At 51.0% G+C, this 141,457-nt stretch overlaps 3 protein-coding genes, 2 non-coding genes and 1 pseudogene across 7 annotated transcripts; 2 read left to right on the top strand and 4 right to left on the bottom strand.

Moving 5' to 3' along the window:
- Positions 1–15,370: 15,370 nt before the first annotated feature.
- LOC133763190 (vacuolar protein sorting-associated protein 29-like) lies at positions 15,371–17,585 on the bottom strand (annotated as a pseudogene).
- A 13-nt stretch (positions 17,586–17,598) lies between these two features.
- On the bottom strand, positions 17,599–24,586 carry LOC133762924 (phospholipase A and acyltransferase 2-like). Its single transcript, XM_062195956.1, has 5 exons — positions 24,522–24,586; positions 23,734–23,823; positions 22,109–22,217; positions 19,209–19,477; positions 17,599–17,899 (listed from the first exon to the last, which is right to left on the bottom strand). Exons 2-5 carry the CDS (start codon positions 23,740–23,742, stop codon positions 17,798–17,800), a joined length of 489 nt encoding a protein of 162 aa, XP_062051940.1. The 5' UTR covers positions 23,743–23,823; positions 24,522–24,586; the 3' UTR covers positions 17,599–17,797.
- A 14,697-nt stretch (positions 24,587–39,283) lies between these two features.
- Positions 39,284–72,493, bottom strand: LOC133762923 (phospholipase A and acyltransferase 3). 2 transcript variants are annotated; one of them, XM_062195954.1, is made up of 6 exons: positions 72,389–72,493; positions 71,925–72,001; positions 58,075–58,177; positions 54,422–54,690; positions 48,498–48,588; positions 39,284–39,537 (listed from the first exon to the last, which is right to left on the bottom strand). In XM_062195954.1, the coding sequence occupies exons 2-6, from the start codon at positions 71,937–71,939 to the stop codon at positions 39,431–39,433; spliced, it is 585 nt and encodes a 194-aa protein (XP_062051938.1). In that variant the 5' UTR covers positions 71,940–72,001; positions 72,389–72,493; the 3' UTR covers positions 39,284–39,430. The 2 variants fall into 2 exon arrangements, with proteins under 2 accessions (XP_062051938.1, XP_062051939.1); XM_062195955.1 differs by lacking the exon at positions 48,498–48,588.
- A 5,184-nt stretch (positions 72,494–77,677) lies between these two features.
- Positions 77,678–136,247, bottom strand: ATL3 (atlastin GTPase 3). Of its 2 annotated transcripts, none has more exons than XM_062195952.1 (13): positions 136,163–136,247; positions 118,592–118,806; positions 118,300–118,443; positions 110,920–111,024; positions 110,004–110,054; positions 98,572–98,628; positions 96,139–96,231; positions 95,328–95,466; positions 86,670–86,797; positions 86,037–86,093; positions 85,248–85,319; positions 82,753–83,184; positions 77,678–81,739 (listed from the first exon to the last, which is right to left on the bottom strand). In XM_062195952.1, exons 2-13 carry the CDS (start codon positions 118,796–118,798, stop codon positions 81,653–81,655), a joined length of 1,572 nt encoding a protein of 523 aa, XP_062051936.1. In that variant the 5' UTR covers positions 118,799–118,806; positions 136,163–136,247; the 3' UTR covers positions 77,678–81,652. The 2 variants fall into 2 exon arrangements, with proteins under 2 accessions (XP_062051936.1, XP_062051937.1); XM_062195953.1 differs by lacking the exon at positions 136,163–136,247 and adding an exon at positions 135,833–135,938.
- On the top strand, positions 104,593–104,665 carry TRNAK-CUU (transfer RNA lysine (anticodon CUU)). The gene has a single exon. It is a non-coding gene; the product is annotated as a tRNA-Lys (tRNA).
- Positions 125,226–125,333, top strand: LOC133764909 (U6 spliceosomal RNA). The gene has a single exon (XR_009866478.1). It is a non-coding gene; the product is annotated as a U6 spliceosomal RNA (small nuclear RNA).
- Positions 136,248–141,457: the final 5,210 nt, after the last annotated feature.

Below are 141,457 nucleotides of genomic sequence, written 5' to 3'. Positions count from 1 at the left end.
ACTCTGCTCTCCACCCTGTCACTGCCCCAACTCCTGCTCTGGTCGCTTCTGGTGGCAGTGTGGCTGCTTGTTGTCTGCTGAATCAGAACAGTGTTCAGCAGCAACTCTACCACCCTAGAGCATCGGGAGCTTTGGGAACGTGGGCGAGGGGAGGGAGGCAATGTGGCTCTCCTGTTCAGAACAAAGTAGTCGCTCAGACCCCAGGCAGCTCCCCAGGCTGGAGTCGAAGTCACTGGGGGACTGTAGAATTCTCCTTCAGTTAAAGCTGCTGCTAGGGGCCGGTGCTGCGGCACAGTGGGTTGCTTAATCCTCCAACGGTGGTGCCAGTATCCCATGTGGGTGCCGGTTCTAGTCCTGGCGGATCCTCTTCCCATCCGGCTCTCTGCTATGTCCTGGGAAAGCAGTAGAAGATGGCCCAAGTCCTTGGACCCCTGTACCTGCATGGGAGACCCAGAAGAAACTCCTGGCTCCTGGCTTTGGCTCGGCCCAGCTCGGGCTGTTGTGTCCATTTGGGGAGTGAACCAGCAGATGGAAGACCTTTCTCTCTGTCTCTCCCTCTCACTGTCTGTAACTCTACCTCTCAAATAAATAAGCAAAGCTGTTGGTGGGGAGTCAGCTCTGTGGTGTAGAGGGTAATCAGTAGACCACAGCGACTTCTTCCTACCTGGGAGGTGCAAGGCTGCTGGCAGCCACCAGTGGCAGCAGTGTGCCTGTCCTCTTTCCTCTCGGTTCCATGGGTCACTTTTTTTTTTTCTTTTTTTTTTTTTTTTTTTTTTGACAGGCAGAGTGGACAGTGAGAGAGAGACAGAGAGAAAGGTCTTCCTTTTGCCATTGGTTCACCCTCCAATGGCTGCCGCGGTAGGCGCGCTGCGGCCGGCGCACTGCGCCGATCCGAAGCCAGGAGCCAGGTGCTTCTCCTGGTCTCCCATGCAGGTGCAGGGCCCAAGGACTTGGGCCATCCTCCACTGCACTCCCTGGCCACAGCAGAGAGCTGGCCTGGAAGAGGAGCAACCGGGACAGAATCGGTGCCCCGACTGGGACTAGAACCCGGTGTGCCGGCGCCACAAGGCGGAGGATTAACCTAGTGAGCCGCGGCACCGGCCTCCATGGGTCACTTTCTAGCCTGTCATTCGTCCACTGGGGTTTCCTCTCAGTCCCCTGGGGATGTGGTCCTTCCTTTGTTCCTCTGGTATCTTCCGGCAGCTGAGGTCAGTGTGGCTTCTTGCTATTCAGCCATCTTGGATCTCTCCTGCCACATTGAAATGATTTAAGGACAGAATTTATAATCAAAAGGGAAGCAAGAAAAAGATTTGGAAAATTCTCAGCCTGCCCTTATTTCTTTTTTTTTAAAGATTTATTTATTTGTTTGAAAGAGTTACACAGAGAGAGAAGGAGGGGGGAGGGGGCGGACCTTCCATCCGCTGGTTCACTCCTCAGATGCCAGCAATGGTCAGAGCTGCATCAATCCAAAGCCAGGAGCCAGGAGTTTCTTCTAGGTCTTCCAACGTGGGTGCAGGGGCCCGAGGACTTGGGCCATCTTCTACTGCATTCCCAGGCCACAGCAGAGAGCTGCATCAGAAGCAGAGTAGCCAGGACTCAAACCGGCGCCCATATGCAATGCCGGCACTGCAGGTGGCGGCTTTACCCGCTACGCCACAGCACTGGCACCTAGCCTGCCCATATTTCAAATAACGAAAAAGAATTTTGGAAGAGAAAACACCAACAGTGTGGCCAAGTGACTGTTTGATGAGGAAGTTCGTATGAATTGGAAAAAGCCAAGGACTATTCACCAAAACAATGGAAGAATGACCCTGAAGGCAGAGACCACTGGTGCTGCCACTCCCACTGCAGGCCCAGAGTGCCCAGTCCCAGGAGACAAAATTGTCCAAAATGAGGACCTTGGTATCCACTGCTGGTGCTCCCTACATTCGCAACAGCACTCTGCAGCCTAGGAGCGGCTCCAGTGGGCCCAGGTGCGGTATGAGCCACAGCAGCCAGCCATCTGGAGGGCACCAGCAGTAAACCCAGATTGTGTCCTCCCACTGCCATCTCCCCCCGGACACGGTGGGCTCCAGGGACACAGCTACCTCTGCCTAGATTGCCAAGGTGCTCAAATCTCAAAGAAGCCTGGCAGGGCTGCAGCGAGGCTGGGACCCCTGCAGAGAGTCCCCATTCACGCCTCCTGAGTCACGGGTATAAGGGCTGCCTCCTTGAAGGGCCACCAGGAGGCAGCTAGAACCATAGTTAACATTAATAATGTTGACTTGGGGGTTAGCATCAACCTAGTGGTTCTCAGTCAAGACGCCCATGTCCCACATCACAGTGCCTGGTTTGATTCTCGGCTCTGGCTCCAGAGTCCAATTCCTGACAATGCAGGCCTTTGGAGGTAGCAATGATGGCTCAGTTAATCAGATTCCTGACACCCACACAGGAGATCTGGACTGTGTCCCTGGCTCCCAGCGTTGGCACCGGCCCAGCCCTGGCCATTGTAGGCATTTGGGAAGTAAGCCAGTGAATGGAAGCATTCTCTCTTTCTCCCTCTCCCTCTCCCCTAAAATAAATAAATAAAAATTTGAATGTTTCTTTAAAATTAATAACATTAACTTAAGTCTTGAGAATAATCTTTTCAGACTCCTTGTCCTGCTATTCCCAACCAAGAGATATCCCAGCCCTTGCATCTTGGCTGACCTAAGATGCTTTAACCAGTGGAATGTGGTGGACAATATCTTATACAAATATTTAACTAAATAACAACGGGGAAAGCTTACTGTGGCGTCGCATTGCATTGGGAACACGTGTGACACGGTAAATACACACATATCAAAGGAGAAAGAACCAAAGGGAAGTTTTTAAAGGCAAAAAGCAGGAGGTCACATAAACTTTTTTTTATTTTTTTAAGATATATTTATTTCAAAGGCAAAATTACAGAGAGGAAAAGGCAGAGAGAGAGAGAGAGAGAGAGATCTTCCATCCAATGGTTCACTCCCCAAGTGGCCACAAAGCCCAGAGCTGGGATAATCTGAAGCCAGGAGCCAGGAGCTTCCTCCAGGTCTCCCATACCAGTGCAGGGCCCAAGCACTTGGGCTGTCTTCCACTACCTCCCAGGCCACCGCAGAAAGCTGGATGGGAAGTGGAGCAGCTGAGAATCGAACCAGCGCTCATATAGGATGCTGGCACTGCAGGTGGCAGCTTTACCGGCTACACCATAGTGTCAGTCCCTACATAAATTGTTTTCAAACAACAGTCTTTGGCTGCAAGGACGGTCAGTCCAAGGTTAAATAGCTGGTGTTGGGCAGACCTCGTCACAGAAGTATCTTTGTGAAAGGCTGTGGTGGCCTTTGAGTAAAGCCATTGCTCTAGCAGAGGCTTTTTTTTTTTTAGGTTTTTTTTTTTTTAAAGGGTGTGCTTGTCAAAGAGAGTTAGACAGTGAGAGAGAGAGACAGGGAGAAAGGTCTTCCTTCTGTTGGTTCACTCCCCAAATGGCCGCAACGACCCGTGCGTTGTGGCTGAAGCGCTGCACCGATCTGAAGCCATGAGCCAGGTGCTTCCTCCTGGTCTCCCATGGGGTGCAGGGCCCAAGCACCTGGGCCATCCTCCACTGCCTTCCTGGGCCACAGCAGAGAGCTGGACTGGAAGAGGAGCAACCGGGACTAGAACCGGCATCCATACGGGATGCCGGCGCCACAGGCAGAGGATTAACCTAGTGCACCACGGCACCAGCCCGAGTCTTTTTTTTTTTTTTTAGATTTATTTATTTATTTGAAAGTCAGAGTTACACAGAGAGAGAAGGAGAAGGAGAGAGAATTAGCGAGGTCTTCCATCCACTGGTTCCCTTCCCAGAAGGCCGCAAAAGCTGGAGCTGCGCTGATCAGAAGCCAGGAGCCAGGAGCGTCCTCCAGGTCTCCCACATGGGTGCAGGGGCCCAAGGACTTGGGCCATCTTCCACTGCTTCCCCAGTCCATAGCAGAGAGCTGGATCAGAAGTGGAGCAGCCAGGACTTGAACCGGTGCCCATATGGGATGCGGGCACTGCAGCCACTATAGCTTTACCCACTAAGCCACAGCACTGGCTTGTTACCAAGCCAGTTACCAAGCACATCTGCATAAGATCCTCTCCATCCTAATCTCCCAGGTTTTTTTGTTTTTGTTTTTGTTTTTGTTTTTGTTTTTCATATTTTGTTAGAGTTTGATACAAGCAACTCAGTTTGATTCTGGTATCTTCCATAAAACACTGAACCTACACTTGAAAATGCCTTACAACTTCCACGCTCACACTTTAGCTACATTTTGAACCCCTAAACTTCCGTGTGGGAGAAGTCCAGACTTCTGAGTGATGAGCGACCATGAGCAGAGGAGCTGCACCCCTCCAGCTGTGCCCCACATCCAGCTGGGTCACCAGACATTTGAGGGAGACCACCTCAGACCTTCAGCTTAGCCATGCCACCAGCTGATGGCAGGCTCATGAGTGACCTCAAGCAAGACAAGTGAAAGAATTGTCCAACTGAGCCAAAACCAAAGTGCTCATCTACAGAATCCTGAGCAGATAAAATGGTCTTTCTAATAAATAATAAAATATTTTTTTTAAAAAAAGCAGTGTTAAGAAGAAAGTTTATTACAATTACTGCCTACATCAAGAAATTGAAAGGCACTAAATAAACGAGCTATCAATGCATCTCAAGAATCTAGAAAAACAACAGCAAACCAAACCCAAAACTAGTAGGAGAAAAGAAATAATCAAAATTAGAGAAGAAATCAGCAAATTTGAAACAAACAAAAAAAAAAACACAAGAAATCAACAAAACAAAGAGCTGGTTTTTTGAAAAAATTAACAAAATTGACAAACCAGCGGCCAACTAACTAAAAAAGGAAGAGAGAAGCCCCAAAACAATAAAATTAGAGATGAAAAAGGAAATGTAACAACAGTTACCACATAAATAAAAAGAATCATCAGAAATTACCACAAAAAGCTGTATGCCAACAAACTGGGAAACCTAGAAGAAATGGATAGATTCCTGGACACACATCAACCCACCTAAATTGAGCCATGAAGACATGGAAAACCTAAATAGACCCATTACAAAGACAGAAATTGAATCAGTAATAAAGACCTTCCCAACAAAGAAAAGCCCAGGACTGGATGGCTTCACTGCTGAATTCTACCAGACATTTAAAGAGGAACTAACTCCACTTCTTCTCAAACTATTCAGAACAATCGAAAAAGATGGAATCCACCCAAATTCCTTCTATGAAGCCAGCATCACCTTAATTCCTAAACCCAGAAAAGATGCAACAGAAAAGAGAACTACAGACCAATTTCCCTGATGAACATCGATGAAAAAATCCTCAACAAAATTCTGGCCAATCGAATGCAACAGCACTTCAGAAAGATCTTTCACCCAGACCAAGTGGGATTTATCCCTGATATGCAAGCATGGTTCAACATTCACAAATCCATCAACGTAATACATCACATTAACAAACTGAAGAACAAAAACCATACAATCATCTCAATAGATGCGGAGAAGGAATTTGATAAAATATAATACCCTTTCATGGTGAAAACTCGAAGCAAATTGGGTACAGAAAGAACATTCCTCAGGGCCGATGTTGTGGCACAGCAGGTTAATGTCCTAGCCTGAAGTGCCAGCATCCCATATGGGTGCCAGTTCAAAACCCAGCTGTTGCACTTCCTATCCAGCTCTCTGCTATGGCCTGAGAAAGCAGTAGAAGATGGCCCAAGTCCTTGGGCCCCTGCACCCTTGTGGGAGACTGGAAGAAGTTCCTGGCTCCTGGCTTTGGATCAGCGCAGCTCTGGCTATTGAGACCATTTAAGGAGTGAAACAGCAGATGGAAGACCTTTCTCTCTGTCTCTCCCTCTCACTGTCTGCAACTCTACCTCTCAAATAAATAAAATCTTTAAAAAAATAAAATCAGTTGTTTTGAAAATTGACAGAGGTAGTGGCTACTCAACATAATGAATATATTAAATGCCACTGAATTGTATGCTTTAAAGTGTTTAATTGTATGTTATGTGAATTCTATCACTATAAAATATTTTTTCAAATAAGGAAAAATGGAATACCTTGGATTCAAAGTTTCTACATCTATTCTCTGGTTTCTCTTCCAATTGTATAAATCTTTTGATTTACAAAGTTTCTAAATCTGCCAAGAAGGAGCAACAAGGAAACATCCAGATTTGGTTGCATGCTTGTGAGATGTGAAGATTTCAAAGGCAAAGAATACATCAGCTTTCTTAGGAGCAAAATATATCAAGGACCAGAAGTCGCAGGTATATCCCTACTGCCTAAAATGGAGCGCAGAGTGCCATAGGTTCTCAATAAATACGGGTTTAATGAATGAATGATGATATAGGAAATAGAAATAGCCATGTATTAGATATCTATGGAAATCTCAGTAGTGCCACAAGCTTATTCTCTGTCCAGATACAACTATAGTAGAAACAAAGACTAGAAATATTTTTCCCCAAAGCCAGATCTGTGAAAAGTTTCCTTTAGGGTCAATAACAACACGGGAGCATCCGGGGACAGGAATTCTGAGACACATCCTTCCAGCTTCCGTAAGCTATCACAACAAAAACCATCCAGGCCCACTCCCTGTCAACTGGGCATCCACGCTCTCTCCCTTACCCAGAGTTAAGTTCCAGTTAAACTCAATGGTGGAATTAGGCTTGGACCAATCATGATGTACAACCGCCCCTCGTATGGCTGAAGCACACAAGCTTCACCCTGAAAACAAAAGCCAGCTTCTTTACCAACCTGTGGGTGACACTCATTGCTCATCTTGCCAAAACACACTCCCCCGTTCACATCCTATGAATTAGGCAGAGAAATAAAGGTGACTACTATTCACACAGCTTATGTTACCTGGCAAGAGAGTGGGAGAGGGAAGAAAATCAATGGCCAATACACAACAAATATATTCAAATCATAATTAGGAAGAAAAATCTGCAGTGCCCTCATCCATGTAGCTTATATACGTCAAGAACTCAAGCCAACCATCTTAACCACCAGGACAAATGTCCGCCCCACGTACATTTTTTAAATTGGTACACAGAAGCATCTGAAAGAGCAAATGAATCAAAAACGCCCTCCCTTCTTAAAAGCTCCCTTACAGAAGCCAAATGAAAAGCTTACGCAACAAACTGAGGACGTAAAGAAGTGTCCTTGGCTGAATGAACTAGCCTGCTGCTCCTTCTCGCTACCCAGCTCTACCTAAATGCTCACTACCCACGGACATTTCTGCTCAATTACCTCTTCACCCTGAAGATAATGAAATAGAAGTTAGACAAAGGCCTTACAAAGTGAGACCTGATCAGCCAGCCTGGCCATAACCACTTTTCCCTCATGGTCCAAGGCTGAGCTTAGAGTAAGAGACTTTCACGATCCCAGAGAAAAATTTTCAAAAATTTGCTAAGGAACATAGAATCCTCAGAGGAGGGTGTGATCCAGGGCTCCCTGACCTTTACTGATTTATTCACATGACATTGGAACCAGCAAAGCTGGAAACTGGTGGCAGCCACAGAGGGGAGAGAACTGAGCAGGACAATCAGACCCCTCCAAACCCCCCTCACAAGTAGAGCCAAGAGGAGCTAGAAGAATTATGACTTTTAAATTCAATCACTAAGATCTTTCCACAAAAACGTTGGCTGGACTGGAGTTCAGCCTAGCAGCTGACGCCAGTTAAAATGACTGCAGCCCATATCCGAGTGCTTGAGTTTAGTGCCTGACTCTGGCTCCTAACTCCGGCTTCCTGCTAACGCAGATCCTGGATGGCAGAGTGATGGCTGAAGTCGAGGGTCCCTGCCACCCAGGTGGGGTGCTTGGCTCAAGTTCCTGGCCCTTGGCTTCAGCCTGCCCATTCCTGGCCATTCGGGAAATGACCCAACAGATGGGAAGAAAGGAGTGCGCTGAATCATGCTGAATAGTCAAGGACTCAATTTAAGGTGATTTAATTAATTGATCAATAATAATTGGTAACCAATTAATAATTAACAGTCATTCTCTGTACCAGTCCTTGAAACACTACAACCTGAGCAGTTGAAAAGTCAGGTGGATGGGATTAAAGATTTGTTCAAGACTCACAAGCAATTAGTAAAAATTGTGATCCCAAGGTTTCCTATAGCCTCAAATCTTAATCCTTGCCTGTCTAATGTGCCTACCCACCAATTCAGAGTGGTTCAGCCTTCCTGGGATTTCAGCCCAGAAACAGAGTCAGTACTTGGTCTCTTTCCCTGGGAACCATCAACAATACACTAGGAGTGCGGTGCCACAAGGACTTACTGAAGTCCCTCCTTATCTTTCCCAGGTATTACAGCCTGTCCCATCCTCAAGATTCTACGCTCACTCCATCTGTAGATGACCTGTCCTGTGTTGTCCTGCTAGAAAGTCCTCAGAAACCGACTCAATGTGCCTCCTCCAACAACTCCCACCTAAATGTCAAAGCCTTTTACAGACGGATTTCAGTTATCAGGATACGAACTGATTGCTGAAAGGATTGCTCCCCCGCCTTAGAGATAAGAACTTAGAGATAAGAAGGATTCCGTTTTTATGGCCTGCAATCAAGAGACAATTAAAAGGTTTTCTTGGCTGGGCAGGATATTGCAGATCCGAAGTCCCAGGTTTCTCGCTAATGGCCTCAGCGCTGTGTGAACTCGCTGTGAATACAGCTCGGGTGCCTTTACCTTGGAAAGACAGTCACAAGCCTATAAACCAGTTGAAACTGGCCTTGCAACAACCCCCCACCTTCGGACTTGGAAATTATACTAAACCACTGAACTTGTGCACTCGTAAACATGGCAATGAAGCATAAGTGTCTCTACGCAAGAACATGGGGGGAAACAGGCCACCCACGTGAAGGTGCTTCAGAAAGCGCTTGATTACATGAAATATGTAGAACTTAAATAAATTAAAATTTATTTAATTCAATGTATTTAACTAAATACATTAAAAGTTGATGGGAAATATGTAATAGAGAACACCCATGCAAGACTGCCAAAATGTTTGGCATCAGAATAAACTCTAATCTTAATTCTATTTTCCACAAACTTTTTGAAGTGCCCTCTGTTATGCAGCCAACCATTAGACTGAAAACTAGTACGCGTCTTCCAGCAGGCTATCAAGGGACCACAGGAAGGTAAGTTCCAGACTAGACTTTGTTCAGAAGCTACACAGTCGTAGGCGGTGGTCCCCACTCCCAGCCCCCGGGGGCCTATGTTGGGTCTGCAGAGGATTTGCACCCTCTGTCCGGTCTCCACTGCTTTCGACGCTGTGAGCTGGCCGGGCTTAGTCCTGCCTTCTGAACAGTTGTCCCGACATTCTCCATGACATCTCCTACAACCAGAGGAGGCAGCGATCAGAGCTCTCGGCGTTGGTTTGCCGGCATCCTGGCCAGCACGCTTAGCTCTTCCAGGGCTTCCTTATCTTTGTGTCTTTGCATGGTCTCCAGATTATGGTGACTTGTGGTACCAGGGCCAACCACAGAGTGGATCCTCCTGAAATCAGGGCATTTCATACAAACTACGGTCCTTGATTTCCCTCAGGCCCTGAATAAAAACCGTGACTCATTGGACGATTGTTATTGCCTGAACTTTGGAGTTGTTTGATGTTAGTTCAGATTGTGGAGAACCCTGTTAGAGAGTACACCTCCATTTCCTGGTGTTGTTCTCCTGATAACCATTGTGAGGGCTCCAAAATCGAACCCTCAAAGCATGGCACTCCTGCATGCTAGTCTTTCTGACAAAAGGAGTTTGGGGGGCTGGCACTGTGGGATAGCAGGTAAAGCCACCTCCTGCAGTGTCGGCATCCCATATGGGCATTGGTTGAGTCTTGGCTGCTCCACTTCTGATCCAGCTCTCTGCTATGGCCTGGGAAAGCAGTAGAAGATGGCCCAAGTCCTTGGGACCCCGCACTCACGTGGGAGACCCGGAAGAAGCTCCTGGCTCCTGGTTTTGGATCTGCATAGCTCCAGCCAGTGCAGCCAGTTGGGGAGTGAACCAGCGGATGGAAGACGTCTCTCACTCTCTCTTTCTCTCTCTCTCTCTCTGCCTCTCCTTGCTCTGTGTAACTCTGACTTTCAAATGAATAAATAAATAAATTTCAAAAAAAAAATGAAGCCCACCAGGGGCCAGTGCTGTGGCGTAGTAAGCTAAGCTTTCACCTGTGGTGCCAGCATCCCATATGGGCGCCAGTTCAAGTCCCCGCTGCTCCTGTTCTGACCCAGCTCCCAGCTAATGGCCTAGGAAAGCAGTAGAAGACGGGCTAGATGCTTGGGCTCCTGCACCCACGTGGGAGACCCGGAAGAAGCTACTGGCTCCTGGCTTTGGATCAGCCCAGCTCTGACCATTGTGGCCATTTGGGGAGTGAACCAGTGGAGGGAAGACCTTTCTCTCTGTCTCTCCCTCTCTCTGTAACTCTACCTCTCAAATAAATAAATAAAATCTTTAAAAATACTAAATAAATAGGGCCCACCTGGAAACAGAATGGGCTGGGCAAGGCCTGAGGATTAAGGGGCTTTGGACCTGTGTGTCTGGGCCAGGGCTTGTTGAGGGGACCTGGGGCCCAGGGGGACTGTTAGGAGGGGCGATGCCTTTCCAGGGCCCACAGGCAGAAATTGTCTCTGATGGGGGCCGTGGCCACCTAGGCAGGCCCGAGGTTTTCTCTTCTAGTGAGTCCATTGGCCCCGTTTTTCCTGCCAAATCCTACAGGAAGCAGTCTGATTGTGTGAGAACTGGACTCATTCCCTTGTAGCCCTAGCAAGAACCTGTCTGTGTGGTGAATGAGACTTGTGTGGGGTGGGGCCGCAGCTCCATAGGCTAATCCTCCACCTGCGGCGCCAGTACACCGGGTTCTATTCTCGATCGGGTCGCCGGTTTCTGTCCCAGTTGCTCCTCTTCCTGTCCAGCTCTCTGATGTGGCCCAGGGGTGCAGTGGAGGATGGCCCGAGTTTTTGGGCCCTGCACCTGCAGGGGAGACCAGGAGAAGCACCTGGCTCCTGGCTTCAGATCGGCACAGCGTGCTGGCCGCAGCGGCCACTAGGGGATGTACCAACGGAAAAAGGAAGACCTTTCTCTCTGTCTCTCTCTCTCTCACTGTCCACTCTGCCTGTCAAAAAAAAAAAAGAAGTGTGTGTGTCTTATGTGTAGGTCGTCCTGCTAATGGCCCTCTCCACACACTCACAAGTACATACATGCATGAACACACATGTGCACACACACACACCCACACACACACCCCACCGTCACCTCCTCCCAGTGTTACAGAGCCCTAGGGTCCATGAACAGCAGAAGCCCCTCCCACAGATGCCCTGGGGGAGGTCCCAGCCTCTCAAGGTAGCCCTTTCATCTTTCCCATGATTGGCTTGGGGTAGAAATGTCACTGATTCTGGCCAATGAAGGGTGGGAGTCCACCAGCCAGGGGATTATGGGAAAAATTCTACTCCCTGAAAAAAGCAACGATCACCGGCCTTTGGTCGGTGAAATGAGCCACTTGAGGCTGATGTGGCCACAGTGGGTGGTGCGGGGCCACGCTGTTCACAGGAGCCACATGACACAAGGAGCCTGGGTCCTTGGTGGCCTTGGCAAGCTGCTGAACCAAACTCCTCCTTGTCTTCCAACACCTCAGACTGCTAAAGCCCCTTCGGTTTAGTACAGCTTCTTACAGCCAAATGCACCCTGATGGGGCCACGAGCCCTGCGCCCCAGGTGGTCTAAGGAACCCTTCATCTCCAGGGCGTGTCCATGGCTGAAGCAGCCCCTAGCCTTGTCCCTGGCTTCTTGTCATTGCTTGCTGAGGATGGTTACAGGGGAACGTCCTGGGGGCACTGGCCTCTCCCCACTCTGAGTCCTGCCCTTCCCAGGGTGGGAACAGCTGCCCAGGGGGCCGGTTAGGAGAGACATTCAGCTTCGCAAGCAGGGACGAGAAGGCAGGGCTCCTCCGGCTGCTCCTCCGGTGGCTTCAACCACCAGTGAGTGCAGTGGTGCAGGTAGGCGGCCATCTTCCCATTTCCAGGAAACACCCAGATGATAAGGGCTGGCTTCCCTTTAAAATGATTCCCATTTAAGGTTCTATAAATAGGATTGAAAGGAAACCGAAAGTGAAATTCCTGACCCTGAAATAGAAGCTGCCCTGGAAGCCACAGGGCCCCAGCCGCCGCCTTGGCCCGGGAGGTGCCCGGGAGTCTCCCACTGCTGCTATGGCCAACGGTGCCATTTAAAAGCCTGGTTGGTTTTTTATCTTGTTGGACTCTGAGGTCTGCAGGGCAGCACGGGCCTCCTCCCTGAGGGTGGCACAGCGGGGATCCACAGCCCTGCATGTGGGAGAGGTTTGGGGAGGGGTCTCCAGGAGCTGCACCTGCTCTTCAGGCACAGCTGGGGAAGCAGCCCTGGGTCTCTGGAAACTGAGGGGTCCCCCGCATTGTCTGTATCTGCTGCTGACTGGGGTTCCATCCCTTCTCAACCCCAAAGAGGCCATACTCTCTCCTCCCTCCCCCATGACATTCGTCCTAACTTAAGAAATGCCATGGGGGCCAGGGTCAGGGCATGGAGGGTGGGGCTGCCGCCTGGGAGGCCAGCATCCCATATGGGTGCTGGTTCAGGTCCCTCCCGGCTGCTCCACTTCCCATCCAGCTCCTTGATAACGACCTGGGAACGGCAGTGAATTTGGCCCAAGTGCTTAGGCCCCTGCACCCACGTGGGAGACAAGGACGAAACTCCTGGCTCCATCTTAGTTCAGCCCTGGCGGTCATCTGGGGAATGAACCAAGAGACAGAAGATCTCTCTCTCTCTCTCTCTCTCTCTCTCTCTCTCTGCCTTACAAGTAAAATCTTTAGAAAAATGGCGTGTCATCTCAGCGTTTAGAAGCTCCGGGCAGTGCAGCAGCTGAGAGGGAACAGCTGGGCCCAGGCGTGGCCTGGGAAAGAGCTGATCCTGGCAGGGCAGCCGCAGGTTCCTGGGGAGCGGCCCCGTGGGCGTCCGTCACCTGGCGCTGGGAGGAGATGTATTGCTGCCCAAGCAAACCAGGGCTCTGCTAACCAGAGCCGTTCCTTCCCCAGGTGGGCACTGGCTGCGGTGACAGTGTCCTGACCCTGCTTCAGAATTCCCTCCTGGTCCCCTAATAAAGCCCGATGGGTGCAGGCACGGCAGGTGGCCGCTTTCCTGCTACACCACAGCGCTGGCCCCCTGGAGCCGCTTCTGACCCACAGGGACTGGGTTTTGTGCTGGATATTGGCACGAGGGAGAGGCCCATTGCACGGAGCTTGTCTCTGGCTGGACAGGCCGGGATGAGGGCCGGAGGAGGGTGCTGTCCACGGAGCACAGGCACAAAGACGGAGAACGCCAGAAAAACTCTCAAAGCAGAAGCTGCAGAGCCCTGGGAGGGACAGAGGCAGAAGAGGAAGGAGGAGTGAGGGGGGCCTGGGCGGGGGCAGGCAGAGCCCCGCTGCGTCTTCCCAGCTGAGTGATGCTGGGCCGGTCCCTCTGCCTCTCGGATCCTCCATTTCCCCACCTGTGCAATGGGACCATAGCACCTTCTCTGGGCTTTTGGGAGGGTTGTGGTTATCCTGGGACAAGTGCCCAGCAGAGCCTTGCTCTGTGATGGAGCAGCCCCGCTCCGTGCTGGGGGCCAGCTGGCCCCTCAAGATCCACTGCAAGGTCGGGTCCCAGCAGGATGCTGCCAGCTCCTGTCTCCCAGCCCGTCCTCTCCGAGGGATGGCTGTCCAGAGACCGGGTGGACACAGGGTCGAGGAGGAGGTGCCCGGTGAGGCCATGGACAGGCACGGGGCAGGAGGGCGATGAGGAGCTGAGGGGTTTGGGAAGGGCAGAGGGGTCAAGACTCCCCCTCCCCCATCTGGTGTAGCTCCCAACTGAACCAAGCTGCTTATGCACACAGCCTTGGTGTCCCCGCCCTCAGGAACACGTGTACACCTGCATCCTCCACGTGTGCACACAACACTCACGCTCTCCCAGACCAGCCTCCTCCTGTCCACCCACAAGGAGTGCACATTAGCTGGGAGCTGAAATTGGGAGCAGAGCTCGGACTTGACCCAGGCACTCTGATATGGGACGTGGGCATCTCAACTGCTGGGCCCAATGCCCACCCCAGGACCCACCTCTGACCCACCCTGAAAAACAGCTCCTGAAGCCCTGTGGGTCAGGGGCACAGTCTGGGGGTGGAGCAAGGACCTGGACAGTTCTCTGAAGGCCCCATGTGGGTACAAGGACCCAAGCACTTGGACCATCTTCCACTGCTTTTCCCAGGCCGTTAACAGGGAGCTGGATTGGCCGTGGAGCAGCCGGGACATATACCGGCCTCTATGTGGGATGGCAGCAGCACAGGTAGCAGTTTACCTGTTACTGCAATGCCAGTCCCCCGACCCCCAACCAAAACACAGCTTCCAAGAAGCAGAAGCAAGGTTCAAAGCTCAGGTGTCCCTTTCTGTAGTCTAACTAGTACTGCCACGTGACAGAGCCTCGGGGCTCCTGGGCTCAGTGATTGGACGGATGAAGACCCCTCGGGATGATGGGGGAGGAGCCGGTTTGGAATGGGAAAACCGAGAAGTCGGCACGGCAATGTGATGCTTGCGGTGTCCCCGAGGACAGCCAGGGGGAGACTGGGGAAGGCGAGGCGCCCAGGACCAGGGCGGGGCTTGAGCATGTCCTCAAGGGGACTAGGGTCTGGGACAGCCAGGGCACAGGAGGAGCAGGGCAGCTCTCAAGCCTGCCAGCTGTATGTTTGTTTCATTTTAATTGCTTTTCAATTTGTTTGAAAGACTAAAGAAAACAGAGACACAGACCAAAAAAGAGCTCTGATCCACTGGTTCACTCCTCAAATGGCTGCAATGGCCAAGACTTGGCTAGGCCACAGCCAGGAGCCCAGAACTCTACCAAGGTCCCCTGTGTGGATGTCAGGGACCCACGTACTTGAGCCGTCACCTGCTGCCTCCCAGGGAGCACCGTAGCAGGATACAAAGCTGGGATTCAAACCCAGGCCCCTTCATATGGGATGTGGGCGTCCCGAATGACTTCTCCACCACTCTGCTAAACACCCACCCGTCACACTGGGTTTGCTTTTTCATGAAAGGCGAACATTATTACTGGAGAAGAGAAACATCTAGATTCTTTCTCTTCAAGCACTACTTTTGTAATAATGTCGCAGAATCAACTTTAACGATTTTACGAGGGAAAACTCGTCCTAACATGGGCTCATTCATTGTGTGGTGGACCTTGTATTCAAAGAAACCATTTTCTGTAAATTTGTTCTCATAATTTGCAAGAAAATGAAAGTAACTACATATTAACAAAGATGACAACGTTATATTTGACTACAAAATATTATAAAATGACACAATTGTGTGGCTTTTGAGTATTTAATTTGATTTGAGCAGGACAACGGGAAAAAAAAAAAAAACACACACAGAAAAGTCGTCCAGACAGGCCTGGATTTTTGTGTTCTATCATCATCTCCAGTTAGCTGAGACTCATTCAGTGACCACTGCGTAAGCCTGGCTACCCATCAACACGAATGACAGAACAATGTTTCTTCCCAAGATGCTACACGCCCCGGTGGCAGAGCCCGGGCTAATCTAGAATTTGTTTTCATGCTCAAATGCTTCAAATTTGTGTGCACGTTGAATGATAAGAATGTCCACATCAAACAGGCTCTGCAGCTGGGCGAAGCTGGCAGGACCACCCCACGGAACGACTCCAAGTCCACAGATCAAGCCGATTTCGCACCGTCGAACAGACACATCTTCCGGTTCCGTATCATTCAGATTCTCATCGACGTCTCCTCTCGCGATGTGAACAGCACCAGCCAGAGTCTGCAGAGGCAGCACTTTCTTTGGTGCAAAAATGTGCAGTCCAGAGAATACGGTGACTCTTTTCCTGGTACCCAGAGTTTATTGCTTTGTTTTTTAATTTAGCTGGCAAACTGTCTCCCGGGCGTGGGATGTGCGGATCTCCTAATACCAACCTCAGCATCCTGTAACCCGGCTTCCCCCAGCCCTCCACATGATTTCTTCATTCCATGATTCCATGAACTTCCTGAAACCTCTCCTATGTACACAAGGGAATACTAGTCAGCCATAAGAAAGAGTAAAATCTTGGCATTTGTGACCACATAGATGCAACGGCAGTTGATTAGGTTACGTGAAATGAGCCAGGCATAAAGACAAAAGCTGCGAGATCTCCCTTCTCTGTGCAGTCTTTTTTTTTTGGACAGGCAGAGTGGACAGTGAGAGAGAGAGACAGAGAGAAAGGTCTTCCTTTTGCCGTTGGTTCACCCTCCAATGGCCGCCGCAGTAGGCGCGCTGCGGCCGGCGCACCGCGCTGATCCGATGGCAGGAGCCAGGTGCTTATCCTGGTCTCCCATGGGGTGCAGGGCCCAAGGACTTGGGCCATCCTCCACTGCACTCCCGGGCCATAGCAGAAAGCTGGCCTGGAAGAGGAGCAACCGGGACAGAATCTGGCACCCTGACCGGGACTAGAACCCGGTGTGCCGGCGCCGCAAGGTGGAGGATTAGTCTAGTGAGCTGCGGCACCGGCTGTGCAGTCTTTAGAAGTGGATCTCGTAGAAGCTGAGGGTAGAATGGGGGTTGCCAAGGCTGGGAGGAGTAGGGGATGGAAGGTGTGGAAAAGCTGATCAACAGGTCTAAGTAGAAGTGAGTCCTGGCGTCCCATGGCCGGTGGGATGGGTGTGGATGACAGGTGTGTGCCGTATATGTCACCAGAAAGAAAGGACAGATGTTTGAGGAGGCAGACATGCATACCCTGATTGGAACATTACATAAATAGACACATAGCAAAACATCACAGGGTGTGCCATAAATATGTATAATTTTTAACAGGAATTTAAAAGATTTATCTAAAAAAAAGAAAGAAATAGGAGCTTGGGACTTCTTGGGGTAGAAGAGGTGGTGGCAGAGCGTGGGATGTGAGAAGGAGTTACGTGCAGATAAAACAAGAGCAGGTGCCTGGACACACCAAAGTCTCCCTGGATGAGCTGTTGCGCTTCTGTCTCTTTCCAGTCCTCCGAGCCAATTCCCCGTGGTTGACGAAGGGAGGAACCAGTCTCTAGGCAGACAAGGAAGTTCCCAGATGCCTTTGGTTTGAAGTAATCAGCACAGCAACGTTCCATTCTTGAGGATTTCCTTTTCTGAGCGCCAGCAAGGTGGTCTTAGTTCCTGCCAAGATCTAAACGAAGCATTGATTGGGCCTGGCCCTTGAGCCCAAGGACATGGAAGAAGCAGGAGGCAGTCAAGACCGGGCAACGTAGCGGGACAAGCCCCAGGACTGGGGCCTGGGCTCTGGGCCCGGCTTATCAAAAGCTCCCTGCACACAGCTTCTCCTGCTGCCTCTGTTCAGGCCAAGACCACCCCACCTGAGGGGAACGACCGCTCGGTTCCGGCGCTCGGAGGACACAGGACCGCCAGCCACATCCTCAGGGTGCACGGTCGTCACAGCTCCAGGCCGGGAAAGTCAGTCACACAGCTCCAACCAGAGGAGCTGGTTTCCCTCCAGATCTGGTTGATCCAAAAGTCACTCCTTCAGTGGACCATGCAGGAGGCAGGGCTTCAAAATATAAGGGGGGGGGGGGGGGGGGCTAGGAACAAGCGATGGAGTCCATGACGTGGTGCAACGGTGTCTAGCAGAATCCGCGTGGAGCTGCATTCCTCCTCAATAAGCAGTCAGGATCACAAAACGGAGAGAAATCAAAGCAAGCCCCACTCCCGTCGGCTAATCGCGATCCCCTCCCAGGGGACGCATCTCAGGGCAATGCCTCGGAGTCACTGCCTTTCCCGCCTGCTTCTGGCAAGTGCTAGCCCGAGGGCGCCCAGAGCTGCCAAGACACTCGATGCCACAGTCACTGCTGTGACCGTGTCCCTGACCTGTTGTGGAAGAGAGAGGGGTTCACGCTCAGTGCCAGGGTGTTGACCAGGAACACTCACACCCACAGCCTGCAGCTCAGCAAAGACCTGCCTGGCCCTGGCCCTGGCCCTGGCCCTGTAAGAACACGTGGGTCACACTATGGACAGGAGGACAAAGGGCTGAGCTGCGCTCTGACAGGGGCAGAAGCGGAAGAAGGGGAGGAGCCTGGGTTCAGCAGAAGCAGGGATGCGAGAAAACTCAACGCCGTGGTCTGAGCCAGCACAGCCACGCCAGCGGCAGCCTTGTGAGGATGACCCTGCACAGGTCCTGGGAAAGACACTTGCACTGTGGGAGACAGTGGTTGGGGCTGGGGTCGGCTGAAGGACACAGCCTCAGCCGCTGGAAGCAATAAATAGACAGGTGACACCTGCTCCCCGGGGTGCCATACCCACTTGAGCTCCAACCCTTGGAAGGACAGTGGAGGGTCAACCATCCCCAAAAACCAGGGGCTCCCAGGCCAGTCCTCGGGGAAAGGCACAACCTCAGGAGTTGGCTTTAACACAAGCCCACCACAGCCCCTGCCCCACCCCCCACCAAGCGCACCACCCCTCGGTCCAGAAACAGGTCCAGCCTGCTCAGCTCCCAGGGGGAGAGGCCCCATCAGCAGGGCCACCGCCAGGCACCGGAGTAGTTCCCGCTCCAGGGCCCAGAACAGCCTGGCAGCCTCTCGGTAGCTCCATCCTGCTCCATCCTGGGGCTCTCCTTTCCACCACCTCTCCTGCTCCTTAATAACTAGGAGACGAGTCCTATGTAAAACAGGCAGGAGCCATTTTTCACTGGTTGAGCGAGCTGAATGGGCAACCCCAGGTGTAAAGAGAGCTCGTTCATGAAGTGTGCATGCCGGGTGTAATCTGCCAAAAATCCCATCTTTTGCAAATTTCTCAGATTTTTTTTAAGCAGCTGATGCCAACTAAAAACAGATGAGGAGTCTAAAGTCAAGTGACTTTAGAGCAGGAGTTGGTAAACTTTGGCCCGGGGGGTGGGATCCAGCCTGCGCCCATCTGTGAAATAAATACCTAGAAACAGACCACTACTGGGACACGGCCTTGCTACGTCTGCCAACCCCTTCCTTGGCCATCGCCTCCAGCTGCACCTGTCTGTGTCATCCTCCCCACCCGAATGTGACATTCCCAAGAGCGAGAATTCCATCCCAGCTATTTCCTCCACATGCCCTATTGTCATCCCAGACCAGCCACAGCAGGTGGCCAGCCGCTGTCACTAAGGGAGCCCTCTGGCTCCTGGGGAAGGGGACCCCGGATGAGGACCCACCTGGTCACTGCGGGAGACCCCGTAGCGCAGCTGGTTCACAAAGTGCTCACAGTTGCTGCTGGTCAGTGAGTACTGCACCTTGCGCCCCACCCACTCCTCTGCCTGCTTCACGATCTTGTTGGCAGGCAGCGGCGGGTACTTGTCATCATGTTTGTTATTGACCCGGTACCTGTCTCCCCCGGCCACCTTGGACAGCAGTTCCTTCTTCACTATGGCTCTGTTAGCCACAGCAGACAGGACACTGGATGCCCCGGCTCCCGCGATTTCACCTGCGGAAAACAGCAGTTCTATCAGAGCAGGGTCACCAGGACCCACCGCGGCTTCCAGCAGGCAGCCTCACTGCCCTCGGCCCCACCCACAGGACCTGTCCGTCCTGCCTGGCCTCAAACTCAAGAACAGGTCACACCCAAGCCTTCTGGGAAGTCACCAGGGGTCCCCGATCTCTGGTTTCTTCACATCCAAGGCCAAGGTCTTGGGTTTTAAAGGACCAGGTGAGTCCACATTGTCCCTGTAGGAGGCAGACATAGAGACAGACGACAACCAGGCCCCCCATCACTGGCCTAGAAAAAGGCACTTGGCACCCGAGCCAGCACCGTGGGAGCACCTGCAGGGCAGGGGGCGTTTGGAAATAGTACAGGCAAGTACTGAGCCAGACAGAGGTGTGACCTGGGAATCCCGGCTCAGTCACTCGGTATCTGCGAGCAAGCCTCTTCTCCCATGGGGCCCCGCTGGCTCTATCACTAACAGATCAAAGGAACCGAGCCAGGTGAGGGCCATGACCCCCAGCTCTAAGCTCTCTGGTTTGTCTTTCCTGGGGATGCCTGCCTCCTCAGCCTCACCCAGACTACCTGGGAAGCAGAACCAAGATCCCAATGAAGACCCTGGGCCACAGATCGAGTGGGCCTCCTGAGAGCTGTGTCCCTCATACATGCTGGGTCCATCTGCCCTCCCAGATGATTGATGGCTTCATCGTTGTTGTGGGTATCTGGGGAGTGAACTGGTAGCCGAGATGGTGTGTGTGTGTGTGTGTGTGTCTGCTCCTAAATGAATGACTTCTACTGAATTCCGTAATCTAACCCCTGGTTACAGACATCCTGAGTAGAATATCTTCTCTCTTGTAGTCCAGCCCAGGATGCTCCAGCTCCCCCCACACCTGGATAAGTTTCCCTAATAAATGTTTTAAATTCATCAGCCCCTGTTTATGGATCGCATCGATTTGGAACCCAGCTGACCCCATCTGGCGAGGATCTGGGGCAGTCCCACGCAGCAACGCGCCACCACTTGTCTTGTGGTGATGGGTATGTGGTTATACGCATTTGTCAAAACTCAGAGACCTGGGGCCGGTGCTGTGGCAAAGCGGGTAAAGCCATTGCCTGTTGTCCGGCACCCAACATGGGCATCATCGGTTCGAGACCCAGCTGCTCTACTTCCAATCCAGCTCTCTGCTATGGCCTGGGAAAGCAGTAGAAGATGGCCCAAGTCCTTGGACCACTGCACTCCTGTGGGAGACCCGGAAGAAGCTCCTGACTCCTGGCTTCACATAGGCCCAGCTCCGGGCATTTGAGGAGTGAACCAGTGGATGGACAATCTCTCTCTCTCTACTTATGCCTCTCTGTAACTCTGCCTTTCAAATAAACAAATAAATCTTTTTTTAAAAAAAAATTTAAAGAATTGTGCACTAAAAAAGTTGACTTACTATTGGTAAATTATCCCTCAATAGGTTTAACTTGAAGAAAAATAAATTTGAGTATCTGTATTTCAGTCAACCAAAACGGAGGCTACAGTGTGGCTATAAACCAAACATCCACAGCCACATAACCTAACTCTTTAGCCTGATTTCTCCCAAAACGCTGGCTCTGTCCATACACAAAACCGAAGCTCCCCTCACGTGACTGTGAACTTCCGCAGCTTGCAGCCAATCAGCTGCAAGCAAGCTCCGGGCGGCGGGCACTTCCTTAGGGGAGTGTAAGTCTCCAGTACCCAAACAAACCAGGCAACAATGGACGGGGAGTCCTCAACAGGTTCGTGCAAAGCACAAATTATGAACAAACTACGCAAGGATTCAAATCTGTTTCATCCTATTTGCCCTTAACCTTTTGAAGACCCCTTATACTTTCTCCTTCGTGCTTTATCAGCTGAGCCACGCCTGCTCCAAAGCCAGGCTTCTCACCATTTTCAGTTTGCAGTCCCCTCGTTCCTGAACCGTTCTTTCCCATGTGCAGTAAACCTCTTAAACTTCTCTACTGTGAAATGACTTCATCTCTTTCACACCTGTATGTGTGTGTCTACACTGGCCGTGCAGCAGTCCACGGTAGCAGGTGTATCTGGTTCATCACCGATGCTCCTCAAAGCCATGATGCTTCAACAAGAGAGGCCAGCCCTGACCTGTGCCTGGGAGGAAGGGATTCGCACCCCTGCCCTGCAGAGAGTGCAGCTGACCGCAGCGAGGTGAAGCCGCACGCTCGGGTCACACAGTGCGCACAGGAGCCAGGATGCCCAAGTGTTCTGGGGAGCTGGGAGTCCCACACTCCTCCCATCACACTCCATAGCCAGCCAGGAGTAAACTATTTGGAGGGAAGGACTGTTACTGGCTCTGGCTTGCACCTCCAGAGGAACCAGTTTATGGGATATGGGCACACAGCGGGATGCTCACTAGGGAGAGAGGGATGCTTGGGGCTGATCCCCTCCCCCCAACAATGGAATAAAGGTCAACAGCCATCTCTCCACCCACTTTCTGATAAGAACGGCGGCCGTTGAATCACCTCGCAGGGAAGAGTATGATTCATTCAGCAAATTATCGAGTGCCTGCTCTGCCAGGCAAAGAGGACAAGCACACAGCCGGGCCTCTGTTCAGACTCGTGGTCTCCACCCGTGTGCTTAGAAACGGAACCCCTCCTTACTTGGGGGAGCCAAATGGACCACATAGCCATTTCCCACGTAGATGGCCCAATGCGAGTAGCCGAAGCGAAAAATCTCAATCAGATCTCCAATCTTTGGTCTCGGTGAGGCCTACAATAGAAAAAGCAGAGATGGGTAAGGGTGAACTTTTGAAGAGAACATTCTAGAATCTGACCTGCAAGGAATCCTGGCCCGGATTGCAGCCTCCGTGTGTTCATTGCCTGCAGGAAACTAGGGAGACCCCAGCACTCGCCAGGGCTGCTGGGCTAGCAAGGCGCGCTCCAGGGACGAGGAGATGAAAAGGATGGTGTGTGTGAGCGATCACATTAGCAGGTGCACGTACGAACTGGGTGTGAAGGCACCTGAGGTACCCAACATGTTTGTATCAGCCCGCGACGCCCGAAATGCCTCAGTAACGACCGCTTGTCACATGCGTCGGCCTGCGTAAGCCCTGTGAGTTAGAGTCCCAGTTTGCAAAGTCCACTGCACCAAACATGGAGTGGAACGCTGGATCCACACAGCCGTCATTCTCCTGGGCAAGGATATCCTTACCCACTTACCCGACGAGAAGACCGAGTCTCAGGAGGGTACAAGCACCGTTAAAACTTAAGTCTAAATGATTGTTGACGGGGTGAGCATGGTGGTGCAGCGGCTTAAGCCATCTCTTAGGATGCCCACATCCCATATCAGAGTGTCCGGTTCAAGTCCCAGCTCCCTGCTTCCAATTCAGCTTCCTCCTACTGTGCTTGGGAAGGCAGCGGTTGATGGCCCAAGTGCTTGGGTTCCCACCACCCATGCGGGAGACCTGGATGGAGTTCCTGACTCCTGGCTTCAGCCTGACCCAGCCCTGGCTGTTAGCATCTAGAAAATAAACCAACAGATAAAAGAGCTCTCGTTCTCTCTCTCTCTCTCTCTCTCTCTCTCTCTCTCTCTCCCTGCCTTCCAAGTAAAAATAAGTAAAGCTTTAAAAACAAAGAAGAGGTACTTTCTATGTTTGTGCCCTCAGCGATTTCACACCATCCCAGGCAAGTCTGGTGCTGCTGAAGTCTGGGCTCCAGGCCAGAATCAGGCCGAGGGATGGCAGGTGCATCTGCAGTTGCTGGTGGGGCAGTGTCCTTCTGGAGTTTGCTTAAGCAGGAGGCACGCTGCGCTTTCCACATGGGGTTCTATTTCTGGACCACCCTGAGGCCAACAAAAACCATTCCTCCCTCTGACCTGGCTGAGCCAGGCCACCAGCTCATGCCAGCCCGGAGCTCAGAGCACAGTGGGGCCGCTGAGCCCACCCTACTCGGCCCTCCACCCTCACCCCCACCCCCACCCCGACCCCCACCCCACAGGAGGCCCTGGGAGCCACAGGGAGTGTGGCCAGAGGAGCACTTGTACAAGTACAAACCCAGACCCAGGCAGGTAGTTCCTTGGCCTTCGGGGACCCAAAGCCCACACAGCAGCTGCGACAGAGACGCCTCAGGACTCACGTCCCAGGGCCGGGGTTCCATGCCCGCTGGTCTGAGGCTGCCGGACCCAGAGGCCTCAGCTGTCTCCTTGCCACCTCTGTGCCAGAGCTGTCAACCGACCAGAAAACACACAGAGTGGCCCCTACCAGGGCTGGGGCTGTCTGGGGACTTACCGAAGCCATCCTTCCTCAAGGTGCTCTGTGTGTGGCCGCCCGGAGTCCCAGCCTTTTATTGGCGGTAAAGTTTCACTTTCCCCTCTCAACCTGCCAAGATGTAAATGCTTCAAAACCAAGGTCAAGGTTCACATAAAAATCATTTGATCATCAAACAACGCAAGGCGTGGGCATGGAAACAAGCGGGAAAGAGAGAAACTGGAATTCAAGAGGGCGATTCGGAGGAATCGGTGCCAACATGATCGGGCGCACGGTCAAAAATCACCAAGTTGGGGCTGGCAAAAGGGCGTAGCGGGTTAAGCTGACACCAGCCGGTCTCTGTCTCCTGTCCCAAGGCAGAGGAGGGTGAGAGAGGCAGAGATGGAGAAACAAGGAACAGAGACAGCTGGAACTTGCTTTCCCCACCTGCCCCGGTTAACCCTTTGCCACCTCCTGCCTCCTCGCTTCCGTCAACTCCACAGCTGATGGGGAAAGAGGAGACATTCCACCCAGGCACAATCCCAGCCCCATGACAAACAGAGCCAGCCTGGCCCCCGCCTCCCCCACCCTGGGGCCCAGAAGCACTCGTTCTAGGCCCATCAGAGCCCAAAGCTACGAGTGCCTAGCTGTGCCGAGGCTGCCTTTGGACCAGCCACCGAAACACGGCTCCCCGGCCAAACCCCCAAAAAGCTCCCTCTCCTGATGGCCACTCACAGCTAACACTCCCAGGGCAAACTGGACAGGACAGGGTGGTGGGTGAGCCCGGAGATGAGGTGCATGGGTGGGGAAGCCAGGACCCCGCAACCTACCTTCTTCAGGCTCTTGGGAAAAAACAGAGCTTTCATGTGAGGGGCAGACCGGCTGGAACTGAAACTGAAACCACCCAGGACCTACAGCATCCCTGCTGGCCAGCTGCCCTCACAACCACACTGCTCCCCCTCCTCCACTCCATCCTCCTGGGGGCCCCAGAGGGACACACCCAAACGCAGTGCTCGCCTTCTTTCTGGAGGCAGGGAGTGGGCTTGGCCCACCTGCCTCCCTCTGTCCCCAGGGGCCACAGCCCCCTGCCACTTGGTGATGGCCACCTCCAGCCAGGCGATCTCAGTTTGTCCATGTCATCCCCTCGCCACGGCGTCACAGCCCTATCTCCCTGAGCAGGGGGACTCAGCCGGGCGCTGTCCCCTGCAGGGATGTCAGGTGGGACCGGTGCAGGGACTAACCCAATTGTGCAAGGCAGAAACAGGAAGAAGCGTGGTGGTCCTGGTGCTGGGACCCCACCCACCCAATCCAGTGTATTCAGAGTGGCAGGAAACGAAGCCCAGGAGCCTTGCAGAGAGGGGTCTGCAGGTCAAGGGCAGGGACTCCTGCTTGTCCCCCTCCTGTCCATGCAGCCCGCCTGGGTGGAGAATGCGCCCAGGGCAGCCACACACCCAGACTGGAGGTGAACCCTAGGACCATAGTCTGGAATGCATGTATTTTGGTCATGTATTTGTTTTGGTTTTGTTTGTTTGTTTGTTTTGACAGGCAGAGTGGACAGTGAGAGAGAGAGATAGGGAGAAAGGTCTTCCTTTGCCATTGGTTCACCCTCCAATGGCTGCCGCGGCCGGCGCACTGCACTGATCCAAAGCCAGGAGCCAGGTGCTTCTCCTGGTCTCCCATGTGGGTGCAGGGCCCAAGCACTTGGGCCATCCTCCACTGCACTCCCGGGCCACAGCAGAGAGCTGGCCTGGAAGAGGGGCAACCGGGACAGAATCCGGCGCCCCGACCGGGACTAGAACCCGGTGTGCCGGCGCTGCAGGTGGAGGATTAGCCTAGTGAGCCGCGGCACCAGCTCATGTATTGTTTTTAATTGAAGACAAGACTATAAAAGGAAGACGGGGATTCCATGTTCCCCTCCGCTGGCCCCAAGCATCCAATCCCTTCCCTAAAGGCAATGTAGTCAGTGCCTTGGTATCCCAAGGAACTCCTCGGACCACACACAAGGAGTCTTCCCGGTATTCATGGAAAATGCCCGCTCTCTTTTAGTGCAATTGTTCCAAGAACTTTTTAGAGTACCTTCATATCCTCTTTAATGAGTTTTATTAAACCTTCAGTGGAAGAATATTTGTAACATACGTATAATAGAACATGTATGTACAAACCACCTGGCTGATGAAATAGAAGGGACTCTTGGCCGGCGCCGCGGCTCAATAGGCTAATCCTCTGCCTGCGGCGCCGGCACCCCGGGTTCTAGTCCCGGTCGGGGCGCTGGATTCTGTCCTGGTTGCTCCTCTTCCAGTCCGGGAAGGCAGTGGAGGATGGCCCAAGTGCTTGGGCCCTGCACCTGCATGGGAGACCAGGAGAAGCACCTGGCTCCTGGCTTCGGATCAGAGCGGTGCGCCAGCCGCAGCGGCCATTGGAGGGTGAACCTACGGAAAAAGGAAGACCTTTCTCTCTGTCTCTCTCTCTCACTGTCCACTCTGCCTGTCAAAAAAAAAAAAAGAGAGAGAGACTCTTATCTTCTTTAAAATTTATTTATATATTTACTTGAAAAGTCGAACAGAGACAGAAAAATCTTCCATCTACTGGTTTACTACCCAAATGATCCCACAGCCAGGGCTGAACCAGGGTGAAGCCAAGGGCCAGAAACTCCATCCCAGTTTCCCACATGGCTAGTAGTGACCCAAGTACTTGGGCCATCCTCTGCTGCCTTCCCAGGCACACCAGCGGAAGCTGGATGGCACGTGGAGCAGCTGGGACTTGAACTGGCCCTCTGATACGGGATGCTGGCATCACAAGCAGCGGCTTGATCTGCTGTACCAGGCTCCAGACCTGAAAAAGATCAACATCTCACCAAAGCCCTGTGTCCCACAAAAGCCTGCACGCAGATGTTCACAGCAGCTGTGGTGACTTCATGTGTCAGTTTCACTGGGCTATGTAATCCCAGAGTAAACACTTCTGGGTGTGCCCGAAAGAAGGAAAGGAGGTTTCTCCAGAGCTCTGCACTTGACTCAGTGGATTGACATTAACACAAGCGGCCCTCCCCAGGGCAGGTGGGCACCTCCCAACGCGCTGAGGACCCGATTGGAGCAGAAGCCGAGGAGGGAGGAACTGGCCCTTGTGTTTTCACCGTGCTGCTTGAGCTGGAACTCTCACCTCGTCTCTTTCTCTGGGTCTCAGGTGGAAGACTCAGACCTGCTGGGTCTCTGGCTTGCAGTGGGTAGATGGGGGACTTCGAGGAATAGAGATAAAGATAGAGACGATAGAGATAGTTAAGTACATATATCCTAGATGACAAGACAGATACATAAATCAGATGATTAGACAAAGACATACATACCTAGGTAAGATAGATACATAGATCAGATGATTAGACAGATAGAATAGATGATCAATACATAGATGATTGATAGATATCTGTCTTCAGAATATTTATGGAAAGTGTGTATTATGATAAACCCATACATGGATTTCAAGAATTTTGCACCAAAATGATTCATCTCTTTTTTATTTGAAAGGCAGAGAGACAGAGACAAAGAAATGGAGATCTCCCATCAGCTGGTTCACCCCCAAAGTGCCCTCAACAGCCAGGGCTGCGCCAGGCCAAATCCAGGAGCCTGGAATTCAATCAGGTTTTCCCATGTGGGTGGCAAGGACCAAAGTATCTGGGTCATCACCCACTGCCTCTCAGGCTGCAAATTATCAGGATGACGTCTCTGTGTGTGGGACCCTCAGCTGTCGGGCTGGAAGAGCGATGACATCTCTCGACCAGAAACACCAGAGACAGGCCTGATGCGCGTGTCCGTTTATGAGCAATCAGGGACAGAGATTTATAGGGTAAGGGGGGAGGGAAAACCTGGGGTAGTAACAGCAATTCTATAGGGCAGAAGGGGCAGCGTGCCAAAAGACCCCTGACCAATCGACTTATAGGTCACGTAGGCCACGTAGGTCCCCTGGGCTCCTTTGTGCAACCGGCCCACATCTGGAATGCAGGAGTTGCTTATCCGCTCTCTGTTTATCAATTGTAAAGGCACAAGGCTTCCAGCAGGAAGGGGGGGGGGGGGGGGACAAATGGGCCTGGAGCTCCTGCCGCCTGGCAGCAGCCAGGCTGTGGGGCCCCACCCAACCTCCCACATGGGCACGGCAGGCAGTCCCAAGGGATCACCCACATCACGAAGAGGGAATCAGAGCAGAACTAGGCCTTGAACTCAAGCTCCAATATAGGATTCAGGTGTCCCAAGTAGTGGCTTAATCACTGTGTCAAACATCCATCCCCTACTTATCTTATAATTCCATTTTTCCAGGAACTTTTCGAAGTTCCTTCATGTGTGTGAATCTGTGTGTATATATGTGTGTGTAACTCAGGGTGTATAAAAAGAACAAAATTCTGGGGCCTGCGCTGTGGCGCAGCGGGTTAATGCCCTGGCCTAAAGTGCTGGCATCCCATATGGGTGCCGGTTCGAGACCCGGCTGCTCCACTTCCAATCCAGCTATCTGCTATGGCCTGGGAAAGCAGTAGAAGATGGCCCAAGTGCTTGGGCCCCTACACACGCGTGGGAGACCCGGAAGAGGATGCTGGCTCCTGGCTTCGGATTGGCTCAGCTCCTGCCATTGTGGCCAATTGGGGAGTGAACCAGCAGATGAAAGACCTCTCTCTCTCTTTCTCTCTCTCTCTCTCTCTCTCTCTCTGCCTCTCCTTAATCTGTGTAACTCTGACTTTCAAGCAAATAAACAAATCTTTAAAAAAAAGAAAAAAGAAAAAAATTAGGGGGGGGGACTGAGCAGCCCCTTGGCTGACATCCTAAGGGCTGCCTCTGTGGTCTGTTAACAGAGACCAGGAGGAGCGAGCTAGGCAGCAGGATAGGTGGCGGGCCAACAGCTGCGTTAGGCAATGAACAAGGAGACCCAGCAAGATCAGTCTACGTCCAAATGGCACCTGCTTCTGATGTGGAATGCCAGGGCTTCCCAACAGCCCTGACAGCTCTTCCAAAAGCCAGGACACTGGAAATGGAACAGCCTGGGGTCGAAGGACTTCCTAGGTCGGAACCACAGTCCCTGTTGGCCTAAGAAAGCCCTTTCCTCCACCTGATTTCCATAGTAACCATTGCTAGGCGGGGCACCCGAGGTCAGTGACATTGCAGACAGGACTGTCAAGTTCCTTTCAGAGATATTGTCTATTCTGTACTGATCTCCTATTTGAGCCAGCCCCCCCCCCCCCAGCCAGATAGCGGGAATCAGTGGGCATGCCTTCCCTAAGGAGGTTCACACTTCCTTGTAATGACTCTTCCAGTGCCCCACGTGAAGAGATACCTAGGTCTGGGCTTCACACATACTTGGCCAGGCCTTAATGCCCACCTGATTGTTGTTAAGCCTAAAGCCCCCTCCTGTCAGTTCTCATTTGCCTTTAAGGGGGTTAACAGGGCACAAAGTAACCGCTAACACGGACCGTTCTGCATAGGGTTTCACAGTCAGCCTGCACCAATCTGGACGGCCCTCCCTGAGGACTTAAAGGACCTGTCTCTTGGAGGGGGTGCAAAAGTGATCCAGCGTATAGGTGAGTTACTAGTCTGCTTCCCCCACCCAGGACTCTGGTCTTGTGCATTATAACACCCTTACCTCCTTCGCAGAATGTAGCTACCAGGCATCCTGTCCTCCCCACTGGGGAGAGAAGACCAGGCCCAGAGAGGGTATAGGCCATGGAGCAGCTTCCTATCCTCAATGCTATGACAGCCCACCCCCACCCCCGCCATTTCTCTCAAAGGTTAGGGGTCCCTAGGTACAAGGAAATAGCAAGGCCCCTAAATAAGGCCTTCAGGAAGGAGCCAAAACAGGGCCCCCTCCTTTGGGGAAAAAACAAAATACAGTTTCTTCCCAGTTAAAGACTGCCTAGAGCCCGGTCCTGGAGTCACTAAACCCAACAGGCCGGCCCTGGACTGCTAACTGCTGCCCAAGGGGGTGTCTGTGCCATGCTCCAAAAATGGGCTTTTTCTCTGGAGGACGGGGTGGTCAGTCCAACTGGACACATACAAAAACCACATTCATCATTTCTTGGGTAAGGCCAAACAGCTCCAGGACCAGGCTGGACAAGGCTGGCCACTGTCCCTCGTTGGCCCTGTAGCTCCAACAGCCTTACTGCTTCTCCTTCGATCAGGTTTTAATGCTTTTGTTCGTTTTGTTTCAAACAGGATACAATTTGCCCAGCTTCAAATGGCTGTGAGGCAGAGCTTCCGGCCTATCCCATCAGAAGAGATGACCAGTCCTCTAGACCAGACAGGACGCTATTTTCTAAGGCCACCCTCAAACACCATAGGAAAGATAGCAAGATAAAAACGCCCATAAGCAGCTCTATGCCCATAGGGCCACCAGAAGAAATTGAGACCTTTATCCATTCTATCCCCCATAACATTATGGGTAACTCCTCCTGAGGGGGGAATGTTAGGTAGGAAGTTACAAAATAGTCTATCGGTGTAAGAGGGGCCTAAGGAGAACAAGGTACCTTGGAGAGGAAAGGAACGGATCAGACTTTATCAGCCTCAGAAGCACAGTGGAAACTGCCCAGTATGTTAACTACGAAGTCCTCCCACACCCTGATAACTCTGGGAGTGACCCCAGCCTTCTGCTTCCCAAAGAAAGCCCCCAAGAAAGTCCTCTCTGCTCGGCACCAAATGAGTTACCCAGACTGATAACTTAATTGGGCAATAAAACCTTCACAGTCTTCTCCCAAGGAAGTCATCCTAGGGGAATCTCTGCCCAGTGCCTGTTTGAGCTAACCTGGGTAATAAAACCTTGAGACATGGGGCCGGCGCAGTGGCTCACTCGGCTAATCCACCGCCTAGGTGCTGGCATCCCATATGGGCGCTGGGTTCTAGTCCCAGTTGGGGTGCCGGATTCTGTCCCAGTTGCTCCTCTTCCAGTCCAGCTTTCTGCTGTGGCCCGGGAAGGCAGTGGAGGATGGCCCAAGTGCTTGGGCCCTGCACCTGCATGGGAGACCAGGATAAGCACCTGGCTCCTGGCTTCGGATCAGTGAAGCTCCCGCCGTTGCGGCCATCTGGGGATTGAACCAGTGGTTGGAAGACCTCTCTCTCTCTCTCTCTCTCTCTCTCTCTCCTTCTTTCTCTGTGTAAATCTGACTTTCAAGTAAACAAATAGGTAAATCTTTAAAAATAAATAAATAAATAAATAAATAAAAAGAAAATTGACAAGAGAGTAACCAACTAAACAGAAACCATTAAAAGGAGATGCTGTCATTTTTACAAAAACAGATTTTAAACCTTAAGATCCATATTGTGTTAGGTGTTTACTGACATAGCAATATATATATATATATATATATATATATATATTCAAAAATTTCGCTGCCTTAACAGGTCAGATTTTAATCTTACGTTAGTTTATCTTTGATAACAATGCTCAATCTTTAGAAATGCATATAAATAAATTTCTTTTAATCTCAACCAAACTAACCTCACACAAGACTTATTTTCCACAAGCTTTTTATAGCATTCTTATATTCCCTTGGTGATTTATCCTATGTAGTTTCTCTGTCTTCTTGTAAAACATCAGTTGTTTTACCTAGGAGAGATATCTTTATGACCAATGTCATTTTTAATCCAATTTTTTTTCTTTTCAACCTTTCTACCAAGAACACATTCTCATGCTTACAGCTTTCTTTTTTGTTGTTTATTTTTCCCCATCTGTTGATTTTTTACATTTACATTCTGAAATAATCCTTGAAAAAAAAATCTCTAAATTCAGAAAAAATTTTTCAACATAAAAGAGCAACTCAAATTCCAACCAGAGTTACTTTCAAGCAGACTTGAATTACTTGTCACTCATAGAAAATTTATTGAAACCAGGGCCAGCAATGTGGCCCAGCGAGTAAAGCTGCCACCTGCAGTGCCAGCATCCCGTATGGACACCAGTTTGGGTCCCGGCTGTTCCTCTTCTGATCCACTTCTCTGCTGTGGCCTGGGAAAACAGTAGAAGATGGCCCAAGTCCTTGGGCCCCTGCACCCACATGGAAGACCTGGAGGAAGCCCCTGGCTCCTGGCTTCAGATCATCCTAGCTCTGGCCATTGCAGTCATCTGGGGAGTGAACTAGCAGATGGAACACCTCTCTCTCTCTCTCTCTCTCTCTCTCTCTCTCTCTCTCCCTCTCTGTAACTCTGCCTTTCAAACAAATAAATATTAAAAAAGAAAGAAAATTTATGAAAACCTGAGTGTTGACACCAGTGTTGTGGTACAGCAGGTGAAGCCGCTGCCTGTGACACCGCTATCACATACGGATGCCAGTGTGAGTCCTGGCTGCTCCACTTCCAATCCAGAACAGAGACAGCTCGGGCAGCTGTAGCTCAGCAAGAGGAAGCTTCTGAAACAGAAAGGCCGTATTGCAAAGGGCAGAGGAGAGGTTCCCGGGAAAGCTGCCGAAGGGGCCTTCCTCCCCCAGAAAAAAGCCATGGGGAGGAAGTGAGCCGTGGGGTTTACTCTCGCTGGAAATTTGCATAAATTCTGTGTGTGTGTGTGTGTGCGTGCGGGCGCACGCTACAGCAAGGTCATAAAGACGTCCTCCCGTATTTGCTTACAGACTGTGTATTTTTGTCTTTCACAGGTAAGTCTGGAAGCCTTCCCCAGCCTGGCTTTTCCTGTGCAAGGTCCCTGTGGTTCTGCCATCGTCTGAGACTATTTTTGGAATGGAGCTCAGCCAGCGATGGCCACCAAAGCCAGCCTCTTCCCTCGTGGGAGCAGTCCCGCTCAGAATAGTCTGTGCGTGTTCAATGGCTGAGAAAGAGAAAATTAAGAATTGATGACCCGTGGAAAGTATACAAAGTTCACATCTCTGTGTATGTAGTTTTATCATTTATCACTGCAAGGACATGACCACCTGTTCACTTCCTGTCCACGGCTGCTTTTATGATGCTACAGCAGAACCGAGTAACGGCCTCAGACACAGAGAGGCCCCACAAATCTAACATGTCTATGACCCAGCCAGAGTTCACTAGTTGCCCCACTGATCTGAGTGCCACGTGTGATGTAAACTATGGTTTCACTTATGGGTGGTTCTGTTTTGGAAACTCTACTCCATTCCAAAGGTCAATTTCATTATTGCTGCATCAAAAACACACCACCTTGGGGCAGACATTTCAAATGCTGCTTGGGAGGCCTGCAGCCATATTGGTTTGATTTGGGCTCTGCTCTGATCCGGATTCCTGCTAATGCAGACCCTGGGAAGGCAGTGGAAGATGGCCCAAGTGCTTGGGTCTCTGCCACCCAGATGGAATTCCTGTCCCTGGCTTCAGCTTCAGCCAGCCCTGGCTGCTGTAGGCATTTAGGGAGTGAACCAGAAGATGAAAGACTCTCTCGCTCTGCTGTTCAAATAAAACAAAAAGAAGTTATTTTGAAAATACCCCACCTTGATCACAACAGCAATTTGCAATCAGCTTCACTATTTGGTGGACAAGGCTGCTTGCTCAGTGTCCCTTCTCTCTTCGTGACATAGCTGACCCTGTCTGGACTTCTCCATGCTCATTTTAGAATAATCTGGTTGCCAATTCCGGGAACGATCCTGCTGGGATTTGGTCTGCAATCTCATTGAATCTCTGCATGAGCTTAGAAAGAATCTGACATATTTATGCTATTGAGGTTTTTTATCCTTGAGTAACATGTATCTCTCCATCTATGAGGTTCTTCAATGTCCCCCAATAGCTTCTATGGAATGGCCTCACTCCTCTGTAGCTTGAAACTTACTTATAAGCTCACCTAGAAAACCACCTGGCCTAATGGTAGAGCTAGAAATGTGCCAGGGGATTCCAATTCAATCCCATCAAGGTGGCATGTACCAAGGCCATCTTACTTGTTAAAGTGATCAGTTTAAGTTCATAATTGATCAAAAAGACAGGATTAAGTGTCAAAGGGATTACAAAAGTAAGACCAGTGTCTGCAAATAATAATTTATAGAATTAAAAAGGAGAGAATGGTCTTACATGGGAAGCAGGATACACAGCAGACTCATAGGATGGCAAATGCCCTAAACAGCACTCTGGCCTCAGAATCAGCCCTGAAGGCATTCAGATCCGGCTAAAAATCCCATGAGAGTTTCTCAGGCATGGAAAGCCAAGACACTATGGAAAAAAAATAAAATAAAAAAATAAAAATAAAATGACCTAAATGAAAGATCTCTGTGAGTGAGATCCCAGTGGAAAGAACAGGCCACCAAAGAAGGAGCTACCTTTCTCTGAAGGGAAGAGAGAACTTCCAATTTGAATATGGCCTTGTCTAAACAAAATCGGAGTTGGTGAACTCAAGAGGCTTCCATAGGCTTGGCAGCTCATGACAAGAGCCTCAGGTGATTACTGATGTCATAAATAAGAGTGTCAGGGCCAGCGCTCTGGCTCAGCAGGTTAACGCCCTGGCCTGAAGTGCTGGCAGCCCATATGGGCGCCGGTTCGAGTCCTGGCGGCTCCACTTCCCATCCAGCTCTCTGCTATGGCCTGCAAAAGCAGTAGAAGATGGCCCAAGTCCTTGGGCCCCTGCCCCCACGTGGGAGACATGGAGGAAGCTCCTGGCTCCTGGCTTCGTATCATCACAGCTCAGGCCGTTGCGGCCATCTGGGGAGTAAACTATCGGATGGAAGACCTCTCTCTGTGTGTCTACATCTCTCTGTAACTGTCTTTCAAATAAATAAAAATAAATCTTTAAAAAATAAATAAATAAATAAGAGTGTCAATTGTTAAATCAACAACACGAGTCACTGTGCACCTGCTCCCCGTGTAGGATTTGTACTATGCGAATTAATGGTAAAACTACTACTACCCAAACAGTACTCTATACTTTGTGTGTCTTTGTGGGTGCAGTCTGTTGAAATCTTTACTTAATATATACTAAGTTGATCTTCTGTATATAAAGATAATTGAAAAAAATCGTGATGAAGAATGGGTTGAGAGAAGGAGTGGGAGATGGGATGGTTGCGGTAGGAGGGAGGTTATGAGGGGGAAAGCTGCTATAATTCAAAAGTTGTACTTTGGGGGCCAGTGCCATGGCTCACTTCGTTAATCCTCCGCCTGCAGCGCCAGCATCCCATATGAGCACTGGGTTCTAGTCCTGGTTGCTCCTCTTCCAGTCCAGCTCTCCACTATGGCCTGGGAAGGCAGTGGAGGATGGCCCAAGTGCTTGGGCCCTGCACCCGCATGGGAGACCAGGAGGAAGCACCTGGCTCCTGGCTTTGGATTGGCGCAGCGCGCCAGCCGTAGCAGCCATTTGGGGAGTGAACCAGCAGAAGGAAGATCTTTCTTTCTGTCTCTCTCTCTCTCTCGCACTAACTCTGCCCGTCAAAAAAAAAAAAAAAAAAGTTGTACTTTGGAAATTTTATTGATTAAATAAGTTAAGAAAAATAAATAAATTAATTAAAAGATTGAAAAAAAAAAAAAGAAGCCAGCGCCATGGCGCAGTAGGTTAATCCTCCGCCCTACAGCACCAGTATCCCATATGGGTGCCAGTTCTAGTCCCGGCTGCCCCTCCTCCAATCCAGCTCTCTGCTGTGGCCTGGGAAAGCAGTGGGGTATGGCCCAAGTGCTTGGGCCCCTGCACCCACATGGGAGACCAGGAAGAAGCACCTGGCTCCTGGCTCCAGCTGTTGCAGCCATCTGGGGAGTGAACCAATGGAAGGAAGACCTTTCCCTCTGTCTCTCCCTCTCATTGTCTATAACTCTACCTCTCAAATAAATAAATAAAATATTTTTTAAAAAATTAAATTAAATTTAAAAACCACCTGGCCATGCTACTTCTTTGTAGGTAAATTTTTTAACTTCCAATATAATTCCTAGAAGTTATAGGCCTGCTTAGATTTTTTTTATTTACTTTGGGTTCAATATTGCAAATATTTTTCATAAAGTGTCAATTTTTTGTCAAAGTTTTTATTAATCTTTCTCATTGCTTGCTTCCTCTCCTTAGCATCTGTAGTTCTGCCTCCTTTCTTTACTCCTAGAGGGTTTTCTTGGGCGTCCTCTCTTATATACCCATTTTGCTTCATCTGTTTTGCTCATATCTTTTTATTTTTTTCCTTCTATTTTTCTTTTAATATTTCTTTTTTTTTTTTTTACAGGCAGAGTGAATAGTGAGAGAGAAAGACAGAGAAAAAGGTCTTCCTTTTTGCCATTGGTTCACCCTCCAATGGCCGCTGTGGCCAGCGCATCGCGCTGATCTGAAGCCAGGAGCCAGGTACTTCTCCTGGTCTCCCATGCGGGTGCAGGGCCCAAGGACTTGGGCCATCCTCCACTGCCTTCCCGGGCCACAGCAGAGAGCTGACCTGGAAGAGGGGCAACCGGGACAGAATCTGGTGCCCCGACTGGGACTAGAACCCGGTGTGCCGGCGCCGCAAGACGGAGGATTAGCCTGTTAAGCCACGGCACCGGCCTTAATATTTCTTTTTATTTATTTGTAAGGCAGAGAGAGAGAGAGAGAGATCTTCCATCTGCTGGTTCGCGTCTCAAATGCCTGCAGCAGCCAGGGCTGGGCCAGGTTGAAGCCAGGAACCCAGAACTCCATCTAGGTCTCGCCCATCAATGGCAGGGACCCAAGTCCTCTGACCCATCTCCTGCTGCCTTTCAGGCACACTCTTGGGAAGCTGGATGGGACGTAGCTTCTTAAATTGGATGCTTGGGAGCGAGCATTGTGGTGTAGCAGGTGGAGCCACCACCTGAAACACTGGCATCCCATATGGGCTCCAGTTTGTGTCCCAGCTGCTCCACTTCAGATCCAGCTCCCTGCTAATGTGCAGGGAGAGCAGTGGAAGATGGCCCAAGTGCTTGGGCCCCTTCACCCATGTGGGAGGCCCAGAGGAGGTTCTTGGCTCCTGGCTTCAGGCCAGCCCAGCTCTGGCCATTTTGTAGCCATTTAAGGAGTGAACCAGTGGATGGAAGACCCCTGTGTGTGTGTGTGTGTCTCCTTCTCTCTCTCTGTAACCTTGTCTTTCAAATAAATAATCTTTTTTTTTAATTGGATGATTAACTCACTAATTTGGACTTTTTTTTTTCTTAATTTAAGGGTTTATGTTACAAATTTTTTTCTGAGCATCCCTTTAGCTGCTCGGTCCAAATATTTAATCTGCTTTTTTAGTCATCATTCAGTTCTAAATACTATGGAATTTTCATTATGCTTTCTTCCTTGTCTTCTTGCTAGACGAGTTGTCTAGCAGCACCATCTAACATTTCTGAAAGGATCGAGGTTTTCTAGCTGCCTGTTATAGGATTCCTAACATAACTGCGCTGGGGTTAGAGAAGATGACCTTTTTTGTTTCTGATGCCCTGAAATCTGTTGAGACTTGAGTGAAGGCCCAGGATGTAGTCCCTCTTCATAAATGCACGAATGTGGATGGTTGAAAAGAATCTTTGGGGCTGGTGCCGTGGCTCACTTGGTTAATCCTCCACCTGCAGCACTGGCATCCCGTATGGGCACTGGGTTCTAGTCCCAGCTGCTCCTCTTCCAGTCCAGCTCTCTGCTGTGGCCCAGGAGGGCAGTGGAGGATGGCCCAAGTGCTTGGGCCCTGCACCCGCATGGGAGACCAGGAGACCTGGCTCCTGGCTTCGGATAGGCGCAGGCCATTTGGGGGGTGAACCAACAGAAGGAAGACCTTTCTCTCTGTCTCTCTCTCTCTCACTAACTCTATTTGTCAAATAAATAATAAAAAAAGAAAAGAAAATTTGTGTCCCGCTATTATATTATATATGTCCATGAAATCCATTTGTCGATAAGTGTTTCGGTTTGGATGTTGAAGTCCCCAAATCCCCATGTGTTAAAGGCTTGGTCCCCAGGGTGGCGCTCTTGGGAGGTGGTGGAACCTTTTAAAGGTGACGCCTACTGGGAGGTCCTCGAGTCATTGATGGTGTGCTCCCAGCAGAGTGGGGCGGGGGTAGGGCAATCCTCCTTCAAGGCTGTTGGGAAAAACCTGAGTTTCGGCCCAGCCTCTCTGGACTTCCTGTCTCCCCGGGTGTTCCCTCCCCCGCTCATGCTCCACGCTGTCACTCTCTGTCACCACCAGACAGCCCAACCAATGGAGCCACCTGACACTGGGATTGAACCTGCACCACGGACAGCCCAGGATTCCCACTTCCGTCTTTGTGTCCTTGCACTGCAGGTATGTGGGCTGCGACCCACGTTCTCGGCAAGTTTCTTAAGCCAGTGTCGTATCTGTCTTTCACTTTGTTACGGGGTCCATTTATTCTTACTGTGATTGCCAATGTATTTGGAATGAATTCCTCCATGTTATTTCTATACACGACACGTCCTGTCGTGTACATGTGATTTTCCTCCGGTGCTGTTTGTGTTTAATTGGACCAAGTGTTCTGTGTCGCTTTCCCAGGTTGGTTTCCCTCATTCCTTCTTTCTCCGGAATTACTCTGGAAGTTGCCATTATTTGTGTCCCCTGCCCTAAGCCACCTGACAGTGCATAAGGACCCCACCTCCCCTTGAGCCTGGCCCGTGTCCCTTGGGTCTGGGTGCTGAGGCCGGCGTGGGAGCCACACCCACGGAGCTGCAGCACAGGGGACCGCCCTGGAGGAAGCTGCTCTAACCCTGGGCCACGGCTAGGCACGGGTCTCCTCTGCACTGGCTGAGGGCCAGGCCGGCAGGCGCTGGCGTGGCGCCCTTCGTACACCCCATGCAGGGCTCCAGCGGGCAGGAGGGGCCCCAGGCAGCGAGGACGGACCGAGGACCCATCAACAGCCAGGTAGGACATCGGCCAGAGGCAGCACCGGCACCGAAGGAGAATTTCTAAGGAACTCATGGAGGTCCCCATCAAAAAAATACGGTCACTTAGATCCTGGCCCCGGGAGTGGGAGCAGCAAATCTCAAGGGAGCAGCCACGGAAGCTGGTGCCTTGTCCCGACCGCCCCCATGAGGGCTCAGCGGACATCAGAGGGTCAGCCGCACCTGCCGCCCACTAAGGTCCGGTGCGCTCTTTGTACCATGTGACCGCGGGCCAACAGCCAGGTTCTGATTGGCTTAGGGGAGGTCACCTGATCAATGGCCGCCAGTGGGTAGGTGGAGCTATGTGAGCTCAGCCAATCAGATTGTCTCTCGGGAACTTGGCGCTAGGAGCCACTGGGAGCCGCCGGAAGATGGCGCTGAGCCACCGGAAGACGACAGCAGGTGGAACGCGCCATGGCAGGGAGCGGGAGTCCCGAGGCGGCGGAAGGCACAGGGCAGAGCGGAGGAAGAGAAGGGCGGTTTAGCAAGCTCAGCTGAAGCTGGATCCCTCTGGGCCGAGGATTCTTTGTCACCTGCTCCTGTGTGCTGGCTGCCGCCCTGGGGCATGGTCGGGCGCTTGTTCATCCTGGCCAGGAGCCCTGGCAGGCTGATCGCTTCAGGGGCTTCGGGTCAGGCCCCTCGCCTCGCCTGCTGCCTGCAAGCGTCCTGCCCTGGAGCAGGGCCCTTCCCTTGGGCTCTGAGTGCCACCGCAGATGGCCCGCCCCTCAAAGAGAAAGCGAGAGACAGGAGGGGCGGCCCCGGGGTGCAGCCCAGCGGTCCCCCCACCCCATCCCCACCCCACAGACTTCACCCAGGCAGCTCTTGCTGCGTGACCTCCAATAAACCTCTCCCCTTTGTGTGCTTTATTTTATTCTGGGAAAATAAGCCTTATTGTATAGTAGAATGCGATGCACAAACCAAGCTCCGAACTGTCAAAACAAGAACCAACCTCAACACCCCTCCTCCCGTGTATAAAGTCACTGCCGATACGACCGGCCCGTCAGCTTATTGCTTTTGTCGCTTGTTTCTTGAGAACATGACCCCGATCAGGCCCATGGCTGCCAAGCCCACTCCTGCCACGCCTGCGGCCATGACCACGTCTCTGACCTGCAACAGAGAAGAGGGCCAATGAGACTCGGGGAGGAATCTGAGAACAGGCTACACACTCTCCGGGAGGACACTGCACACAGGGAGCCTGGCCCGCCCCTCTGCCTACCTGACCAAACTCAGAGGTCAGCCGGGAGAAGGGCAGGGCAGCAGGGAAGAGGCGACTGGAGGGCAGCGTGGGAAAAGAATCAGAAAAGGGAGCCATCCGGCCAGGAGTGTGGGTGGGTGGTCGTGAAAGGACAGAGAGATGATGCCAGGTGATGGAGGGCCTGGCAGGCCACCAGGGAGCTTGAAGCAAGGGTGACATCAGGGAGGAATTGTTACCAAGGACTCAGTAAACGGTGGGCCCCATGGGAGCAAGCTCTTTCCCTATCTTGGGCATCAGTCCAGGCAAGGAGGTGCCCTTTATGGGTTCCTAAAATGACTCAATGACGAATAATAGTGATGTTAGACTTTGAATTATTTTGCTTTCAGCTTGGGTTTTTTTTTAAAGGGTGTTGCAAAAGTAACAGTGAATTTCATGATAAAAATTGAACACATCAACTGTTGCTCCCTCCTGGCACAAGTTAAGCCTCCACTTGGGATGCCGCCATCCCGTCTCAGAGCGTCAGTTCAAGTCCTGGCTACTCTGTCTCTGATCCAGCTTCCTGCTAGTGCACCTGGGAAGGAAGCAGGAAATGGCTCAAGTGCTTGGTGCTTGGACCCCTGCCACCTGCTCAGGAGACCCAGATGAAACTCCTACCTCCTGGCTTCAGTCTGGCCCAGATCTGGCTCTTGCAGCCATCTGGGGAGTGAACCAGCAGTTGGAAGATTTATCCTTCCATCCATCCTTCCTCCCTCCCTCCCTTCCTTCCTTCCTCTTTCTCTTCTTTCTTTCTTCTTTCTCCTTTCTCCTTTCTTTCTTCCTTTCTTTCTCTCTCCCCCCCCTTTTCTCGCTCCTCTCTTTCCTCTTTCTCTGTCTCCTCACCCACCACTCAGCCTCTCAAATAATATCAAAAGAAAAAATAAAAAGTAAGTTCCCCTCAACTTTAAGAAGCAACTAAAACCCAACTAAGGGCTGGCACCACGGCTCAATAGGCTAATCCTCCACCTTGCGGCGCTGGCACACCAGGTTCTAGTCCCAGTCGGGGCGCCGGATTCTGTCCCCGTTGCCCCTCTTCCAGTCCAGCTCTCTGCTATGGCCCGGGAGTGCAGTGGAGGATGGCTCAAGTGCTTCGGCCCTGCACCCCATGGGAGACCAGGAGAAGCACCTGGCTCCTGCTTTCGGATCAGTGTGGTGCGCCAGTCGCAGTGCGCCAGCCACAGCAGCCATTGGAGGGTGAACCAACGGCACAATGAAGACCTTTCTCTCTCTCTCTCTCTCTCTCTCTCTCTCTCACTGTCCACTCTGCCTGTCAAAAAATAAAAATAATAAATAAATAAATAAACCAACTAAAAGTAAAAGAAGGCATTTGTTGTAGGCTAATTCCACAAGGACGCAGACAGCCCTAAACCCTAGGACACCAGAGTACAATGCTTTGATGGACACTAATTATACAACCCCAGGTACACGCAGAAACGGGACAGGAGAAAGAGCTTTCGCTAGGTCCTTGGACCTCCTCCTGACCTCACCGGATAAATGGAAATGTATTCTCTGGAGAGGGTAAAAGAGTACATTGAGGGCTGGCGCTGTGACGTAGCAGGTAAAGCTGCTTCCTGCACTGCTAGCATCCCATATGGGCGCCAGTTTGAGTCCTGGCTGCTCCACTTCCGATCCAGCTCTCTGCTATGGCAAGAGTAGAAGGTGGGCCAAGTCCTTGAGCCCCTGCACCCACATAGGGGACCCAGAAGAAGCTCCTGGCTCCCAGATTCGGATCAGCGCAGCTCCAGCTGTTGTGGCCATCTGGGGAGTGAACCAGCGGATGGAAGACCTCTCTCTGTCTCTGTCTCTGTAACTCTGCCTTTCAAATAAATAAATTAATCTTTTTTAAAAAAAAAAAAGAGTACATTGAGAAGCCTAGATTTCAAGAAGGAAGTGTGCAGACCTGAGTATCCTATTGCAAACAAGGAATCAAGGGACTGTAAATGGAACCAAAACCGCAGTGACTCAGTTTTACTTAACAGCTCACAGCGATTTGCAACTGATCAGACTTGTTTAACCTCACAGCTAAATCATGCTTGCTTAAGAATTCCATGAAGTGACCTCAGGGAAGTTGGCTACAATTATAGGACTTCCTCCTTCTGCAAATGGCCAAGCCAAGGGCAAACCGATCCCACCTGGCCGGTTCCAGGATGGTCATCAGCGCTGACCGTGGGAATCCGCCCCCCCACCCGCGGCCCCCAGCAGAGTTCAGTATCTTCCTTAGAGCCCTTCGAGGCTTCTCTCGCCTACGGAACGTTCTCCTGTGAACTTGAGAATCCGAGAGTCTTTGCGACAGAGGTCCGCCATCTCCCCACGCTGCCGGCCTCTGGAATAACCTGATGTCCTTGCATCAGCTCTCGCCTCTCGAGGGTGGATGTCCAAGCGGCCAGATCCTCAAGTCTGCAGCACAAACCTGGGAGACTCCCAGACCTCCGACCCCTCTGCGTTCCCAGCAATCCACTCTCCACACAGGGCCTGGAAGACTCCTCTGGGTAATCTGACCAGCCCAACTAGAAAGCACAAAAGAGGCCAGTGACAGGAGTGCTTAAAGAGCCCACACAGGGGCCAGTGCTGTGGCATAGCAGGTAAAGCCACCGCCTGCAGCGCCGGTATCCCATATGGACACCGGTTCAAGTCCCGACTGCTCCACTTCCAATCCAGCTCTCTGCTATGGCCTGCAAAAGCAGTAGAAGATGGCCCAAGTCCTTGGGCCCCTGCACTCATGTGGGAGACCTGGAAGAAGCTCCTGGCTCCTAGCTAAGGATCAGCACAGCTCTGGCCATTGCAGCCAATTGGGGAAGTGAACCAGTGGATGGAAGACCTCTCTCTATCTCTCTCTCTCTCTCTCTCTGCCTCTGCCTCTCTCTAATTCTGTCTTTCAAATAAATAAATAAATAAATATTTTTTTAAAAAAAAGAGCCCGGCCAGCGCTGTGGCTTAACAGGCTAATCCTCCGCCTTGCGGCGCCGGCACACCGGGTTCTAGTCCCCGGTTGGGACACCGGATTCTATCCCGGTTGCCCCTCTTCCAGGCCAGCTCTCTGCTATGGCCCGGGAGTGCAGTGGAGGATGGCCCAAGTGCTTGGGCCCTGCACCCGCATGGGATACCAGGAAAAGCACCTGGCTCCTGGCTTCAGATCAGCATGTTGCACTGGCCGCAGCGGCCATTGGAGGGTGAACCAATGGCAAAAAAGGAAGACCTTTCTCTCTGTCTCTCTCTCTCACTATCCACTCTGCCTGTCAAAAAAAAAAGAGCCCACACAGAGCACTTCGCAGTGACCCGAGGTTAAGACACTGCCCTGGCCCCTACCCTCTCAAGGGCTTCACTCAGCAGCAAGCCGCTCACCCTTGATCATGGTGAGCATACAGCCAAGACCTGAGACTGCCAAGGAAGGCTTCCAAAAGTGAAGGCAAACAGTAGGGCACAGGAAAAAGCTATCTAGACAAACAGAAACCGGGCCTAGAGACGGAAGCAACTTTTGAAAAACTATCAGGAGAGAAAAACAGAACATGTTGCATCCAATGAATATGAAAATGGTACTATAAAAAATCGAATATTGGGAAAACAAAAACAGCCCATAGTAAAAAAAAAAAAAAAGTTATGATGGAAATGACAAACTCAATAGAAAGGCTGAAAGATGAAGTTGAGGGGCCAGCACTATGGTGTAGAAGGTAAAGCCGCAACCTATGACGCTGGCATCCCATATGGGTACCAGTTTGAATCCTGGCTGCTCCACTTCCAATCCAGCTCCCTGCTTATGGCTTGGGAAAGCCGCAGAGGGGGCCTAAGTGCTTGGGCCCCTGCATCCACATGGGAGGCTCTAAAGAAGCTCCTGGCTTCAGATCAGCCCAGCTCCAGCCATTGCAGCTATTTGGGGAGTGAACCAGCACATGGAAGACCTCTCTCTGTCTCTCCCTCTCTCTCTCTTTGTAACTCTTTCAAATAAATAAATAAATCTTTTTAAAAAAGAAAAGAAAGATCAAGTTTAGGGTATCTCTCAGAAGGAGTAGTAAAAAGGTAAAGATATAGAAAAACAAAGATCAAAAAGCAGGGACTAGACCCAGCTTCCTTATAACACATATCCTGAGAGGCAGGAGACAACGGCTCAAGGAGCTGGGCCCCTGCACTCATGGGAGAGATCGGGTTGAGTTCTAGACTCCAGCTTCAGCTTGGCCCAGCCCTGGCTGTGGCAGGCATCTTGGGAGTAAAGCAGCAGATGGTAGAACTCTCTGTATTTGGCTCTCTGCCTTTCAAAATAAAATGGAAATTTCAAAGTATGGAATAATCCAAACAGTCCAACACTGGCATAACAGACATTCCAGGAAGGGAAACGAGAAGAATCAAGAGAAAAAGATTGCATGAAACTTACTAGAACCCAAGAATGTATGCTTTCAGATTGAAATGGTGTTCTGAGGCCCACGTAGACTTACACCAAAGCACATTACCATGACATTTTAGAACAAAGAAAAGATATTACAACATTTCGAGCAAGGGAGAAAAACAGGAAACTATGAAAAGGTGAGAAACCACAGACTCAGAAGCAACACAGAAAGCGAGAGGACAATGGAGCGACGCCCCCAAACTCATGGAGTACAACTGTCTCCACCCAACATTCTATCCTCAACTATCAAATCAGGTGAGACAGGAAATTCTAAGACAACGCAGAAACACAAGGTCTCCAAAAATGTACTTCACATGCACCATTTTTAAGTCACCGAAACAGGAAAGACATGGGCTACCGAGGATGGGCGTTCCGTAATAAGACAGAAATAGAACGCACTCTCCCCCCAGGAATGGTGAAAGTCAGGCTCAGAAAGACCACTGGGCCCTAGGGCACCGTAGACAGTAACTGCTGGGCTAAATGATAGCTCCCCCACGCCCACAGACGTCCAGAAGCCTATACACAGATCACAGGGCCACATGGCGAGGGGGAGCTGAGGACACAGATACTCTCCAGGGCACGAATTACGTCACCCTTGAAATAGGGACGTGATCCTGAGCTACTCGAGTGGGCCCACGGCGATCGCAAAGTTCTTTAAAAGACAGAAGGCACCAGGCAGAACAGACCTGTCACCGTGATGCAACGTGAGAAAGATGCAACTGGTCATTGCTGGCTTTGAAAGATGGGGGGGCCAAGAGCTGAGACAGTGTGGGAAGATGTGGCAATAGGTACAAAGACAATTAAGCAAGGAAAAGAGCTAATTATCATCAAGAAAAAAGAACCCCTAGAAAGGCAACTATCCTAATACATCAAGGCACCCAGCTGTGAGTAAAACTTGTAGACGTAACGCAAACACCAAAGACTAATTTAATAAAAAGTATCCTATAAAGTTGTGCTGAGATACGGGGAAGAGGGTAGTACTGAGTGTAACCCTCAGGGGCAGGTGTCTGGACCAGCAGTTAACACCCAGCTTGGGGCACTTGCATCCCATACACCAGGGCCCGGGTTCGAGTCCTAGCTCCTCTGCTTCTGATCCAGCACTCACCAGGAAGCCGCAGATGATGGCTCCGGAATCTGAGTCCTACCCAGCCACACAGGAAACCCAGATGGAGTTCCAGCCCCCCTGGCCTGGCCCAGCCTCAGCTGTGGTGGGCATCTGGGCAGGGAATCAGTAGATAGGAGATCTCTCTCTCTCTCTCTCTCTCTCTCTGCATTTCTAGTAAAATGAAAATAATTTTTAAGTGTAACTTTCATTCACCATAACAAAAAGACAAAAAAGCATATCTAAAATGTATTAATAAGGAATAGTATTTTTTAGAAATTTTATTATTGCTATTATTTTTAGAAATTTTATTATTTAGAAACTTGGAAATAGCTGCATACAACAATAAGTGACTAAAATAGCCATCTAGTGGAGTGAGTTCTGAGAAGAACAGAGTGGCAGAGAAGGGAACCCTGCATTCCGTTAGGAGCTTGAGTCCTGGTTATCTTTTCAAATTGTGTAGTATTACTTTAAGAAACTAAAACACCGAGTTTTAAAGAGTTTTCAAGAGAGAGAACAAAAAAGACAAAGAAACAGTAAGGCTTGGTTGGTAACCCCAGGAACCTGATACAAAATCCTACCCTACTCACTAACTGCAAACATCAACACTGCTTAGAAAACTTAACAGGCAGCCGGCGCCATGGCTTAACAGGCTAATCCTCCACCTGCGGCGCCGGCACACCGGGTTCTAGTCCCGGTCGGGGCGCCGGATTCTGTCCCGGTTGCCCCCCTTCCAGGCCAGCTCTCTGCTGTGGCCCGGGAAGGCAGTGGAGGATGGCCCAAGTGCTTGGGCTCTGCACCCGCATGGGAGACCAGGAGAAGCACCTGGCTCCTGGCTTCGGATCAGCGCGGTGCACCAGCCTCAGCGCGCCGGCCGCAGTGGCCATTGGAGGGTGAACCAACGGCAAAAAGGAAGACCTTTCTCTCTGTCTCTCTATCTCACTATCCACTCTGCCTGTCTAAAAAATAAAAAAAATAAAAAACTTAAAAGGCAAGACAATGGCGACAGAGCCATTCCAGAGCTCAGAAAGACAAGCAGCCACGCAGCCCAGCAAACAGCACAGGAAACACTGCTACCGCACAGCGCCGGCTACCACGCTGGCACAGGTACCCAGGCAACCACCGGAACTGCCCTGCTGTTTTGGCTTTGTCCAGCGGTGGTCAGGTCACAGCTAAGAGGGTCAGGGACAGGCATTGGCACAACTATTAACCCAGTGCATGGGACGCACATCCCACATCTGAGAGCCTGGTTTGAGTCCCAGCTCTCCGCTTCCAGCCCAGCTAGCTGCTAATGCACACCCTGGGAGGCAGCAGTGATGGCTCAAGTCCTGGGCCCCTGCCACCCACACGGGAGAGCTGAGTGGAGTTCCTGGCCCCTGGCTTTGGGCCAGGCCAACCCTCGTTGTTGGAGAGAGAGCCAGTAGGTGAAAGATTCCTGTCCCTCTCTCTTTCTGTCTCTCTGCCATTCCAATAAAGCAGGGGAAAGAAACGAGGGTCACGCAGAGAGGGCTCAGATTCATCCTTCCCTTTGGTCTCTGAGCTTCAAGCTGGGTTTATCTCAAGTGCCGAACACGCGGCCAGCGTGGCCGTCGGTGTCTCAGGTTCCAGGGATGTGCCTGCTGCTTTTACCACGCTTTCAGTAACCACTCCTGGCATAATGGTTCTTTCAGAGGCGAGACACAAGACGACTTTAATGTCCAACTGGAGGGTCTCTCTGGCAGTCTGCAACCTCACTGAACAGAGCAGCCATGGACCTAAGCCCAACACCATGAAGTTTCAGATCCATTGTGGTAGGAGCTGGCATGAGTGTGTGCCGGGCATGCACCAAAGCCTGGAAACCATTCCCAACACAGAGCTCAGTTCCCCTAGTCTGCACTTGGGCTTTTAAAGGCCACTGCACCTGTTATGGTTTAAACAGAATTTTCTTTTCTTTCTTTTCTATTTATTTAGCTGAAAGGCAGAGTGGACAGAGGGAGAAGGAGACACAGAGAGAGACAGATCTTCCATCCAAATGCCTATAACAGCCAGTGGGCCAGGCCAAAGCCATAAGCCAGAGACTCCATCCAAGTCTCCCACATGGTGGCAGGGGCTCCAGGACTTGGGCCATCACCTGCTGCCTCCCAGGCCATTAGCAGGAAGCTGGATTGGAAGTGGAGCAGCCGGGACTCAAGTGTCCCAAGTGGTACCTTAACTCACAGCACGCAGAGTCCACCCCATAACAGGATTCACCTCCCCAGACTGGGGCAGACATTTAAACCGCCAAGTCTTGTGTTAACAGTTAATGGATTAATAATATTAATGATTAGGGTGGACCCTTGATCTAATCATGGCATCAGAGAGGTCTTTAGGTTCCTGTAGGTGGTTCTTTTTTTTTTTTTTTAAAGATTTATTTATTTTATTTGAAATGCAGCTTCACATAGAGAGAGGGAGAGACAGAAAGAGAGACCTTCCTTCTACTGGTTCACTCCCCAAATGACTACAACAGGCAGGTCTGGTCCAAGGTGATGCTAGCCACCAAGAACTCCATCCAGAGCTCCCATGTGAGTGCAGGGGCCCAAGAACTTGGGTCATCCTTCATTGTTTTTCTTTTTTTTTTTTTTTTTAATTTTTGACAGGCAGAGTGGATAGTGAGAGAGAGAGAAACAGAGAGAAAGGTCTTCCTTTTGCCGTTGGTTCACCCTCCAGTGGCCGCTGTGGCCGGCGCATCTTGCTGATCCGATGGCAGGAGCCAGGTGCTTCTCCTGGTCTCCCATGCGGGTGCAGGGCCCAAGCAGTTGGGCCATCCTTCACTGCACTCCCGGGCCACAGCAGAGAGCTGGCCTGGAAGAGGGGCAACCGGGACAGAATCCGGCTCCCTGACCAGGACTAGAACCCGGTGTGCTGGCACCGCAAGGCGGAGGATTAGCCTGTTGAGCCACGGCGCCGGCCTACCTTCATTGTTTTTCTAGGCACATTAACGGGGAGCTGGATCAGAAGTGGAGCAGCCGGGAATTGAACCGGTGTCTGCATGGGATGCTGGCACTGCAGACAGCAGCTTAACCTGCAGTGCTATAGGGCTGGCCCCATGAAGGTGGTTCTTACCAGAATGTTGGTTATATAAGCCAAGAGTGCTTCCTTTCTCTCCACTTGCTCGCTCGCTCTCTCTCTCTCTCTCTCTCTCTCCCTCCTCACTTCCCTCTGCCATCTTCTCCAGCTTCACCAGATGCCTGAGCCAGTGGGGTCCCCTGACTGTGGACTGTGCACCTCCAAACTGTAAGCCAGAGTAAACCTCTTCCCTCCTGCGAAGCCCCTCTCCAGTATCCCGGCCGCGGTTCAGCCCGCGGCCCAGCACCGTGCTCCATGGCCCCTTCCCCCACCTTCCTTCCCAGTCTCGTCACCAGCAGGCCTGCCATCCACCGTCTCAGCCCTGCACGTTGTATCAGGCACAGCAGCAACCCTGAAACAAAACTGAATAGGAGTGACGTGGGTCAGCAACAGTGGCGGGACAGCTCGACTTCTTCCTATTTCTAGAATCATCCAGGGCTCAATCTGGGGGCCATCCACTCCCGTGACAATGCAGAGGGAGGGAGAAACCCCTCCTCGCTTTATAGCAACTTTCCCAGTGAAAGCCAGAGGCCCCAAATCAGCAAAACTGCACTGCCTCCCACTGAAGGCATGAAAGAGAGTCACGAACACGAATCAAGAAATCCCGTCCCAGAATCAGGCACAGAGCCTGTGGCTAAGTCCTCAGTTAAGATGCCCACAGCCCACACCGCACTGCCTGGCTCCTCACTCCAGCTCCCTGCTGGTGTAGACCCTGGAAGACAGCAGTGAGGGTTCAAGTAATTGTGTTCTGGCCACCTGTACAGGAGACCTGACTTGAGATTCCAGCTCCCCGTTTCAGCCCGTCCCAGCCCTAGCCATTGCAGGCATTTAGGGGAGTCTCTCTCTCTCTCTCTCTCTCTCTCTCTCTCTCTCTATCTCTATCTCTCTAATAAATGAACTACTCTAAGAAGAAAGCTGCTGAAACTCTCAGTTGACCAATGTGGAGAGAATGCAGAGGCCTGTCTTCAATGGTCAATATTTATTTATTTATTTATTTATTTAGATAGATAGATAGATAGATAGATAGATTACTATACACATCTTGGCGTTGCTCCGACTTATCTGGGTCATAAACGTGTCAGGATACCTAACAGCACAGATGGCCAGCACTGTTGTTCTTAACTACCAGAACGAAACTCACGATGACAGAAATCTGGGCGGGACCTCTGGCCTGAGGTCTGCTGGTCACCTCCCGGAAGGTGGCATCCGGCCCAGCAGTTACCACACTCGCCCCGCACATCAGAGTACCAGGCCCTGGCTCGAACTTCCAGCTTCCTGCCAGTGCACATCCTGGGAGGCAGCAGGGTCCCTGCCGCCCACGGGGAGACCTGTCCTGGATTTCCAGCCCCTGGCTTTGGCCTGGCGCAGCTGCTGCAGGCATCTGGGGAGTGGACAACAGAGGGAGCGCTCCCTCGCTCTTGCTCTCACTCTCTCTCCCTCTTCCTCTGGCCTTCTCAAATAATAAATGGATGAATGAATAAGCAGATCTAAGGCTCGGCAACCATGATTGTGGGGGGTTAACTGGCTGGGGAACCTGCAGAACGCGGCTGGTGTGGAGTGGTGGCCTCGCTAAGCTCTCTGTCAGGGAGGCAGAGGGCAAATGCTGATTCAACGGGTCCATTACAAAAGATGCTTTGTCAAGGAAGACACAAATAGCCCCGCTGTTTGTGGTCATGCTTTGTGCACAAAGAGCGTGTTCAATACAAGACAGTGGGCTCTGGTTACCCCAGCAGTGCAATGCATGGGAAAACGGCCTATCCTGGAGTCAGGGCTACACCTGCAGAGACCAGCCCAGCCACCGTGCGATGGGACGGCACTTCCAGTCCTGACAACAGGTACACGCTGTGTGTCCTGCACACGACAAACTGTCCGTCATTAGAAACGCTACGAAACCTGACGTTTCCAAAGCAGGCGAACTGGAGTCTACCAGGGTGCAGACGCCGGCTGTGGGTCCTCCACGGCTGCTTCTCCACTGACTGAAGTCTGAGCTGTTTCTGGGGGAGAGACCGGGCTTACCCTCCAGCAGTGTCCCGGGGGGATTACAGACCGAGGGAGGAGCAGTCTTCTCCCGAAAGCACCTGAATTTGGACCGAGCAAGCTTACAAAATATTTATATAGGAACTGGGCTTCATTTAGAGTAACCTAAAAATAATGCCCCACGGTTATCCAGATTTGTGTCATTTGTGTCTTGCCACTGGCCACATCCTCAAGTTCTGGTTATCTTACTATTTTATCTGACAGCGACTAGACTTCACTGTGAGTATACTTTCTGGTTGCTTTTTCCCCGGTATGATTCGGTATGAAGGCTTCTTTACAAAATGCTTATTAAAATATAACTATATCTATGGGGCCGGGATTGTGGCGTAGTGGGTAAATATGCTGCCTGCGCCACTGGCATCCCATATGGGCACCAGTTCAAGTCCCTGCTGCTCCACTTCCAATCCAGCTCCCTGCTAATGCTCCTGGGAAAGCAATGGAGGATGGTCCAAGTGCTTTGGCCCCTGCACCTATGTGGGGGACCCAGAAGAAGCTCCTGGCTGCTGGCTCCAGCCTGGTCCAATGCTGGCCATTGTAGCCGTTTGGGGAGTGAACCAGCAGATGGAAGATCTTTCTCCTCTCTCTCTGTCCCTCACTCTCTCTCTGTAACACTTTCAAATGCATAAATAAAACGTCTTTAAAAAGAAAACAATAACTAAAAATAAGATAACTATGAAATACAAGAGCAATTTAGAAAATTTGTGGAAAATAGAATCAAAGTGTCTTGCATGCAAAAAAATTTGCAACCCATGCATCTGAGGGGGCTTCAAAGTGCTCATGAGAAATGCATTCTACGGAAAACTATGCACGGATTTCAAAAATGTCTTATACCAAAATAAACTTATCTTTAATTGTTCCACGAATCTTGGAAGTTCCCTCCTATTCTGTGCACCTACCAGACAGTCCTGGTGTAGCACCCTGAGTTTCACAGCAGGTCTCACTGCTTCCTACGGCTGGATTAGAATCTGTATGTGGCGTTCACGTGCCTGAAGCAGACACCGGGAGTGCGTCGGGACCTTGGCTGTGAGACAGTGGTACCAAGGATGAAGGCTGAAGATGCTTTTGTTTATGCTGATCCTGTCACTGCTCATCCTTAAAGGAAAACTGCTGGTACATCTTATAATAAATGCAAGTTTTCTTATGTAAAAAGATACCTAAATGGGAAACAGGAGAGAGAAAACAAGAGAAGCAGAAGAGCAGTCTCAGACAAGCTCCTAATACTAGCAGTCAGAGAGGGAGAAGAGAAACTGGAAAATCCCCCAGAACTGAAAGCAGACACACACTGGAGGGAGCATGTAGCCTTGGTGTTAAGACACTGCCTGGGAGGCCGGCGCTGTGGCACAGCGGGTTAATGCCCTGGCCTGAAGCGCTGGCATCCCATAGGGGTGCCGGTTCGAGACCCGGCTGCTCCACTTCCAATCCAGCTCTCTGCTATGGCCTGGGAAAGCAGTAGAAGATGGCCCAAATCCTTGAGCCCCTGCACCCACATGGGAAACCAGGAAGAAGCTCCTGGCTCCTGGTTTTGGATAGGCACAGTTCTGGCCATTGCGGCCAATTAGGGAGTGAACCAGCGATGGAAGACCTCTCTCTATCTCTACCTCTCCTCTCTCTGTGTAACTCTGTCTTGCAAATAAATAAATAAATCTTTAAAAAGAAAAAAAAAGACACTGCCTGGGACACCCGCAGCCTGGGCAGAGTGGCTGGGTTCAAGGCCGAGGTCTACTCGGTTCCAGCTCTCTGCGAACGCACACCCTGGGAGGCAGCAACGGTGGCTCAGGTGATGAGGGCCCTGCCAACCACACGGGGACCCCGACTGAGCTCCATGTGCCTTGCTCTGACCTAGCCCAGGCCCACCTATCGCAGGCATTTAGGGAATGAACCAGTAGTTGCGAGATTATCTCTGTCTCTTTTGCTATCTCTTTATCTACCACTTTCTGCCTTTCAAATAAATTAAATAAATAAGCAACATTTTCTTAGAAAAGAAACCTACCTAGTGTATAGCACAGTGAAATTTTAGAACACTGAGGATAAAGGGAGGATTCTAGAAGCTTCTAGAAAGAAAAGGTGTCACATACAAGAGGTCAGAAATCAGAACAACCTCGGATTTTCCTGCCACAATACCAAAGTCAGACAACAGTGAAGCAATGCCTTCAAAAATCTGAAAAATAGAATTCTTCCCAACCTAGAATTCCATATTCCAGGAAACCATCAATCAAATGCAAGGGTAAGATAAAGACATGCAAGCATTCCTTAGCAGACCAGCAAGGGAAGTCGTCCACCCAAGCAAGGCTGCAAACCAAGAGGAAAGGCTGGGAGCTCCAGAGGATACACACAGGGTCAGGGGCACGACCCGGAAGGAATCTCTAGGATGCCAGAGAAGGGGGACACCAGGTGGCAGCCATGCTCCATCGGGTGTCACTCAAGAGACAAGTGTTCCGAAGGCCATTGTCCCCGACAGGTGTGCCTGTGCCATCATCCCAAGTTCTTCCTCCCCTTGCCGCCTGATTTGACACAGACGCTGATGAAGTCCCTCTCCAGGAACTGCCCACCCACTTCCCCAGATGGGGACTCTTACAAACTCCCAGGGAAACCAGAGCTGGAGAGGGACCCAGAGACTCCGGGAGCTTCAGCAAACACTGGCAAACTGCTCTCTCCTTGGCTACTTAGGTAGGCACTTGCTACTAAATGCTTTCAAATAAATAAATAAGCAAATTGTCACATTTAACATTAATATCTATAAATGGCTGTTGAATGATGACAACCTAATTGGTTGAAGAAAAAAAAAAAGAGGCTGCTCATTGGAAGATAGCCAACATCTCATCACAGCAGGAAAGAGGAACTGAACAGCAGACATGAGAGTCCGTGTAGTAAGCTCTCCCTCAATCCCCATGGCAACCCTCCAAGACTGATATTATCATCTGTACTTGGTCAAAGTTTAAGGAACATAGCTAGATCTCCCAAGGTCATTTCTGAATAGCCTGTGACTCCCACCTCAATCCCAAGGACATCGGTGGAGAAGGCTGAGAGGGTGGAAACTTGATCCAGTTCTGGTGTCTGGGCGGTGGAGCTGATGGGAGGTCACGGGAGGTGCTCTCACAGATGCGTTGGTTATATAAAAGCCCAGCGGGGCCTGGCCACACTCTCTCCTCCACTCAGGCCCCACGGCGGCAGTCCTGTGACCTCACCAGATAGCCAAACCAATGGCACCCAAAGCATTGAGTCAAAATCCACCTCATTCCTTCCTAAGCAGCTTGCTTAGGTATTTCATTGTAGTAAGCAAAAGCTGACTGTCACAGCTGGCAAAAGGCGGAGCCAAGACCCAGCCCAGGTCTGCCTGACCCTAGGAGCCCACGCTCTTGACAACACTGATCAAGGGAGAAGAAAGCAATCTCCAAAAACGTTAAAAACTCAGTAATAGACAACCTGACGATCTGAAGCTCATCATTCTTGGGTGGGGGACAGGAATCATATTCTTTTGCATCAACAACAGACACAAAATAATTTTTCCAATGTTGAAGAAGAGAAAGAGGAGGGAGAAGAAGAAGAAAAGGAAGGGGAAGGAGGAGAAGAGGAAGAGGAAGGGAGAGGAAGAAGTGGCAGAGAATGGGTAGGAGAAAAAGAGACTCCAAGAAGAGAGGGGGCGTGGCCAAATCAGACCAAGCACATGAGCAACGCCACATCCCTGGGTCTCTGGGATTCACTCCTGGATGTGGGCATGATGAGACTGTCAAACACACCTGGCTTCAAATCCCACCTGTGCCCTCAGCCCAGCCGCAGGTGACCCGAGCGGGAGAGAGACGCCACAGAGATCTGTTTGACGACGTGAGCGGCCACAGACAAGTCACTTGAGGAGCTCTGTGAGCCTTGGGTTCCCCATCTGTAAAGTGGGCATACTAAAACCTGGCCACAGGGCTGTGGGAAGGAGGCATCTCAGAGCCCCGTGGCCAGGGAAGACTCAGGGACAGGCCTGCCTGTCCTGGCTGCACTTCCACTTTGTCCTCCGTCCTGACCTCACTGATCCGCGTTGCTGACTTGCCCGTCTCCACACCTTTGTCCCCACCCTGCTGTCTCATCCCCCAGGGCAGGAGGAATCCCACCTCTGCTACCCTGATTTGAGATGGTCTGGTCCTGGACAAGGGCACACGGGCTGGGCACGCACCTGGTCGCTGCGGGGAACTCCGTAGCGCAGCTCGTTCACGAAGTGCTCGCAGTTCTCGCTGGTCAGCTTGTACAGCACCTCCTGGCCCACCAGCTCCTCTGCCCGCTGGATGATTTTGCTGGCAGGCAGCGGGGTGTACTTGTCGTCGTGCTTGTTATTGACCTGGTACTTGTCTCTCCCGGCCACGTCATACAGCAGCTCCTTCTTCACCACGGCCTTGTCGGTCAGAGCAGACATGATGCTGGCCGCACCTGCTCCCGCGACCTCACCTGCAGAGCCACCAAGGGGAAACAGAGAGATAGGTCCTGGGCAGGGCCACAGGGGCTCAGAGCCGGCTCCCAGCCGGGCATCCGCCCTTGACAACATGCCAAGGGGATGTACAAGACGTGAGAGCCAAGGGTCGGAAACACGGCTGCGTGGCTTAGGGCCCTGGTTTCCATACCTGGTAGGGAAGGTCCATGATTCAGTCTGACTTGCTTCACCTACAGGAGCTGGGCTCCTGCACCCCCTGACACCTACGTGGCCCTCTGGATGGCGCAGATGCGAGTCGTGCACGCGCTCGTCATCCTGGGAGGTCGTGATGCCATCAGGGCCACAGCTCCTGGACTGCACAAAGCTGAGAGCCGCAGAGAGGGCGGCTGGAGCAAAGGGACTGAAACCCCACCACTGGCCCCGCCCCCAGGGTAGGATCCTAAGGATGCCCCGGGGCACAGTGGCAGCCCTGGCCGACGTCCAGAAATGAAGTGACCTTGAAGAACAGGAATCTGGGTCCACCAGGAGGACCAGGATGGCAGTGAGGGAAGCTGTGCCAACATGGAGAGCAGGCATCCCCCCAACCCAGCCAGCCTGCACGGTGCGGGGTGGGCGCATGTGTTGGATATGGTGACTGCAAATGTGGGTATGTGAGCAACAGGGGACCCAGGAGTCCAGGAAGTATTGTAAGAAGGGGCTTGCTGAATGGGATGGGAGAGGGAGTAGGAGGTGGGACGGAGTGGGGGTGGGAGGGCCTGTGCAGCGGCTGACGGGGCCAGGGCTCAGGCAAACCACGCAGTCACCAGGAGTGTCAAGGTGACACCAACTCCAGGGCCGGGCAGGTGCAAAGTCAACTCCTGGGAGCGAGGGCTTCCTTCCACTCTGTGCTCCCGGGGCCACCCCATGGGGGCTGCAACACGCACAGGCTGCCAGAGGCTCAGGCCTGGGCCCTGACCAACTAAGGGGTCTGCCCATGTCCCTTAACTCCGCGGAGCCACTGAAGTTGATGCACAAACACCTGTCGACATAGGAATTTGAAGTTCCCTTGAACACCGTTACTTCATGTTTTAAAGTTAAAGACAACGTTAAGTACACAGTCAGAGGAAAGACGTGGGTGTGGCAAACAACGGATGGATCTCGGGAAATGTCCGGCTGGGCAGAGAAGCACAGAATCAATGGTCAAACTCCTAGGGTTTGGGTACCACCAACAGCACGCGACCCTGGACAGCCCCTCCCACACAGAGAGCTGTGAGGGTCAGGGTTGGCGGCCAGGGTGGGTGTTCTGCCTGGTGGCTGAGATGTCCACGTCCCACGTCAGAGTGCCTGGGTTCGAAACCCGGCTCCCTTCTGACTCGAGCTTCCTGCCGGGGAAGCTCCGCCGGCCTCGACAGCGGAGTGAGAGGCCTGAGCCGGCCCCGGGACGGGGCTGCAGAGCTGGGTGGTTGGGTTCCTGGGGGTGGGGAAGATGACATCTACTTGGCTCCTCTGATTTCTCTGTAAGGACGGGACTGGGGGAGCGGGAGGCCTTGGGCCAGCAGCCCAGGAACGCTATGACTCGCAGCTCCGAGCATAGCAGCCAGAACCGGAACCAACCTGATTTCAGAATGAAAAAAAACAAAAACAAAAAATCTGAGGCACATTTATAAAACAGAAAGTAACTCGCGGCCACTGCTCCCAGCAGCTCGGCCGGCTCTCGTGGGTGCCACGTGGCGTGGAAGAAGCCGGAAGCAAAAGCACAGACTGTGTGGCTCCTCTTCCACGGAGTTCTAGAAGAGGCAGAACACATGTGCAGCCAGAGACGCTGGCACGGGGGCTTCGGGAGAGGTCATGGGAGGCTTTTAGGCTGGAAGAACGTTCTAGATCTTGCTTTGGGTCGTTGTCACATGGATGTGAGAAACTCACTGACCATACCTTTGCTTTATTGATAAATTCTTTACATTTGTGTTAGACCCCAGTTTAGTAAAAAGTTTCAGGAAAAGGGCAAGGAATTCTCTGTGTTGAGTATTCTCAGCTCAGTTTACAAATAAAGAAACCAAGGCTGGGGCCGGCGTTGTGGCAGAGTGGGCCACGCCGCCGCCTGCAACCCCGGCATCCCCTAACAGACTGCTGGTTCGAGACTGGCTGCTCCACTTCTGATCCAGCTCCCTGCTAATGAGCCTGGGAATGCAGCAGAGGGTGGCCCCTGTATCCATGAGGGAGGCCTGGATGAAGCTCCTGGCTCCTAGCTTCAGCCTGGCCCAGTTTCAGCCATTGTGGCCATTTGGGGAGTGAACCAGGGGATCAAAGTTTTCTCTATGTCTCTGTCTGTCCTTGTCTCTATCTCTCTATATACCTCTGCTTTTCAACTAAATAAATAAATACTTAAAAGAGAATAGAGAAAGGCTAAGTGTGTTGAGTAAACATTGGGTTCAAAACCAAGTCTGGGGACCAGCACTGTGGCGTAACAGGTAAAGCCTCCACCTACAGTGCTGGCATCCCATATGGCCACCGGTTCAAGTCCCCGCTGCTCCACTTCCTATCCAGCTCTCTGCTATGGCTTGGGAAAGCACTACTGCCCTAAGTCTTTGGGCCCCTGCACCTGTGTGGGAGACTCGGAGGAAGCTCCTGGCTCCTGGCTTCAGATCAGCCCAGCTCCAGCCGTTGTGGCCATTTGGGGAGTGGACCAGCGGATGAAGGACCTCTCTTTCTGCCTCTGCCTCTCTGTAACTGTGCCTTTCAAATAAATAAATGAATAAATCTTAAAAAAAAAAAATGAAGCCTGTGTATAGCCTGCCTACATGGCAGCTGATATAGAATACCAAAAACTGTATGGCAATGACGCGGACATCTTGTGATTTGATTGTTGTTTTTCAGCCCTTGTCCATACTCCTCTGGAACTGTGGTCTTTCTACCTTTTATTTGTTGAATATTACGGTTGGTGATGCAGTAAGCCTGGGATTATAGAGTGGACTGGAAGTTGGTCTTTGCAAAAATTAAAGAAAAAAAAAGAAAAGAAGGAAGGAGAAGGGTTGAGGGAGGGAAGTATGATTATCATCTTAGAACTGTACCTATGCAATGCATGAAATCTGTTGTCTTTCTATGAATAAAAATGTTAAAAAATAAGAAACCAAGTCTGTTTGCCCAGACACGTGTGTTCCCTCTGGGAGTTTTGTGCAAGGAGTCGAATGTGGGCTGTACAAACCCGTGAACACCCCCTCTCGGCCCCTACAAGAACCCCCTGGGTGCCAAGGGGCAAAGTGTGGGTGCCACTGCCCCACTCCAGACAGGCTTCTCATAACCCAAGGAGCAAACCCCTACTCGGGAGCAAGGAGAATGCCGGGGTCACTGTCACCCATGACTCAGCAGCCCCCTCCCCACCCACCCACTGGGCCCAGCCCAGGGGAGGCCCCGGGCTCTCTTACTTGGTGGTGCCAAGTGGACCACATATCCATCCCCAACGTAGATGGCCCAGTGTCTGTAGAACGGGCGGAAGATCTCGATCAGGTCTCCGGGCTTGGGCTCTGGCTGCAAAGGCAAGAACAGGGCTGTCAGAGGCTGTGTGACAGCCGGGAAGCAGGGTAGGGCTCCGGCGGGCAGGGCAGCTCGGCAGGGCCTGTGTCTGCCAGTGCCGTGCTGCTCCACCCCTGCGGGCCCACGCCAGGCCTGGGGCCCCTGCAGGCCTTGCCATTTGCAAAGTGCAGGTCTACGGGTTCTTCGTGGGCCGGAGGCTCTGCCTCACTGCTGCTGTTCCTGGGAACACTTGCCGAGCTCTTACTCCGAGCCAAGCGCTCTGCTAGGGATGTCACAGGCAGAGCTCAACAAACCCACGGAGCATCCTGTGATGGGGGCTCTGTTAGGAAGCCCCTCTTATGGATGGGAACATCAAGGCCCCGAGATGGGAAAGAACCTGCACACACCCACACAGCTCATGAGTGACAGGGCTGGGACTCAACACCAGGCTGGCCAATTCCCAGGCTCCTGGACAACACCGCTGGAGGCTGCCGACCCGGAGGGTGCCCCAGGGACACTCCCCTACCTGGCCTCGGGCCTACAGAGACCTGGTACCGGCCTTAGCAGTCACATCCTCCTAGCTGCCCGGCCTAAGGAGAAGGTGGTGTGAGTGCACAGGTGAGAGTCTAGGTGGGGGCCTGAATGTGTGGGTGCATGACAAGTGTGAGAGCACATGTGGGGGTGCGGGAGCACTTGTGTAGGTGTGCATCCACGCCTGTGACAGTGAGCCCGGGCCTGCGTGTGCAGGTGTGGGCCTACACGTGAGCAAGTGTGGGGGTGCATGTGCAGGTATGGGCCTGTGTGTGTGCAGGTGTGGGCCTACACGTGAGCAAGTGTGGGGGTGCGTGTGCAGGTGTGGGCCTACACGTGAGTAAGCGTGGGGGTGCGTGTGCAGGTGTGGGCCTGCACATGTACAGGTGTGGGCCTACACGTGAGTACGCGTGGGGGTGCATGTGCAGGTGTGGGCCTGTGTGTGTGCAGGTGTGGGCCTACATGTGAGTACGCGTGGGGGTGCATGTGCAGGTGTGGGCCTACACGTGAGTACGCGTGGGGGTACGTGTGCAGGTGTGGACCTATGTGTGTGTAGGTGTGGGCCTACACGTGAGTATGCGTGGGGGTGCGTGTGCAGGTGTGGGCCTACACATGTACAGGTGTGGGCCTACACGTGAGTATGCGTGGGGGTGCGTGTGCAGGTGTGGGCCTACACGTGAGTACGCGTGGGGGTACGTGTGCAGGTGTGGACCTATGTGTGTGTAGGTGTGGGCCTACACGTGAGTATGCGTGGGGGTGCGTGTGCAGGTGTGGGCCTACACATGTACAGGTGTGGGCCTACACGTGAGTATGCGTGGGGGTGCGTGTGCAGGTGTGGGCCTACACGTGAGTACGCGTGGGGGTACGTGTGCAGGTGTGGACCTATGTGTGTGTAGGTGTGGGCCTACACGTGAGTACGCGTGGGGGTGCGTGTGCAGGTGTGGGCCTACACATGTACAGGTGTGGGCCTACACGTGAGTATGCGTGGGGGTGCGTGTGCAGGTGTGGGCCTACACGTGAGTACGCGTGGGGGTACGTGTGCAGGTGTGGACTTATGTGTGTGCAGGTGTGGGCCTACACGTGAGTACGCGTGGGGGTGCGTGTGCAGGTGTGGGCCTGTGTGTGTGCAGGTGTGGGCCTACACGTGAGTACGCGTGGGGGTGCGTGTGCAGGTGTGGGCCTACACATGTACAGGTGTGGGCCTACACGTGAGTATGTGTGGGGGTGCATGTGCAGGTGTGGGCCTGTGTGTGTGCAGGTGTGGGCCTACACGTGAGTACGCGTGGGGGTGCATGTGCAGGTGTGGGCCTGTGTGTGTGCAGGTGTGGGCCTACATGTGAGTACGCGTGGGGGTGCATGTGCAGGTGTGGGCCTGTGTGTGTGCAGGTGTGGGCCTACATGTGAGTACGCGTGGGGGTGCATGTGCAGGTGTGGGCCTGCACGTGAGTACGCGTGGGGGTACGTGTGCAGGTGTGGACTTATGTGTGTGTAGGTGTGGGCCTACACGTGAGTACGCGTGGGGGTGCGTGTGCAGGTGTGGGCCTATGTGTGTGCAGGCATGGGGGTGCAGGAGCAGATGTGCAGGTGTGCACTGTGATGCCTCCCAGAGCCCCGCCCCATTAGAGGGTTCCGAGAGCCCCAGATGGTTTCCATCCAACATCACCCACGTGGACTATCACAGCCCATGCGAGGTGCTGGGTGGGGGGACACCTCGGCCACGAGCAGAATCCGAGGTGGCCACGTCCTTGGCCCAGGCCCACCTCAAGTCTCCTTTAATGAGCCAGGAAGCCCACCCTCAGAACACCCTCAGGCAGAGCCCCTCTCTCCCTTGCCCAGGCTCCACTTCACAGCCGCAAAGGCGTGGGGTGGGGGCTGTGGTCTGCCGCACTCACAGGCACTGCCTTCATCCAGGAGAAAGGATGCCAGGGGCCTGCACAACTCACCCTTGCCGGCCTCCCCTGAGGGACCAGTGATGGGCAGTGGGAGGAGGCAATCAAAGCGCTGCAATGCCTAGGAAGCCCAGATGATGGGCAGGTCGGTAGTTGCTTCTTAGCAACATTAAAACAACAATCAAGCACCAGATGTGGCAGGGAAAACAATTTTTCCGTGGGAGGTTTATAGACAAATCACATTCTCTTATTACACAAGCAACATTCTTCTTCCACAAAGAGGGCACCCACTTCCTACTGAGAACCCATTTCAAAACACGGGACAATGAACACGATTTATGAATCCCTTTTGTTTTCCAGAATAAAAGACAAATCGTCCGGTCAGAGTTAGGGGGTCTTAGGGAGGCTGGATTGCAGGACGAGACAAGAACCACAGGGACAGGATGTCAGGTCAGGAGCAGCGGCAGCCCCAGCACACGGGAGCCAGGGCTCAGGGTAGCACGGAGGACACATGAGACATGCCAGCATAACAAAGGAAAAGAAAAGAAAGTATCACAATGATCGCAGACAACTTAAGAGATTGTAACGGTTCGGAGAGGGGGAAAAAAAAAAACAGTGAAAAAAATTCATTCCCAAAAAACTACCTTCTGTACATCTACTTTTTTTTTTTTTTTTTTTTTTTGACAGGCAGAGTGGACAGTGAGAGAGACAGAGAGAAAGGTCTTCCTTTTTGCCGTTGGTTCACCCTCCAATGGCCACCGCGGCCGGTGTATCTCACTGATCCGAAGCCAGGAGCCACGTGCTCCTCCTGGTCTCCCATGCGGGTGCAGGGCCCAAGCACTTGGGCCATCCTCCACTGCCTTCCCGGGCCATAGCAGAGAGCTGGCCTGGAAGAGGGGCAACCGGGATAGAATCCAGCGCCCCAACCGGGACTAGAACTCGGTGTGCCGGCGCCGCAAGGCAGAGGATTAGCCTGTTAAGCCACAGCGCCGGCCCTCTACTTTATTAAAGTCACTCTGGAACAGGTGCAGCTACTGTACAGGAAACCGACCAGTGCTGACCGGCAGGCGGGAGGAGGGACTTCCGGGCTATGACATTCTACAGGGTTCCACGTCTTGATTCAGGGGCAGCTTCTACAGTGGTGCGTGTTTATCAAAACTCAAACAACTGACCACGAAAAACAGTCGATTACAATAAAAATGGTAGTTGCACCTGAATTTTTGTAAAGAAACTAATTTTGAAAGGCAGAGTTACAGAGAGAGGGAAAGACAGAGATCTTCCATCTGCTGGTTCACTCCCCAATGGCCACAATGGCTGGAGCTGGGCCGTTCCCAAGCCAGGAGCCAGGAGCTTCTTCCAGGTCTCCCACATGGGTGCAAGGGCTCAAGCACTTGGGCCATCTGCTGCTGCTTTCCCAGGCCACAGCAGAGAGTTGGATTGGGGGTGGAGCAGCAGGGACTCAAACTGGCACCCACATAGGATGCCAGCTCTGCAGGGGGAGGCTTTACCGCTATGCCACAGCACTGGCCCTGAAAATATTTTTAAAATGACGAAAAAGGTTGGGGGTTCACTTATGGAGCCCTAACTCTCGTGAGAAGCAAGGGTGATCTTTAAAATACAGGGCTAGGGGCTGATGCTGTGGTGCGGTAGGCTAAGCCTCCACCTGCGGTGCTGGCATCCCATATGGGCGCCAGTTCTTGTCCAGGCTGCTCCTCTTCCAATCCAGCTCCCTGTTATATGGCTAGAAAAGCAGCAGAAGATGGTGCACATCCTTGGATACCTGCACCCACACGGGAGACCCGGAAAAAGCTTCTGGCTCTTGGCTTCAGATCGGCTCAGCTCTGGCCGTTCCCCAGTAAATGGAAGCTCTCTCTCTGTCTCTCCCTCTCTCTCTCTCTAACTCTGCCTCTCGAATAAATAAATAAACACAGAGGCTATGTGTTACAAATGGTGACACAACCCCACATCTCACCAAAAAGCATGCCGGGCGGGCGTGGGGGAAATCATTCTTAAAAAGCAACAACAAGAAACAAAGTGATGCAAGGAAACAAATGAACCCACACAAAAGGAGGGCCTGTGGGGAGCCTCTCCCCTAAGATCCAGCAAGAAAAATGGCTACCTGATGGCACAGGTACGTCCACTCAGCCCAACCCACGTTCTCAGCACAGGAGCAGAAACACGGCAGCCCAGGCCCAAATTGCTTGTTTTCCTCTGCAAACTCAGAATGGTTTCTACATTTTTTTAATAGTTAAGGCTAAAGTCAAAGCAGGAGAACGCTTTGTGTCCCATGGAAATTGGTTGAAATGCCGATGTCAGCGTCCATGAGGTTGCACTGGAAAGCGGCAGTGCTCTGACATTTTCATTTTGTCTGCAGCTGGTGGCCAAGACCATCCAGGCTGCAAAACCTACAGTGTTGGGGCCGGCGCTGTGGCACCGTAGGCTGAACCTCCACCTGCGGCGCCAGCATCCTATATGGGCGCCAGTTCAGGTCCCAGCTGCTCCTCTTTCAATCCAACTCCCTGCTAATAGCCTGGGAAAGCAGCGGAATATGGCCCAAGTGCTTGGGCCCCTGCACCCACGTGGGAGACCCAGAAGAAGCTCCTGGCTCCTGCCTCCTAGCTTCAGATCAGCCCAGCTTAAGCCGTTGCGCCAACTTGGGGAGTGGACCAGTGTATGGAAGACCTCTCTCTCTCTCTCTCTCTCTCTGTCTCAAATAAATAAATAAATATTGAAAAAAAAAAAAAAACCTACAGTGTTTGCCATGCAGCCCATATAACAGAAGGAGTTTGTACAGCAGCGTTGTGGACCCAACCCATACTGGCAACAAGGCTTGGGTCAGCAGAGGGGCCTTCCAGAGCCGCCTCCTGCAGGAAGGGGCTCCGCCTGCCTCCCTGCCCCCACCCCGGCCCAGCCAACACAGGCCCCCCGCTGCTCCCACGCAGCGCCACGTGCAATGACAGTAGCAGAGCTGAGACTCTGCGCCCACGGGATTCCAGAACAAAAAGTCTTTATCTCCCCCACAAAAGCAGAGTGACAAAGAGCTGTACAGCAGCCATTTTCCTTAGCAAGCACATGGAGGAGCTATTTCTGGCCTGCAACATTCATACTGAAAAAAAAGAACCCACAGGCGTCAGTAAGGACCAGTGAAACAGACAACCCCACAGCCGCAGACACAGCAGTCAGGAGAAGGCAAATTTACAGAGCAGACGTGGAAGCGACAGGAAAAGCAAGTCAAGACACACTGTCACTGCATCTGTGCTGAAAATGCATTTTTATACATGTAAGTAAAATGGATCGCATAAGGGTACTTCAAAAAGCTCATGGAAAACGAAAGTAGGAGTTGGGGCCGGTGCTGTGGCACAGCGGGTAAAACCTCCACCTGCAGCGCCAGCATCCCTTATGGGTGCCGGTTCAAGTCCCAGCAGCTCCACTTCTGATCCGGCTCCCTGCCTATGGCCTGGGAAAGCAGCAGAAGATGGCCCAGGTGTTTGTGCCCTGCACCTGCATGGGAGACCCAGAGGAGGCTCCTGGCTCCTGGCCTAGCTGTGACCCACTGCGGCCATTTGGGGAGTGAACCAGTGGAGGGAAGACCTCTCCCTGCATCTTCCACTCTCTCTAACTCTGCCTTGCAAATAAATAAAAATCAATCTTTTAAAAAAACTGAAGATAAGTTACTCAGATGCAAACTCTTTCTGAAAATATGAGTCATCTTTAAAAGTTCACAGAACGGGTGCTGGCGCCGCAGCCCAGTGACTTAAGCCACCACTTGCGACACCTGTGGGCACCAGTTCCAGTCCTGGCCGATTTGCTTCCAATCCAGCTCCCTGCTAATGCCCCTGGGAAAGCGGCAGAAGTGGCCCAAGTACTTGGCTCCCTGCCACCTATGTGGGAGATCAAGAGAGAGTTCCAGGCTCCTGGCTTTGGTCTAGACCAGCCCCAGCTATTACAGCCATTTGGAAAATGACACAGTGGAGGTAGAGTGTCTCTCTCTCTCTCTCTCTCTCTCTCTCTCTCTCTCTCTCTCCCCCTTCCAAATCAACATATAAGTACATTTTTTGAAAAATAAAAAAGGAAGGAAAAAGTTCACAGAAAATGTGTTTTATGAAAAAACCATGCAGGGATTTCAACTGTACAGTTTTTGGTAAGAAGTTTTCTCATATGCACTATTTTTAAAAATATTTTGTAGTGGGGCTGGTGCTGTGGCGCAGCAGGTAAAGCCACTGCCTACAGTGCCAGCACCCCATACGGGCGCCGGCTCGAATCCTGGCTGCTCCACTTCCAATCCAGTTCTCTACTCTGGCCTGGGAAAGCAGTGGAAAATGGCCCAGGTCCTTGGGCCCCCGCACCCATGTGGGAGACCCCGAAGAAGCTCCTGGCTTCGGATCAGCACAGCTCTGGCCATTGCGGCCAGTTGGGGAGTGAACCAGCAGATGGAAGACCTCTCTCTCTCTTTCTCTCTCTCTGTGTGTGTGTGTGTGTGTGTTAACTCTGACTTTCAAATAAATAATCTTTTTTAAAAAAATGTGTACCAAAGCAAACCTGTCTTTTAATTCTACTTTCCACAAAACTCTGGGAGTCTCCTCCTACTGTGGACCTAAGGAAAATATACAAAACCGCTGTCTGACACACACTGCGGGTGGCTGGGATTCAGATTTTATATTTTATGTGACACTATTTTATTGTTTGAATGCTTCACCAATTGAGTTATTGTGATCATTAAAAGGAAAAGACTCCCATGTTGATAAACTAGCAGTTCCTTTCATTGGAAATGCGAGCATTATCTGTTACCAAAATTCCATTAAACTGAATCCCAGTGGGGTGTTCATTCTACTTGTAACTGTGTTCTAGTTTCCTAAAATCTTTAAATAAACCTGTATTCATTTTGAAGAGGAAAAAAAAAAAAAAACTAAGACCTGACCAAGATTACTGTGTTCAATTAGTGTGCACAATCCATGCAATGTATATCACATATCGTGTTAAAAAAAATACAGCACACGGGGCCAGCGTTGTGGCATAGCGGGTTAAGGTGCCGAGTGCAACAGTGGCATCCCTTATGGGCATCAGTTCATGTCCCGGCTGCTCCACTTCCAATCCAGCTCCTGGGAAAGCAGCGGAGGATGGTCCAAGTGCTTGGGCCCCTGCACCGGCATGGGAGACCCAGAATAAGCTCCTGGCTTCAGCCCGGCCCAGGCCAGCTGTTGTGGACATCTGAGTAGTGAACCAACAGATGAAAGATCCCTCTCTCCCTCTCTTTCTCTCGCTCGCTCCCTCCTTCTCTCTGTATAATATTTTAAAAATGAAAACAAAGCAAACGAAGCAGAAAGACTGCGAAAGACACGGGGCCACGCCCCATGGCCGCCCCTTGGTGCTGGCGCCAGCGGGGCCTTTGGGATCATTTCGCTTCCTTCTGTTTGCCCGTATTTTCCACCTCTTCCGCTTCTAAATGGGGCTTCCTGACATAGTCTTATGATGTTCTCAAACACACAGTTTGGATTTTCAAACAAAGGCAGAGTTACAGAGGGGGGGAGAGAGAGAGAGAGAGATCTTCCATCTGCTGGTTCACTCCCCAAAGAGCAGCAGCAGCGGCACCTGACGGCCTTTGGCTTTGATTGACAGGGCCACCGCCGGGTCTGGAGCATGGGAGAGAGACTTGATCTAAGTTGGGTGCTTGAAGGGTCCTGCTGCCTGCTGTTCAGAGATCGGATGAGGGCGCAAAGAGATGTCAGACACCTGTTAAGAGGTGAGGGGAGAGAGGGGATGAGGCTCAGACAGCTGGGAGCAGAGCTGATGAGAAGGACGGTTCCAGATGGACTTCGAGGGGGCAGCCGACCCCTGTGCTGACGGAATGAGGGGGGCATGCGGCAAACAGCAGTCAGATGCTCCCAAGGTTTGGGGCCAGGACAGCCAGGGGGCTGGGAAGGGCTGGCAGCTGCAGACAGAGCACCCACGCCCGGGCACGCTGGCCTGAGACTGTCCCTTAGGGAGCCGAATGGAGAAGCAGCCGCGTGAGGAGCCTGGAGCCCAGGAGAGCGGCCCGGGGAAGGGGAATATGGGTGTCCCGCAAGACACAAGCCTGGCTGAAATGGGTTCAAGAGAATGGGAGGAGAGGAAGTGATGACGACACGGAAGAGGCAGTGCCGGAGTCTGTGTCCCACCTCAGACCCAAGGATCTCCAAACCCCACATTCTGCGCTCAAAGCGGGAGACGGGGCGGGGAAGGGGTCAACCTCCAGGGAGCACAGAGACTGGCAGGCAGGGATCCAAAACCTCAGGGCACTCCTGGGGCAGAGCCCAGACCTGGTATTTTTTTTTTAAGTTCCCAGGTGATTCTACTGAGCAGCCAGAGTGGGAGCCCCAGAGCAGCAGGGTGAAGGGAAGAGAGGAGTAAGACTGAACAGGTAGACGGCGAGGGGACGGCGAAGGGCGGGGAGGACTGAGACCAGGGCGGTCACTTGTCACGGCGAGGGGCGGGGAGGACTGAGGCCAGGGCGGTCACTTGTCACGGCGAGGGGCGGGGAGGACTGAGGCCAGGGCGGTCACTTGTCACGGCAAGGGGCGGGGAGGACTGAGGCCAGGACGGGCGAGGGGCAGGGAGGACTGAGGCCAGGGAGGTCACTTGTCACGGCGAGGGGCGGGGAGGACTGAGGCCAGGGCGGTCACTTGTCACGGCGAGGGGCGGGGAGGACTGAGGCCAGGGAGGTCACTTGTCACGGCGAGGGGCAGGGAGGACTGAGGCCAGGACGGTCACTTGTCACGGCGAGGGGCAGGGAGGACTGAGGCCAGGACGGGCAAGGGGCAGGGAGGACTGAGGCCAGGGCGGTCACTTGTCACGGCGAGGGGCGGGGAGGACTGAGGCCAGGGCGGTCACTTGTCACGGCGAGGGGCGGGGAGGACTGAGGCCAGGGCGGTCACTTGTCACGGCGAGGGGCGGGGAGGACTGAGGCCAGGACGGGCGAGGGGCAGGGAGGACTGAGGCCAGGGAGGTCACTTGTCACGGCAAGGGGCAGGGAGGACTGAGGCCAGGGCGGTCACTTGTCACGGCGAGGGGCAGGGAGGACTGAGGCCAGGACGGGCAAGGGGCAGGGAGGACTGAGGCCAGGGCGGTCACTTGTCACGGCGAGGGGCGGGGAGGACTGAGGCCAGGGCGGTCACTTGTCACGGCGAGGGGCGGGGAGGACTGAGGCCAGGGCGGTCACTTGTCACGGCGAGGGGCGGGGAGGACTGAGGCCAGGACGGGCGAGGGGCAGGGAGGACTGAGGCCAGGGAGGTCACTTGTCACGGCAAGGGGCAGGGAGGACTGAGGCCAGGGCGGTCACTTGTCACGGCGAGGGGCAGGGAGGACTGAGGCCAGGACGGGCAAGGGGCAGGGAGGACTGAGGCCAGGGCGGTCACTTGTCACGGCAAGGGGCAGGGAGGACTGAGGCCAGGACGGGCAAGGGGCAGGGAGGACTGAGGCCAGGGCGGTCACTTGTCACGGCGAGGGGCGGGGAGGACTGAGGCCAGGGCGGTCACTTGTCACGGCGAGGGGCAGGGAGGACTGAGGCCAGGACGGGCAAGGGGCAGGGAGGACTGAGGCCAGGACGGGCGAGGGGCAGGGAGGACTGAGGCCAGGGAGGTCACTTGTCACGGCGAGGGGCAGGGAGGACTGAGGCCAGGGCGGTCACTTGTCTAGGGCCAGCCTGCAAGCAGCAAACTTGAAATGTAAATGGCTGCACAGAGGGAGGAGCCAGCCCAGCCCCCTCCCCAGCGGATCTCACCCCAGCACCCGCCACCCCACCCCCACCCCTGTCTCCAACTGCATGAAGATCCACAGTCATTCCTGCAGTTTCAATCTAGGGCGAGACCCCGGCCCACCACGCTGCACAGGACCAGGGGACATGACCGCATTTTTAGAACCATTTTCTCCTTGAGGTTGAAACAAACAACAAAAAGTAGCCGGGGTTGTGGCTTCACAATAGGTTAAGCCACTGCCTGCAGCACTGGCATCCCACATCCGAGCGCTGGTTCAAGTTCCAGCTGCTCCAATTCCAATCCAGCCCCCTGCTAATGCAAGAAGGCTCAAGTGTTTGGGCCCCTGCACCCACGTGGGAGACCCAGATGGAGTCCCTGGCTCCAGCTCCAGCTGGGTCCAGACCTGCCTGTTGGGCAGTGAACCAGCAGAGGGAAGATTCTCTCTCTCTCTCTCTCTCTCTCTCTCTCTCTCTCTCTCTCTCTCTCCCCCCACACTCTGCCTTTCAAATACATAAAATAATTTTTAAACAAGCATTTTCTTTTCATTCAAGGCCACTCAGGAAGATTCCAAATCCACTCCCACCCCATCTGTCCCTTCGGGGCTTAGGGATTTTGTTTGTTTTTATGAATTACCCCAGGAGCATAAAAAATACAGCAAGTAGGACAAGGAGCACCTCTGCCCGTCAGGACGGACGCGGTCTGCAGGAGCAGCACCGTGATGTCCTAACTGCACTGCCCCGGGCACGTCACCCAGCTTCTCCCGGCCTCGTGCCCTCCGCTGTCATCACAGCCCCAACTCATCCCGAGGAGCAAACAAGGAGCCAGTGTCCCTAAAAAGCCCTCGACAGTGTCCCTAAAGAGCCCTCGGCTTTTGGTACATGCCAGTGCTTACAGCCCCTGTTTCTGGGGCGGCTGCCACCGCTGCGGATTTGGAGAGGTGGCTCGGAGCTCTGGGCCCAGCTGGAGACGTGGCAGGCGTTTCGAAATCCAGATGGAGACAGGCCGTCCTCTGGGCCTCCCCAACCAGAGAGAAACAGGGAGCGCTTTCGTGCCGCCTGTGAAATCCCGCGGCTCGGCCCTTTCACCTCTGAGCCTCTGGAGGAAATCCCGCGGTGTGTGACTTCCCCAGCAGGAAGCCAACATCTCCCAGCCAAGGTTTTAGGAAAAGAAGAAACCCAGGAAGAATAGGCGTCAGTCCTGAGAGCGCAGAAGCAGGGCCCAGGCCACCCTCCTCCTCAACACCTCCAGCCCTGCTGCCTCCCCCGACACAGCCCTGCTCTGGGACCTCGGTGGTGGCTGCGCTGAGCCCAAGGACCAGTGAGCCTCAGCAAGCCCTCGACCTCAGCACTCCAGGCCAGCGCTGCTTCCTGCTCCAGCCCCTCCCCCGCTGCGGCCTCTCGGAGGTGACCGCCCCCACCCCCCACTGCTACTTGGGAAGGGTCCAGAGATGTCCCAGAGGCCCAGCCAGCTCAGGAGCCGGGAAAGCAGTGGGCACAGGAAGGAGCCTGGACTCCCGGCCCATCTCCCTGGGCTGCAGCTTCAGTTTCAGTTTCAGTTTCTTTGCAGCAGGTGCTCTGCACACCCCAGGGTCAAGGGGGAAGTAGGGGGAGGAGGGAAGGCGAACTCCAGGCCCACTCATTCCAGCACATTGGAGTCCTGGGGCAGGGAGGGGCCAGGCCAGGCGGCGCCACAGGCTGGCCGGCTGGACCGGAGCTGTGCCTAGCAGCCTCTCCCACACCAGCTGCCCCCTCCCCTCCGGGAGGCACCTGAGTGATAGCTAAGGTTGGCAGAGCTCAAAGAACCCCAGGGGAGCCTCACTCCCCAGAGCAGACAAATAGGGGCGAGCTGTCTGTGGAAAACACAAAAGCAACAACAGAACCCACCCAAAGCCTGGCCGCGGTTAATACCACCTGCCAGCCGCTTTCAACCCACGTGGATGGCCGGGACCCAAGGACTTAAGCCGGTGCTGCTGCCTCCCAGGGTCTGCACTAGCAGGAGGCTGGAACCAGGCAGGCTGACACAGGAAGTGGGCGTTCCCAGCGTGTCTCCACTTAGTGTTAAACACTCCTGTCTATTTCTTTTTCTTTTAAAAATGGCGTCTTCCATGGATAAAGAGAACAACACCCATTATCCAGTCGGCCACTTCCACTCAGCCTCAATCACTCACGTCTGCTTCCAGTCAGTTCCAGCTCAGAATGGTTCCAGCTCACCCTATACAGTCTATGTGCCCAAGCCCAGTCCTACATTCCCCTGTGTTTAAACAGAAGACAGAACAGCCCGGTCTCCCAGCGCCAGCAGGAACCAGAGCAACACCGGAGAGGCTGGCTCGTGTTCCCCGCGAGCTGCCTCTCCTCCAAAGCCCTGGATTAACGAACTGTCCGTGCTGTTCAGTCATTCAGCCATTCTCCCCGGATTTTTGCAGAAGCAGAAAAACTTGGGGAATTTTGCCAAGTAAAATAAAAACTCAGGGTGAATTTTCTGGTGAAGACGTCTTAGTGAAAATGTTGTGAGTGTGGAAATATTTAATAGCTGCTAGAACTGATTTTAAAAAAAAAAACATGGATAGTGTTGCAATGTCTGAAATTTATTATGAACCAGGATCTTTATAAATCCCTGCCAGACCAATCCCAACACTTAAGGCTTTGTTTAATTTTATTGCTTCAAGTGAACGCAGCTTTCAAAATTATAATTAATAAGTAATATTCTTCAACCAACTGTGGGCTGACAAATTAACTCTACTCCGTGTTGCATACGAATATGCAAAGAAGATCAATCTTGACAAAGCCCCGGACAAGTTTTTGCAAGTGTCCAAAACAGAAATGGTAGCATTCTAATGACTCATGACTGTGACCAGCCTATAGGTAGGAATACATTTCTTCCCTTTTCTCAAAAATACTCTCGTGTGGAACAGGCATTTAACCTGTCAGCTCAGACCCCCGCAGCCCACCCGGGGATGTAGCAGTGAGGGCCCACGTCCTTGGGTTCCTGGCACTTTTCCTTTCCTGCACATTTATTATTACCTTTCATTTCATGATTGTTCCTGAGAACCAGTTAGCCACGTAAACGAGACCAGAGCAGGTCAACCATGCCACTGTCCCCAGACACTGCTGGAAGCTCTCTGCAGGGTGGACAGACGCGCCACGCTGTTCCCAGCACTTCTGCGCTTGTGTTGGATCAAAATCCAAAACCTGTGCTCTGAATGGCTCAGCTGCTGGGGTCCCACCACGCTCCAGCCCGGCCCTGTGCCAAGCCTCCTCAGGATTCCCGAGCCGCACAGCAGGTCAGAAAGAGGGCCCTCTGGGGCTGGTCCGGAGGTGTCCGTTGACACCACGGGGGGCCCTGCAGCCAGGCCCGGGGGCAGCACAGCCAGTCTCCGACAATGTCTGCTGTCCTGGTTTGACCTTAGCAGAGGGGCCTCGCCCTCTGCAAGGACCCAGCAACAGTTCCAACACGTGGCCTCCCACCCACAGCCGACACCTGAGGTCCTGCAGGTGCTGGAGGGGTGGGCGGTGCCCCCAGCCCCGAGGATGCTCTCTGTAGGGTACAGCGGGGCTCCAGGACTGCCGGTCACTACCCACGCGCGCCCCCCGCCCCACCTGCACCCGCACTTACGATGGGTGCGCGCATCTTCTGTCCTGACGTGGACCCTCAGGTCAGCGTGGACTTGGCTTCACTCGCTGCAGAAACACCTGAGCCACGGGGGAGCGGAGGTTCATGATGTCACTACGGGGGAGCAGCGACCCGGGTCCCCCGCCCTCCACCCCAACACCAGTGGCTCAAGGAGGGGAGCCCGCGCGAGCTTCGTCCCCGCGCCCCGCAGAAGCCACCACCTCCCTCTCCCCGCAGGTTCCTCGCTGGCCCCGCGCCCGCCCTGCGTTTGGCCCCGGGCGGCCCACCCCTGGCGGGTGGGCGGGCGAGCAGGGCGCCGGCTCCGTGCGCGCCAGCGCGGCCGCCGCTTGCAGGCCGCCCGCCCGGCTGGTTTGCCTAGCCCCGCCGGACAGCGCTCCGGCACCGGGCGCGGCTCTCGCCGCGGCTCCCCTTTCCCTGGGGTCCCCGAAAGGAGCCGCCCCACCCACCTGCCGGACTCCGGAGGGAGGTAGAGCGGCCGCCGCGGCGACGGGCACCGGCTGAGTGGCCGCGGAGCCCCGGCCGGCGCGAGCTGGCCCGGCCCCTACCCCGGAGGCCGCTGGGGACCGCGGGCCGCCCGCGGCTCGCCCCGCCCTGCCCTGCCCGCAGCGCCCCTCCCCTCCCCTCTCCGGCCGGGAGCCGGGGCCACACGGCAGGGGCATCCCCAGGGCGCTCTGGAAGGAGCCAGACACAGCAGCCCGCCGTGATGGCTGCAGAGTCCCAGGGGCTCGAGAAACAGCAGGTGCAACAAGTTACTCCTGAACACACCCTGTTCTCCCGGAGCTGGGCCAGAAGAAACCGTGAAAATAACTCTTGTCTCCCAAGCCTCTCCCGCAGAATTTAATGGCTGCTTCTCTCTCTGCTATCTTGGTCCAGTTCAGTATGGAAGTCACTCCTGCGTCTTGGGGTCTTTCATGACCTGCTGGGCGCTCCCGAGCCGAGGGCAATTTGTGTTACAGAAGTGAGTGGGGTCGGGCGTTGGTGTAAGGGTTGAGACCCGCCCCCCATGTCTGGATTCCATCTGGGAGCGCCTGGGTTTGAGTCCCAGCTTCCAGTCCATGCGCCCCCTGGGAGGCAGCAGATAATGGCTCAAGTCACCCGGTCCCGCCACCCACGGGGGAGACCTGGGCTGGGTTCTCAGGGTGATAGGCCTGGCTGCTTTTCTTATTCCTGGAGCCTGCCCTCCCCCCTCCTCCGCCCCCCCAGCTAAGAATTCAAAGCAGAGACGTACATACGGTGCCCTGGTGAGGGCAGGGTGTACTTACATGAGAGTGAACACACATTCACGGGTGAATTTGGATCATCAGAGGGGTACGTGGCAGGACTGTGCCAGAGTTGCCTGTGACGGGGCGGGAGCAGGGGCTGGGAAGGGTGGTCACCTCCCAAAGGCCCCCTCTAAACATCGGGGCGGATCCAGCTTCTACCTTCTCAGTACCACTTGGCAAACCAAACCTTTACCACGTGGGCATTGGGGGACACCCAAACTCATATGCAGACCACAGCACCCCTACAAAACTGTATTAAACATGAAACCATTCAGGGGCAAAGGAGGATTCTAGCAGAGAGGAAGTACTTTTATTTATTTTCTTCCATTTTTTCCATCTGGCTCTCTCACTGTGGGTGCAGGGGCCCCATTACTTGGGCCATCCTCTGCTGCTTTCCCAGGCTCATTAGCAGGGAGCTGGATCACAAGTAGAACAGCTGGGACTCACGTCGGTGCTGATTTGGGAAGCCCACGTCACACAGGTGGTGGCTTAACCTGCTGGCCATGTCACCAGCCCCAGGAAGTACTTATAACTACTGGGTCTGAAGCCACCGGGTAGCCCCAAACCTTCTGTCAATGAGTAGATGGATACTGCTCACCAGCCTGTACTCCTGCCGCTCCCATACCGGCTCTGAGCCTTGGGGTCGGGATGCTTGTGCCAAACCCTGGCCCTGCCACTGGCTAGTTGTTCCCTCCCTGAGCCTCAATTTGTTCATCTGTAAAATGGGGTGGTGGTGATACTATGTTCTGCCTAAGAACACATTCCCCCAAGGGAGAGCCACAGATGAAAGGATGCTGAGAAGTGCATAGTAGGCATAGTAGACTAAGCTTCTGCCTGCTGTGCTGGCATCCCATATGGGCACCAGTTCAAGTCCTGGCTGCACCACTTCTGATCCAGCTCTCTGCTGATAGCCTGGGAAGGCAGTGGAGGATGGCCCACGTGCTTGGGCCCCTGCACTCGAGTGGGAGACCCAGAGGAGGCTCCTGGCTTCAGCTCCAGCCATTGCAACTATTTGGGGAGTGATGGAAGACTTCTCTCTCTGTAACTCTACCTCTCAAACAAATAAAACCCTTTTAAAAGTGCTGAATATCTGTGACATGTTGGCTGTGTTGGCTGTTGTGAACATGGAGAGAGGCACACGTGCTTGTCACATGGTATTCTCTAAAGAGGAGTCAGAGGCAGAACAAATAAACACCAGAGCTTTGTGTTCTCACTCACCCAGGCTCCCGTGGAGCACACCGAGCTCGGGACAATCTGCAGGGTCACCCAGACCCAGGATGGAAAGGCTCAGCCTTGAGCACTGACTTCCTCCTCTCCTCCCCTCTGCTCCCCAGCGGATGTCATCTTCCTCACCGTGAGAGAAAGAGGGAGAGAGAGAGAGAAAGCGAAACAAAAGGAGCAGGCTGTCTATTTTCATATACCTCTTAGAAAGAGGAGCCGACGCCGGCACCCTCCCCAGCGAGAGCACCCTCAGCCCTGCTCTGACAGGCGCCTGACCCGTGGGGATCTATAGAGGAGAGGTTGGTCTGGCTCACGGTTCTGGAGGCTGGCGCCAGCACCTGCACAGCATCTGGTGAGGAACTGCTTGCTGCATTGTCACACCGTGGGCGGCCCCACGGGGCCAGACAGGGCCGGCGTGCCAGAGGTCACCGCTGTCTTTTTTTATTTATTTATTTGAAAGGCACAGTTATAGAGAGAGAGATGGGGGTGGAGATAGTCCATCTGTTCATTCCCCAAATGACTGCAATGTCTGGGGCTAGGCCAGGCTGAAGTCAGGAGCCAGGAACGCCATCCAGGTCTCCCGTAAGGGTGGCAGGGACCCAAGCACTTGGGTCATCTTCCACTGCTTTCCCAAGCGCATTATCAGGGACCTGGATCATAAATGAGGCAACTGTGAGACTCATTTGGGTATCACAGGAGGCGGCTTAACCTGCTGCACCGCAGAGGTCACTTTTATAACCAGGTCATTCCCCCGAGCACCAGTCCATCAGTGGATCCAGCAATGGAGTAATCTATTCATAGACAGAGCACTCGGGACCCAGTCAGCTGCCACAGGTCCCGCCTCTCAGATGCCATTAATTTAGGACTTTGGGGATTAACTAGCCAACACAGAGAATTTGGAGGACACATTCAAAGCCTGGATGGCACCCCCACTTCAAGGTGGGTGGACAGGTGGGCAGCGTGCAGGGCTCCAAGGGACAATGATGTTTTGTTTCACTTTTTTTTTATTTAATAAATGTGAATTTACAAAGTGCAACTTTTGTATTGTTGTGGCTTCCCCCCCCCAACCTCCCTCCCTCCCGTGGCCCTCCCCTCTCCCTCTCCCTCTCCCATCCTGCCCTTTATCGAGTTTAATTTTCAATTTCCTTCATATACTGAAGATCAACTTAGTATATACTAAGCAAGGATTTCAACAAGTTTGCAATCTCCAATCTCTGCCTTCGGAGGAAAATGGATCCTCCCAGGATCTCTGAGGATGGAGTGACTGAGCAAGGCTAAATTGCTGTGCACACAGGAGACACCCTCGCCCCCAGGAGGGGGAGGAAGGAGGAGGGAAGAGCAGGCGAACTGCATCTGGGTTGCCTAACAGCAAGCAGTTCTGAGAATGGAGCACTGCTCACGGGGAAAGCACCCACCAGCCGGCTGCTCACATCTGTGAGGATGCCAATTTTGACAGTTTGCTCTGACCAGAAAAAAGCACCCTTGTATCAGAGAAAGGGTGGAAAGGGTAAAGTGTAACTTCCTTCCGAAGCCCCCTCTCTGAAATCCCTCAAATCCCACTGGAAAGGCAGAACCGATCTGCAATGTGACATTTCTGGTGCATAAATGGGCAAGCTAATCACACCACCCCTTCAAGGAACATACCAGAACCTGCAATCTGGGAAACGTCCCAGGCTCTCAGTCCCAATGTGAAATGGCCAGTATGGGCAGTGGTTAAGGCGCTGCTTGGGACACCCGCATCCCATATCGGAGTGACTGGGTTTGAGGCCCAGCTGCGTTGCCAACTCCATCTTCCTGCTGATGTGCACCCTGGGAGGTAGCAATGGCTCAAGGTCTTGGGTTCCTGCTACTCATGTGTGAGGTTCCTGGCTCCCAGCTTCAGCCTGACCCAGCCCCAGCTGTTATAGGTATTTAGGGAGCAAACCAATGGATGAGAGGTCTCTCTGCCTTTCAAATAATTACAAGAGGCCAACCTGAGGAACTGGTGATGGCAATGGTTTTGGTGTGCCCAGCAGTCTCATTTGGTGACTCTGTGCAGCTCCAGTGGGGCTGCCAATCACCCTGGCCCACACCCGTGACCTAGGTCTGGCTGGTTAAGGTGCCCAAGCCCTGGGACTACAGGGTTGACCTTGGAAGGAGCATGACTCAAGCCAGACCAAACAGAAGGCTTACCTGGATGGATGGATGGATGGATGGGTAGACACACACATTTTTAATAGGCAGTAAGGGGGGAAGCTCCTTCCTCCAGGGAGTTAGAGTGGAATGCTGTAAGTCCAGGACTGTCTGTGCCTGTCCTCCCCGGGGCATGGACAACACCCATCTGCAACAACAGATAATTTGGGCCCTGCTCTTTGAGATAAGAGCCCTGTGAGAGCCGAGTTCCTCACATGCACAAGGTCAGCTTTGCCCCTGGACATCCAGTCACGGGAATCTTTTTCCCAACTACAATTCCTTTTTCCGCTCTTTTTGATTAAGCTAAAGCTAGACCAGACATTTCCAACACAATAATTCAAAGACAAGCCGTGGCTCGTAGTTCACTTGACATTTTCCCACTGTACATGGCCACACCCCTCACCCTGGCCCTTGCTTTCCAACTGACGCTGATGGAGACATCAACACCGCTAGTTCCCAAGTTGTGCATCTTTGTCTTCACCATACTCCTTCCGTGTGGACCACCGTGGCTGCCCCTCCCCGCGAGGAATGGCGAGGAACTCAAGAGCAGTACCTAGCAGAGCACAGGGCCCGACCCGAGCACGGTCAGGGGCTGGTGGTGGGACGGACGAAGGCTGCAGACTCCACTCTGTGTGCTTCAGACTGGGGAGGAAATCTTCATCCTGCAGGGCTGGCTGAGGCACGCCTGGCTGCTAGCGTCGGAGAAATCCAACACAGCCTCCCCGCTGCCCCCAGTCACCAGGAGAGCTCTACCTCCCGCTCCCCTTCAGAGCCAGCTGGCTCCACAAGGGGCAGACGAAGGCACTGCAGATGCCAAAGTCCTCGGGGGTGTCTGGTGCTGTCAGGATCTGTGCCCACTTTTCCTCGACCCTGACAACAGCACAGCCTTCTCCGGTGGTATGCTGCTCCCGCCCTGGTGCAGTGTCGTTATGTGGGACCGAGAGCGCCCCATTGCCACTACTACTACCTGTGACCCTGCGTGGCCCACCCCCTTTCAGATCCTATTCACTGCCAAGCCCAGTTCCGTGTCACAGACCCTCCTGCACTACAGACCAGAGGAAGAAAACAGCACAGACAGCATGGTGTTGTGGTCTTTATTCCGTTAAATGACCTTGCAGCCAGAAGTGAAACAGAAACATGCTTCAAGTACATTAGCGGCATCATCTCGTCTCATTGCACGGTTTATACAATTTAAAGCCATTCAAAGGCAAAGGTTTAGCATAAGGTATTTTTAATAAATCATTTTTAAAGAAAAACAACACAAGAGAAACCCCAGGAAAATTTTTGAATGTTCCAGATTAATATGAACTCCTTTTAAGGCAAACATCCAGGACAGCACTTACTGATCTAAGTTAGAACGCACCGGGCATCAATGCAACCTTCCCTCCATGACACACCCGAATTTCTGGCCCGTGAAAGTCCTTCCCAGACAAGTTTCCTGCAAAACCGCTCCACCCCTAGGTCCAGCTTGAAAATTCTGGACCTGGGGTCCTGAGGTCGCTAATTATCAAAGTCATGAGCCTGCCCCTCTTTACTGTTCATTATTTTTATTTATAGTTTTTGGTTTCCTGTGTGTGGAAGATTTAGGGGTTCAAGTCACAGTGCTACATTTTGCTTTTTAAATGAAAAATAAAAATACAGCTATCAAAACTTTAGGAATCCCAATTACACCTGTTAGTAAACAGGGTAACCGTCCATTCGTTTTCCAGGGAAGGCACTAGGATGGTTTAGAGGAAGCCCACACAGCCCTCTGGATCCAGACATCCTTACGCCCTGAGGGGAACCTCTCACTGACGCTTCCCGCACTGGGCAGCAGCCCCGTCCAGGCAGCACTGAGCGGCATCTCTCGGTGGGAGTTCCCATCCCATGAACAGACTCTCCAATCCCTGAACCTCCTGATAGCACAGCCCCATCAGACAACCTGTGGGAACAAAGCTGGGAATTCCACCTTCTGTTTGGTTAACAAGCTCCCTAGGTAGGTCTCATGAACGCCAGGGTCGACCAGAGCCAATTCTCCAAACACAGCACAGTGGACTGAAGGTAAGGAGATATTCAACCACAGTTCCGTGGTCTTTCACAAGGGGCTTCTTGATGCCACTTTAACAATGAGGCTCTGTGCTTCCGTGACTGACGCTGGTCGCTGTACACCCTGACCCCTGAGACTCTGCTGGATTCGAACCCAAGCCAGAAGGACACAGCCCATGTTGGCCGCCTTAGATGTGAACACCAAACCATCCTCAATTCCATGGCAATAGCTCCACAAGGAATCTGATGCAAGTTACATAGTTTTAAAAATAAATGCTAGGAAAAAAGTAAAGCTATTTATGTTTTATTGCTTTCGCTGGACTTGAATCAACCTACTCAGTTTCTCTGTAACTCACACATACACAGACTCACCCAAACTCACCCTGTTCAAGGCACCGTGTGTATAAGCCAGGAAGAACACTGCAAACACAAGGCAGAGTGTGTGTGTGTGTGTGTACATGCACGTTGTGTCCAAAGTGAGTGAGAGAAGAGAGAAAGAATGGGGAAAACAGAAGCAACATTCGCAGGTACATCTACCCAGCGTGGTCGGAGTTAGAATGAGGAACATGGCTTATCCTTGTTCATGGCGGTTCCTCCTGGCCTTGTCCTTGAATTAGTCTAGAGAGATTCCTCAGCGCAAGCTCCAAAGGTTTGGTTCTATTATTTTTATGATAAGGAGCTAATTTGGAAGTCCTTTTTAAAATTAGCAACAACGAACTTGTCCTGAGATATTTTAATAAAAGAAACTGTGAGGAACTCCTGATTATTATGTTCAGAGGAAGGTGCTCCGTATCCACACTGGAGAACACGCGCACATTACCAGCAAGGGAGGGCCTGCTGGGAGGGGCAGCGCAAGCCGCACTCACAGCCAGAGCTCCTGTGCAAACTAACAGCTCAGAGCGCAGCAGGCAGCAGACCTCAACCCGGACACCAAGGCTGTGTACAGCCAGCAGTGGCCGTGAGAATGCAAATGACCTCATCACTGTCACAGAAAAAAGGCCAAAGCGGACTGCTAAGAGCGTTCCCAGAGGAAACCCTGCAAACGCTTTCTAGAGGCAGAACAGTGAACTGAATGGAGGGAAGACTTCGCTGGATAACCAGCCAAGGTTATTCCTTTAAAATCCAAAACAGAAATGGTGGCTCCACACAGGAACTAAATCCCAAGCTTTCATTAAATCACGCAGTTATCACTGTGAAAAGCAAGCCCCTAACACGTGCATATTAAATTTCATCTTAGAATGAATTCAGACACATTATCCTGTCTCACTATTAAAGTTCTGACTTCTGACAGTTATTCCACAGTCAATACATTTACTTAGAGAAGGCATCGGGAGTCTAAGTGCGAGGCCTCCTGGTGAGCACAGCCTCCAGGGATGGGAGGCCACCTGAACCCAGGCCAGAACTTGAACAGCTCTCAACCTAACAGTCAAAGCTCTCGCCACTGAGATGCAGCGGCTTAGAACAGTGCTTAGACCAAGCTGGAAGTTTTCTAAAATTTTATTAGCAAGTGAGCAAAATAATAACAACCTCCAGGGAAAATGGCATGTAAAAATTTTTAAAAAATACATAATATGCTTGGAATTAAATTGGAGACATAAAAATCCTGCAGTGGTAAAACGTCCATCAGAAGACACCCTCTGAGAGTCCTGCTGCGGGGCTCCCATTCACACCTCTTCTCTGTAAAAGTGACACTCCGGCTTTGCCTAAGCCCTATCTCCCACCCACAACAAAAATTATCTCAAAAATTAAGGCTCACGCACCTGAATGGTAATACAAACACTTACAGGTGGGTGTGAAGAAGCTGGAAATCCACAAAAATTCATCATTAGAAATCAAAGGAAAACGGCACCGACAGACAAAGCCTCATCATACAATCAGGGTAAATAAAAAGAATCAGTGGATGCGGGGAGACAGAGCCTCACGTGGGTGACTTTGGTCCTCATTAAGCAAAGCGGTTTAAGGCCATGAGACGATTCCGAAGTAAATAAAGGCCGAGGTACCACATCAAAGTGAGGGCTTCGGCTTCATTACCAGGAAGGCCACGCGTGCAAGGACGGTGCAAATACACACCTTGGGTCAGGATTGTAAACCAGGCCGTCGAGTCTCTCATCACCGCTCAGCCACAGGGACTGCGACATCAGTGAAAGGCACGAATGTTTGGTAAAGTCTTTCCTCGAATCCTTAAAAAAGCTCTATTCTTGCACAGAACTCAAACAGAAAACCTCTCAAATGGCCACTGTGTGTGAGAGCTGTGGGCCGCACCGGGAGTCTGACCAAGGCACAAAGCCAAGCGGCAGACCACGGGTCACACTGTTCACCTAAACGCAGCTTTTTATTCTTAGGGGATCCGGCTCGGTCCATTTAGGACGAGCCAGCCTGGCTTTTCAAGGCACATTCGCCTCTTTTCTAGAAAGAAGCTCTAGGAACAAGAAACCAGAGCGCTCTGCAGCTACACGGTCAGGCTGCCCGGAGAGCTGAGGGCATTTACATGACCGCATTCGCCCCACACTGACAGACAGGGTTCTCTAAGATCATAAACAGCGCAATGGCATCAGGATTGGTTACTCTGCAGTTCTGAAGCTCTTCTCAGTTTTGTAAACTTTTACAAAAGAGTAAGGTATAAAAGAAGTTTAAGCTGCACCCAACACAGCACCCTCCGCGAGGTGCCCCTCCCCCCAAGTGTCTGCGGCAGCGCAGGCTCAATCCCACAGGCACGGAAGCGGCCCCCAGAGCACTGAGAGGCTGCGTTTCCATCGTTTCCTTTAGCTTCTTCCCCCATAAAGTGCACAAAGCAGAGAACACTAAGAAAACAGACACGGGCTTGGATCCGTGACAGCAGGAAAGGAACGGCTGCCGGAGAAATGGAAGCGTCTAAGATCTGGACCCACAGGGGAGGCCAGTCATTTATTACAGCGCCGCGCGTCCGCTCTCCCCGGGGGTCTCACAGGCTCGGCTCCTTGGCCAGGCCCCGTGGACTTGGCAGGGGCTGGCAGGGGCTGGCGGCTCTCGCAGGGTCCTCCCGTTCCGATGCTATTGCGCTTTCTTCTCCGTGGAAGGCCGCCCGACCACGGCCTCCCTCATGGCAGCCTGAGTGGAATTACCAATGTGAGAAGAAGCCTGCAAGAGTCCACACATTCACACCTCAGTTAATGGAACACAACTCAGCACCACGAGTCGTCCTTGCAGACACACAGCTCCGCCGCCTCCAGCGATGGCTGGGGAGGGGAGGCTGCGGGAGCTGCCCACCCGGAACCAGACGAGCCTCTGCCCTGTGATGGGCGGCCAGCTCCTTTGGCTCGCCATGCTACTGGCCTAACCGGTCTGTCCCTGTCACTCAGAAGACACGAGCTAGTCTCAAAGATCTGTACAGCTGAACATCTGCAGAGAGCCGCAGACTTCTTGGAAGATTTTAAATGAAGGAGATGTCATCTCTTGTTGAGTTCCTATTTTTTTCAGGACTCTTGATTTTCAGCAAAATAATGGAGAGGAGAAAGCCGAATCACACAGGAATTGTGTCCAAAGAGCACACACAGGGTCAGCACTGTGGCGTGGCGGGTAAAGCCGCAACCTGCAGTGCCAGCATCCCATCTGGGTGCCGGTTCAAGTCCTGGCTGCTCCACTTCCGATCCAGCTCTCTGCTGTGGCCTGGGAAAGCAGTGGAAGATGGCCCAAGTGCTTGGGCCCCTGACCCATGTGGGAGACCCGGAAGAAGCTCCTGGCTTCAGATTGGCCCAGCTCTGGCCATAGCGGCCATCTGAGGAGTGAACCAGCGGATGGAAGGCCCCTCTCTCTCTCTCTCTCTCTCTCTCTCTGCCTGTCCTTTTCTCTCTGTGTAACTGTGACTTTCAAATAAATAAATAAATCTTTAAAAAAAAAAAAAAAGCACCCACAGGTTTCCTGTGAGGGACACTCTACTCTAATTTGAAACTTTTTATATACTAAAGGCCCACTTTAAGTCATGGAAACAAAACATCAGAAATAACTATTCCTGTCTTAGAGAGGATTACAGACTAAAGCCTACCAGGAAGTTTAAAAACGGCCAAGGGAAGTTTTTCATGCCCTCTTTCACTACCAAACTCAGACATTTGACGACACAAGCTGACCCGGCCGCCCACGATCACACCACTCACCTGCTCCAACACATAGGCAGCACCGACATCGATAGCTCCGCCCAGCTCACGATACTGGCCAGAGTACCGGATGTAGCCCCAGGTGAGCAGCGCTATCAGCAGCAGCCCGACCATGCAGTTGAACAGCTGGGCCACGACCTCGAGGCCCACGAAGCCGGTGAGGCCCGAGGCGATGTACAGGGCCACGATGCCCGTGAAGAGCACGGCGGGCGTGCGGAAGGTGCTGAAGACGTTCTTGCTGCTGTTGTGCCTGCAGAAGTTGCCGTACAGCTCCCCGATCTCCTCCTCCAGCTCCTGCTGGTAGCGCAGGCTGAAGTCCTTCCCGCCCATCTTCTTGGTCTTCTTGAAATGGTCCAGAGCGAGCTGTCTGAACTCACCGTGCTTCTCCTCTAGAATGTCAGGGGACAGGTAAGGCTTCTCGCCCCCACAAACCTGCAGGCAACAGAGACACGGTATGGCGAAGATCCCTTCAAAAACAAGTGAAGACTCTCAAAGGTTACAAGGCTTTAAGGTATTAGACGTTAATCTCTTATCAATGTTTTTACTTTGGGGCTGGAACTGTGGTGTAGCAGGTAAAGCAGCCGCCTGCAGTGCTGGCATCCCATTAGGCACTGGGTCAAGTCCCAGCTGCTCCACTTCCAATCCAGCTCTCTGCTATGCCCTGGGAAAGCAGTAGAAGATGGTCCACGTACTTGGGCCCTGCATCCGCGTGGGAGACCTAGAAGAGGCTCCTGGTTCTTGGCTTCGAATCGGCCCAGCTCCTCTCTCTGCCTCTGCCTCTCTGTAACTCTTTCAAATAAATGAATACATCTTTAAAAAAAAAAAAAAAACTTTTTCGCTGTTTATTTTCATTTTGTTTGAAAGACAAAGAGAGATCTTTCTTCTCTGGTTCACTCCCCAAATGCTCATGACAACCAGGGCTGGGCCAGGCTGAAGCCAGGAGTCCAGAACTCCAACCAGGTCTCCCGTGTGGGTGGTAGGGACCCAAGCACTCGAGCCATCCACCTGCTGCCTCACAGGGGCACAGCAGCAGGAAGCTGGATCGGAAGCAGAGAAGCCAGGACTCCAGCCAGCACTCTGATATGAAAGATGGGTGACACACTCACAAGTGAACTGCTGTGGCGAGGTCAGCCCCTAGAAGTTAACTTTCAGAAGATGACGGAGACCAGCGACGTCTGGGCTCATTGCTCTGCAGAGCGCACTTGGATAAGCAGAGCGAGGAGCTCAGCGTGGCCCGGAGACGGAAAGAAAGCTCCGTCAGAAATGACCATCAGAGGAGTGAAATCGACGTTTTGAGCTTCGATGACTGCTTACGGCCCTGAACAGTGGTCTTTAATTATTCTTATTAATATCATTATTTGTTAAACTCTTTACTTAGTGTAGGGTTAATCTTATGAATATAAAATAAACTGAAAGTAGATCACTGTAAAAGTTAAAGAGGGGGATTAGGAGAGGAAGGAGGAGGAAGGGTGGGAGCCTGGGCAGGGGGGAGGGGAGCCTAGGAAACATCACCACATTCCTAAACTGGTATACATCAAGTGCATGTAACTTGTATACCTTAAATAAATTTTTTTTTAAAAATAATAAGTAAAACACAGATATTTAAAAAAAAAAAGAAAAAGAAAAAAAATGGTGATCAGAAGGACCTGGTTATCACAATGGCCTGAATACAGCTTTGCTGCCTCATTAAATTTTTAAAAAAACATTTTTTTAGGGGCCAGCACCGTGGCTCACTTGGTTAATCCTCCACCTGTGGCGCCGGCATCCCATATGGGCACTGGGTTCTAGTCCCGGTTGCTCCTCTTCCAGTCCAGCTCTCTGTTATGGCCCGGGAGGGCAGTGGAGGATGGCCCAAGTACTTGGGCCCCTGCACCAGCATGAGAGACCAGGAAGAAGCTCCTGGCTCCTAGCTTCAGATCAGCGCAGCGCCGGCCATGGTGGCCATTTGGGAGTGAACCAATGGAAGGAAGACCTTTCTCTCTGTCTCTCCCTCTGTCTATAACTCTACTTGTCAAATAAATAAATATTTATTTATTTATTTATTAATAAATATTAAAAAATAAATATTAATATATATATATATATTTGACAGATAGAGTTAGAGAGAAGGCAGAGAGAGAGATAGAGAGAGAGAGAGAGAGAGAGAGGGAGAGCGCGCGCTCTTCCATCTGCTGGTTCACTCCCCAGATAAATGCAAGAGCCAGGGCTGGGGCAAGGTCAAAGCCAGGAGCCCAGAACTCCATCCAGGTCTCCCATGTGGGTGCAGGCACCCAAGTACTTGGTGCATCTTCTACTGCTTTCCTGGGTGCATTACCAAGCAGCTGGATTGGAAGCCAAGCAGCTGGGACTCGAACAGGCATCATGAGTGATGGCTTAACGTGCTGTGCCACAATACCAGCCCCCCTCAGTGTCAACTCAGACCAAGTTTGGGCCTTGGAAGACAGCCCCACACGCAGGTATCGCGATACTTCAGGATCAGACACCTGCCCACATACCTCTTCCATGTTGTTGTAATACACGTCCTTGGCAGCGGCTGCCGCTGCTAAATTGTTGGCTTCGGCAGTGGCCTGTTAAGAAAGGAAAGTGTGAACTATAAATCCTTCCTCTCTGACATTTTCCACAAATACCCAAGTACAAATCTCTCACCCTACTTACATTCTTCCTTTCTCATTAACCTTCTGCTACTTTTTAGATTTTCACATAGCTCAACTTATGAAACAAAATATATATTTTCTGCCAGATTTTCAACCAAAAAAAAAAATCTGTTAATATGTAAGAATTGTTAACAGGATAAACCTCCAAAAATCAAGGGAAATATCATTTCCTTGTCTCTGGTTTTAAATGTAAGAAATAGCTGTGAGTCAAAAAAAAAAAGGGAACATTTTCATCTTTGAAATGTGAGTCCCAGGCGCTCGCCTCCTGTGTGAAGATGCTTTGCTACTAAAGGAGCTGACATTTGGCAGTGAGTGAGCTTGTGCTCGTCATGACAAAGTCAGAGATCATCTGCTTTAACCAACTGACAGTGTCTAGTCAAACACGTTAAAGAACCAGGCACGTCAGGAGACAACAGACGCAGGCCACAGCGTGTCTGCCACACTGGGTACGTCCTGCCTGGAAAAACATGGCTGTGCTCCAGAGTGCATCTGGTGGGAACACCAGGCCCAGCGAGCAGAGGCCGTTCTGTTTTTAACTGGTGCCATCCCACGTCCAGAGACAAGGCCAGCAGCGCCCGCTTACTGCATACAACTGACAGGTGTCATTCCGGATGTCAGAGAGCCTCTTACCTGCAGCATGGACTTGGGGTGAGGCAGATCTTCCCCTTGGTAAATTTTGATATATGCCTTAGAATACAAACATTGAAAAGATTATGAGAACTATGGTTCTGTTCAACTTTATTCCCGTCTTGAAAACAGTGACCAGACAACTGCATTTCCCTGAACACCTAGGCCAACAGTCAGGAATTAGCGGAAACACGACACACCTTGGAAGTGCATGTTAGCATTTTTAGTTCACTGAAAATGTCCTCAAGCAGCACAAGCCCACGAAGGCTGGGATTCCACCAGAGGCCCGTCACGCTGGCCTCACCACTACCTTGTGGGCTTTGAGGCAGTCGGGTCACGGCTAGGTGCCGCTCCTACTCACAGCAACTTCCTAACCACCTCCTTGGCACTGCGTCTTCCTTGAGGAACAATCTTCCTTTAGCCACAGTAATTACTCTGAGAGAGCGCAAAGACATCCATTTGGTTCTTAGACCGGTACTGCCACCCAGTGGCCCACGCCTGGAAGGACACTGGGGTCTCTCATCAGGCCTCACCATCGCCCCCCAACCCAGGAAAATATTAAAATTCAAGATGGGTTACAAGCTAAACCAGCTTTACCAAAAATCCAACATTTTAATAATTAAAACCCGTAGTTACCTTAAAATACTCCAATAGTCCGCGACAGGTAACTTTTGAGCCGTTGATCTCCTTTTCCATTAACTTGGAGGGGTTTAATACATACGGTATCAGCGTCTGTAACTGCTCTTTGAATTCACCAGCAATATCTGTTCACAGGACCATAAAGAAGGAAACATGGCAGACGGCCTTAGTCTACCGAGGTGAGCATACAACACAATCTTCACAGTCTATTTAGTTATTTTTTAAGATCTATTCATTTGATATGACATTTGTTTACCTTACGTTAATAAAAAATTATTTTTTAAAAAAATGTGTTTGAAAGGCAGAGAGACAGAGAGATTGACTCAATCCCCCAAAGGCCACAACAGCCAGGGCTGGGCCACGCTGAAGCCAGGAGCCTGGAATACCACCCTGGTTTCCTATGTGGGTGGCAGCGACCCTTCCCAGGTACACCAACAGGGAGCTCATCAGAAGCAGAGTGGCTGGGACTTGAACCAGCGCTGCAACATGGAATGCAGGAGTCCGCACAGCAGCCTAGCCCTCTGCACCACAGTGCCCACCCCGCTGTTTCCCCATTCCTTAGCTCCAAGTGAGGGCAGTGGGGTCCCAGACTGTACGTGTCTGACACGTTCTGGTTGTGACCAGACTGCTGGCACAGCTTGCCCCCATGCATCTTTGTCTCCTCCCCTCCTGAAGCATAAGGTCCCCTCTGGCTCAGAGCAGAACACAGGGCACATCCACACTGGGTGCTATGGTCTGGCTGTTCAACGTCCCCCGAAGGCCCATGTGTTAGCACACTGGTCCTGAGGGTGGCACTACTGGGAGGCGATGGAAGCGTTAGGAGGCGGGGCCCACCGGGAGGTTCTCAGGTCGCTGGGGGCACTGCCCTGGAAAGGAAGATAGCTCTCATGTGACCTCCTGAGTCGTGTAAGAGGGCTGCCATGGAGCCCTGGTGAGCCTTCCTCTCTCTGTGCCCTGCCATCTGCCAGGGGTCCCTGGCCAGAAAGCCTGCCCCGTGCCAATTGGCCTCTGAAGCTCAAAAACCGAGCTCAATGTGAGTGAGCCGCCTCAGGGGTTTTGTTATAATAATAAATGCTAATATACTTGGTTTCCATTCTGGGGATGTTTGGTCGACACCCTAGTATTTGAAGAAATTTCATTTTTAAAGAACTTGACTGATGAGGTCTTCACACTCTGAGTATCAGAGGTAAACATTTAGCCTATCAGTTCAGACACTGGCTGGGGCACCCACGTCGCAAACAGGACAGCCCAGCTCTGGGTCCTGACTCCTGTCTCCTGCTGACACTAACACCAGGTGGCTGCAGTGGATGGGCTCCTGGATTACGTCCCCAGCTTCCGGCTCCAGACCCAGCATTGCAGGCGTTTGGGGCTGAACTAACGAACAGAAGCACATACACTCACCCTCTCTCACTGACTCTCAATCAATCGATAATTTGTTGAATAAGAACAATAATTGTCAACCCTTCCAGTTGTCTCAGGCCTTTGCTACGCATACCTCACACCCTACCAACAAATCTGTTTGGAATCACTACTGTTCATCTGGTTGCTTTATCTCTTCCAGAAGTAACATCACCTGTATCTCACGATATGCATTTCCCATCACTGCCTCAGAGGCCCGCTGCCTGCCCCAAGATGAAAAGGGCCCTATCTCAGGGACACCGGCGGATTGTCTGCAGGTTGCACCAGGTTCCCACCGAGGGCCTAGGAGCCATCACAACAGAGCTCTTTCCTCAAAGGCAGAATCAGCGGGCCCCACTACAAAGACACAGGAGGATTACAGCATGAGGAATCTGCTTTATGGAATCTTCTAAGGTCTCCCTGGGCCCCCAACCAACAATTGCAAAGAAGTGGGTGGGAGCCCAAAGCAAGGTGAGAATCCTTCAGCACTCCATAAATTTAATTATGCCATGAAAATAGAACTGTAAAACTAAAAACAACAAAGCAGGACCAATTCTTAACAACTTTGTTGTGCAAAGTATAAAATAGTGTATACAGTAGGTGGTTCTGTATAAATTCATATTTGTTCACATAGTCTAAGAAACTCTGGAAGCCTACGGAAATGGAAGAGACATTTCAGTGAACACCTTTTAATTCTTTGGGGTATTTTAAATGCGGAAACGTACTGTCTATTTAAGAAAAAACACAGAGCTTTTTTCGGCTTCCACTTCCATCACGCTGAAAGGCCGTTTCAGAAACATTCACACAAGGAGCCAGCAGGTAGGTCCAGGCGCTGTTGAGCGCCATTTTACCAAGACTGACCGACCCTACACTAGACACGTCTAAGAGGGCCGGAGGGAAAGAACAGCTTCTCAGTCGGGGGAGACAAGAGCCGTATCACGACAGGGACGGGGTGAAGCTGTGACGGTGTCAAAGGCGACCCCAGTCTGACCTCCACAAGGAAGCCAGGAAGAAGTCAGCTGCTGCATGCCGGAGGCGGGCGCCCTGTGTCTGACGAATCTGCTGCGGCTCAAAAAGCAGCTCACGTCCTCGCTGCCTGCGGCAAGCGGCAGCAGTGTTGCCTCGCGTGTGCCGGGAGAGGGACTGTGAGCCCCGTGTTCCTCTCTCAGCTGTCAACCCTTAAAGCAAAGCAGAACCACACAGGCTATTCCTGGAAAGCGTGTGGGGCACTTCGGCAGAAATGCCCTCAGGACAAAGTTCTTACCGAATCAAAGTGTTCTGTGAGACAACACGGAGGCCCTTTCACGAATTAGCCTTGAACATTCTCAGGCTAATGGCATCTTTTTCCAAGTATATGGAACAGAAATGCAACTCTACTTACAGGTCTCCCACAACAAGGCGCCTGTGGTTCTCAAGTCAACACTTGCCAAATACTCACAAGCCACCTGCTGTTTGCAGGCCAGCCTCCAATTTATTCCTCATTTCAAAACCCTTCCATATCTTGGTTACAATCTTCCCCAAAATGACACACACACACACACACAAAAATCTATCTCCAAATCTAAAACCAGGGCCAGAATTGTGGCACAAGTTAAGCTACCACTTGGGATGTCGGCATCTAGTATCAGAACGCCAGACTTGCTCTGCTTCCAATCCAGCTCCCTGCTAATGCACCTGAGAGGCAACAGATGACGTCCCAAGTGCTTGGGTCCCCGCCACCCACAGGGGGGACCAGGATGGAGTTCCTGGCCCATCTCACTTTCAAACAAATAAATTTTTTAAAAATTAAAAAGCAAATAACCTTCACAGAGCCAGTCAGAATTCCTGAGCAACCCCTCACTGTAACTGTAGCTCCTTAAGTGGACACCTGGGGCAGATGATTAACAATTTTTAAAGTCAGAGAAATTTATTTTTCAAATCTTTCCATTTGAAAAAGTACTGATACAAATTTTTTCAAGTAAATAAACTACTCTTCAGTCTTTTCACATTTAACAATATATCACAGGCCGGCCCCGCGGCTCAATAGGCTAATCCTCCGCCTTGTGGTGCCGGCACACTGGGTTCTAGTCCTGGTCGGGGCGCCGGATTCTGTCCCGGTTGCCCCTCTTCCAGGCCAGCTCTCTGCTGTGGCCGGGAGTGCAGTGGAGGATGGCCCAAGTGCTTGGGCCCTGCACCCCATGGGAGACCAGGAGAAACACCTGGCTCCTGCCATCGGATCAGCGTGGTGCGCCGGCCGCAGCACTCCGGCCGCGGCGGCCATTGGAGGGTGAACCAACGGCAAAAGGAAGACCTTTCTCTCTGTCTGTCTCTCTCACTGTCCACTCACTCTGCCTGTCCAAAAAAAATATATATATATATCACAGACGTCCTTCTATGTGAACATACATCCACCTACCCACCTTAACACTGTTAGTGACCATGTTTCATTCCGTTACGCAGATCTGTTAGAATTTAATTCCTTGTAAACACACATTTGGGTTGTTTCCAATTAGCTCCCACTAAAAAACCTTGAACATAAATTTTTAGCCACTTTTTTTGGTAGCTTTTTGGGGAAAACCCCTAAAAGTAGAATACTAACTCATTTTTCAGTTTTGATACTGCTACATCACTATCCACAGGACCATAATTTGAGGCCGATGTTGTGGCACAGCAGGTTAAGCCACAGCCCAATGCCAGCATCCCGTATCAGAGTGCCCATTCAAGCCCCAGCTCCTCAACTTCCAATCCAGCTTCCTGTCCCTGGGAAGGCAGCAGGTGATGGTTCAAGTACACGGAACCCTGCCACCCAGAGTTCCATGCTGCTGGGTTCAGTCTGGCCCAGACCCAACTACTGTGGCCATTTGGGGAGTAAACCAGGAGACAGAAGATATCTCTGTCTGTTTCTCTCTCTCTCTCTCTCTCTCTCTCTCTCTATATATATATATATATATATATATATATATATATACATACATACATATACACACACACACACACACACATATATGTAATCCCTCTCTGCCACTCTGCCTTTCAAATAAATAAAAACACGTGTGCTTTCTTACCATCATTCTTCACGTTCTCATTAATATATACTCCTCATTTGTATTCTTTTAGAAATTTTTCATATAAGGAAGATTTAGAATCCATAAACATACTTATATTCCTTAGATGAGTATGAGATAAAAGACTGCTTATACAGAATATGCTACCTATTTTATAAATGTATTAAATATGAAACTTGACACACTTAACACTTCATTATTAAACTATCCCCCCCAACTCATGTGCACCTGACACCTCAGAATATCACCATATTTGGAATACAATCTTCCAAAATGTGCTTATTTAAGATGAGGTCATATGAGGGTAGACCTGTTTATCTGCGTCTACACTAGGGTGCGCTGATGATGTGAGTGTGAACAATGGAGGCAGAGACTGGAGGGATGCAGCCACCAGCACACACCAGCAGCTGGGAGAGGTGGGCAGAGCTTCTCCCTCAGAGCCGCAGCAGGAGCTGCCAGTCCCAGACCTCCCGAACCATGAGGGGCACATTTCTATCTGGAGCCATCCGATCTGTGCCCATTTGTTAAAGGCAGCCATAGGAAGTTAATATAATATGCATCTCAAAAAGTGATTCAGGGGCCGGCGCCGTGGCTCACTTGCTTAATCCTCCACCTGCAGCACCAGCATCCCATATGGGCACCGGGTTCTAGTCCCGGTTGCTCCTCTTCCAGTCCAGCTCTCTGCTGTGGCCCGGGAGGGCAGTGGAGGATGGCCCAAGTGCTTGGGCCCTACACCTGTGTGGGAGACCAGGAAGAAACACCTGGCTCCTGGCTTTGGATCAGCACAGCGCCGGCCATGGCGGCCATTTGGGGGGTGAACCAACAGAAGGAAGACCTTTCTCTGTCTCTCTCTCTCTCACTGTCTATAACTCTACCTGTCAAATAAAAAAAAGTGATACAAAATTTCAAAAGTTAAGGTTACAAACTTAAAAGGTCTGCTTAGAGGCCAGCTCTATGGCATAGTAGGTTAAGCCTCCACCTGTGGCGCTGGCATCCTATATGGGCACCAGTTCATGTCCTGGCTGCTCCTCTTCCAATCCAGCTTTCTGCTGTGGCCTGGGAAAGCAGCAGCAGATGGCCTAGGTCCTTGGGCCCCTGCACCCACATAGGAGACCCTGAAGAAGCTCCTGGCTTTGGATCAGCCCAGTTTTGGCCGTTGCAGCCATTTGGGAAGTGAACCAGCAGACAGATGTCCTTTCTCTCTATCTTTTCCTCTGTAAGTCTGCCTCTCAAGTAAGTAAGTTTAAAAAAAAAAAAAAGGTCTGCTTAGTTCTTGAACAACATGATAAAAATGAAATTGAGGAGCTGGCAATGTGGTAGAGGGTAAAGCTACTGCCTGAGTTGCCAGCATCCCATATGAGCACCAGTTCATGTTCCAGCTGCTCCCTTGCCAATCCATCTCCCTGCTAATAGTCTGGGAAAAGCAGTGGAAGATAGCCCAAGTGCTTGGGTCCCTGGTTCCTGGCTTCAGCCTGGCCCAGCGCTGGCCGTTGCAGCCATCTGGGGAGTGAACCAGTGGATAGAAAATTGATCTCTCTGTCTCTCCCTTTCTAGCTCTGATGAGATTTATTTATTTATTTATGTGAAAGGCAGAGATACAGAAAGAGAGAGAGAGTGATCTTCCATCCACTGGTTCACTCCCTGAATAACCGCCAACAGCCAGAGTTGGGCCAGGCCAAAGCGAGGAGCCAGGAGCTTCTTCCAGGTCTTCCAAGTGGGTTCAGAGGCCCAAGTTATTGGGCCATCTTCCACTGTTTTCTCAGGCATATTAGCAGGGAGCTGTACCAGAAGTGGAGCAACTGGGACTTGAACCAATGCCCATATAAATCAATCTTAAAAAAAAAAATCACCTTCGCCTTCAGGCCATGTGGATAGAGTTTATGAAACATTTAGAGGGGCAGGTACTTGACTCACTGGTTAAGGCACTCACATCCCCTGTCAGAATGCCAGAGTTCAAGTGCCAATGCTCGGTTTCCAATCCAGCTTCCTGCTAATGCACACCCTGGGAAGCAGCAGGCTCAAGCACTTGGGTCCCTGCCACTCTCATAGGAGACCCAGATGGAGCTCCCAGCTCCTGGATTTGGCCTGGCCTAGCTCCAGCTGTTGCAGTTATTTGGGGAGTGAACCAGTGAATGGAAGATCTATGTCTCCCTCTCTCTCTCTCTCTTGCTCTCATTCTTTCAAATAAAAATAAATATTTTAAAATTTAAAAAAATAAAATTCCATTGGATACTTTTCTTCCAGTGATGACCAAATACGAGTTTAGGTTTTGTAAAAGTACAACTAATAATGTGGCATTATAACTCTAAAATAATATAAGACCTGGCCAGCACTGCGGCTCACTAGGCTAATCCTCCGCCTGTGGTGCCGGCACCCCGGGTTCTAGTTCCGGTAGGGGCGCCGGATTCTGTCCCGGTTGCTCCTCTTCCAGTCCAGCTCTCTGCTGTGGCCCAGGAAGGCAGTGGAAGATGGCCCAAGTCCTTGGGCCCTGCACCCACATGGGAGACCAGGAGAAGCACCTGGCTCCTGGCTTCAGATCAGCGCAGCGCCAGGAGTAGCGGCCATTTGGGGGGTGAACCAATGGAAGGAAGACCTTTCTCTCTGTCTCTCTCTCTCTGTCTAACTCTGCCTGCCAAAAAAATAAGTAAAATAAATAAATAAGATCTATACACATACATACAAATGCACACTAAGCCTTCTTTCCCTATTCAACTCTGAAAATTCCCTCCCAGCTGCCTTTTAGGTAAAAGGTCCTGGCTCCAGTGCTGCCGAAGCAGCTTTTTCAGCCAAGGCTGGGTCTGATCGTAGATCTCAGTTGCTGTGTAACAGGCTCGGGAAGTCTCCTCCTCAGGACAGCTGCCAACCAGTTCAGAGGGTCACATGAGCAACCCGCAGAAGGTAAAGGGCACGGCTCTCGATTCTGCTCTGGCAATGCTAAGACCAGCTGGGATGCCAATCTAAAGTTGAACAAGGACATTAATTTCCTTTGATCAAATAAATTGAAAAGGATGCATTTTACATTTAAGATGAGACTATGGGGGCTGGCATTGTGGCATAGCAGGTAAAGTCACTGCCTGCAATGCCGGTGTCCCATATGGGAGCCACTTTGTGTCCAGGCTGCTCTACTTCCCATCCAGCTCCCTGCTAATGGCCTGGGAAGAGCAGCAGAAGATGGTCCAAGTGCTTGGGCCCCTACACCCATATGGGAGACCCGGAAGAAGCTCCTGGCTTTGGCCTGGCCCAGACCCTGCTTTTGCAGCCATCTGGAGAATGAACCAGCAGATGGAAGACCTCTCTCTTTCTGTCTCTCTCTCTCTCTCTCTAATTCTTTCAAATAAATAAATACATCTTTTAAAAAAAATAGGTTATGAGAACCTTCCAGTTTGAAAGGCAAGTTCCCCTGGTACCCAAACAGCCTCCAGGTGAGCACCTCAAGTAACAGAAGAACTTGAATTCTGGCATGCCATGGCTCTGGGGGCAGAGGCATCTGGATGAGGCTCTGCCCCACCACTTTCAGTTAAGCACTCTGAGTTATTTAACTTTTCTCATTTGTGAATTCTAGAATAAAGGAAATGACATTGACTTCATGGAACTCCTGGGTGCACAGCACAGGGTGAGGACCTGAGGGGCTCTAAAAATGGCAACTGTGATTATCACCACTTTATGGGGAGCCCGAGAAGCTCAGATGAGCTTGTAAACAAAGTGCCCAGTTTAACATGTGTGTCAACTGAGGGCCAGCTATTCGGTGACTCGGGCCTCAGTGAGTAAGGACCAAAAATGAGGTAATGGGCCCCCTGAGTCCCAGCTGTGACTACCATCTAGATCAGCACTTCCTGGCATCAGCACGGGACCCAGCCCCTGGCGATCTGCAATCACGCGCATTGGGTGCCTTTCCTCAGGAAGTTAATCTTACTGAGTCAATGCAAGCTGCCTTATGTTTGGTCTTCCTTTATTGAGCACCTGTATCGCTTATAAACCAGTAACTATAGCATGTATCTCAGAAAGATACAATGGCTATTTCCAAGACACAGAAACTGAGGTAAACTAACTCTGATAGTCACAGTAAGTCAGGAACAAAATATGAGCCAGATGTGAAATACTGTTCTAAGAGACCACTCTGCGTCTGTGAAGCGCTGCTTGATTTGTAATTGACACTCACTGTCGTTATTTAATTCCAAAGAACAGGTCACATGCTTAGCACGTGTTAACACACCTTTCAATTTCCCATCAAAGTCAGGGCTCGTGGCCACCTGGAGCCCCGGATGTGGTAAGAGGAAACAGGTGACATCAGAGAAGCACGAGTGGATGTGGTTTCGGACGTTCTGAATTTCTTCATGTTGGTGTTCCTTCACCTGCAACGGAGACCAACCATTTACCAAGGACCATTTGGCTTCCTCCACTGGGGCCACTAGAAGTAGAACAAAGGAAGGAAGACGTCCCAACTCTGACACCACGGTGGCCAAAGAGAAAATGCAAAGCCCTAAGACGCACGAAATGTCCACATGGGACTGACCATGGCTTGGCTCCTACAGCAAGCAAAACACAGGGAGCGAAGAGTTTCTTAACACAGAATATTGCACAAACACCGAGAACAAGGGCAGGCTTGTGCGCAGCAAGGGCGATCTAACCGGCTGGAGGTGACTGACAAAGGAGTCCTGTGTTTTGATTTTGGGGGAAACAGGCTGGACCCGTTTATGTCCACACCAAACCAAATAAGAAATTTGAATAAAAACAACAGAACTAAGAATTTGAATATGACACTGTAAAGGCACACACAGGACCTGGTTTACGATGTGAAATAGAAGTTATATTCAACGTTCGGGGGCTCCTGCCCACAGTTCTCCTCTACACTCCCTGTGCATTACATACCATAAATAAATAATACTGGTTTGTGCTAAGACTCATACATATTTAAAACACCGAAGATCATTTCCAATCACTTGTTTTAAAGGCAACAGCCAGAGGCAAATGAGAAAGCTGCCCGCCTCTCAGCTAACTCCTCAGGAGGCTGTGCTCCCACTCACCTGCAAACGCTTCTCCAGGAATGCCATGCCCCCTTGCAGCCCATAGCCGTATTCATATGGGAAGCTCCAGTCCCGAACCAAAAACATCAGTGTCTATTTAGGGAGAGAACAGAGCACAGTACAATGGTGTGTGACTGCATTTTCAGGACAGCTGCATTACTTCTCTGCAGGATGCCAGCTTCTTCCAAGGGGACAAGGAAATGTGCTAAAGGATTGCCCTACTTTTTTTTTTTTTTTTTTTAAGATTTATCTTGGAGAGGCCGGCTCTGCGGCTCAATAGGCTAATCCTCCACCTGCGGTGTCAGCACACCGAGTTCTAGTCCCGGTCGGGGCGCCGGATTCTGTCCAGGTTGCCCCTCTTCCAGGCCAGCTCTATGCTATGGCCCGGGAGTGCAGTGGAGGATGGCCCCAAGTCCTTGAGCCCTGCACCCCATGGGAGACCAGGAGAAGCACCTGGCTCCTGGCTTCTAATCAGCGCGGTGCGCTGGCCGCAGCACACCAACCACGGTGGCCATTGGAGGGTGAACCAACGGTAAAGGAAGACCTCTGTCTCTGTCTCTCTCTCTCTCACTGTCCACTCTGCCTGTCAAAAAAAAAAAAAGATTTATCTTGGAGAGCCAGCGTTGTGGTATTGCGAGTAAAGCCATCGTCTGTGGCATCCTATATGGGCATGAGTTTGAGTCCCCACTGCTTCACTTCTGATCCAGCTCCCTGCCAATATCCTGGGAAAGCAGCAGAGGATGGCCCAAGTACCTGGGTCCTTGCACCCACATGGGAGACCCGGAGAAAGCTCCTGGCCCAGCCCTGATCGTTGCAGCCATTTGGAGAGTAAACCAGCAGATGGAAGATCTCTCTCTCCACGTCCCACCCCCCCCCCTTTTTTTTTTTAGAGATTTATCTATTTGAAAGAGTTACACAGACAGAAATATCCTAGTCCAAAGCCAGGGGTTAGGAGCATCTATCAGGACTCCCACATGCAGGCAGGGGCCCAAGCACTTGGGCCATCCTGGGCTGCTTTCCCATGCACACCAGGAGGGAGCTGGATTGCAAGTGGAGCAGCAAGAATTCAAATGGTGCCCATATGGCACCACAGGTGGCAGATTTACCAGCTACACCAAAACACTGGCCCCAAACTCTGCCTTTCAAATAAATAACATACATCTAAAAAAAATTATTGTTTGGAAGGCAGAGTTCCATGGATGTGGGGGGAGATGAGGAGGGAGAGAGAGAGGCAGAAAGAGAATATTCCATCTGCTAGTTCTCTCCCCAGGTGGCTGCCAACAGCCAGGGCTGGGCCACACTGAAGACCAGGAGCTTCATCTGTGTCTCCCACCTGGGTGGCAGGGGCCCAAGCACTTAGGCCCTCCTCTGCTGCTTCCCCAGACACATCAGCAGGGAGCTGGATGGGAAGTGGAGCAGCCAGGATCTGAAGTGATGCCTACTTGGGATGCCAGTGTTGTAGGTAGTAGGTAACCACTCTGCCACAATGCCGGCCCCGGGATTTACCTACTTTGTAATATCTTAGAAACTTCAAACACTGGAAGGCCAAGTGCAAGCCAATGTGAGGCCAGCATTGCAGTCTGTTCTTTTTGTTCGCACAGGCTAACAGGAACAGAAGGAAGGCACTGATGAGAAGATGCTGCTTGGGGTTCTTCCCTGACAGTGAGAGTGCAGAAAGCAGAGGACAAAAGAGAAGACAGCGCCGCCCACACACTGGGCTACAACATCAGACCCGAAGTTAATGTCAAAGAGGAAATGGATGGGGCTGATGCCTTGCTGAGGTGGGCTGGGCCGCTGCCTGCAGCACCAGCATCCTATATGGGTGTCGGTTCGAGTCCATTTGCTCCACTTCCGATCCAGCTCCCTGCAGATGGCCTGGGAAAGCAGTGGAAGGTGGCCAAGGGCTTGGGTCCCTGAACATGCATACGAGAAGCGGAGGAAGCTCCTGGCTTCAGAGCGGCCGAGCTCCAGCCCTGGTGGCCTTTTAGGGCACGAACCAGCAGATGGAAGACTTCCTCTGCCTCTCCCTCTCTCTGTAACTTCTACCTCACAGATAAATAAATAAAAATGTTTTAAATAAATTTTAAAAAGGGAGTAACACATCCTCAAAGCACCCTCATCTTTGGGGTCAGCACACACTTGCTGTAAGGGGCTGTGTGACAAGCACCGCTCAGCTCTGCCGTGGTGAGCAGAAACAGCCCGGGCGGGACACCCACACACGCAACGGGCACAGCTCAGCCCCATGAGAACTCAGCGACGGACACTGACGTCTCAGTTTCGGATCACCGACACATCCAATAAAGCATTATTCTCTTTTTTCTGCTTTTTCAACCATTTAAAAATATTAAAACCGTGCTTCACCCATAGCTCATATGAAAACAGGCAGCAGGCCAGATCTGGCCTGGGAACTAAATCCCGGAGTTAATATTTTACCTGGAAAGGCTTTTGGAAAATTTCGTCCATTGCCAGGCGGCCGTACTCTGTGAAGAGCTATAAAAAAAAAAAATAATAATGGTTTGTAACGCAAAACTACTTACATACTGTGGCTATTCTTTAGCCAAGTATTCAGTTAACAGACTGGACACTGCTTCTGTGAGACAAAAGTTCAGCTTCTAAACACCACAGGCACCATGAACCCTGACATCTGCTTGGCTACTGCCCTCGCATAGCCCATATCCCAGTTGGCCAGCGAATCCAGAATCCAATTGCACGTTCCTTCCACAAGGCCTGCCATACTGTAGTAGCCTCCTAAGGGCCCTCCCTGCCGACTCTCAATACAGCAGCATGGTTAGGCCCCACACTGCTTCTACTCGAAACCTTGCAATCTCATCCAGACCAAAGGCCAGTCCCGGGACAGGCGTCTGGCACAGGGATTCATCTGCTGCTTGGGACCTGTGCATCTCATATTCCATTGCCTGGGTTTGAGTCCCTGCTCTGTTCCCAATCCCAGCTTCCTGCTACTGTGCACCATGGGAAACAGCAGGTGATGGTTCAAGGCGTGTCAGCCATCCATGTGGGAGACCCAGATGAGTTCCAGTATCTTGGCTTTGGCCTGGCCAGCCCTGGTTGTTGTGAGCATTTGGGGAGTGAACCGGCAGGTGGGAAGATCTTTCTCTGTCTGTCTCTGCCTTTTAAATGAAATAAATAACAAAATTAAAAAACAGATTAAAAAGCCAGTCCTACAGTGTGATCCAGCCATACTGGCCCTTCTTGAAGATCCTCAAACACTGGGCACTGCTGCCTCAGGGCCTCCGTCTGGCTCCTAATGTCCTACTGACCAGCTGCGTCACCTCTTAGTCTTTACTCAAATGGTTCCTCCTCAGTGAAGACATCTGCCTAAAAAGAGGATCACTAAACCAGGGGTTAGGCACTGATGCAACTGAGTGGCCTCTGGAAGACCAGGGTTCACACGGACGTTCACTCTGTTTCTTCATGGAGCCTCTCTGACGATAACGAAGCAAAGCTTGGAAGTTATAAACTCACACGACAGAGAGGATGGCAAACACAGTGAGAGCACACAAGAGTAATTAAAGACATCCTGAATGGAAAGCAAACAAATGAAAACTGCCCAGGGGTTTGGCTTTTGCTACCCTGCTAAGAAATCTGGGAGAAGCAGGGGCCAACAGGAAACTAACAGATTCTCCCAGCAGAGTCCCTGGTAGGCTCAGAAAATACAAGCACACAGCTACCTTGCAGGAGGGGCACGGCAGTGGGGCTGGAACGAAGGAAGTATCTGGAAGTCTTTATAGAACACACCAGCACTGCCAGATCCCCACCCTCACCCTCACCCCACCCGCTTCCTGCTCCCAGACAAAATGTGGACCGCCCGTGTTACCAGGGACGCTGCGAGCCAAGGTTCCTGTCTTCCCGTAAGAGTTTCAGGGGCCTGAGTCATGGCATAACAGGTTAAGCCACTGCATGCAATGCCAGCATCCCATATGGGAGCCAAGTTCAAGTCCCAGCTGCTCCACTTCAATCCAGTTCCCTGCTAATGGACTGAGAAAAGCAGTGAAAGATGCCTCAAGTGTCTGGGCCCCTGAACCCACGTGGGAGACCCAGAAGAAGCTCTTGGTTCCTGGCTTTGGCCTGGCTTAGCCCCAGCCACGGGCAGCCACTTGAGGAGTGAACCAGCAATGGAATATTCTCTCTCTCGCTCTCTTCTCTCTCCCCTCTCCTCCATCCCTCCCTTTCTGCGTAACTCTTTGAAATAAATAAATCTTAAGAAAAAGGAATTTCAGAAGTGAGAAAGCAAGCACAGGAAGCAAGCCAGTGATGTTTAAGGAAGAGAACACACCTGAGAGGCAGCTCGGCAAAGAACTGAGCACACAGTCTGCATCCATCTGGGTTATTTATGGGTATGGGCACACCTGTCCCTGCCATTCTTTCCTCCCTACTTCACGTATGAGGTGTTGCCAGGTGGAGGAGGGTGTTCTGGGCCTGAGATTGGGGAAGCTCCTCCAGGGCCTTCGTGAGAGCAGTGTTACCAGACCACACAGCCCCTCTGGTGCCAGGCTGGGAGGATTCCCTGGAACCCCCAAAGACTAAACAAACACACAGCAGGACCTGCAATGTGTAACTGTCCAGCTGCTGCCAAGGCACACGTCTTCATTCCTTCACTCGTCCAACAGCACAAACTTCCATGTTTGTTCCTCCGGCCCCTCTCACACACACAGACTAACGTCTACTTTCCTACCCAACACCTGGAGGATAAACCATAAAAAATCTAGCCCCAGATACCAAACTCAGCTGAGGTCAGTAGTACGTCCCCTACCTTCCTGGAAGCAAGTTCTTAAGTCAACGTACAGAGACTGAACCAGTCTCTTCAACTGATAGCCCAAGAGTCCAGGTCTATGAACGCAACAGACGAGCCTCGGACTCGTGCCCCATTGCTACACAGAGATCCAGACCAGGACCCAAGGCCCACTCCTCTACCAAAGCTCAACTGCTTAGCGGCCCACTCTATGTGCAGACAGCCAAGGACCACAAGCCTTTGAGGAAGCCTCAGGCAGAAAAAACAAACAGATGCCCTTCAGTTATTTTTTTTTAAGGATTTATTTAATTGAAAGGAAGAGATACAGAGAGACAAGAAGAGGGAAAGACAGAGAGAAAAGAATCTTCCATCCACTGATTCACTCCTCAAATCACCAAAATGGCTAGGGTTGAGATAGGCCAAAGCCAGGAGCCAGGAGCTTCTTCCAGGTCTCCCACATGGGTGCAGGGGCCCAAGCACTTGGGCCTTCCTCCACTGCTTTCCCCAGGTGCATTAGCAGGGAGATGGACAAGAAGTGGAGCAGCCAGGATTCAAACTGTTGCCCATGTGGGATGCAGGCACTGCAGGCAGAGGCTGAACCTTCTACGCTGTAACACCAGCACCTAGAGCTTCATCTTGTACCACCGCTGTCATATTTTCTTTCCCTGCACTGTCTATGGTCCCTTGTACACTACTATGTATCAACCGTTAAACCTTGTGTTCCCTTTTGTGTAAGTGGCCTCTCCCACTCCTCCACTTCTTCCTCCTCCCATCTTTTCTTTCTTTTCTTCTTTCTCTCCTTCACTGCCTTCCTCCTTCCCAGTTTCTACTCTTTGTATCTTCATTCAACCTACTAGGGAAATTTTCTCCAATGTGTATATATATATATATTTTATAAGATTTGTTTTATTTATTTGAAAGGCAGAGTGAAGAGGGGGGAGGGAGGTCTAGATATCTTCCATCCACTGGTTCATGCCCCCAAATGGCCACAAATGGCCACTCCAGGGCTGGGCCAGGCCTAAGCCAGGAGCCAGGAACTCCACCCAAGTCTCCCATGGGGGTGGCAGGAGTCCAGGTACTTGGGGCATCTTCTGCTGCTTTCCCAGGCACATTCTCCAGGAGCTGGATTGAAAGCAGAGCAGCTGAGATGCACACCAGCACTCTGACATGCGATGCTGGCTTTACCCTCTGCACCACAATGCCAGTTCCTCCAATGTATATTCTAACTCTTCCTCCACTGAATTTGCCATGTTTGCTGTTATAATTTCCAGGAACTCTATTTTAGTCTCCATATGTTGCTTTTTAACATAATCCGGTTACCATGTCTCGGTTTAAGCAATTCACAATACCTCATCTTTCAGATCTGCATGTACAAAGGATAGAGAAAAACTCCACGTATAAATGCATTTCCATGAAAATTCACACCAAGAATTTATAGGCTTCAGAGGAACAAAAAGGTTGGGTAAAAAGGTTCAGGAATCCAATAATCCAGGACTCTGGCAGCAATACTTGGAGGCTGAAAGACAGTGAGGCAACGCCTTCACAATTTTTTTTTTAATATTTATTTTGTTTATTTGAAAGGCAGAGTTAGAGAGAGAGGAGAAACTGAGAGCAAGGGAGATCTTCCATCTGCTGATTCAGTCCCCAAATGGCCAGCATCCTGGGCTGGGCCAGGCCAAAGCCAGGAGCCAGGAGCTTCTTCCAGGTCTCCCACATGGGTGCAAGGGCCCAAGCACTTGAGCCATCCTCCACTGCCTTCCCAGGCACATTAGCCAAGAACTGGATCAGATATGGAACAGTAGGGACTAGAACAGGCGCCCACATGGAATGATGGTGTCGCAGGCTATGACACAACATCAGCCCCAGTGCCTTCATGACTCTAAAAGAAAATTACCTCCATTCAATAATTCTTATGTAATATTAAGATATTCTCAGGGAAGGCAGCATTGTGGCACAGTGGGTTAAGCTGCTGCCTGTGATGCCAGTATCGCATATGGGTGCTGGTTCCTGTCTTTGCTCCACTTCCAATCCAGCTACTTCCTAATGTGTCTGGGAAAACAGAAGAAGATATCCCAAGTCCTTGGGTCCCCGAACCCAGGTGGGAGACCCAGAAGGAGTTCCAGGTTCCTGGCTTCAGCCTGGCACAGCACTGGCCATTGTAGCCATTTGGGAAGGATGCAAGATCTCTCTCTCTCTCTCTCCCTTTCTCTCTAACTCTGCCTTTCAAATAAATAAACCTTAAAAAAAAAAGATTCTCAGATCTGCAAGAGTTACCTCCCATTCATCCTTTTTCAGGAAACTACTGGAGAACGAGAATGAACAAGGCATGAAAAAACAAAAGATCAAGTGGGATCCCACTGAGGCATGAAGTGAAAGCTACTGCCAAGAGCGTGGCAGACAGCAGACTCATAGAATGACAACTGCTTTATATAACACCCTGACCTCAGAATCAGCCCTTAAGGCATTCTGGTCTGGCTGAAAAACCCAGAGAGCATTTCAGGCATGGAAAGCCAGGACACTGTGAAAAAATGTCCTACATGGAAGGACCTCGGTGGGTAAGACCCCAGTGGAAAGAAGTGGTCATCAAAGAAGGAGGCACTTTTCTCTGAAGGGAGGAGAAAACTTCCACTTTGTTTATGGCCTTGTCTAAATACTGATAGAGTTTGTGGATTCAAAAGGCTTCTCATGTCAAGAGCCTCAGGGGATCACTGATGTCATATATAAGAGTGTTAACTGTCAAATTAACAACAAGAGTCACTGCGCACTAACTTCCAATGCAGGACCTCTGTCCTCAAAGAATTATATTATAATTACATCTAAGTGCTAGCAAAAGATGTATAATTCCTGGGTACTTGCTTGTGTCTTTCCAGAGAATGCAGAACAGCCCATTTGGGTACCAGCCAGAAACATCAAGCCTGCAACTGACAGCCAACCAGAACCAGCTGAACAAGACCGAGACTCCGCCTTGTTAGCAGATGTACCTGCCCTATCATCCTACCCTGAGAAACTGCCCAAAGCCATATCTGTAACTGTTGTATACCCCACTAGCTCTGGTCAGCCACTCAAATGGCCCACAGCCTGTGTGTGGTCATGCCACTCCTGATAACCATTATTCCTCATTCCTACCCCTATCTGAGCAAGCAATCCTGTGGTCTCTCGATTTGAGCGCTGGTTAGTCAATGACGGGTAAGATCCCCTGGGGGACAACCTAAGACAGGCACAGCTGCGTACGGAGACCACATGGAAACGGGGTCAACAATGGTATGGCCAAGAATCATGCCTCCCGTTGCTCAAAAATAAACGAAAAGGGGGAAATGTAGTGGAATGAGAAGGCCATGCCAAGGTGGCCACTGGCAAGCGAGCGTCAGTTAGTCAGGAATGGCTTTGAAACTGCCTGGCGACAGGCTGTGATTGGATGGCTCTGGAAACTGCCTGGTGACAGGCTGTGATTGGATGGATTTGAAACTGTGTCCCCCAACGTGACTGAGAAAGAAACAGCGTGTCGGACTCGGCGAAGTCCCCCCTGGATTTCGGCAAGTAGGCCCCTCGGTGTTTTGTGTGCTGTTCGGTTCTGTGAGGGTGAGCACAGAACCCCCTCCTACGCCCCTTTCCTTGTCCTTGTCCTCGGTCTAAGTGACCCCAGGTTAGCACACACCGCCCTGAAGCATACGTCGCTTCTCGGCTCCTCCTTTTACTTTCGGTTCGCCCGGCTAGCTCAGTCGGTAGAGCATGAGACTCTTAATCTCAGGGTCGTGGGTTCGAGCCCCACATTGGGCGCCAGATGTTGTCGTTGATTTCTCCACAATGTTGCAGTGGGTTCGTTTCTGAGAAGAGCAGCGTGGTGGGGGCAAGAGGCGCGGAGTCAACACACAGACCCCGGGAGTCCGGTGAGAGCAAGCTTGAGGCGAGCAGCCTGCAGACTCGTTTATTACAGTTGGTACAACAGCTTATATAGCCAAGACCAGCCAATCTGGTCAAGGGGCGGTCCATACCCCAACCAATCACAGCCTGTTGCCAGGCAGTTTCCAGAGCCATCCAATCACAGCCTGTCGCCAGGCAGTTTCAAATCCATCCAATCACAGCCTGTCACCAGGCAGTTTCCAGAGCCATCCAATCACAGCCTGTTGCTAGGCAGTTTCAAAGCCATTCCTGACTAACTGACGCTCGCTTGCCAGTGGCCACCTTGGCATGGCCTTCTCATTCCACTACATTTACTTCTTTAAAGTTAATTAAGTTTCTAAAAAAAAAAAAAAAGTGAAATTAACTTCAAGATGCAATGACTCTGAACAGCCCTTGTCCTGACTGTTGAGGAACAGTGTGTGTGTGTACAAACTGTGGAACTCTTTACTTAATATAGTGCTGGTCTTCTGTGTATAAAGTTAATCAAAAATTGATTTTAGTAGAGAATGGGACTGGGAATGGGAGAGGGAGGAAAAGGGGTGGGAGAGAGGGTGGGAGGGAGGGTGGGTATGGTGGGAAGAATCACTGTATTCCTAAAGTTGTATTTGTGAAATGCATGAAGTTTGTATTCCTTATATAAAAGGTTTCTTTGGGGGGAAAAAAAGAAAAACAACTGCATAAAAAAATAGTTTCTTTTGTTGTTTAAAAAAATAAAGAAAGGGACCTACATCTGGCAAAAAAAAAAAAAAAAAAAAGAGTGTGGCAGAGATGACAGCTGCACACCAGCCTAGAAGAGGCTCCGGCGGCAACGGAAGAGCACGGCGGCACCCCAAGGTAGAGAGCACACTGACAAGTGTCAGGAGGTAGAGAGCACGCTGACAAGTGTCAGGAGGTATCAGTCTGTAGATGCTCTAGTGACCAGCATACAGGAACCTAAACTGAAATGAAAAAGGAATAAAGGTAATTTCAAGAAATGCAATCGTAGCTCACACCGAGCCTCAGCTGTGAGGAACATGCACACACGCACGCACACACACACACCTGTACTATATGGTTAGCATGATTTTTTTAATCAAAACTTGTGATACAATGATTGGAAGAATGAGGGGAAGGAAACTGTGAGTGAAGAGTGGAGAACCAGAGAGCCGAGTCTGGGGCGGACACTGGCCTGGCAGCTAAGACACCAGCCGGGACGCTCACATCCCAGATCAGGATGCTGGGTTTCGTACTTGGCTCCACTCCTGACTCCAGCTTCCCAGTAATGCATACCCCAGGAAGCAGCAAGGACAGTCAAAGTAGCTGAGTGCCTGCCACCCCTGTGGGAGACCTGGACTGAGTTCCAAGCTCCCGGCTTCAGCCTGGCCCAGCACTGATTGCTGCACGCATTTGAGGAGTGAAGCAGTGGATGGAAGATAGCTCGCTCACTTGCTCGCTCGCTCTCCCCCTTCCTTCCTCCCTCCCTCTCTTCCTTTCAAATAAATAATAAATTTAAGTAAATTTCAAAAGAAAACCTGCTTTTCACATATGTAATTTGTGATGGGTACCTAACTAAGTTAATTTTTAAGATTCTTGTGGATTTCCAGACACACAGACAGCATATTCTCCTTTGTAGCATTTGTATGTATGCGGTTGCTGGGTCGGCCATCAGCCCTGCCGACTGAGACAAGCCCTTTGGCCATGAAGTCCAGTTATTTAACGTGAGTAAACCTTCAGTTTGCAAATCCACCACATCTATCACCCCTATTTCCACCAGTGAATGCCCTACTGGTAGCCACACCCCCTCGCCCCAACCCTGCAGTCCATGGCACTGTCACTCACGTGGTGTTCCAGCTTCCGTCCCCGCCCCCAGATACTCCCACTATATCATCTGCAACTTCAGGCCGAGGGTGAAGAAACTCTGCCACATTCCCAGCCGCTTCTCTGAACGCTGCTTCTACCTCTTTGACCAAAACTTGAGGGAGCAATTTTCCTTGCTAACATCTTAAGCAGTGACTGTTAGTCTCTCCCAGACCATTTGTATCTCATGACCACAAAGTGCAGCTGTGACTTTGTCCTTCCCTTTGTCACTTCTACACCACTCTTCCCCACTGTGGTGTAAAAAGCCCTACTCTGTAGGGTCTGTGCTGTTCTGTATGACCTCCTTCCCGCACTTCTTCCTGCCGTCTTCCTGCCAACCATCGTTCCTTCTCACCCACCAAGCCCCAGGCTTCTCCTCTGTCCAAGGCACCACCACTCAATCCCTGCCTGGCAACTCCTCGCCAAGTCACCTCCGGCAATCTCCACATCATGGACTCTGTCACCCATAACAGTTCCACCTCCGAAGTCACAAATTCAAGCATTTTACTCTAAAACCTCTTTTTAAAAAACTATTAAACTAGGGGCTAGTGTTGTGGTGCAGCAGGTTAAGCTGCTGTCTGCAATGCCAGCATCCCATGTGGATGTGGGTTTGAGTCCCAGCTGCTCCGCCTGCTCCATTTCTGATCTAGCTCCCTGATAATGTACCTGGGAAAACAGTGGAGGATGGCCCAAGAGCTTGGGCCCCTGAGCCCATCCGGGAGACCCAGATGAAGCTCCTGGCTCCTGGCTTCAGCCTGGTGCAGCCCTGGTCATTGCAGCATTTGGGGAGTGAACCAGCTTACGGACTCACTCTCTCTCTCTCTCTCTCTCTCTCTCTCTCTTTCTCTCCCCCGCCCATGTCACTCTGCCTTTCAAATAAATAAATCTTTAAAAGAGAGAGAGAGAGATGACTCCACAATGTGAAACATGGTTCTTAGAGAGGAGAGACCAGAAACACTAAGGTCAGTGGGAAAGCTATTCTAAGATCACATACAAGGGAATCCTTCCAAGAAATACGAGACTATGGAGGACAAAAAGAATCAGGAAAGGTTGGTGCTGAAACAAGTACGGGAAAGATACGCTTAGACATGAGCAATCAGAGGGTGGAGCTCTTGAGAACAGTATCAGAGGAAAATCCTGTAACTGCACCATCATTTCCTTACCACTTGTTTAGGGCGAAATGTCTCCTGCAAAAAAATATGGTGACATCCTCACACCCAGCACTCACGAACAAGACCTTATTTGGAAGGAAACATGCTCGTCATCAGTTGAAGACAAGGTCGCTGGGGTGGGCCCTCCTCTAGCATGACTGGCATCCTCACAAGAAAACAAACACACAGGCCGGCGCCGTGGCTTAACAGGCTAATCCTCTGCTTTGCGGCGCCGGCACACCGGGTTCTAGTCCCGGTTGGGGCGCCGGATTCTATCCCGGTTGCCCCTCTTCCAGGCCAGCTCTCTGCTGTGGCCCGGGAAGGCAGTGGAGGATGGCCCAAGTGCTTGGGCCCTGCACCCGCATGGGAGACCAGAAGGAAGCACTTGGCTCCTGGCTACGGATCAGCGCGATGCGCTGGCCGCAGCAGCCATTGGAGGGTGAACCAACAGCAAAAAGGAAGACCTTTCTCTCTGTCTGTCTCTCTCTCACTATCCAATCTGCCTGTCAAAGAAAAAAAAAAAGAAAGAAAGAAAACACACAGAACAACACGGAGGGAAGCCAGCGGCCCTATGAAGACAGAAGCAGAGCCCCAAGGGCTGCAACTGCAAGCTGAGGATGGCCAAGGGTGCCAGCAGCCACCAGAAGCCAGGCCATGGCAAGAAGAGATTCTACCCCCCAGGCTGCAGACAGCACAGTCTTTCGACCCCTTTATGTCCAGCTTCTGGCCTCCCACCCAGGAGACCAACCACTTCTGTTGTTTTCAGGCCCTTATCCATTCAGCACCTCTCAGGTGAGAGGTGAGAATGTGAGAGCCGTGTCTACTCCAGGCAACTCTAACCTGGGATCTCTTCCTCACACTGGGTAGGCACGCAAACAGTGTGTGAAAGGAAGGAGCTTAGAAAGTACATTTCTGTGGCTCGCTGACAGACTCAAGCTTTGCTGGAATGCTTCATGGGGCAACCACTCCCAACCACCATGCCAGGAAGCCGACACTGAACCACTGATGGTGAAGCACAAGCTACTGCGCTTAGAGCAGCACTGAGGCCAAAGCTTAAAAATCACCTTCTTTGTTTTTTTAAAGGAACTCAAGGACTGGTGCTCTGGTGTCACAGGTCAAACTGCCACCTGTAGTGCCAGCATCCCACATGGGTGCTGGTTCTAGTCCCAGCTGCTCCACTTCCGATCCAGCTCCCTGATAATGGCCTGGGAAAACAGTAGAAAATGGTGCAAGTCTTTGGGCCCCTGTACCCACGTGGGAGACCCAGAAGAAGCTCCTGACTCATGACTTCAGACCTGCCCAGCTCTGGCCATTGAGGCCATCTAGGGAGTGAACCGGCAGATGGAAGAATTCTCTGTCCCTTTCTCTCTCTCTCTCTCTCTCTCTCTCTGAAATTCTGCCTTTCAAATAAATAGATAAATTTTTAAAAATAAAATAAAGGAATACAAAATACACTAATCCGAGGAAACCCCTCAGTGAGGACAGCCAGTCACTTGGTTCCGATGTGTTTCCTGGGGGTGCACAGGGGAGGCGATCTCAGGAGCACTGCAGGACTGCACGCAGCCCTGGGCTCCCTCTGGGGGGTTTTGAAGGACAAACAGGTGAGAACCAGGGCTACAGAGAACGGAAGTCACGTAACAGCAATAACAAGGGCCCTCAGGTACCACGCACATTCTGCTCTCCGGGCCTCTAACCAATCCCCACTTCGTCGCTTACCTCACCTCCCCAGTTTACCACCACAGCTCCACAACCAGTCTCCCCGAGCACACCCTTACCGCCCACCACCCCAAAATCCAAACACAGCAGCCAGAATGTGGGGTAACATCAACCCTCCCCGGCTCCAAGCCCCGTGCTGTCCTGACCTCCTCGCCTCTCTGACTGCATCGCTTGGCCCCTTCCGTCACTCCCACTGGCCACTTCACCGTTCCTTGGTCCTGAAGGGAAGGCCATTCCAACTCAGAGTCTTTCTACCTGCTGCTCCGCGCCCCCAACAACAGATCCAGAGAACTTACTCCTGCACTGTCTCTGCTGTCTGCCCAAATCAGTCAGGGCTTCTCTGATGACCCCAGCTCCACACCAGCAAAACGAGCGTGGGATTACCACGAACCGGAAACCTACATCCACATTTCAATCTCCTGATAAAAACTACTCGGTTCTAAATTTTTTCTTAACTTTAAAACTTCAAAATTATATATTATGGTGTTACAATTCTGATGAGACATACACACCTGCAGCTGCTGAAGGTCATCTTCCTGAATGTTCTGGGACAAATTGTAGATCTAGAAAGCAAAATTCCACATTGATACGACTGGCTGATTTCTGACACCTGAATTAAGCCTAGGGCACTGAATAGAAGCTCTGTACAATTAAAGACGTGCACATGAGAACATATTAGAAACATTAATTTGAAAACATAACAGCAACATTATCTGTATCTTGGAAAACTATGCACAAAAGGTTGAAATTGCAAAATTCTTCCTTAACAGTTTAAAATATGGTTTTCTGGGGCTGACACAGCAGCCCGGTGGGTTAAACGGCTGCCGGCAATGTAGCACAGCACCAGAGTGCAGGCTGCTCCATTTCAGATCCAGCTTCCTACTGAAGGCACTGGAAGATGGCCCAAGTACTTGGACCCCTGCCACTCACATGGGTGACAGGATGGAGTTTCAGGCTCCTGGCTTCAGCAGGGCCCAGCCCCAGCCACTGCAGCCATGTGGGGAGTAAACCAGCAGATAGAAGCACACGCTTGCTCTCTCTCTCTCTCTCTTTGCCCATCTCTCCCTTTCTCTCTGTAATCCTGCCTTTCAAATAAATAAATAAATCTTAAAAAACAAAATAAAGAAAATACCACATTCCTAAGTTTTCTAAGTAGTTTTCCAAATCTACACTTCCATGTGATTTATTTCTATTTTTACTTTCCACACATTTCTTGGAGCATTTATATATAATTACAAACAAAGTGGAAAGACAGTTCAGCTCCTTCTGGAGCTTCTAAGAGCGTGACTTACTCCTGAAGTCTAGAAAGAGCATTCACATTCTATCCCAGGTGATTCCGGGGCTCGTGAACAGAACAGTAACTGAAACTCGGCATCCTGGCTTTGGCTTATTCCCTCCGCAAACGCTTTTCCAAGACACGTGATTTACCTGGACGGAACTAGTCATGGTACTCAGCGCAAAGATGGTAGCACAGTCTTTCACAGTCGACTGGCTGTCAAATGCCCCCTGGGTATCCATCAGAACAACGGCAACCTGAAACACAGGAAAATACAAGCAGAGGACATTAGTGTGAGAGGGGGAAATGTGAAGGAGAAATCCACACGTACAGGTGACGTCCTTAAGCTTCTGCTTGTGGGTTCTACAGAAAAGGCTGTGAGCAGAGCACCCTCCAGGCGACGCCTGCTCGGACCTGGTGAGATGTGCGGAGGCCCACGGAGCACTGTGGGAGTGGGAAACCGTCCCAGCAATCCAGACAGCCACATGCTGCCAACGGTGAGCTCACTACCCAGCCAGTCACCTACATGCCTTTCGTCATTCAAAAGCAAGTTCTGGCCGGCGCCGTGGCTCAATAGGCTAATCCTCCACCTGTGGCGCCGGCACACCGGGTTCTAGTCCCAGTCAGGGTGCCGGATTCTGTCCCAGTTGCCCCTCTTCCAGGCCAGCTCTCTGCTATGGCCCAGGAGGGCAGTGGAGGATGGCCCAAGTGCTTGAGCCCTGCACCTGCATGGGAGACCAGGAGAAGTACCTGGCTCCTGCCTTTGGATCAGCGCAGTGCAGCGGCCATTGGAGGGTGAACCAACGGCAAAGGAAGACCTTTCTCTCTCTCTCTCTCTCTCTCTCTCTCTTTCTCTCACTATCCACTCTGCCTGTCAAAAAAAAAAAAAAAAAAAAAAAGTAAGTTCTGAGTACTAATTTGACTTAGTTTACCTGTATAGGCTAGGATTTGGGGGAGGGGACAATTAACATAAGGCTGCATTCACTTCTCCGATTTCTGGTGTTTTCTGCTTGCTTGATAAAATAAAATTATTTAACCTCTACAAAAGATATAGCAGGACACAACAAAGATGCCAAATGAAAGCAAGGAGACTCCAGGCTGTCACTGCCCTACACCGAGCATAGCAGGGCTTTGTCAAACTTCAGGGTGCCCAGACAGCTGATGACTCTATCCATTCCCACTCTAAAGCAATGTACGCAGAATGTTAAATAAGGTGCACACAGTTTTACTATCCTTATACAACTTGCTATGACCTTTAGTCATATAATTTAAAAAATAAGTTTCAAATTTGTGTATAAAGTAACCAGTTCCAAGACAAGACAGGGTTTAATATTTCACAAAGAGAAGTAAATTCATCAGTGAGTGCCTGATTCTTTACTCTCACCTGTATTACTTCAAAAGCCAGCAAGGAAGCTTTCTATGAAATTCTGTAAGCCAGAGTCAAAGCACTTTATAGTCAAAGCATTTTGTTATGGTAACAAATATAAATGAAAATATTACAAGGTATTTTTATTCTTAGAAACGGTAACATAACTTTATGGTTTATATTCAGGTCTCATTCATCACATTATTTATCTTTTTTTTTTTTGTAGGATTTATTTATTTATTTGAAAGAATTACACAGAGAGGAGAAGCAGAGAGAGAGAGAGAGGTCTTCCATCCACTGGTTCACTCCCCAAATGGCCTCAATGGCCAGAGCCAGACCGATCCGAAGCCAGGAGCCAGGGAACTTCTTCCAGATCTCCCATGTGGGTGCAGGGGCCAAAGGACTTGGGCCATCTTCTACTGCTTTTCCAGGCCATAGCAGAGCTGGATCAGAAGAGGAGCAGCCAGGACTTTAACCGGCGCCCATATGGAATGCCGACACTGCAGGTGGCAGCTTTACCTGCTATGCCACAGCACCAGCCCCTCTTTATTTTCATATCCTAACCCAATATTGTAGTAGAAGAAATACGATAAAAATTCAAGCAAAAGACAAGTCTTATGCAGAAAAGAAACCACTTTGAAACCAAATAAAGTTTCCAGCCTTAATACATTGAAAACTAATGACAGACACAGAAAACTTTATCCTGTCTATATTTTATCTACTGTGGTAAGGACACTAATAAAAATGAGTAATCAAGACTAATCACAGGGGCCGGCGCCGTGGCACAGTAGGTTAATCCTCCACCTGCAGCATTAGCATCCCATATGGGCACTGGTTCAAGTCCCAGATGTTCCTCCTCCAATCCAGCTCTCTGCTGTGGCCTGGGAAAGCAGGAGAACATGGCCCAAGTGCTTGGGCCCCTGCACCCACATGGGAGCCTGGGAAAAAAGCACCTGGCTCCTGGCTTTGGATCGGTGCTGTTGTGGCCATTTGGGGAGTGAACCAATGGAAGGAGGACCTTTCTCTGTCTCCCTCTCTCTGTCTGTAAAATAAATAAATAAATAAATAAAATCTTAAAAAAAAAAAAAAAGACTAATCAAAGATGGAACAAATGGATTTCCACATGCAAAAGAATGATGCTGGATCCCTACATCATATCATATGCAAAAATTAACTCAAACTAGATCAAAGGCCTAAATGCAAGAGCTAAAGACAGAAAACTTTTTTTTTCTTTTTAGATTTAGTTGAGAGTCAGAGTTACAGAGAAAAAGAGACAAGAGATATTTCATCTGATGCACTCCCCAGATGGTCACATAGCAGTGGCTGGGCCAGGCCAAAGCCAAGATTAGAAGTGGTGGCTTAAATCACTGGGCTGCAACTCCAGCACCCATTCTGTGAACTATTAAAGACTAGCTGTATGTTGAAAAAAAATTTTACATCTGAGTAACTTATCTTTTTTTTCTTTTTTTAAGGTTTACTTTTTATTTATTTGAAAGGTAGAGTTACAGAGAGAAAGAGAGAGAGGAAGAGACAGAGAGGTCTTCCATCCAATGGTTCACTCTCCAAATGACTGCAATGGCTGGAGCTGGGCTGATCCAAAGCCAGGAGCCAGGAGCTTCACCAGGTCTCCCACGGGCGTACAGGTGCCCAAGCACTTGGCCATCTTCCATTGCTTTCCAAGCCAGAAGTAGAGAGCTGGATCAGAAGAGGAGCAGCCGGGACACAAACCCACACCCATATAAGATGCCAGCACCACAGAGGCTTAACCTTCTATGCCACAGCACTGGGCCCCATAAGACTCCTAAAAGAAAACAGGTGTAGGGGCCAGCAGACTAGAGCAGCAGACACTACCTGCAATGCCAGCATCCAAAATGGGCACTGGGTCAAGTCCAGGCCGCTTCACTTCCAAACCAATTCCATGCTAATTCACCTGGGAAAGCAGCAAAATATGGCTTACTTGCTTGGGCTCCGGCCACCCATATCGGAGACCCAGATGGAGGTCCAGGCTCCTAGCTTTGGTCTGGCCCAGCCCCAGCCACTGCGGCTGTTTGGGGAGTGAACCAGCAGATGGAAGACTGATATTCTCATATTCTCATATTCTCATATTCTCTCTCTCTCTCTCTCTCTCTCTCTCTCTCTCTCTCCTTCTCTCTGTAACTCTTTCAAATACATAAAATAAATATTTTTAAAAGAAAACATACATGCGTATCTTTGTCATTTTGGATTTTAGGCAAAGGTCATCTTAGATATGACACCTAAAACCAAAAGAAAAACAAACCAAAGAAAAATAGACAAACTGCATTTCACCAAAATTTAAAGCTTCCATAGTTGAAAGGACACTACCAAGAAAGCAAAAGGCAACTCACAAAATGGGAGAAAATATTATTTTCTGCAAATCTAGTATCCAGAATGTAAAAAGAACTTTTACAACTCAAAAATAAGGACAAATAACCCAACTAAAAAATAGATTTAAATGGGGCTGGCATTGTGGTGCAGCAGGTTAAGCCACCACCTGCAACACCAGCATCCCATACGAGCTCAGGTTCAAGTCCATTTCCAATCCAGCTCCCTTCTAAGGAGCCTGGAAAAAGCTGCAGAAAGTGGCCCAAGTATTTGGGCCCCTGACACCCACATAGGAGACCCAGATGACACTCCTGACTTCAGCCTGGCCCAGTTCTGGGCATTGCAGCCATTTGGGGAGTGAACCAGTGGATAGAAGATTTCTCTCTCTGTCTCTGTCTCTCGATTTCTAACTCTGCCTTTAAAATAAATAAATCTTTATATATAAATAGATTTAATTTGAATCATTTCTCCTGAGAAGACAGATAAATGAAAAAATGCTCAATACCATTAATCATCAGGGAACTTATTATCAAATGCAAATCAAAACCACAATGAAACACCATTTCATCCCTACAAGGCTGGCTGTGATCAAAGACAAACAATATCAGGCATTGGCAAGGATGTGGAGACAGGAGCCTTGTACAGTGATGGTGAAAACGCAGATTGGTATAGCTGATTTTGAGAAGGTATCTGACAGGTTTTGTAAAAAAGATTTATTTATTTGGGCCAACACTTTAGTGTAGCAGGTAAAGCCTCTGCCTGTAGCACCAGCATCCCATATGGGTGCTAGTTAGAGTCCTGGCTGCTCCGGTCCAGCTCCCTGCTAGTGAGCCTGGGAAAGCAGCAGAAGATGGGAAACCTGGAAGAAGCTCCTGGCTTCAGATCAGCCCAGCTCCAGCCATTGCAGCCATTTGGGATGTTTTTATCTGAAAGGCAGATTGACAGAGAAGGAGAGGGAGAGAGGTCTTCTATCTGCTGATTCATTCCCCAAATGTCCACAATGGCCATGGCTGGGCTGATCTGAAGCCAGGAGCCAGAAGCTTCTTCCGGGTCTCCCACAAAGGTGCAGGGGTCCAAGGACTTGGACCATCTTCTACTGCTTTCCTAGGCCATAGCAGAGAGCTAGATCGGATGTGGAGCAGCAGGGACTCGAATGGGTGCCCATATGAGATGCCAGCACTGCAGGTGGCAGCTTCACCTGCTACTCCACAGTGCCGTCCTGATCTGGCAGTTTTTGAAAGGTTGGCCATGAAGTTGCATTGACCCAGAAACTCCACTCTGGGTGGAGTACATAGCCAAGAGAACTGAGAACATACACTTACACAAAAATTGCTCATGGATATGTACAGAATCTTATTCAGAATTTCCAAAAACTGAAAACAATCCAAACATTTACCAACTGACGGATAGCGAGGTGAACTTACACAGTGGAACATTATTCACCCATAATAGAGAGGGAAGTGTTGATTCAGGCTGTGGCATAGATGGGCCACAGGACCCTGGCTGAGTGGGAGAGGAGACACAAAAGATCATGTACTAGCCGGCGCCGCGGCTCAATAGGCTAATCCTCCACCTAGTGGTGCCGGCACACTGGGTTCTAGTCCCGGTCGGGGCGCCGGATTCTATCCCGGTTGCCCCTCTTCCAGGCCAGCTCTCTGCTGTGGCCAGGGAGTGCAGTGGAAGATGGCCCAAGTACTTGGGCCCTGCACCCCATGGGAGACCAGGATAAGCACCTGGCTCCTGCCTTCGGATCAGCGCAGTGCGCCAGCTGCAGCGCGCTGGCCGCGGAGGCCATTGGAGGGTGAACCAACGGCAAAAGGAAGACCTTTCTCTCTGTCTCTCTCTCTCACTGTCCACTCTGCCTGTCAAAAAAAAAAAAAAAAAGATCATGTACTACATGACTTCCCTATAGGCAATGTCCAGACTAGGCACCCTGATGAGTGGCAAAAGAAAACAGGTTACCAGTCATAGGACGCTGGGAGAAGGGAGCAACAGGAGTGCCCACAATCGGATGGTGGTGATACTTGCACAATGTTAGGAGTACGCTCAAGTCACTGGATTGTAAATTTCTAAATTCTGCAATATGTTAATTGTACCTCAATTTTTTAAAGCTAATCATGGCATGTAATTGCTAGGTAGGAAAATGAGGCTAAGTAGATGAAACCAAAGGAAATACTAAGCAAAGTCCTACAGGAGAGGAGTCATGTGCATGCTTAGACAGAGTGCTGGACCGTGGGGGAAACGGTATTCTTGGTGACAGAGTTGAACAGCAAACCGCCACAGCCACTATCAAGAAAGGCTGGCAACAGGCATCCTCAGAAAAGAGGAAATGGGCGCTCACACACCCAGCAACTCCGCTTCTAAGTGGTTTTCCAGTGACCTCAACCGGAACCCACAGTATGAAATACATACTGTGAGGGTACTTCAAAAAGTCTGTGGAAAAATGGAGTTACAGCACGTTTAAGGGGCCAATGCTGTGGCGTAGCAGGTAAAGCTGCCACCTACAGTACCGGCATCCCATATGGGCGCTGGTTCAAGTCCCAGCTGCTCCACTTCCTATCCAGCTCTCTGCTATGGCCTGGGAAAGCAGTAGAAGATGGCCCAAGTCCTTGGGCACCTGCACCCACAAAGGAGACCCGGAAGAAGCTCCTGGCTCCTGGCTTCAGATTGGCTCAGCTCAGCCTCTGCTGCCATCTGGGAAGTGAACCAGCAGATGGAAGACCACTCTCTCTCTGTATCCTTACAAATAAATAATAAATAAATCTAAATTTAAAAAAAAAAAAAAACATGTTTAACAAGGGTGGGCGTTGTGGCTTAGGGGGTAAAGCCACCGCCTGCCACACTTGCATGCCATATGTGCACTGGTTCGAGACCTGGCTGCTCCACTTCCAACCCAGCTGCCTGCTACTGCACCTGGGAAAGCAGCAGAAGATGGCCCAAGTGCTTGGGCCCCTGAACCCACATCAGAGGAAGTAGGGAAGAATAGCATGCATGACAGCCACTCTCCATTAGAGGACTTCCAGGGCCACAGGACTTTTAAACTATATCCATGCATTATTTTTAAACCCTGCACTTGAAACAGTTTAATTAAAAAAAAAAAAATCTGTGAGCCTAGAGCTGTGGCACAGCAAGTTAACCCACTGTCTGTAGTGCTAGAATCCCAGATGTGCAAAGAATTCTCAGCTGATCCACTTCCAAGCCAGCTCCCTGCTAATGTGCCCAGGAAAGCAACAGAGGATGGCCCAAGTGTTTGGATCCCTGCACCCATGTGGGAGTCCCAGATGAAGTTCCTGGCTGCTGGCTTTGGCCTGGTCCAGCCCTGGCCATTGTGGCCATTTGAGCTATAAACCAGTGAATGGAAGATCTCTCTGTCTCTCCCCCTCTCTCTGTAATTCTGACTTTTAAACAAATAGAAAATTTGGGGAGCTGGCACAGTGGCACAGGGTTCTAGCCACAGCCTGCAATGCTGACACCCCAGATGGGGGCCGGTTTAAGTCCCAGCTTCTCCACTTCTGATCCAGATCCCTGCTAATGCACCTGAGAAAGCAGAAGATGGCTCAAGTCCTTGGGCCCCCATACCCACATAAGAGACCCAGATGGAGTTCTAAGTTCCTGGCTTCAGCCAGGCCCAGCTACAGCCATTGTGGTCATTTGGGGTGTGAACAGGGGATAGAAGATCTCCTTCTCTCTGTCTCTCCCTTTCTCTCTGTAACACTGCCTTTATATAAATATATAAATAAATAAATCTTTTTTAAAAATTTTAATTAGGTTAACCTAATACACATTTAAGGTCCAATTCTGTTGTTCATCTGAAAATTCTTACCTTCTTTCCACCTGGCTTTTCCACAGTGAAAACTTCACTCCAGATCTGAATCCCCGTGGTTTCGGGGTCAGAGCCCCCTCGCCATGAAAAGCCTGTCAGTGGTTCTTCTGGGTCACCCAACCAATTTGAATGGCCACCTTCTTTCTGCAAGAGAAATGAGAAACTCCTATTGAACTTAAGTAACTGAGGACACCCAGGATAATCCATAAGCTTATTTTGCTTTTTTTTTGTGTGTGTGTGTGTGTGTGGGATATAAAGTTTCTGATTTGCAATGAAATTAATTCTACCTTACCTGAGAATATAAGTATCGTAGCATGAAGTCCAGAATAAAGGACTTGCCCTTTCGGAAGGCGCCAGCCACAGACACCACCACCACATCGAGATCTCGGATGTGGTCCTGCAAGAGGATGCTAGCCAAGGCTTTCTCTTCTAGCTCAAAGGAATGTTGCTCTTTGTGAACCGAAACAACCTGCACTGGTCCAGGCTTTCCACTCTCCATGGCATCACCTATGTTAACGTAGAGAGAAAAAAATTAAATATTTATTTATTCACTTATTTGAAAGGCAGAGTGACAGAGAGGCAGAGAGATCTTTCCACCTGCTGGTTGACTCCCTAAATGGTCCCAACAGCCAGGTCTAGGACAGGCTGAAGCCAGGAACCAGGAACTCCATCCTCATCTCCCACATAGGTGGCAGAGGCCCAAGTACCTGGGCCACCTTCCACTGCCTTCCCAAGCACATTAGCAGGGAGCTGGATTGGAAACAGGGTAGCTGCAACTCAAAACAGCCCTCTAAAAAGGGGCACACATGTCGCAAGCTGCAGCTTAACCCACTGCATCAGAATGCCGTGTGCATGTGGGGAGAGCAAAAACTTCCTCAAGAGAGCAAAAAAGCACTAACTATAAAAGGGAGTGAAAATGACAAATAAGACTTTATTAAAATTTAAAAATCTATTCATTAAAAGATACCACAGTAGCCGGCGCCGCCGTAGCTCAGTAGGCTAATCCTCCACCTGCGGCGCCGGCACACCGGGTTCTAGTCCCGGTTGGGGCGCCGGATTCTGTCCCAGTTGCTCCTCTTCCAGTCCAGCTCTCTGCTGTGGCCTGGGAAGGCAGTGGAGGATGGCCCAGGTGCTTGGGCCCTGCACCCGCACGGGAGACCGGGAGAAGCACCTGGCTCCTGGCTTCAGATCAGCGCGGTGCGCCGGCTGTAGCGCGCCAGCCGCAGCGGCCACTGGGGGGTGAACCAACGGAAAAGGAAGATCTTTCTCTCTCTCTCTCTCACTGTTCACTCTGCCTGTCCAAAAAAAAAGATACCACAGTAAAAATGCAAGCCACAGATTAGGAGAAAAGATTGACAGTATATATTTCCAAAGAACTCATAGCCAGAATCAATTTGGATATCCATTAAGAAAAAGATGAGCACTCTAATGTTTAATACACAAAAGAACTATGAATAGACACTTCACAAAAACAGCCCAACAAACGGTCAATAATCATATAAAAAAAGCGTTTCTGTGTCATTTATCAGGGAAATGTAAGTGAAAACCACAATGAGACACCAGTACCTGCCCATCAGAATGTCTAAAATATAAGAGTGACACTGGGGGAAGATGTGCAGACACAAGAATCTCAAACATTCTGATAGGAGCACACAACATGGCAGCCATCTGGAAAACTTGGGTGATGAACATACCTGTGACCCGCAATCCCACTCCTGGGTATGTACCTAAGAGAACTGAGTGCAGAAGTGCACCAAAAGACATACTCACAACAATGTTCACATCAGCTTTATTCAAAACAGCCCTAAAGTAGATTCTTTCACCCGGAGAAAGGGTACCCGCTAAGCCTTCCACGTGGGCATGTTCTTGAACCCTCAGAGCAGCCCTAGGCAGTAAATAGTGTGCTGTAGCCAGTGAAGCTGCTACCTGCGATGCCAGCATACCATACGGGCGCCAGTCTGTGTCCTGGCTGCTCTGTGTCCCATCCAGCTCCCTGCAAAAGGCCTGGGGAAAGCAATGGAAGAGAGCCCAAGTGCTTGGGCCCCTTCCACCCATGTGGGAGACCCAGATGAAGCTTCCTGGCTCCTGGCTTCAGCCTGGTCCAGCCCTGGCTATTATGGCCACTTGGGTAACAAACAGGCAGATGGAAGAGCTCACTCTATCTCTGTAACTCTGCCTTTCAAATAAGTAAATAAATCTTAAAAAAAAAAAAAGGTGGCCGGCGCCGTGGCTCAACAGGCTAATCCTCCGCCTAGCGGCGCCGGCACACCGGGTTCTAGTCCCGGTCGGGGCACCGATCCTGTCCCGGTTGCCCCGCTTCCAGGCCAGCTCTCTGCTGTGGCCCGGGAGTGCAGTGGAGGATGGCCCAAGTGCTTGGGCCCTGCACCCCATGGGAGACCAGGAGAAGCACCTGGCTCCTGCCATCGGAACAGCGCGGTGCGCCGGCCGCAGCGTGCTACCGCGGCGGCCATTGGAGGGTGAACCAACGGCAAAAGGAAGACCTTTCTCTCTGTCTCTCTCTCACTGTCCACTCTGCCTGTCAAAAATAAAAAAAAAAAAAAAAATTAAAAAAAAAATTTAAAAAAAAAAAAAAAAGGTAAGGAAAACAGGGCCAGCATTGAGGCACAGTGGGTTAAGCCACCACCTGCAACGTCCCATATCACAGGGCTGGATCAAGTCCCAGGTACTCCTCTTCCAATCCAACATCCTGCTAATGTGCCTGGCAAAGTAGCAACTGATCACCCAAGTACTTGGGTCACTGCCACTCCTGTGGGAGACCCAGATGGAGTTGGTGACGCCTGGCTTCAGCCTGGCCCATCCTGGCTGTTGCAGGCTTAACGCCCTGCACCACATCATGGACTCCGTTGCAGATTACTCTTAGTAATTCAATCAGCACTTTAGGAACAATTAATTCTAGAGCTCAAAGGTAACTAGTACTTCCATACCAGAATTAAAGGCACAAAAATATTAATTCTTCAAATTTAGGGCCACGTAGTAGCTGTGGATTTGTGAAAAGTTTACCAAAAAAATTCCCATGGGTTAGGGAATAAGGCAAAGCACCCACCATGTCTGAAACGTGTATGCCACTGGGATCAGCAGGATGTTTTCAGGTAGATGGTTAAAAGGACATTTTTTTTAATTTCTTTTTTTTTTAAAGATTTATTTTATTTGAAAAGTAGAGTTAGATGAGAGGAAGAGGCAGGTACAGAGATCATCCATTCGTTAGTTCACTCCCCAAACGGCCACAACATGCAGGGATGGTTCTAAGGGAAGCCAGGAGCCTGGAATTCCATCTGGGTCTCCCATGTGGGTGCAGGGGCCCAAGCGCTTGGGCCATCTTCCACTGCTTTCCCAGGTGCGTTAATAGGGAGCTGGATTCTAAGTGGAGGGCCAGGACTCAAACCAGCACTCATATGAGATGCCAGCATTTCAATCAGCTTAAGCAACGCCACAATGGCCCCAACACTTTTTAAATTTTAATTATGTGTATTATATTGCATTCTAGAAAACACCATGCCAATGTTGTAATGGATTATTACTTTAAAAAGAGGCTAAATGTAATAAGTACATTAATGGGGACAACCCTAGCATCCCATGACAGCCAATTCGAGTGCCAGTTGCTCTACTCTTTCCCTTCTGCTGTAGAACACACGTCCAACCCAATCATATGGCTCGGGTTTGACCATGTGACTAAGTTTTGACCAATGGGAAGTGAAAGAAATGACACAGGCTACTTCCAGGTCCCCTACTTTTCTTCTTCCTGCTGGCTGGCTGTAGAAGTGGGAGTGAGTCACCCTGGGCCAGCCCTAGAACCCTGGAGCAACAAGAGAGGCAGGGGCTAGGACTCTGTGCAGCAGAATTGCCACTAATTCATTTTTACAAGAAAGAAAAATGTCTACTTTGTTTAAATTACTCATTTGATGCCTCTTTCATTTACAGCCAAACCTAGCAACCAACACAGCAGCAGTCTCCCAGGTCTCCACCATTAAGTTCACATGCCAGATTCTTGCATTCTGTCTCTACGTATTTCACAACTGAAGCCCACCGAGCAGTGTGAATGCAATGATGAACACCAGGCCCATGGTAAGACGCTGCAAAATGAATGATCTCTGCTGTATTCTAGCTGGGGGCTCCGACCCCAAGGAAGCAGGTGCATGATCAGGCCCACGAGCATGGAAGAGAAAGATACAAGGGCTACAGGGCAGACGGAATAATCCAATGACAAAAAGCTACAGGGTTGTGCACAATGAATTCCACTCCAAGAGCAGCTGAAAGCCACCAAAGACAGCTGAAAAGAAACAAGATGAGGTCATAACTTATCTCTTCTTCCCTTTCTGCCTGAAGCTCGGTACTCAGGAATCCAGGAGGAAACTGCATGGGCTGAATGATCCTGAATGTCTCTTCACACCAGTAATATGAGCACAGTTATCAGTGTCCACAGGATTTTTAAAAAGTCTTGTTCACGAACAGTGACCTTTGGGTTTGAGCCTATGTACGGAAAAAAAATTTTTCTAAACTGTGTGCATTTCCAATAATTTGATCCAAACACAGAGCTGCTCACTTTCCATCACCCCATGTATATCTTCTGCTTCCTAAAGACCACAGAACTCTTTCACTGATTTTCCAAGTAAAAAGTTCCTTTCCACACATTTTCCAGATACCACTTAAAGGTCTCTTGCTAATTTATCCACACATTTCGGACTCCCCAGTCTCTTAGATCCCCTCATTAAAACGTTAGAGCCAGAGGCCAGTATCGTGGCATGGTGGGTTAAGCCACCACCTGCAATGCTGGAATCTATATCAGAGTGCCAGATCAAGTCTCCACCACTCCGCTTCCAATCCACCTGCCTGCTAATGCACAGTGGAAGATGGCTCAGTGCTTGGGCCCCTGACACCCATGTAAGAGACCAGGAGGGAATTCCTGGTGCCAGCCTGTCCAGACCTGTCTGTTACAGCCATTGGGAGAGAATTTCAATAAATAGAAAATCTCTCTCTCTCTCTCTCTCTCTCTCTCTCTCCCCTCTCTGCACCAGACACGTGTGTGTGAATGTGGGTATCTACCTATCAAATAAATAAATCGTCAAAAAAAAACCTTAGAGCCAGGGCCAGCATATTAAGCCACCATTTGGTTCGCCCCATTCAGTTTCCTTCTACTGTATCCTGGGTGGCAGCAGATGATGGCTTAAGTGCTTGGCCCCTGCCCCGGCCATGGCAGACGTGGGTGGAGTTCCAGGCTTCTGGCTTCAGCTTGGCTCAGCCCTGGCTGCTGCAGGCACTTGGGGAATAAACCAGCAGATGGAAGATTTCTCTGTCTGCCTTTCAAGTAAATGCACATAAATAAACATTAAAAAAATTAACACAGCTTAGAGCCCTCTCCCTTGCTGGTAGCAGCCTTGCCCAAGGTCGTCCACTTGGATGCTGACAGCCACGTCACCATTCCCACATGTTACTACTGTCACCTCATCCCTGAACTCTTCTGCTCCCTTACGGTCCATAAATACATCATGTCGGCAACTATGGGAAAGGCTTCCAAAGACATGTGATGGATTCTTTGTAGCTGGCACAAAGATAAAATTTCCATTCTCTTAGATCAAAGCCTTTCATTCACCATTCTCCCACTGTCTGTTTCCCCTAACTCCTCACTCTCCTCATCCTCCCAGGAAAATTATTCTCATTGGCCTTTCTACTGGGAGAAAAGCTGGGTTCAGGTCCTGTACAGTCCTGATTCCGAAATGTTAACATACAAACTATCCAGCCATTCCTGCCCTCTATCCAAAATGCCCCTTGCCCTGGACTGCAGGCGCCCACTCACTCACCCACCCTCCAACACTCTCCCTCGGATGAAGCCCTCCCTTTGTGCCGGCTGCCCTTCCAGGTCCTCTCAGGGCCTACAATTCACATGAGACACTAAAAAGAAAAAAAACAAAAAACTCTGGCATCAAAACCAGGCAAGGCCTGAACTCTTTCTCTGAGGACAGGAGCTTCTGCCTCTTTGTCCAATGCTATATCCCCCATGTTACCAGCACATTGTTCACACACAGCAGGCAATTAATTGTGAAATAAACTAAGTCAACTGCTTAGTCACAGTGTGACTATGAAAAAAATGTCTATTTTTTTTAACACTTATTTGAAAGAAAGAGGGATATCGTCTATCTGCTTGTTCACTCCCCAATTGCAGGCAAAGATCCAGCCTCCCCTGAGCTGGGAGCCAGGAACTCAATGCAGGTCTCCCACAAGAGCAGCAGGGAACCAGATATTTGAGCCAGTACCTGCTGTCTCCCAGGGTGCACTTTAGTGCAAAGCTGGATTGGAAGCAGAGCTGGGACTTGAACCCAGGGACTCTGACCTGGGACGCAGGTATACCCAGTGCTGTCTTAACCTCTGTGCTAAACATCCATATTTCTAACCACTTTTGTCTCCATTTATAAATCTAACATCCATCTCAAAGCAGTGTCTAACATACTCTAGGGTTCAAAGTTTCTCCTTCCCACATTCCTGTTTCTATCGGAACTCTGTACACATTACTCTACTTATTACAACATTATATTGTATAACAATTTATCACCCAAAATGGGAGTTCCTAAGGAGAAAGTATCACGTTCAGCTCCAGTATGTAACATAGGAAGAATAATTTCTTAGTATTGTGAACACTAAACCCAGTAATACATATATATAATACAAGCACATCAATAAAACTGGTTTCTTTGCTTCCCCTCCCATTCCTTCTTCCTTTGTCAAACTCCTTAAATGAAAGGGTTTTTTTTTAAGATTTATTATATTTTGGGGCCGGTGCTGTGGCGCAGCAGCTTAACATCCTGGCCTGAAGTGCCAGCATCCCTTATGGGCGCTGCTTCAAGACCCGGTTCTCCACTTCCAATCCAGCTCTCTGCTATGGCCTGGAAAAGCAGTACAAGACGGCCCAAGTCGTGCTCGCTTCGGCAGCACACATACTAAAAATTGGAACGATACAGAGAAGATTAGCATGGCCCCTGCGCAAGGATGACACGCAAATTCATGAAGCGTTCCATATTTTTCGAAACAAGGAAATAAAGGCTTACTTCTCTTAAAAAAGAGAAAAAAAAAAAGAAAAAAAAAAAAAGATGGCCCAAGTCTTTGGGCCCCTGCACCCGTGTGGGAGACCTGAAAGAAGCTCCTGGCTCCTGGCCTCAGATCGGCGCAGCTCCGGCCACTGTGGCCAATTGGGGAGTGAACCATCTCTCTCTCTCTCTCTGCCTCTTCTTCTCTCTGTGTAACTCTGACTTTCAAATAAAAATAAATAAATCTTTTAAAAAAAAGATTTATGGGGCCAGCACGGTGGCGCAGCAGGTTAACGCCCTGGCCTGAAGCGCCGGCATCCCATATGGACGCCAGTTCGAGTCCCGGCTGCTCCACTTCCGATCCAGCTCTCTGCTATGGCCTGGGATAGCACTAGAAGATGGCCCAAGTGCTTGGGCCCCTGCACCCACATGGGAGACCTGGAAGAAGCTCCTGGCTCCTGGCTTTGGAACGGCGCAGTTCCAGCCATTGCGGCCAATTGGGGAGTAAGCCATCAGATGGAAGACCTCTCTCTCTGTCTCTCTCTCCCTCTCTACCTCTCCTCTCTCTGTGTAGCTTTGACTCTCAAGTAAAAAAATAAATAAACTTTTTAAAAAAATCCTACAAAAGCCAGCGCCATGGCTTAACAGGCTAATCCTCCGCCTTGCGGCGCCAGCACACCGGGTTCTAGTCCCGGTTGGGGTACCGGATTCTATCCCGGTTGCCCCTCTTCCAGGCCAGCTCTCTGCTGTGGCCCGGGAAGGCAGTGGAGGATGGCCCAAGTCCTTGGGCCCTGCACCTGCATGGCAGACCAGGAGAAGCACCTGGCTCCTGATCAGCGAGATGCGTCAGCCGCAGTGGCCATTGGAGGGTGAACCAACGGCAAAAAGGAAGACCTTTCTCTCTCTCTCTCTCTCTCACTATCCACTCTGTCAAAAAGAAAAAAAAATCTTACAAAAAATATTTATTATATTTTATTGAAAGGCAGACTGACAGAGAGGGAGAGACAGAGAAAGAGCTCTTCCAGAGCTGGTGCTGTGACATAGTAGGTTAAGTACCTCAGCCACAACACCGGCATCCCACATAGGTGACGGTTCGAGTCCTGGCTGCTCTGCTTCCAATCCAACTCTCTGCTTCTGGCCTGGGAAAGCAGTGGAAGACAGCCCAAGTGCTTGGGCCCCTGCACCCACATGGGAGACCCAGAGGAAGCTCCTGGCTCCCGACTTTGGATTGGCCCAACTCCTGCCATTGCAACCATTTGAGGAGTGAACAAGCAGGTGGAAGACTTCTTTCTCTGTAACTCTCTCAAATAAATAAATCTTAAAAAAAAGGGGGGGGGGGACAGCACCATGGCGCACTGGGTTAATCCTCTGCCTGCGGCACCGGCATCCCATGTGGATGCCTGTTTTTTTTTTTTTTTTTTTTTTTTTTTTTTTGACAGATAGAGTTAGCCAGTGAGAGAGAGACAGAGAGAAAGGTCTTCCTTCTGTTGGTTCACCTCTCAAATGGCCGCTACAGCCAGAGCTATGCTGATCTGAAGCCAGGAGCCAGGTGCTTCCTCCTGGTCTCCCATGCGGGTGCAGGCGCCCAAGCACTTGGGCCATCCTCCACTGCCTTCCCGGGCCACAGCAGAGAGCTGGACCGGAAGAGGAGCAGCCAGGAATAGAACCCGGTGCTCATATGGGATGCTAGCACTACAGGCAGAGGATTAGCCAAGTGAGCCACAGCGCTGGCCCCTAGGCACCGGTTCTATTCCCAGTTGCTCCTCTTCCAGTCCAGCTCCCTGCTATGGCCTGGGAAAGCAGTGGAGGATGGCCCAAGTGCTTGGGCCCCTGCATCCGCATAGGAGACCAGGAGGAGGCACCTGGCTCCTGGCTTTGGATCGGCGAGGTTCCAGCCATTGCAGCCAATTGGAGAGTGAACCAACGGAAGGAAGACCTTTCTCTCTGTCTCTCTCACTGTCTGTAACTCTACCTGTCAAATAAATAAATAAATAATCTTAAATTAAAAAAAAAAAAGAGAGAGAGAGAGAGAGATCTTTCATTTGCTGGTTAAATCCCCAAATGGCTACAAAGGCCAGGGCTGGGTCAGGCCAAACTCAGGAGTCTGGAATGCCATTTGGGTGTCCTACAAGGGTGGCAGGAGCCCATGTACCCAAGGAAGCTGGATCGAAAGAGAAGCAAGCCAGGACCTGAACCAGCACTCCATTATGGGATGCCAGCAAGGGCAGCACAGGCGGTGGCTTAACCTGCCACGGCGCGAGGCCAGCTGAAAGGGTGTTTCCTCCACTGTGTACTCACTCCCTCTTACCAGCTGCAGTCTGCCTTCCTCTTGCCTCCCTGTTGACACTCTCCCACCAAATCCAACAGCCCTATTCCTGACTCTCATTCAACTCTGCCTCCCTGTGACAAAGCACAACTGTCACCCACTTTCAAACGTAAAACCTGGGGACTCCGTGCAGTGCCTGCCCCAGGTTTTCAGCCTCTTTACCGTCTCCCATCAGCCTCTGGAAGTTCAAGCCAAAGCTCTACTGCACACTCCCTCAATGAGCTCTTTATTCTTGTAACGTCAACTATGGCCTCTATTTTGATGTCACAACTTCATGACTCTCTAATCTGAGTTTAATGCAAACGTGCCACCGCCTAAGGGACAGATTCACCTGGATGTTCCAGATCACCTCACCCCAGGAGTACTGTGTGCAGAAACACGGACCTGTTCCTGTTCCAGTTCTGCCACTGAACGCCTGTGGGATCCCGGGCAAGTCTGGTCTTCGTTCAGCCTGCTCAGTGAAATGAGTCAGACTTCCAGCAGCCTTTGCAGGGCTAACGCTTTGTAGGTAAGGCTACGTGCAGTCCTCTCAGTGTCTCCACTGCTCTCAGGCCTCCCCACTTGCCCTAATCTGCCCTCCTATATGCAGTGGATCACCAGCTCCCATCATCTCCCCTCCATGACGTAGGCTCTTGTTTGGTGCTAAGGTTACTTTTCTGCTGAGGCACGAGAGGCAGGCCGTCCCTAACAATCAGGAGAGACCCCAGGACCGTGCTACCTGTAACAGCACGAGCCAGATTTTACCTCTACGTCTGTCTCCTCTACAAAACCAGCCAGAAGCTATTTCTTAGCTCGAAAATTCAGTGATAGGGCCAGCGCTGTGGCGCAGTGGGTTAAAGCCCTGGCCTGCGGTGCCGGCATCCCATATGGGCACCGGTTTGAGACCCAGCAGCTCTACTTCTGATCCAGCTCTCTGCTATGGCCTGGGAAAGAAGTGGAAAATGGTTCAAATTCTTGGGCCCCTACACCCGCGTGAGAGACACAGAAGAAGCTCCAGGCTCCTGGGTTTGGATCAGCACAGTTCCAGCCACTGTGGTCATTTGCGGAGTGAACCTGCAGATGGAAGACCTCTCTCTGGCTCTACCTCTCTCTCTAACCCTTTCAAATAAATAAAATTGTTTTAAAAATTTTTTAAAATTTCAGTGACTCTCAAACAACTGCCAATTCCCTAGGTATCCAAATCGGCACAGCTTGCTGGGTAGCCTAGTCTTCCCCTTAGCCACAGAGGACGGGCTGAAGAGCAACTCAAAGTTTATGATCACAGCTGCGCGGTGCGCCAGCTGCAGCGGCCATTGGAGGGTGAACCAACAGTAAAGGAAGACCTTTCTCTCTGTCTCTCTCTCTCTCTCTCTCACTGTCCACTCTGCCTGTCAAAAATTTAAGAAAAAAAAATTTTTTTTTAAAGTTTATGATCACAAAACCTTTAAAGTAACTGGTTCCATAAGGACCTGCAAAAAGGTCCTGGGGTTGTAGGTTCTGCTTTGGTGGAGGGCTCTCCCACGGACTGCAATGAAATCACTACCAAGTCTCAGGAATCTCAAACTCCAAAGATGTGGGCTCCACGGATGGCAGTAGAAACACCTTTTAGTGGCAACCTGGCATGCCTTCTCCCTGACATGCCTTCTCCCTTTGGAGTTGCATGTGGAGAACACAATTAATGCCATAGCAAATTCACTTATACACAAATGACAGATGTGACATTTTTGCACACATTTTTTAAAAAATGGCCTTTGGAGGGTGAACCAACAGCAAAGGAAGACCTTTCTCTCTGTCTTTCTCTCTCTCACTGTCCACTCTGCCTGTCAAAAAAAAAAGAATCTTAAAAAAATGGCCTGACTATTCACATCTGTCATCCACAAGTGAACTTAAAATCTACATCTAAAAAGGTACCAGAAATACTGTATCATACTGCCAATTCTAATCATTGCTGTCGATAGCCCATAAATATACATTATTTCAACTATGTAGAAAGACACAACACACCTTAATCCAGACTCACCTAACCAACAGACTTAATATGCCTGCTCAAATAAACTATGTGGAAATCACATTCTACAGACAAGCTCTGCATTAAAATGGCAAGATGACTCAAGTTGAAGAATGAAGTCGAAGGGTTAACAGGTAAAACAGCTATTACAGGGAAGGATCTGTACAGATCGCCATGTATTACAACACACACTCTTCCTAGAACTCTCAGTGCTGCACGTTTGAAGGTCTTTGAAAAGAACAGAAAGGAGCCGCACTGGCTCAATAAAAGTGGATGAGAGACAACTAAATCATAGTCGGCCTTCTCAGTCCTACAGAGCACAAAACTCTAAGAAATAAGCTCTACCATAAAAACAGTCCAGGCCAGCGCCGTGGCTCAATAGGCTAATCCTCCGCCTGCGGCACTGGCACACCGGGTTCTAGTCCCGGTCGGGGCACCGGATTCTGTCCCGGTCGCTCCTCTTCCTGTCCAGCTCTCTGCTGTGGCCCGTGAAGGCAGTGGAGGATGGCCCAAGTCCTTGGGCCCTGCACCCGCATGGGAGACCAGGAGAAGCTCCTGGCTCCTGGCTTTCGATCTGCGCAGTGCGCCAGCCACAGCGTGCCAGCCGCAGCGGCCACTGGGAGGAGAGCCAACGGAAAAGGAAGACCTTTCTCTCTGTCTCTCTCTTTCTCTCTCTCTCACTGTCCACTCTGCCTGTTCAAAAAAAAAACATTCCAGAAGGAGGGACAGGCACTTGGCCTAGGACGTAAAATGACCACAATCCGTGCCTGAGTTCCAATCTGGCTCTGGCTCCTGAGCCCAACTTCCTGCTACTGCAGACCTAGGAGGCTATTACTTGATAGCTCAAGGAACTGAGTTCCTGCCACCCAAGTGAGACCTGGATTGAGTCCCCAATTCCCAGCTTCAGCCCCAGCCTGACGGGCATTTGGGGAGTGAACCTGCTTTGGCTCAAGCTCACTTGCTCTCACTCTCGTGCCTTCTCTCTCTGCCTCTCAATTTTTTTTTGTTGTTTTTTTAAGAAAAAGATATTGAGGGCCAGCTTTGTGGCCTCAGTGAATTAAACTGCTGCCTGGGATGCTGGAAACCCATATCAGAGCTCCAGTTCAAGTCCCAGCTGCTCCACTTCCAATCCAGCCCCCTTGCCAATGCACCTGAGAGAGTGGCAGAAGACAGCCTAAGTGCTTGGGCCCCTTCCACACCCATGTGGGAGACCCTGATGGAGTCCCAGGGCTTTGGCCTGGCCCAGCCCCAACCATTGTGGCCATTTGGGGAGTAAATCAGTAAATGAAAGACTGATCTCTCTCTCTCTCTGTCACTCTGCCTTTGTTATTAAAAAATCAATAAAGGAAAAAGTTTAAATAAATGTTCCTCAAATATTTGAGACAATCACCTGAACAGTGATAAATTCAATGAAACTAGTTAACTGGGAGCAGTGACAATCACTTTCAGTAAACTCAGAGAGAATTCAGTGGCTCAGTTTGACAGTGTAGATCGCTCACTCAGCACCCTGGACAGCTGAAGCCAGGTAACTGCTGGGAGGGGCTACCCTGCTTCTTTTTTTTTTTTTTTTTTTTTTAAGATTTATTTATTCATTTATTTGAACATCACAGTTACACAGGGAGAGGAGAGGCGGAGAGAGAAGAGTCTTCCATCCACTCTCCAATTGGCCACAACGGCCAGAGCTGCATCGATCCAAAGCCAGGAGCCAGGAGCTTCTTCCAGGTCTCTCACACGGGTGCAAGGGCCCAAGAACTTGGGCCATCCTCCACTGCTTTCCCAGGCCATAGCAGAGAGCTGGATCGGAAGTGGAGCAGCCGGGACTCGAACCAGTGCCCATATGGTATTCCGGCACTGCAGGCGTCGGCTTTACCCGCTACAGCACGGCACCAGCCCCTGCCCTTCTTATAGGATATTTATCAGCAGCCCAGGCCTCTACCCACTAGGTAACAGTAGCGTGTGCCCCAGGCAGTGACACCCAAAAATGCCTGCAGCCATTGCTAAATGTCCAACAGGGGCAAAAAATCACCGTGGGTTCAGGACCGCTGGGGTCCAGCCAGCCTCGATGCCCTTCCTTATGGAGCGGAGTTCTTCGCCAAGTTACAGAAACACTCGGCCGAGCAGACAGCGTGACTCAGGGCAGAGCTATGACCTGAGTTTTCCAGCCAGCCGCCTCAGAAACACCCGTTCTCTAACGGGCAAGAGCAACACACCCAAAAACAGAGGCAGACCACTCCCATGCCTCCCTCCTGCTGGCAGTCCTCAGCGTTCCTGATTCACACAGCCAAAGAAAACATCACCACTGGCAGGGGGAGCACACTGAGCCTCCCAGCGCTGCAAGTGCCCGCTGTGGCTACCGCTGGAGAGGGTGTGGTGCTTTTTTTAGACTCTTCTGGTTCTCACAGGGGCAGATACACATATGTGTTTAAGGTTGTGTCGGTGGGGCTGGCGCTGTGGCGTAGCAGGTAAAGCCACCACCTGCTGCACCAGCATCCCATATGATCACCAGTTTGAGTCCTAGCTTCTCCACTTCTGATCCAGCGCCCTGGTAATGCACCTGGGAAAGCAGCAGAGGATGGCCCAAGTCCTTGGGCCCCTGCATTCACATGAGAGACCTGGAAGAAGCTCCTGGCTCCTGTCTTTGGATTAGACCAGCTCCAGCCACTAAGGCCATTTGGGGCATGAACCAGCTAAAGGAAGACCTATCTTTCCCTCCCTCTCTGTAACTCTGTTTTTCAAATAAATAAATAAATCTTAAAAAAAAAAAAAATGCTTGCTCTCTATATATACCACTCTAAAATGAACGCTTAAAAAAATTAAAAATACTTTTAAACCCAACTAATTAAAATACTGGGAAGAAATTCTATCCTATTCCATAAAAGGGTTTAGGAGGAAGTTTTGTTTTCCAAGTCATCTGTTGCAGAAAATCTTTACACCTGAACTCAGAACGCTCAACAACAATCACATTTTCTTTGTTGACTCAGACTTGTGTAGTGCTTCATGAGGATCAACTATGACAAAACAGCCTTTAAGATTCAGAAAATGAAGCGACAAAGCTGAATCTAAAGATGATACCTGACTACACCAACAGGTAGAGAAAAAAAATCACTTTAAGAGTTCAATAGTGGGCGCCGGCACACCGGGTTCTAGTCCCGGTTGGGGCGCCGGATTCTGTCCCGGTTGCCCCTCTTCCAGGCCAGCTCTCTGCTGTGGCCCGGGAGTGCAGTGGAGGATGGCCCAAGTGCTTGGTCCCTGCACCCGCATGGGAGACCAGGAGAAGCACCTGGCTCCTGGCTTCTGATCAGCACGGTGCGCCGGCCACAGCGCACTGGTCGCGGCAGCCATTGGAGGGTGAACCAATGGCAAAGGAAGACCTTTCGCTCTGTCTCTCTCACTGTCCACTCTGCCTGTCAAAAATAAAGAAAAAATAATAATAAAAATTTAAAAAAAAAAAGAGTTCAATAGTGACTTGATTTGCCTCTTTCCTAAATGTGAGACCACCGAAATCAATCTGATTACCTGGTTTTAATTTGCTGCATTCCAGTTAAATAAGGCTTTCCTATTTAGTATTTTCCTGCTTTATCATTTCAGGGCTTAAATACACTTACTCCACTCCTTTCCTGTACATCTGCTGTATTAGTAAAGCCAAGCCCCTAACTTTTAAATATACTTTAGCTGTGAATTATATTTGACATTTTGTAACATTCAAAATGCATGCAAATAAAAGGGTTGGTTTTTGTTGTTGTTGTTGTTGTTTTTTTTTTTTTTTTCACACAGAAGGGGACCGGCGTTGTGGCACAGTGGATTAAGTCACCACCTGTGACGCTGGCATCCCATATGGGTGCCAAGACAGGTCCTGTCTGCTTCCCTGCTGATCCAGCCCCCTGCTGATGGCCTGGGAAAGCAGTGGAGGATGGCCCAAGTGCTTGGATCCCTGCCACCCACGTGGGAGACCCAGAAGAAGGTCCTGGCTCCTGCTTTCAGCCTGGCTCAGCCCCAGTTGTTGCGGCCATCTGGGGAGTGAACCAGCAGATGAAAGATCTCCCTTTCTCTCTGTAATTCTTTCAAATAAATAAATCTTTTTAAAAAAAAGAAAAATTTACACATAAGGGTATCAATTTCTCAGCAGAAATATTCACAGCTGCAGCCATGGTCGGCCATGGTTGTGGCACAGTGAGTCGAGCTGTTTCTGGCAACACCCACATTCCGTAACAGAGTGCTGATTTGAGTCCTGGCTGTTCCACCTCCAATCCAGCTCCCTGCTGTTGCACTTGGGAAAGCAGCAAATGATGGCCCAAGTGCTGATCATAGTTGAGTACATAATGTATTACATATCTGATTATATCTAAGTATGCAAAATACAATTACTGGGAAATTTCTTTAATTGCTGCCTGGTCTTTGAATGAATCAGTGAGTGGGACTCAACCACAGGCAGGCTGGGGCCACGTGTTTGCTGAGAAGTTCAGATTGAGTTCCAGGCTCCTGGCTTTGACCTGGCCCAGCCTTGGCTGTTTCGGACACACGGGAAGTAAACCAGCAGCTATAAGGCAATGAGATAAAATTGCTTTTCTTTTTTAATAAAATCTTTTCTCCCACTTTTCCCCCTTGGTATTCTTTAGGTAACATGCTGCTATAGTCTCGAAGATAACTCAGTAAGATATTTTAAAATTCAGGCAAGTGTTAAAATGCAGTTGTGTTACTTCAACGCTCTTAATAGGAAATGCGAGGCCAGAGAACTTCTGACACGCCCCAGTTATTATCAGTAAATTCTAAAGCCGTTCTCAAGTTCACACACATCTAGGGTTCCCGCCGATGCTTCACAGGAACCTTAAAAAGAGTATGATCCGTTGACTATCTCCGGGAACTGGGGAGGTAGAGACCTTTACACATTTTGCTCATTCAGTTCTGTCACTTCATTCTAAATAGTGAGTCTTGTGTATAACCTTCTATGATTGTTAGCAAAAAAAAAAAAACAAAAAACCAGTGTGCATGCACTGCCCAGCAGAAAGCCAATTTCTCAAAAGCCTATCCTAAGTAAGTCCTAAATACTTGGTCAAAACTAAGAAAGCGACGCCAGCCCACAGCCCCTGTGGCTGTTGTCCTTAAATTCCTGGTGCTACAATGAGACAGTAAACCGTGGCTAGTCAGACAGCATGTGGCACCAGACACCGCTCAGGCGGGCAGTCCTTTCGCTCCAGTGTTTCCTCTACAGGTGTCAACGTAGCAAGAGGAAGTTCTAGAGCACAAACCCATTTCTGTGGGACCTGAGGAAAAAAGCACGAATGGGTACACAGCCTGCAATGTTTAAACCTAAAACAGAAGAGAACTCCGCGGGTCTTGCTTCTTAAATCTGCTTCCCCAAAAGTAAACCCAAACGTCTGATCCCGCGGTTTCGGGCGGTTAGGCTTTTGCTGGTAGTTGTTTTTTCCACCTTTCACAAAACATTCCACTACTTCCGGCTCAAATGTGAGGACTCCTCTGCTAACAGATTCTTCAAACACTGCTCCCTTGCTTTCTGCCTTTAGATTCTGCAACCGAAACTTCTGGTTAATTCCGACAGCGCACACGCTGCACAGAACGAAGCCCGGCCGCATGACAGGCGCAACTGTCTACGCGCACTCGTGCCGTCTCCCCGCCGGGGTCCTCGTTAATGCCTTCACCAGGGTTGCTCTCCGACTTCAGGAACGCAGACAGCAGCGCGCGGGACCAGGAAGCGCTGACCCAACTTGACTCAAAGCCAACTTGGGCCGATCCTTCCATCTCCTTCAGGGCGCTAAGCGTGGGCTCCACACCAGCTTCCCTGCTACCTGTCAACGCTCCAAGGTCACGCGCAGGGGGTGAAGACCACACACCGGCGGCTCTAGGGAGGCCCTGCGTCGCGGCCTTGCAGACCGCGTCCACCTCCCCGCTCCGGCCCGGCCCGTTACCGCCGCCGGCGCCGCGGCCCCAGGGTTCGCCCGGCGCCCGGCGGGGACCCGCGGCGCCGACCGCTGCGGCCTCCACGCCCGGGACCCCCGGCCCGCGCCCCGAGGGCGACCGCTCCTCCCCGCGCCCGCCGGGCCGAGCCCCGCCGGAGGCCCCCGGCCCCCAACTCCTGGCGAGGGGCGCGCGGTGCCCTCGGAGCCACGGCGAGCCCGGCGGCGGGGGCGGCCAGCGAGCGAGTCCCGGGGCGCTTGGACGCCTCACCTGCTCCTCTCGAGGCAGCCGCTACCGCTCGCTGAGGGGACAACATGGAGCCACCGCTTTCAGCACAGGCAGCAGGGGCGCAGACGAGAGGGGCGGGCTGGGGCGGGAACGAGCCGAGCCCTGGAGGCGGGAAACGGGCGGGGCCTGGGCTCCACACGCAGCTAAGGCGAGGGAGGGACGCGCGAGACGAGCACAGGGCGAGCCAGCGAGGCCCGACGGCGGCCCGAGGCGTGGCGAGCGCTGGGCTGGCCCGGGCGGGAAAGCGCACGCGGCCGAGCCCTGTTGCCGCCCAGCGCGTGTGCGCGTGCGCGAGCGCGCGCCGCCGGTTACCTGTGGCTGCGTACAGGGTTCTGCGGCCTGTTGGGAATTGTAGTCCCCCGTTCTCGGGGTCCCGACCTGCGGTCCCCTTTGGGCTCATGCTTCTCGGGCGAGGAAGAGGAGGAGCAGAGGGGCGGGGTTTGGAGCGCTCCGACGACTGGACTACAACTCCCAGCAGGCCATGCGAGGAGGGAAGGCCCCGCCCGGCGCCTAGCGCAGAGACCAGGCCCCGGGCGGAGGCCTTGGGGGTCCCTGGCCTCGGGCTCTCGCTGGCCGGGTCTGAGATGGATTCGGTGTTTAACGCCGGCAGAGGCCGCCGGTGGGCGGCAGAAGGGAGGCCTCGGCCCCGGGTGACGTTGCAGGTTACTGGGTTTTTGATGGTTTTGACATCACAAACAAAGGTGACTTCGTTGCCACCATGAGCATCATCACCACGCCACAGTCCTGTCCCTAGCCACGGTCTCCGAGAGCAAACGGAGAACCTCCGGAGAGACCCCTTCCGCGGGCTTTGTCCCGTCTGAGCCAGGGCCGTCTTCTGCACACCTCGTGCTTGGAGGAGCTTGTTTGAAGCTGCTTTTTTTTTTTTTTTTTTTTTGACAGGCAGAGTGGACAGAGAGAAAGGTCTTCCTTTTTGCCGTTGGTTCACTCTTCAATGGCCGCAGCGGCCGGCGCGCAGCGGCCGGCGCACCGCACTGATCCGATGGCAGGAGCCAGGTGCTTCTCCTGGTCTCCCATGGGGTGCAGGGCCCAAGCACTTGAGCCATCCTCCACTGCCTTCCCGGGCCACAGCAGAGAGCTGGACCGGAAGAGGGGCAACTGGGATAGAATCCGGCGCCCCGACCGGGACTAGAACCTGGTGTGGCGGCGCCACAAGGCAGAGGATTAGCCTGTTAAGCCACAGCGCCGGCCTGAAGCTGCTTTTTCAAGCACACTTTTACTTAAACTGTACGGCGGATCGGTACGGGACAAGGGAAACGTTCTTAATTCTCACTGCCCATTTGGGGAAAATGTCATTTCCCACAACGGAAGAATACTGCGTTTTGGATTTGTTGGGCTGAGAATGGCTGTCCTGTGGGTGAGTGGCTCCTGCAGCCCACGGGAAGGCCGGGCACCCAGTCTGCGCCCACCACTGCCTCTTGGCATCATTGCATTATCCACTCAACAGTTCTTCCACTTTCTTCCTTCTGCTCTGCCTTGGCCATGCTAACCTACCCAGAACCCCCATCCAGCTACTTCTAGGCCTTGCCAAGCCCTTGGGCCGGTTTTCACTTCCCAGCTGGCAAGACTTAGAAGGGCAGAGGTAAGGAAAATCCCGTGTGATCCTAGCTCAAGAGATCTTGTGCGATTTCTCCTCCCCTGACCCTTAGGATTCTCCTTCAACTCTCAAGATTGAATACTCTCTTGCAGGCTTTAAAGTTAAGTCTAGAGCTAAACCAACCTGGGCCAGAGAGAAACTAGAAGTGAGGATGAGGGCAAGCAGCCCCTGGGGTTGCACACTGAGTGTGCAGAAGGCAGGACCTGCAGGATGTGAGGCGAGTCCAGGGCACGCTGTGGCATACTCACAGGGAGACAGGAGGAACCGAAGGCCAAGGGCTTGTCACAATGACAGCACGACGTGCAGAATGTAAAACTGCACACTCATCCCAGCCTTCCCTCCCTCCCTTGCCTGCATCGCTGTTCTCCAGAAGGCTTCTTAGCTCCTGTGTCTTGTTTGTGTCTTCCTGCGAGCATGTAAGTTCCTAACAGGTGAGAATTTTTGTCAGCTTTGTTCACTGCTATGTCCCCAGTGCCTCAAACCCTGCTGGCAGACAGTAGGGACGCAAATAGGTATTGAATTGATGAGTGAAGAAGGTATCTGTTACACTCAACACTGCTCACTCATCTTCTAGTTTTTGTTTTGTGTTTTTGTTTTCAAGAGAGACCAAGACCTCCCATCAAACTGGTTTACTCCCCAAACGCCCAAACATCCAGGGTTGGGCTAGACCAAAATCAGGACCCAGGAACTCAATCCAGGTCTCCCCCATGGGTGGCAGGGTCCCAGCCACTTGAGCCATCACCACCTTCTTCCCAAGGATTGCTTTAACAGGAAGCTGGAATCAGAAGAATCGTAGGGCACACTGGCATCCCAAGTGGCACTGGGCCACTGCCCAGAACACCTGCCCCTACTTTCTGGTTAATATTGAGTGTCAAACTTTTGCTGCAGAACAGCATACCCTGTTCTATTTTAAGTGTTCCCAGTAAGTAACCACTGAAATCCATCCTCTCAGGAATAGAAGAGCAGGTACTTACACTTCATCAGTCTCCATACAGTAGTGTCAAGGTCGATGTTGGCATATCAGCCCTCCCCATACCTTGTTGATGTTTGGCATTGTAAACAACACAGTGCAAATTATAGGTGGATTTTAGGGTTAGTCACAGTGTCACCATGTGAATGAGAAATCTTTTGTTGTTCCTTCCTTCCTGGATAGCCAGGGCCATCAAAACATTCAAAATGCTAAATATTGATCATTGTTCCAGCCTGCCCTCAGCCGTCTTATTCTGAATTGAGTCAGAGGTCGAGCCAGCCTTTGGCTCTTCAGAAGTGGGTGACACGTAGGCATATGTGAGGAGTTGAGACCCCTGGCTTTGATGTCCAACTGACCTGGCCTGGCTTTGAATCTTGGCCCTGAGGCTCACTGGCTGTGCAACTTTGGGGGACTTGTTTGATCCCTCTGAACCCATTTCATCTGCAAAATAAATTGCAACACCCACAGTGTTTGTAGTCTAAATGAGAGGTAAGTGTTCAGCCTTGATGACTGGTACATAGTTAGTGCTCAAAAATTGGTAATTATTGTTTTCATTCCAGAAAAGACAAAGTCATAAATATTCCAGAGACTCAGGTATTTTATGAGGCACCAAAATTGCAAGATTGTTTCCCGCAGTGACATCCACTGTGACTCAGGTCCCAGAGCTTTCCAAAAATAGGCCAGACACTCTGCAAGGCAACAATGCTGCAGAAAACAACACATTCCTGTCCTTCAGAGACTCACAGCCTAGTGGGGTGAACAGCCAAGTAAATAGCCCTCCCTGTGACAGTACCGGAACACCGCTCAGCCTTCTGCCTTCTGCGTGCAGGATCCATGTTTAGGCAATGGAAAGGGGACAGGCTGAAACACTGCATCTTAGGCACCACTTAGTTATCTGTATCTTATTTCACTTGCGTGTGAAACAGGGTAATGAGGGGGTGGGCCTTTGGTACAGCTGTGGGTTTTTTTTTAAAGATTTATTTTTATTTGAAAGGCAGAGTTATGGAGAGGCAGAGGCAAAAAGAGAGGGAGAGAAAGAGAGGTCTTCCATTCTCTGGTTTACTCCCCAAATGGCCGCAATGGCTGGAGCAGCGCCGATCCGAAGCCAGGAGCCAGGAGCTTCTTCAGGTCTCCTCTCAATGTGGGTGCAGGGGCCCAAGCACTTGGGCCATCTTCTACTGCTTTCCCAGGCCACAGCAGAGAGCTGGATTGGAAGAGAGGCAGCCAGGACTCAAACTGGCACCCGTATGGGATGCCTGCACTGCAGGCAGCAGCTTTACCCACTACACCACAGCACCGGCCCAGTACAGCTGCTCAGATGCCACGTGGGACTCCCTCGTCCCACATCAAAGTGCTTGAGTATGGGTCCTGACTGCACTTCGATCAGCTTCCTGCTGGTGCGCACCCTGAGAGGCAGCAGGTGACGGCTCAGATGCTTGGGAGAACTGGGTGGAGTTCCCATTGTGGGTCCTCAGGGAGTGACCCAGTGGAGGGGAGATGTGTGTGTGTGTGTGCCCATGCCTTTCAAATACATTTTTTTCAAATACTTTTTAAAAAATATTTGGTATCCTGGTTTATAAAAAAAATTAACAGCACTTCATAGGTGTTAGCAAATTGGAAGTGTGATGTGGGGATGTAGTCAGTTCAAGATGGAAGACCTGGTCAGCTGCTTCATTATTAGTATTCCAGCCAACAGCACAGCCATTAAAGGCTTCAACAATACAATAGAAAAGATCAGTAAAAGGAACAGAAGCTGCGTGCACAACAATGCATGTAGCATGCATTGTGTTAAAAAGGATGGAAGGGAATATAGATTTGCTACCTTCACCTTGGGTTGCATTTGCCACCAAAAGGTCCTGATGTGTGTGTGTGTGCGTGTGTGTGTGTGTGTAGGGGTGGAGGAGGCTGGTAACAAAAGAGAACTTCATCGTATAGCCATGTGGTGCATAACGACACAGCAGACAACAGACCACGTCTGAGAAGGTGGTCCCATTAGATTATAGAGGGGCTGAAAAACGCCTGTTGTCAAGAGACATGGAAGGGTGATGCAGTATTTGCATGTTGGTGGTGATGCTGGTGAGAGCAAGCCTACAGCACTGCCAAGTGCACGAAGGTATGGACAGTACGGAGCGCTAGATAATTAACGGCTACCTTACTGGGTTTTGTGTCTACTGTTTATTGTAACTTGACTGCTTCTGCTTATAAAAAATGTTTACTGTAAAATAATATGCCAAGTTATGTTAGCAGTAGCCTCAAACATCTCACTTTTTAAAATTATTATTATTTTATTTATTTATTTGAAAGAGTTACAGAGACAGAGAGAGAGATCTTCATCTACTCTTTAACTCCCCAATGGCCACAAGAGCTGGTACTGGGCCACACCAAATCCAGGAGTCTTAACTCTATCCAGGTCTCCTATGTGGGTGGCAGGGACCCAAGCACTTGGACTATCATTCACTGCTTTCCCAGGTGCGTTAGCAGGGGCTGGCTGGGAAATGGAGCAGCCGGGATTCAAACCAGTGCTCATATGGGACACTAGAGTTGCAGGCAGCTACTTAACCCACTGTGGGCCCCTGCTGTGTCTCTTGATGGCATCAAAAGGCCACATGGGGTGGCTGACCTACACTAGCTAAGTTTTCCTAAGTACATGCTGTGAAGTTCACATGGTGACAGAATCACCTAAGGATGCATTTCTCAGAACACATCCCCACTGTGAAGTGGCACATGACAGTATATATTCTTTTGCAAACATACAAGGGTTTTACCCAGCGCTGTGGCATAGCGGGTAAAAGCTACCAGTTTCAATGATGGCATCCCCTATGGGTGCCAGTTCAAGTCCTGGCTGCTCCATTTCCAATCCAGCTTCCCACTAATGCTCCTGGAGAAGCAGTGGAAGATGGTCCATGTGCTTGGGCCCCTGCACCCACGGAGGAAGCTTCTGGCTCCTGGCTTCAGCCTGGCCCAGCTCTGGCCATTGCAGCAATTTGGGGAGTGAACCAGCAGATAGAAGATCTCTTTCTCT

Source organism: Lepus europaeus, chromosome 7, assembly GCF_033115175.1.
Source record: "Lepus europaeus isolate LE1 chromosome 7, mLepTim1.pri, whole genome shotgun sequence".
Classification (NCBI taxonomy): Eukaryota; Metazoa; Chordata; class Mammalia; order Lagomorpha; family Leporidae; genus Lepus; species Lepus europaeus.
The sequence above is the reverse complement of the archived record's forward strand: the minus strand, read 5'-3'. Positions and strand labels throughout refer to the sequence as shown.

Bases quoted from the DNA above. Each gene is read 5' to 3' on its own strand.
- LOC133762923 (XM_062195954.1), bottom strand. The intron at 48,589-54,421 runs GTGCGTGCCCAG...ACTCCTATTCAG, and splicing joins GAGTTCCCCGCAGCGACCAG to TTTTGTTTCAGGGTTGCTGC. The intron at 39,538-48,497 runs GTGGGGGAAGGG...TCTCTGTTGCAG, and splicing joins TGACGAGACTGGGAAGGAAG to GTCAGAGACGTGGTCATGGC.
- ATL3 (XM_062195953.1), bottom strand. From the start codon at position 135,878: ATGTTGTCCCCTCAGCGAGCGGTAGCGGCTGCCTCGAGAGGAGCAG. The intron at 118,444-118,591 runs GTAAGGTAGAAT...TTTCTCTTGCAG, and splicing joins TACGATACTTATATTCTCAG to AAAGAAGGTGGCCATTCAAA. The intron at 111,025-118,299 runs GTAAGAATTTTC...CCTGTGTTTCAG, and splicing joins AAAAGCCAGGTGGAAAGAAG to GTTGCCGTTGTTCTGATGGA.
- LOC133762924 (XM_062195956.1), bottom strand. The intron at 19,478-22,108 runs GTAAGGAGGGGT...TGTTTTCCGCAG, and splicing joins GGTCCATTTGGCTCCCCCAA to GTGAAATCGCGGGAGCCGGG. The intron at 17,900-19,208 runs GTGGGTCCTCAT...CTTCCACAACAG, and splicing joins GGGTCTCCCGCAGTGACCAG to GTCAGGGACACGGTCACAGC.